We start from the raw sequence: 137,507 nt of genomic DNA on the forward strand, positions 1-137,507 counted from the left end.
AGTCATCTCAATGTTGGTATCCGTTACATTCTTAGTCGATATGATTGGTGTCTCTTCTTCTGATTGATATCGGCGTTGCCTTTGGTTATCATAACCTTCCAAGGTAATTTCAAAAATAAGAAAACAATAATAGTCTACATACGGTAACCACACTGTCAAAAACAATACGGAAAGTGTAAGATCCAACCCCGTGTTAATTAAAGTACATATACATTATTTTATTTTTTGAAATAAACTACCCTTTCTGCATAGACGGTAAAATAATACAAACACTTCCAACCGTAATCGAAGGTCCCGGGTTCAACCATCTCTAAATTCCATTCACTGATTGCTCTTTCAAACTTCCATCAGTCCATTTCTATTGACTATCATGATTGTTTTATTTCAATAAAGAAATCACCAGATATATTATCATGCAAATCATTATAATTTAATTACGTTTTGCATTTTTTATGAGTTTAACTTATTGATGTTGATCTTGGTCAATATTACGATAGTCATATTATGGTCCCATTTTGAAGCCAAACTTACCTAAACTAACCAGCACACGCTTTCGACTCATTTCTGACATGTAATTTGGTCTGCAATTAAAGAAAGAGGAAGGAAAAACATGATGATTTACTTACGCATGCGTTATTTAAATTCGAGAACAAGGATAGGGCTATTCAATAAAAACTTATAGCCTCTTCACCCGGGTTTCAGGGTATATTATGGCTCCCAGCGTGTATGGAATTCAATGAAATATACCGATTGGTCAATATCAACTTTAGCACAGGTCGACTTTAGGTCAAAGCAAATCTCGTAGGTCGTCCCTTGCCTACTGCTGGCTCTGAAAAGAGCCGTTAACTGAAGACTGTCTCTTGTCAACAGAGAACAAGCAAATCTCGTCTATCTGTTGATGTAAAAGGTTTGGTATCTCTGAAAAGAGCCGTTCACTGAAGACTGCCCCTTTTCAACAGAGAATAAGCAGACCTTGCCTATCTGCTACTGTAAAGGTCCGTTCATACCACCACCGCATTTGCGATGCGTTGCTTTGCGATTAGGTGCGTTGCCGCACTGCATCGCGATATGCATCGCGATATCGCAATAAAGTTAAATACATTTTAAATTGGAAATGCGACGAGTTGCGTTGAGTTGCGGCAAAAGTAATCGATATATTCGCATCACAAAGCAACGCATCGCAAATGCGGTGGTAGTATGAACGGACCTTAAAAGGTTTGATGGCTCTGAAAAGAGCCGTTTACTGAAGACTTCTCCCTTGTAAACAGAGAAGAATATGACCTCGCAAACTGCATAGAGTTTGCAACAAAGTATGTTGCATGTCCCGTACCTCTTTGTGTGATTGTTAAATGAATATGTTGCCCTTGCCTATGAGGTCAGTGATAATCGACTGACGTCAGACGATCATTTTACAACGACTGGTTGTACGATGAGCGTATATCGCTTCATTGCGGACGTGGTAGAGATTAGCAGCTTTGTGATTGGTTGTTGGAAAAAAGAGAGCGCCGCATACGACTAATTTTTGGCCGTCATTTTTATTGATGGTAGAAGTTTCATTAACTCTGATTAACGCTTTACGGGTCAACCTTATCCCCAAGTGGGAGACTTGTGCTAGTATGGTGGTTTCATCCTACGGAGGTTCATGACCTTCTTTGAAAGCATGTTCATCCATTGCTTTTGTTTTGTAACTCTTCGGTGTTCAGATATTCTAACCTTTAATGGTCGTTTGGTTTGACAACTGCAAGGTATAGAACACACATGGTGCACGATCCTTGGGCAGAGGATCTGTCGGTTGGCTTAGAATATCTCTTAATTTGGCCGACCTGGAGTAGTACATGTCTACCGGCAAAGGCCTTTGGGATATACCGAAAGGTCAAATGAAAGTCATCATGAGTTCATACTTACTCTTTAAATAGATATTCTTTCCCCTTCAAAAGTCTATCCACCGGTGAGTCCAAAGCTTTCTCGCCTCCATGTGCTGTTAGATATTCCAGTGTACCGCAGTCTGTCTTATTAGGTGGATGGTCACAGACGAATGCCACATGACCAAGACCATCTGGGCCATGTCCATAATAACAGAACTGCTCGTTTTCAAATTCATAATCATCTGGAATATGACGAACCTGACATTTATGGATCAATTTCAGATCATTTGAAATAAATTGACCGTCCCAGGTAAAAGACTCTTCATCTGGAATATAGATTTCTCTTAACCAAGTCAAAGCTTGCAGTGGGTGAACCAACGTGATGTTGATGTTAAACGTCCCTGCGATTGCCGCGTAAAAGAAGATGCTGTAACTGCCGTTCTTGTTATCAAAGATAGCACCGGAAGTCCTGAATTTTGGGTTGTGCATCACAGCAAACCAGAAGTCTCCTCCTGTTGTTTGAGGATTGCCTTCTACATCAAAGGCTTCTAAGAGAACTTCTACGGTGTCTCCTGATATGATGTCATCCTGGTTCTGCACGTGGAAAACAGACCTTCTTGATGATGTCATTCGTTTATGAGGTGGTATTGTAATAACTGGGTTTTCCTGGTCACTTTGATCATGTTGGGATATTCGTACAAACGGTTTTAGATCGCTTTCCTGAATTCCGAGGCGGGTCTCGTCTAATATAGTAGGATTGTATGTAGCTACCATGAAGTAAATCTGCAGTGTAAAATGGATATTACTAGATGATTAGAAATTACAAAGATACAAACAAATACACAAATAATACTTTAGTAGACTTATAGTAGGGATAACCATCAAAATTTCATGTTGCTCCTATTGCTACAAAAGATTGTTTTCTGGATAGAACTCATCAACAGAAGTATTTTGGTGGTTAAATGGTCAAAATCGGTCAAAAACCTTTCGAATTATGAATTTTTAAAGTTTCCCATTCTGACCGGTCATTGGAACGAAATAAAATGACATGGTCCAAAAATAGCAATTGGGAGCAAAATTGGCATAAACATATATTTACCTTTATATATTTCTTTATTTTAACATATATGCAAACATGAAACAAGCATATTGTGAAAGTATCAAAGGGTTTCTTATGAAATGGCACTTTACTAGTCAATGGCATAAAGTATTTTTTCAAACCGAGGCATTGAAATCATGCATTTAGAGAACATTTGCCAAAAATCATCCAAGATGGCTGATATGGCACAAAATCAAAATTGCACTTAGTCTAGGTGAACTTTTGTTCACAACCAAAAATTTCAATGTTATTGGGTTTAATATGACCAATTAGTAGGTGTATGCAAACAAAATCTTAAAGTGTCATTGAAGGTCATTGACTCATTCACAACAATAGAGGTATGCACTTCACTCATCATGCTCATGTGTGACCTCTAACAAAAGGTGCTGGTTCCCGTAGTATTCTTCATTCAAACCAATTCAATGCATGACCTCGGAGTCACCTGCATGACTTTCGCGGGCTATTTTGAAACAGTTATGGTTGCACATTCAGGTATTTCTTTTGAAAGTTCTAAACAAGGTATAGCCAGCAGCAAGTTGTAGATGGTATAGGCCTAAATATAAGAAAACGTTTAGGGTTGAAATCAGGTGAAAAATACATCGAATGAGCACGAAACTTCACATTTATGTTCAGAAAGGTGTCTTCTTAGCATGATTCGAAAGGAGTATGGAAATTCCAAAGGGAAGCTGGTGATTTAATTTGTAACTCGAGATCTACTTGTTCATATTTTTTCCTTTTTACAGAGGGTATGATAGAGGTATTACTGTCAACTCTGCCAAATTACAGCTCAGTAGGCCACATTTTTCACCTGATATTATTAATCTGAATATTTTGTGCCATTCTTGAGCAGTGCTGAACTCAGCCACTGGCAATTAAACGCACTGTGGCGATGGACCAATTTTGACTCGCACTTACAGGAAAATGAAATAAGTTGTGTTGCTGTAATTTGCAAGATAGTTACAAAATATAATTGGCATTCACTTTCCCAATTTTTACAGAAAAATATTGATAAATAAAAGAATGAGATCAATTTAGAAATGTCTGTGCAAGCAGTGCACAGTTGAGCTCTTTGCATGTCTATGGGAGCGTTCTATTAGATGGTTCATTGGTCATCCCTACTTATAGGATAAATAGACATGTCCAAACTATATGATATTAAATTGGAATAAAAGCAATAATCCCGGGTAGTGAAATAAAGTGTATATGAGAAGTACACACATTTAAGGGGTGGGGTATGAGCGTTTGGGCAGTATTTTTGTGGGACATGAGAGAGCACATCTGACATATCGAATTGCATTCTGAATACCAAGAATGTCCTTCTGATATCAAATAGTTTTATTTTTTTGAAATTAATACTTAAAATATAATTAAAAATTGATATATTTGATATTTAACAGTCCTCGAAGTAAACTCTATAAATCTAATGATATGTACTTTTTTTTATGTCAAGACATATCAAGGCATTAACAGCTGTTATCGTTGCGATAAAGCGGACGGGTTGGCGCCTAGATAGATATTAACCTCCTTTTTGAAGCTGTTCCGTTTCGCAATTCCAGGAATGTGAGGCGGGAGTGCATTCCATGTGCGGGCTGTAGATGGAATGAAAGACCGCTCATGACTAACAAGGTTAGATCTTGGAATTTGAACTGCAAGGTCGTGAGATCTAACTGAACGGCGAAGGCGAGGGTCAGTCTGGAGCTGGTCCGGAAGTAGTTGGCATAGTAAGTCAGGGGCATTCCCGTAGAAAATTCGATGGAACATAGTGGTGGCACCTACTGTTCTACGGTGAGCCAAAGCCTGAATTTGAAGAGAGGAAAGTTCTTCTCCAGGGAGATCGATGATGCGAGCAGCACGCCTCTGGACTGCATCTAGTTTTGACAGTGATGTAGGAGTTGCTCCATGCCATGCTGTGCTAGCATACTCCATCTTAGATCTCACCATACTCTTATAAATTATCGCTCTCTGAGCTGGCACACCCGATACAGACAATAGTACACATTGACCAATATGTACTACATACAAATAGTAACCATTAGGCAATGTGCAAAATTATATGTCCATATACTGCCGTGTATGCAGTACCCATTTCCCAATGTTACTAACATGTACTACAGTGTACTTACTAGCCAGCGTGGACGAGTTAGTCACCGCCCAAGCCGATTGCAGCCTTGCAAACCAAATTTTGCCCAACCCTATATTGTAGTGGCCGATATTATGGGCGCATTACACCAAATCACTGCGCGAAAGGTGCAATTGTGATGAGTTTGTTTGTTTGTTTTAAATGATCTTCCCGTAGGAACTCGACAACAACCCATAATAGGAGAGGTTACGGCCCGCACTACCCCACCCTCGGTCTACGCCAAGCTGGCCCAACTAGGCCAATTTCTACAAACTTTACGTCTTTCAGGAAATGCCATTTTGTAAGACTTGCATCTTGACAATCCATTTTGGACGGTACAATATTTGCTCTAGCCTTTTGGGTAACGAGAAAGGACTAACTGATTCCAGTCTCTAACAAGTTCCAGTTAAAAGTATATGGCTACTGGAGATGATGTCATGCGCGTATTTGGGTGGGGCTTTGGGGCGCCAGCCTCCCGGTGTAAAAGCAGGGGGCGGCTAAAACTAAGGGGCGGTGGAAGAAGGGGTGGCAAAAAGTGGGGCGGCGAACGAAGAAGCGACGGCAAATAGTATTAGAAGAAGAAAGGGCGGAAAAAATTTGAAAAAGTATACAAATTTGTGACTATAGCCTACATTTATTGCTTTTAGGGCGCTAGCGCCTATAATCCTTATTTTTTTTATATTTTTTTTCTCTCTTCACTTTTTCAAACAACCTTAAAAAAATTGGGTCAACCTTTTCGGGCTGTTGACTAGGGGCGGAAAATTTTCTTCAGCCCCCCGGGATCCGGGCCCGGATAGGACTCTAACAAGTTCCAGTTAAAAGTATATGGCTACTGGAGATGATGTCATGCGGCCATGGTATATACGCCACTGGATGTGGCATCCTTAGGGACCATGTTCTTCGTGAGGTTGGCATGTTCTGATTTAAATGAAAGATGCTATAAACCTATTAATGACTAAAATAGATATGATTTTATACCAATCGATTTCACAAGAAAAGTAGGCCCTGTCCAAATTACTGCTAAGGGGTGGTGCAATAATTATGTGTACCCCCGGGGGGAGAATTCTCAAAATGGTCTGCCAAAATCGCTTGCCCCCCTTTGGCCGTGCCAAAAACCTTTGCCCCCCTTTCGACGTGCCAAAAACCTTTGCCCCCCCTTTTGACGTGCCAAAAATCTTTGCCCCCCCTTGCACATGCAAGATTTTGGGGAAACCACATTTAAAACCTTAAAGTGTCTAAACATATAATGCGAGCGCAGCGAGCAGGCAATTTTGCATATATTTGAACGTGTTCGTAATGTTTTCCTCCACCTTTTTAGGGTGTAATATATAACCAATGCCCAAAATATCTGTGCCAAAATTGCTTGCCCCCCCCTTTCGACCTGCCAAAATCACTTGACCCCCCTTTCGACCTGCCAAAAATGCTTGCCCCCACCCTTTTGGCCTGCCAAAAAATCTTTGCCCCCCCTATAATTCACCCCCCTGGGGGTACACATAATTATTGCACCACCCCTAACGGAACAAGTTTTAATACTAGTTTTGGCGTTGAAATAGCGGCGTTGCTTTTCAACATTTTTTTATAAAAAACTGAATCTGTAAAGTTCCCAAAATCGAAGCTTAACCTTAATTAATACAGGGATGACGTTAAAAGTGTAAAATATTGTCACGCCTGGTAGAAAACGCCGCTTACGTGCTTTTCAAAGGGGAAGTTATTTGGTGGTCTGCGCCCTTATAGTACTTATTTTACCCTGATTTTACCCAGAATGCAACTCGTTGGCATACTATATTCCCAGTAATGACGATACTTTTCAATATTCATGATAATGACGTCACAAATATGCCAGATTCCAAAATCTTATAGTAGGGGCTGAGCAATAATTAGCAAGCTGGGGGGGGGCGTAAATGTCCAAATACGGTGATTGGCCCACCCTCCTGTTCTTGGCCTGCCAAAATCCCCCCATGCACATTGCAAATTTTTGTAGTTGCGGCTGCTTTGCCCCCCCACCCCCGGGCTGGACAAAAACTGTCATTATTAGGATTGCATCCAGTGGCTTAGGGCTGTGCAATAATTATGAGCTCCCAGGGAGGGGTAAAATTTCCAAAGGGTTCGCCAAAACTTGCTTGCCCCCTCTCAAACCGCCAAAAATCGCTTGCTCCCCCCCCCCTCAGGCACGGCCCATCAAAAATTCTTTGCCCCACCCCTTGCGCATGGGATCCCAATTTACAAACCTTAAATGGTGCAGATGCATGTTGCGAGCGGAGCGAGCAGGAAAATTTGCGTATATAAGCGTGATCCGTACCCGGGGGGGGCACTTCAATATGAAATGGATATAGGTGTTGGGCTGGTACTTTCGCACTAAGGGGCATTCGGTGAGAGCAAAATGTAAAAAATATGGGGTCATTGGGTGAGAGCATGATTTTTGGCATTCGGTGAGAGCAAATTGTAAAAAATATGGGGTCATTGGGTGAGAGCATGACCTTTTTTAAATGGAATCTTTAGGTGAGAGCCAAAACAGCGCCACAAAAACCTCGAAAATCGAATTTCTGGCTTCCAATTTCTTTGTTTTTTCAAAATAAGTAACAAAATCGGTGATAAATGAAAGTTGCTGTTCAAATTGAACTTGTAAGGGTCTTTGGGTGACAGACCATATGGAAAAATAGGGGGTCTTCGGGTGACAGAGCAAGTGTTCATAAAAAAATATGGGGTCTTTGGGTGACAGCGACGCTGAAAAAGGGGGTCTTAACAGCCCTACATACGCATCACCTCCAAAGTTGGAGTGCCCCCCCCCGGGGATCCGTACTGTTTTCCTAAGCCTTTTTAGAGCGTATTGTTTAAAAGGCGCAACATGAATGTGTGCCAAAAATCGCTTGCCCCCCCTCTCGTCTTGACAAAAATTGCTTGCACCCCCGCCCCCAATTCGGCTCACCAAAATGTCTTTCTCCCCCCCCCCCAATTTTACCCTCCCACAGGGCTCATAATTATTGCACAGCCCCTTAGCTATCGGGCTTAGCTAGGGGTTGTGGCGCCCAGGGCTACGGATACGGATACATAATGGCACCCCCAAATACAATCCTTGAAACAATTGCGAACAGATGCGTGCCAAAATTTGGATAAATATGGCCAACCACAATTAATTTTGGTTTAATGAAGGTGAATATCGGTCTTAATGATCTTTCAAATGATTTTGCGCTGAAATGCACGCGAAGCGTGCAAAAATTTTGACTTTAATCGCTTGGAGGGGCGCAGAATCGATGTCGAATCGGTCAATTCAGCGCTCCCCGCACCCCCTTGTAACCCCGACGCCATGCTACTGGGCATCTTGTGGAAAGGGGGGCAGGAACATCAGTATTGTCTAGTTTTAAGTTTTGGTTAGTAGTTTTTTATCGTCTAGCTTTCTCTTACAGTCCTTCTCCTTCTCCTTCTTTTCTCTTTCTCCCCATTCTTCGTCCCCATTTTTCCACTTCTCCATCCCCCATTTTTAGGTGTCCAGGCAGGGCAGTATGTCCCCCCCCCCCCCTTGCTGGCTACGCTTTATGGTGTCATGCGATTTTGGCAGTTCATTTTGAGAACTGGCCACCCGAAACAGGTACGGATATTTATTTATTTATTTATTTATTTATTTATTTATTTATTTATTTATTTATTTATTTATTTATTTATTTATTTATTTATTTATTTATTTATTTATTTATTTATTTATTTATTTATTTATTTATTTATTTATTTATTTATTTATTTATTTATTTATTTTTTATTATTATTATTTTTTTTTTTTATCTATTTATCTATTTATTTATTTATTTATTTATCTATTTATCTATTTATTTATTTATTTATCTATTTATCTATTTATCTATTTATCTATTTATTTATTTATTTATTTATCTATTTATCTATTTATTTATCTATTTATCTAGGGTAGGTGCAGGTAATATGGGACAGCAGGTAATATGGGACACCTGTTTTCATTTTAACAAAAAGTAGCTTAGAGAAGGTAAACACTTTAAGTTGATTTGTTAAGTGTTTAGAGACATCAATTGTGCTTCTAGAAATGCAGTTTTGGAGTCTGTGTATCAAACTCTTGGAAATCAATGCCAAAAGAGTGAAATTGCCCAAAAATTATGTCGTTTTTTTGGCCTGATATAAAATCAATGACGTCACATTTTATGATTGTGTATCCAAAAACTCTGGTACTGAGGGGCATTTGTCATTTTTATGATCTTTAGGTGATGGGTTAAGCTTATCAGCAGGTAAAATTCCACTGACAAGTGGCACTTTCCTTTATAAATGATTATTTTCTCTGATTTTCAACTGAATGGGTGCAGGTAATATGGGACACATAGGAAATTGTGTGCATTGTCAATGCGAAAAGCAAAACTATTTAGAAAATTGAATTTTCTTGTAGAAATTTGCATTTAACATTCAAAATCATGTAACAAAAATGTTTTTAGAACAAAAGAGTGATTTTCTGAACTTTTTGATTTTCACCATAGAGATAACACAGTGTCCCATATTACCTGCACATGCAGGTAATATGGGACACTTGACGATGACGTCACTTTGACGTCATAGCGTCCAAACAAACATAAAACAAGGTAACATTGCCTGTTTTATTAATCTTAAAGGACAGGTTGTTCATCATAACAATCTCTTGTGGGCATATCTTCTTTAGTTTTTATGCAAATAAGCTAAACGTCCTTAATGGTCCCATATTACCTGCACCTACCCTATTATCTATTTATCTATTTATTTATCTATTTATTTACTTATTTATTTATTTATTTATTTTAATATTTATTTATATATTTATTTTAATAGTTATTTAGTTATTTAGTATGTAGTTATTTATTTAGTCATTTAGTTATTTAGTTTGTTTGTTTGTTTGTTAGTTAGTTAGTTAGTTTTTATTTTTGTATTTATTTCTTATTTGTTTGTTTGTTTGTTTTTTCTTGCAGTCCTAAATATAAGCAATGTCAAACGGTTGTTGCAACGTGATGACGTCAACAATTAATATTAATGAGGTCAACGTGTACCTGACGTGTATGGACAGAAGCAGGTCAAAGATCATCCTACGTTGCAGTCAGTAAGATCTTGTCCAAGTCTCCAAAATATTTATCTGTGATCGAATACGGAAGGAAGCGCAAGATTCAGGGTACTCCAGCGAGATTCATGCTATTGCTAGACACTGTCATTTATTTACGATTGGACATATTTTTATACTATGTCCCGGGATAGAAGTACACTTGACGTTGTGATTTTCTTGCGTAGAAAATAGAGTAGGGGGTCCTACTTAATGTCATCGAGTACATGAGTAAGTATGGGAATTATTAATCACATAATATCACAAATGAAATAATCATGATAAATAAGAAGAGCTGCTAGCTGTGTGTATTGTGTGTGAACATGTGTACCGTACTAAAACAACACATTATGGCTATGCAATCAATACATGTACCGATAACCCTACAGGGCCACACAGGGTGATGAGTACAGTACAGAAGCAGAAGCATGTGCACATAATCAGTCCCAGAACAACGCCAAATATGGATTAAAAGACCTTTGACCTTGGATGTACAACAGCATGTTATGATCTAATGGGAAACTGTGCACATCAACAAACACCATTTCTATCAAAAAGGCAACGTCTGATATAAATTTGAAACCACATAAATTACTAGAGTTGGTTCTTCTCTTGGATTTGGACCAAGCTTTAGAATATCGAATGTTGCGTTTTGAAATAAAACAAACCAGAAATTTATCACCCATTGTAAAAGATATGGTACATGTACCGAATACATGTACATACATTGGCTGACCTTGTGGATTTCCTGGCCCAACCATGCTAACCACATAAGGAGATTATACGATTAACCTAGTGCAGCTATTGTCATAGCAGGGTATTATTATGTAATACTCCTGATCCATATTTGGCGTTCTCTTGGACTGATAATACAGACGACGGTGGCCGACATTATTCATGTGGCAACAGCCAATAGCGTATTAAAACAAAACAGACAATATGACGGCAACACTGCCTGGACGTTCATGATGTTGGACGTCCCGTGCCGAGCCCGAGCCTGCCGAGGTGCGTTTTAGCTCTATTGGCCCTGTTAGTGCGTTACAGAAAAAAAAAAGCATAAAATATATTTCTCAGTGCAATGTATACATTTTCACATGAAAATAAATATTTTTGGATTCAAAATGAATGTGAAGAAAAAAAATTATTATAGCCAGGAGTGGGAATCGATCTCGGGACCCTCTGCGTGGGAGGCGAAGACCTTACCGCTAGACCATGCAAACAAAGATACACGATGGGAGAAATTTTTAGTATGTGTCATAAACATATCGTTTGTTATTCATACAAAACATTAAAAAAACATGAGGTTCACTGTCGAACCTCAATGGATTTAGACTAATAGTAATAAAATAGTGCTTAATATTACATGCATACACTTCCACTTTTGGAATTATTGGAGACATTTTAGTGTTTACGTGTAAAACCAATGACAACATCAAAATTCAGTCAATCTTGCCCCCCCTGATAATGTACATTGTGTAGGCCTACATGTATGATCTCCATAGTCAATGGTAGTAGTTCGGCAAGAAAAGTGGCTTATGGAATTCAATCCTAGCAATTTTTGGCACATGTGTCGAGAGGTGGGACAATTAAATTTTTGGCACACATCCGACCATGTAGCCCGAGGTAGGCCTACTCACACCTCCGTCACTACGATTTCCACTTTTCAATGCAAAGGTCTGAGATGTCTACCTTAAACCTTTCCAGGGACATAAAATACCACTTTTTCTAATTAATAAATACCACTTCCTACCATTCCTCATGTGAAGATGAGTCTTAAACAAAACATATTTGGTGCATGTTAGTAAATTTTGAGCACATTTGAGGATGTGAAAGACCAGACTTGTATCGTCGCCGTGTTTTGAATTCTTCCTATAAATAGATGCTGTCAGCGTGACGTCATCACCGCGACATCAGTTCAGGGTGCCCGACTTTTTAACATGGTACCGCGTTCATGGCCCTATGGTGAGGAAGGAACAACTAGGGCCATGATGTTTCGGGCTACCGACCATGGGGCATGGTGGGGGTGGTTCTAGTACTAGTTCTGGCCACGCGTTTTGAACTCGCCACCCAAAAATGGTGGTTATTTTGTTGCGCTTTTCCAAATCGAGACTTGTTCAAATTGTTATATCTCTGATAAACAAAAGGTATTATAGTGTGTTTGGTGTCAGCTAAATGAGTGCCCTAACAGACCTCCAAAGGAGAATTGTTTATCAGCTACATGTAAGATAGTGGAGTTAGAGTTGTTTGAGTTCAGAATGACCGAGGTGGTTGATGAGGTGGTGGCGGATGAGGCGGTGGCGGTATGAACAAAGTCTATGGGAAATAAAGATTTTCTGCTAATTGTTTTTAATCATTTTGAACTCTTTATGATTGGTTTAGTCTATAAAATACAAACTTTTACGTTTCGGTTTTCAAAACTACCCGTTTTCATATTAAACACTGTAGTAAGCAATGCGGATGTCTTCAAAATTTAAAAGTTGCTGTAAATTTTAATTACGGTACTTACCCTATCATAGTCAAAGTAAACATTTTCTGAGAGGAAATTTGATGAGGAATCTAAATATGGACTTACTTTTTCTGTATGGGTTAGGGGTAAAATGTTTCAGTTCAAAACATGTTGAATTGTAAAAAATTTGAACATATTTTGGGACACCCTGTATTCGAGATTACCAAACAGCTGTGATTTTTTTTTCTTCCAAAGTCAGTAGGCTCCCCTAACCTCTAACCAAATCAATGTTGTTTACTTTCAGTTTATCTGCAAGTTAGTAATGTAAGCAATGACCCATTTTATATATATTTGGAATTTTTTATTCCACCCTGTATAACTTCAAGGTCACCCTGTACAATGAGTTGAAATGTGTATATTTAAATTGCTTTTGCCTTCAGCTTTCCAAAAATGTATACTTTTGCTAGTTTATAGGGTTGATAGTTATGGAGATATTCTAATTTGAAACTTGATTGGTGTAAAAACTCATAATATTTGTGATGCAACGCTAAGGGTGGCGAGTTCAAAACCGTGGCCTTCTACTAGATTTATTGGTAGACAACTAAGTTAGGGGCTATGCAATAATTATGAGCCCTGTGGAGGGTAAAATTGAGGGGACAAGAAATTTTTGGCGAGCCGAAAGGGGGAGGAGCGGGTGAAAGCAATTTTTGACAAATCTGAGAGGGGGGCAAGTGATTTTTGGCATACATTCGTGGGGTGCCTTTTAGTGCTTGCGGTTAAATTGGATTGATAAACAAGCATGATTGACAGTGTGTTTTAGAGACCAAAGTCCCGGGTAAAGTTCTGCTTAAGATCCAATGTACATAGTCGGATTTTTTACTTGTGCTTCAGCGATCAATAAACTGGTTGATTCCAATTCCAAAATCAGAATGGTTTAGTATTGAAGTGAGCCATTATAATTATGCAAGATATGTTGTATTCGATAACTTTTATTTTCACTAATCATCTAATTATGATATTTCTTATCTCTTTATGACCATTTTACTATTGAACACTTTAATTTTAACATGTTTTAAAATAAACATCAATATAATTTTGAGTTCAACGGAATGCTTTCATCATGATTAAATTATAATAACATATTTTTATCAAAATTCGACTATGGCTTAGTCTCGCACCGCTTACGTTGTATGTCTTGTCCTCCTCTTTTCGAATAGCTCTGATGACACTTTAACATGCACAGGGATGAATCCTCCTGAACACGGGACAAACGGCTTTATGTGACTTCCGAATCACGGACGTTGCACATACACTACCTATATCTGCACATGATGCTAAGCAGTGTATGGGGGCGAGAAGAAATTCTCAGGGGTGTGATTTTTCCGGATTTCCGGAATTTGGGGATTTAAAAAAATCCGGATTTTCAAAGCGATTTTTGTCGCTTTTGGAGTGGCCCTGGACCAAGAGCTAAATGCTTAACAGAGATGTCACATTTCCGGAATTTTCAGTTTCCAGATATGAGAAAATCTCCAATTTTAAATTGAAAATTCCTTAGATTAGAACCCTGACTGGATGATTTATAGACACACTGTACTTTGCAAAAATGGTGATGCAATTTCTCATGTGTATGTGAATGATATGATACTGGAAGTATGTATTCACAGATAATAAATGTTTTTATACTATAAAGTGAAGTATTTTAATAGGTTTTTATTTTTGCATTTTACCCCATGGAATTACTTCTCCAGTGGTGCTTAAGTGTGTAAAACCCCTCTGGCTTGGAGGGGCTTCGCCCTCTACCCCCACGGGCGTTGCCCTGGACCCCACCAGGGGCCCTTAAGCGGGCCCCTGGACCCCGGCCGCAACAGGCGAGAGCTCCGCTTCGCAATTTCATTGCCTTAGGGTTTTTTTCAAAAAGCACCAATCACACCCATATATCAACACTTGTTTAAATTTATGACATTCTACACATATCAAGTAACAATTTAATACATTGCAGATATCAGTATGAAACGCTCCCAATTTAGATGCGCAAAGATGATAATTAATCTTATTGTTGTTTCGGAGACTTCTTTTGTTTCGGAGGCTTCAAGTGTTAACGGAAAGTTTGTATTGGGTCCCATTTTCATACGGTGATGTATATCTCTACTGTTTTAAAGACAAGTGACTTGAGGATATAAATGCTACATTTTGATAAATAGATTGGATGATCTCTTTTATTTATATTTGCACAGCTCGCTGAACAGTTTGTTTCGGAGGCTTCAAAAGAGTTAACGGAAAATCAACTCTATGAGTCAAGATTTTATAAAAAAATTTCAAAGCTTGCAAATCAGCTAATTTTTGTTACCCCTTTCAAGTTAAGTCATCAACTGTTATGAATCAAGAAGAAAATGAAGAAATAACAAAGAATTATGAATCAAAGCTATACCCACAAAGTTCGGAAAATGAAGCCTCCGAAGCGACAAATATCGAAGTCTGGGGTCGAAGAAAACTTTATTAGTCATGCGAAATATACACAATATATGAAGAGCTTTGTTGCAAAACCCTTACATCCACTTGAGCAATTTTGAGAAAACATCAATAAATCATCAAAAATGATAATTTTCAACAAAAGCAGTTTTGGGCGGGATGCTTGGGTAGGATGAGCATGAAAGTCCCGAACATTTTTTTTTAAATCAACAAATTTTTGGATTGATGGGCAATAAGAAGATATATTTTTCAAAATAGGCACGTTATTTTACTCAAAAACATTACTGGGATAGTCATTTTTTTTTAATGATTTGAGAGGTGCAAGTATTGATGAAGCCGTTGATCATGGCGAAAGTTTGAGACAGAATATACCCCAAAAATGTTGCATTTTTTTAATTAATGGGTCTTGCAGTGCATTATTTTTCTGCCTATCTTGAAGTTTAAACTTCAATGCAGAGCCAGTTGTTATTAGACTACTCCGTAGTCCACTTGCCCATTGTGCATACGCTGGATATTGCATTTAAGTGTAAAACTCTGATTTAATTAATTTGTGCACAATTGATAGATTTTCACAATTGATCATCTGACTTTGGATTGCGGTTTACATGCTTAACACGGCTGTCTATGAGCTTCTATGGATGAGATTGTCGGATTCCTGGCTTCTAAAATTGGCCATGATGTAATGCATCTTTAAATGGATCTGGCTTGTGATTGCTCGCACACAGATCTCGTTATGGTTTAAATACTCCGGGCACCTGCCATTACCATTAATAACTACATGGTACAGAACTATGCGGCCTTTGTGTCGGCGGGAACATGAGCGCGTCTTGTACCATGCTTGTATTTCCAGGCTATGTGCGTGCGGTTAAATTGGATGATAAACAAGTATGATTGACAGTGTTTGTTTAAAATTCAATGTCCATAGTCTATCCTAATATGCGATTAATAAACTGGTAGATTCTAAAATCAGAATTGTTCAGTATTCAGACTGAAGTGCTTATATAATGACATTATGATTTTGCATTTAATAATATAAGCCTACAAAGCCCTACATATACTTTACTTTTACTGTCACTAATATAATATAAACTTTTTCATAACAATTTTATACTAGTATTTTGATGTAATAAATATCAGTATAATTTCGAGTTCTACTCTTTCATCATGATTAATAACATGTTTTATTTGTCAAAAATCGACTATGGCATAGTCTAGGTTGTTATGAGTTATTATTTATTCTATCATTTCATCCGAAATATCCAGGTTCGGCCGTTTTCTATCTCTGTTAGTCTTTTTGTTCATAGGTCTATAAAAAGATACCATGCACGTATTAAAATAGGCTTACAAGAGCATAGAGTGTAAGTTATATTCACAACTTGCATCTCATCGATCCAGAACACAAAAGGTATAGAAATCGTTGACATTAGAGTACAATGTTGCCAACACTGCGGTTAAAGCGCCAAATTGTTCTAGTTCAGTTTATAACATAACGTAGTCTCTTGGATTGGATTAATTATAAACACTATTAAATCAAACACAAAGGGACCACCAGACTCATGCACATACAAAGTGATCTATACATAGAGTTGCATTTGCTATTTTAAGATGAAATTCATAGTTCTAGACTTCTAGTCCAATAAAACAGCATTTACTGTGGATGTTTCAAAGTCTGAAGATTTTCAAACATGTGAGTTGGATTGTATTGCCCCTCGTCTCTGCTCATGGCAATGCCTTGCTGCCTGATTTTCACAGTTTCCAATGTGGTATATATGTCTGCCGCTCTGCCTCTATGATGTGGTCTTTTTCTAGAACATCGATCAATATTTAAAAAATCAAAGAAATTGGGCAGATTTTGTGAAAAAATTGTGTCAGGTGTTAAATGTAGGCTTGATTCCAAGCATCTAGCCAAGATTGAGAAAGATTCTGTGTTTTTGTCCAGATTTTTAATACGTATTTCTCAAGCCGCCACTTTCTAGGTATAATCACAAGTGTCACTATTCTGAAAATGAAAAAACTTGATAGTCTTCACGGTCCACCAGTAGTTAGAAAATTCAATAGTCACCAATATATTGCTTTTTGTTTGTTTACTTTCTTGTTTGTTTGTCTTTCAGGAAAATATTGCTTCAAAACTTGAGTCACTTCATAAGGTAGCAAGAGCCATTTGAACAGAGGCCATTTTGTACACAAAGTATAGGGAAATTTATAGTATTGTGCACCATGAAGGGAGTGTATGTGTGTGAGCCTATCTGAAGGATGTTTTGATCGAGCAAGTTGTGCCAAACAGGTTTTGATTAGCAGTTGCATATTGATTGAGGTGTTTTTGATCTTAATTCATATAATTTATAGCTAAAATCGCAGAAAAAAAGCAACATATACTAGTTTACCAGTGCTAAGGTGAGTTATAGCCCGAAATGGGAGACCGGAGAAACATCAGTATGGTGGCACTCAGTGTTGGTCAATACCTGGACAGCTTACCTTTTGTGAGTGGGGGTGTGTTGGGGGGGGGTGTGGGCTAGTGTAGGCTAAGCTTAATTATGACAGGCAGCCAAGTTGGAGATAGAGAAAACATCGATACAGTTTCACTGTTATAAAACTGTCTGGATGGGGTATGATGGTGTGAGTGTGGGGGTGGTGGATAGGCTAAAATTATGACAGACATACAGCAAGAAAGACACACAGATATGAAAAACATGACCACAAATGCAATGCATGAATTATAGGCCTATTTATTGTTAAATTACATCCGTCTTTGGTCATGTTGGTGAAATCATAGCCTACCCACCCACCCACCCCCCACACACACAAGGTAAGTTTACCTGATCCAGGGGCCCATGACATAGGCTCCAGTAGCCTTTGTGTTTGTTTGTTTCCATGCATTACCAAATTAATTTGATGCCTCAAACATTATACAGATGGGGATCAACATTTTCAAAATAAATTGATTTTAATTTGATCCATTCCAGTGCCTCCATGACCTTTTAAATGTGAGCTATCTACAGTAGATAGCACATTAATAGAATTTGGTGCCTATTTGAATTTGGCCCCAAAAATGTCAACTTGAGATCGGTCCTCATAGTGAAGTTATATATAATGTTAATTAGTATTAAAACCCTTAGAAAATTATAAAATCAGACATCTTGAGGTCCCTGAAGATTTCCCATCACCAAATAATGTCTCTAAAGGCCTTCCATCCCGATATGCAGCGTTTAAATTACATTTCGGTAAAAGTTAAACAACTATAAATCAATATTAAAAATCAAAGAAATTTGGCAGATTTTGTGAACAATTTGTGTCAGGTATTAAATGTAGGCTTGATTCCAAGCATCTGGCCTAGATTGAGAAAGATTCTTTGTTTTTATCCAAATTTATTCTGAAAATGGGATGAAAAAACTTGATAGTCTTCACGGTCCAGTAGTTCGAAAATTCAATGGTCACCAATATATTTCTTTTTGTTTGTTTACTTGCTTGTTTGTTTGTCTTTCAGGAAAATATATTGCTTCGAAAAATTGAGTCGCTTCATAAGGTAGCTAGAGCCATTTGAATAGAAGCCATTTTGTACACAAAGTATAGGGAAATTTATTAGTATTGTGCACCCTTCAAAGCTATAGTGCTGGTGACTGGAGGTAGAGTATAGTTTTGTTTCATCTTTCTTATTTGTCTTCTGCATAGGGGTGTGCATCTGCTGTGGACCTTTTTCAATACAATACAGCCGCTGTTACTAAGAACTTTCTTGATGGTGCCTTCTTCATCTTTCTTGACTTGATTTTCTGTTTTATGAACTTATTTTTCCTGCCCATGAGGGTATGTATTGCTCCCAATTTCTGATATAAGTTCATGTAATGGATGGTGCGAACTGAAAATCAGATATTAGTTGGTGTGGGTTGCTTTATGGTACACCAATAATTTCATTGTGTCATCTTCACGCTGAACTACAATGTATCAAAGTGTCTATATGAATTGTATGTTTCATCATTTTCCTGCTATGTAAATTTGAGATGTTCTGTGTGCAGAGGTACTGTGTCCTTATTGTCAACCTCAAGCATTATTTATAAAACATGCTATTTGTCTACAAAACTTTAATACTGGATTTGACGAAAGAGCACCAGATATTTTTTTACTGACTTGGTACATGGAGTCAGTGTTTCAAATAAAATAAAGTGGGCCCAAGGGCCCACAGCTAATAAAAATCAGTCTGGGCCCACTGCATAAAAAAGCTACAGTACAGGCCTGATTGGCCCATGATTAGATTGTGTAATATTCATTGTTCTGATCGTTCTTCATAATTATTCATATTTCAACTTTTTGGGCAGTTACACGGGCCCTGAAAATTTCAAATCCAAGAGCCCAAATGGCCCAATGATTTTACTGCATAAATACTTACGAGTAAACATTGGATGAGGGTGGACTTGGTAAAAGTTTTTTGTGTGTGTGTGTGCGCACAAAGGGTAATGCTACAATGTACATAATTTCTTAAGCATGCTTCTGTGGTTTATCCTCAGCATAAGAGAGCACAAAATACTAATAGGATTAGAGTTAGGGTTAGGATTTAGGGTTAAGGTAAGGGTTAGGGTAGGATTAGGGTTAGGATAAGGCTTGGGATTTGATTGGTGTTCTTTTACACGAAGGATACACTGCTTTCGTGAATGTCTCTTCGACACAATGGCCTTTGGGTGTATTGGCACAAAAGATGTCAGCATATTAGAGGTCATCTACAGGTCACATGATGGATTGGCACATAAAAGATGTCAGCATATTAGAGGTCATCTACAGGTCACATGATGGATGTCATTTGATAAGATCATTGCTAAATAGGGCACAAAAGCTAAATATCTGGCCATTGTTAGATCCACAGTGATGCATGTTCTTTGGAGCAGTGTTTATTGTTTATTAATTTTATTATTAGTAATTGAATTCAGACTAACTTTATAGAAAATGCTAGATATGCCATCAGTCATAGATGTAATGTTACTTCACTGTAACATGTGTGCCAGTGTACTGCAAGGAAAGGTGTTGCTAGTTGTTTAATATTTTACTCTCTATTTTGTTATGTCTATAAATAGTTAGCAGACAACAAGTGTGGGGATACCGTGTGGAAGGCTGCAGGGGCACAGAACACTACCAAAGCGAAACAGGATGAGACGGGTTTGGCTGTTGCAGGATGTCGCCATACATTGACCCGAAACATGTTTAGCGGTGAAATGTATGGTTACCCGCATTTTCTCCACACCAGCTTCATGCTGCAAGAAGGGGTGCAGTTCATGTGGTAGGACGTGATATGCAAATATTGGCTGTGGGCAAAAAAAACAGCAAAATAAACCAGATTATATGCCAGGGGTACAACAGCAATGAAGCCTGTGACCGTCAGGTGAGTTAACTTACTCCACGTGGTGACAATGTCTGACACTATATTTGAAACGTGCAGTATATCGCCAGGTCTTATTTTGGGGTAAGACCATAAGAGGTGGATGTATTTGTATTATTTTTCTTTACGTACCCCACCAACAAGTACTTATTACTTGGTAGTTATTGAAATACATGAATACAGATAGTTGAGATAAACAAATGAGAGCATCATCAAGGAGTACATAGATCAGTAGGTCATCCTCTTGTTGATGGGTTATTACCCAGTGGGTTCAGTGTTTTGCTTGAAACAAAGTAAATGCATCATAAAAACTTGATAATTAGCATATGGTCTCATGTCATAATTTTGGTATGCAAAAAGGATGGAGGGATTACACTTTTCTGAAAATTGTGATACAAATTTGATTGGCTTTCCATAACCCCACATCCTACTGCAGTGGTTGATACCTCATTTTTTTCCTTCCTTCCTTCCTTCCTTCCAATACTGTGCAGCTCTCATTTGGTTCAGAATAAATGCACAATGTGTTGTGGGCATGCGTCGCGTAAGACGACAAGAAAATTGAAAAACAGGTGCGAATATAAACATGTGCAAGTAAAAAGTCTGGTGGCGCCTACTTCAGAAGAACATCCCTCAGAGCAGTCTTGAAGCAGTTGAGAGATGGGTATGCAGCAGGGTCTACTGGTAGACGGTTCCACTCCGGGATGGTGCGAGGGAAGAACGCGCTGGCATACGTTGAAGAGTGGGTGCGTGGAATAAAGAACCTAGAGCTGTGGCCTCTGGTGGTTGATGTACATGTAAGCTGAGATATGTAGTGGACTAGTGGTTCCACGGGATGTCGACCAGGTTGAACATCGATGTGCAGTCTGCTATTGCGGCGGCGTTCCTGAAGTGAAATCCAGCTAAGATGTTTCAGCATGGCGGTGACACTACTGTACTTGCTGTAATCACCCATGACATACCGAGCTGAGCTACGTTGGACTTGCTCCAGTTTGCTTGTATTCCTCTGTATGTGGGGTCCCATGAGGTGGCAGCATATTTGACTGTTGGGCGGATGAAGGTAGTGTACACAGCTTCTTTAACCTTGTGTCTGCTGTGACTCAGGTTTCTGGAAAAGAAGGCTCTGTTAGCTTTTGTGGGGTTGTGTCTACATGGGTATTGAAGCTCAACCGAGAATCTAGACTGACTCCAAGCTACTTGGCCATGGATGGTGTAATATTGGCTGGGATTAGTCTACGCTTATTGGTGATCTGTACAACCTGACACTTGGACACAATTTTATTCTCTTTCAGTCTACTGAAGCATATATAATTATGCATTACTCAGTAAAAAAATCACATCAGTTGAAATGAAAAATGCCAGGGGTGGAGGAGCAGGCGGATGCGGGAGTGTGCAATAGGGCCTATATGTGAAAATTCACGTGTCAGCATGTCAAAACTACTGGTTATTTTTTCAAATCTAGTTAGGGTATGATGTATTGACAGCTTTGAATGTTGAATTTGTACTAAAACAATTACTGACTACTTAAGGTGGTACTACACCCCCTGATAAATTTTGTGACTAATTATGCATTTTTCTCAAAAAGTAACTACACACTGGTAACAATAGTTTAGTATATTATAGGGGCAAGGAATCCAATTACTTAGCTGAAATTTCAGTGATTCAAGACAAGGGGTTCATTATATATGTTAAGAAATGAGGTGCTTTAGTGGTACCTCTTTTCTTATCATAAAATAATGTACTGCTTATCTTGAGTCACTAAAATTCCAGTAGTAACTGGATTTCTTACCCCTATAATATACATACATAACACATCAGTGTGTTATTATTTTTTGAGAAAAATGCAAAAAATGGTCACAAATTTATCAAGGGGTGAAGTACCACCTTAAAGGGTTATATGTTCCATTTTTTAAATTTTTAATGAAATCCTAGTTGAATTTCAGTATTTTTCATGCTAATCATGCTAATGTACATTTCTCTTCTTGATATTCTTTTCCTTACCACAGTGCAGGCCCGTACGCAGGATTTATTTTGGGGGGGTGCTGATTTTGAAAAAAGTGGACCTTTTTGTACTGAGGACGGCAGATTTGGACATTTTGGACCAAAAAGGCATAAAAACCTCTATTTTTCGCTTCGCTACATTTCATAAATGGCACTTTTTGGTCAAAAAAGGGGACTTTTGGGCCTTTGACATTTTTGGGGGTGGTGCGTCGCACCCTCGCACCCCCTGGTTACGGGCCTGCCACAGTGAGAAAAATGCAAAAATGGTCACAAATTTATCAAGGGGTGAAGTACCACCTTAAAGGGTTAGCCTTAGCCTATATGTTCCATTTTTAAATTTTAATGAAATCCTAGTTGAATTTCAGTATTTTTCATGCTAATCATGCTAATGTACATTTCTCTTCTTGATATTCTTTTCCTTAATAATAGAATAACCATCTCGCTATTAAATTACTCGTAAAAATATCAAGAAATACATTTTTGTCATTTTTGACCATACGACATGCGACTATATTATGTATGTGCTTACTATCAAGCGCTTTTGAAAACATGAAATTGTACCAAAGTCTGGCGCTTTACCAACTGAGCTAATGGGCTTGAGACACAAATTTGCAGGGTTACTTGTTCGTATATGGTCATTTTCACAGTAAAGGGTGTAACTTTTGATTTTTAGGGTCAAAATTTCAAACCACTTAAATATGTTTCTGTTTACTGAAATCATGCATAGAAGCAACTTAAATTTCAGTAACATAATGTTTCAAGGCTTAAATCTTTTGATTTCTAATAAAAAATTTGACATTTCCATAACATTTTGGTTAAAATCTAAGAAAAAATGTATTTTACATATGCTCAGAAAATTATGACATGAAAGCTGGAATACATGTAAAATCCCATTCCAAAGTAAGTCAACAGATATAAGTTAAATTTTATACCATGTTTTGCTATGTTTGTAATTGCAGTTTTGAAAATTTTTAACATCAAGTGTCATTTACAATGGAAATTTCCCAACCTTAAACATATTTTTTAAGTTTTAATTGGGTTCCTAAAATAATTTGAATGTCTAACTTCATGTTCAAATACTACTTGATGAAAGGAACCTACCAGCCAAGTTTCACAGAAATTGGAGTTATTTTTTAGAATTGGCAGTTCAAGCGATTTGTGTTTCGGAGGCTTCAGTTAACAACACAGGTGATCTTAAAAGTAAAATATTTGGCTAACTACTACAAGTTGACATGAAAAAATAGGTAAAAAATATCACAATTACCAATTTTCATGCTTTGCATCTAAGTATTGAATTTCAGTTGTGACAAAAATTAAATTATCACAGCAAGTCATTTTGTTTGTTTCGGAGGCTTCATGTTAACAATGGTTAAACATTGCAGAAGTATTTTTTTTGAAAACAACACTGTTGTGATCATCTAAGCTGTTATTTTCTTGTGTGTATTGAATCAATGATTCTATGCAGCAGATATTGTAGATTAATCATCACACGTTAATTTTTTCACCCATTCGTTAAGCATGGTGTTAACTTGCATGTGAAGCCTCCGAAACAGGCTTTCTTGGGTATCAGTATATTTTTCAAACATTAACCATAATATCAATTTTTTTTTAATTTATGACATTCTGCACATATCAAGTAACAATTACAATGCAGATATCAATATGGAACACACCAATTTAGATGTGCAAAGAGGATTGTTGTTTCGGAGGCTTCATTTGTTTCGGAGGCTTCACGTGTTAACGGAAAGTTTGTATTGGGTCCCATTTTCAAACTGTGATATATATCTCCACGATTTAAAAATAAGTGACTTGAGGATCTACTTTGCTACATTTTGATTAATAGATTGGATGAGCTCTTTTATTTATATTTGCCCAAGCTAGCTGAACAGTTTGTTTCGGAGGCTTCAAAAAAGTTAACGGAAAATCGGCTCTTTGAAGTCAAGATTTTATAAAAATTTTAAAAGCTTGCAAATCGACTAATTTTTGTTACCCATTTCAAGTTAAGATATCAACTGTAATGAATCAAGAAGAAGTGAAGAAATAACCAAGAATTATGAACCAAAGCTATACCCACAAAGTTTGTTAACAATTGTTAACGGAAAATGAAGCCTCGAAGCGACAAATATCGAAGTCCGGTTCTCAAAAATACAGGGCTGTTCACAATTAAATCTAATGTGGCAGTGTTTACTGAACATATGACCATACTTTCAAGATAAGAAAAATTATCCATGAACTAACTGAAGAAATCACAGGGTTTTACAAAAATGTTACTGTTTTTTATAGTTTTTCAAAATGGCAATATTAAGTACATTTCAGCCTGCTAAAACTGAACGCAGTAACTCCCAAAGATGATTATGCTACCCAAGGTAGCTGCTAACTAGATGACTTATGTGGCAAAAAATCATGGAATTCTGTGGCTTTATTAGAACACTACAGATCAAAATGTTAAAAATCCAAAGTTACACCCTTTACCGTGAAAATGACCATATAGCTATAATGTGTATCGATGATTTGATAGCTATCAAGTTTTTACGGTAACAAGCACCCATATGACGATACACAATTTTATTTTCAAAATCAAATAGAAATGTTACAAATCATTGTGTTGTTTAAGTGATAAATTTACATGATGTACATCACATTAAACACTTCTTAAATTTATTAAATATTCTAAATTTTGCCTTTGAAGGACACTTACCAATTTATGTTTTTTATACCTAACAGGTCAAATGGGGAAGTGACCGATACCAAGAAGATGCAGGCATGGGCAGAGGTGAAGAAATGGAACAGATATTCAGCTACTTATCAAGGTTGAATTCTATGACAAAGAATGTGTCTGCTGCAAGTAAGTGAATACTGTTAATAATGATCAACCTACTGCATAATTCTCTGAGCCTTGTATACATAGATTTCATGTTTATTATATGGACGTGAAAATTTCCCACTCAAAAAAGAGTAAGTCCAGTTGACTAGATTATAGTTCAAATTTCATTATTGTTTACTACCTGGATGAATGATAATCTTCACAAACATGAAAAACTCCACATATTGGTGCTTTTGTATTTTGAATATGTTTGAGAAGGGCTGTATTAAAAAGAATTGTGATTTCACATTTTGGACACAACCCATGGGTCTAAAGTATTGCTGCTGTAGGTAGCTGATCAGGATATTTTTATGGGACAGGCAAGTGTAGCCAACAATCAGGGTTATTATCCTGATCGGAACCGATTGTAACAAGGTCTTTCATCATGGATCTTCTGCCTGGCCTTTATCAGATGAGTCACATAGAGAACGGATAAGGTTTTTTTGTCCTGCAGGGAATTGAACCAAAGACTGCTTGCACCAAAGGTAAAGACCTGAACCAGTATGTCACACAACTCCCCTATACATACTATTGGTTGTGCTACCACCAATAGTATTATCATATATATTATTTCAAGATATTAGTGCTGACATGGGAAGAAATTAATACTCACATTTGGACAATCCTAACATATCCATTTAAAACATTGTTAAACAATTGACACAATAACAAAATTGCCTATCAATTAACTACACATAATTATGCATTATGTATTTTCCATCACCATGCAAAATACAAGAGCAAAGGGGTTAGAAGGAATGAAAAAACGCAGATTGTGCGATATTATATTACTTTACATCTGCACTGCTGCATGCTCAATTATCCAAATGGTATGCTTTTAAAGATGGCACATACTCTATGTGAAAGAACAAGATATGCCTATAGCAGTATCATTTTTTGTAAGTAAAAATGTAGATAAATGGCAAACAATGTTTTTATGGACACATACTTTAAGTGCACGGAGGAGATTTTATCTTTGCAGTTTCAATGCCCATTATTTCACTATGAAACTTGGACAGAGTTTGTCAGTTACCCTCTGGTAGCAGAAATTGATAACTCCATTTTTCAGGATTGTGTGACTTAAGCCCATTCTATATTTATTGTTTTCAATTAATTGTACACAAATTTGGTGCTGTTGTTGTTAGTAGACAGATGTGTTTATAACACCATCTGTTATGCTATGAAAAGTTCTAGGTGCACCAACGGGTGTCTTGTTGTTCTTGATTTTGTGACTACCTGTAATGATGGAAGTCATGTACAGAAAGGAATTACACGGACCAAACATCAATGGGATCAAACCCCATTGTTGTTTTATTGCTATGTAGATGACCGCCAATGCAAAGTGAAGAATTTTCATCAATCTGAAGTATTTACTGATCATCTGGATCAGGACATTTAGTTTACCAGAAAAGGAAAAAAAACTGTTTGTTTCTTAATGCCATATATTGTAATATTATAATATTTCCATAAGAAATAGATTTTATTGTATTATATTGTAAATTGTATTAATTTTTCCATAAAATGTTATTTTTCACTGTCAGATATAAACTCACATCCAAAACCCCAGTTTATAATTACCAGTTTTTATTTGTTTCCTTTTTTTTTTTTTTTTTTTACTACACAGACAGAGTCGATACCATAACAGAACATGTATTTTTCTGGAATACAAGAAAGATCGTACCAATGTCAGCACATCAGTGAATAGATTCATCAGGTTTGTAAAACATATCAATTAGCAATTTTAAGCTTGACAAAACCAGTAAGTTTTACTTACTCTAATATTTCGTCCCTACACATCGGAGGACTTCATCAGATGTGACCATCTGATGCACTTTCCCAAGAAATGTGACTTTTGGTTGTGATTGGTCTGGTCTCCAGTCTTTAAAGAGACTGAAGAGTAGGTTCATGAAATGCTGAAAGACGAATAAAGAACTTAAAAAAATTGAAGACTGACCCCACCCCAAAGTACAAGCGAGAGTTAACTACCATCCTCGCTAGACTTAAGAAAGAGAACAAAATTGATGGTAAACAATATAAGCTTTTGTACCCTACAAGAGCAAATACACCACGACTTTATTGCACTGCAAAATTCACAAGCAAGGCAACCCTATGATCAATCTTCGATTATACAGATTCCTCGGCTATGAGACATCAAAAGCCCATGTCGATTTGCTCAATCCTTTGGTCGGTACCAAGGAACACCACGATAAAAATTCAAAAGAATTAGAGGAGGACCTAAAATGAAATATTTAACTCTCACGACGTGGTATCCTTGTTTACCAACACCCCAATAAAGGAGGCCTTAGATGTGGTTAAACCAAGACTGGTGGATGACAAAGATCTTAAAATGCGCACCAAACTTGAAGTTGATGACATTATCGAACTCCTTGATACTCACCACCACATATTTTGAATTCAGAGGTGCCATATATAGGCAAAGGTTTGGTGCAGCGATGGGCAGCCCAGTCAGCCCCATCATAGCGAATTTCTTTATGGAATTCCTGGAACAGCAAGCAATCGTGACTGCCCTGATTGATTGTAAGCCAGTCGGCATTGGCGTCATTATGTGGATGACGTGCTCGAAATCATAAAAACAGATGAAGTTCAAAATTTAACTGATCATCTAAACCAAGTTGACAAAAACAGACAGTGTAAAATTCACGTACGAGGAAGAGAAAGAAGGGCAAATACCATTTCTCGACACGCTTATTGTTCGGAAACATGGCGGTTCGGTAAAGCTCCTGGTATACAGGAAACCAACCCATACTGATCAATACCTGGTTTTAATTCAGAACACCCGTCCTTCAGCAAATGGGTGTAGTCTGAACTCTATTTGACCGTATGTACAGCGTGGTCACAGAAGAAGCGGATAGAATGAATGAAGAAAAACAGGTGTGTGGAGCCCTTAAAAACTGTGGCTATCCTAAATGGGCAGTGGATCAAGTCAAAGCTAAAATGCAACAAAAATCTAAAGCGGCTGTGAAACCTAGCGCAAAGAAAGATCAAAGAATGAGGACAAAAGCAAGGGATGGTAGTGCTCCCTTATGGAATTTCTGAACGAGCACATAGTAGACACTGCAATGAAGCCCCATCAAACCCTCAAAAAGATACTGGTCCACCCAAAGTACAAAAGAGACAGGCTATAAAGACAGGCAATTGTATTTATGAGATCGGCTGCCAAAATTGCGATCTTAGTTATGTTGGTGAGACCTCTTGTTTGTTCAGGATTAGGCTTGCTGAACATCAAGCGGAGGTTAAGAAAGTGAATGAGAAAAAGTTCACTCGGTCAGAACGAAGGGCATCAGAACAACAATAAACAAAGTCATGAGCCATATCTGATTACGTCGCGAGGGCAAATCATGTTGTCAACTGGGAGGACTCCAAGATACTTGGCAAAGTGCATGTCAGAAGATCCAGAGAAGTACGAGAAGCGATGGAGATCAGAAAGAGGAAACAAAGACCATTAATAGAGAGGAAGGCAATTATCACGTATATGACCCACTTTTAAAGACTGGAGACAAGACCAATCACAGCCGGAAGTCATTTTCCGGGAAAGTGGATCAGATGATCACATCTGATGAAGTCCTCCGACATGTAGGACAAAATATTAGAGAAAGTAAAAACTTACTGGTTTTGTCAAGCAAAAATTGCTAATTGGAATGTCAGCACAGTTGTGCAAAGGGTACATAGATGTAAGTGTTGATATTGATAATGATAATATATGTTTTATTTAATTAGATGTCATTCAAGATTTTTTTTTTCTACTCATTGACAGGTGGTTTCAATTGCAAATTTGACAGTACACAGTTGTAAAACTTGCTCCCAATAATTATTAGGAATACTTTTTTTCTGGAGGATGAAGGAATTAAATGAGCACTCCTGCAAACATAACATTGCATTATGCCTTTATATGTTAGAAAATAATTTATCAAGCACGAATTACATGGTTTTATTTGAACAAACTCATATTGACCACAAAAAATGAATTAATACACCCGTCTCTTTACACACAATATTTAAAATTTCCAGGCTGAGAAATTGTCCAGTGCAATGACGTCCCAGTAATATAATGAAGACTGACAACAATTGAGCACAGATATATAACCATGACACTAGAACATTCTGATGGGGGAATTTTGAATATTACGTGTTGAGAACTGGTTGTTTCATTTTTGTGGTCAATATGAGTTTGTTTTAAATAAAACCATGCGATCTGTGCTTGATAAGTATTTTTCTAACATGTAAGGGATAATGTTGTGATTGCCACAGACATATCCTTTAATACATATCACCTAAATAAACAAAGAATTAAGTAGAATTTAGGGAAGAAACCCCCAACTACTTGGGATTTTATTATTATTATTTGCAGCCAGATTAGCCTGGCCTGGTCCAGTGGATTTTATCCCAAGAATATCTTGGTTGTTAATTGTGTTGTCTGAACGAATATTCATGGAGACAATTGCTCCCATTTCTTTATGATGCAACTTGTACACACATGTCCATGAGTCAAGTACGAGATATAGGCAAGTTATGTTTGAGTTCAATTTCAAGTAATGTTTGAGAAATTTGTACCAAAAATGGTTAGAAATGCTCAGTTTTGCCAAAAGAACCATAAAAAGTCTGATTTTCACCTAAATTTCAAATAGAAGTTGAAAATTAAAAAAAAATATTCAAAATTGAAAAAAATAAATTTTACACAAGAATTATTTGTTACGGTGACTGAAGAAATTTGGGCGAAAAAAACTTTTCGGGGATTTTCTCCAAAAATGAGCAAGTTAGTTGGAGTACCTTATTCTTTAAAAAGTCTTGCATTTAATTAATGAAAGCGGTGTATGGATTTTTTTTGGCAGGATACCTCAAATTTCAGCATTGCTGAAAATTGGATGTGACTCTATATGTAAAAGCAAAAAAATGATTGATCCAACTAATAAAAATATGACGTTATGTCTTATTTAAGGCATTGGTAAAATTCATATATAAACTTTATCATTAGAAGACTTTAACTATTGTATAATGTGCTGTTAACTAATTAGTCATGTTGGTAAGGTGTTAATGTGCAAAATTTGTTTTTGTTGTTATTGTTTTAACTCAGGTGGAAAAGGAATGGATAAAGCTGAGCAGCAGTGGGAGGAATTTTGGGCTGCCAATGGAAACAGATACAGCAGGATAGATATTGAAAGATGGCATGCTGATATTGCCAATATAGCTGAAGGTAAGTATTGATATGACAGCGTTCAAGATCTTGGCACCATGGAAGTCAAAATGGTATGAACATAAGTTACTAATATTATGGTCAAATGAACTTTTTCTAGGGTGAAATTTTATGCAGATTATGAATATGTAATCAGAAATGCAAAATCTGTGTTGCTTTATTTTTTTAATCAAATACATTACCATTCAGTCAAAATTGAAGATAAACTTGTTATAAGCAACTATTTTGGACACAACAAGTTTGCATTTTTATCTCAAAAGCTTGTTTGGTTTTTTGAGTTTTGATGAAACTAGTTAATTTAAATTGAATACCAGCATATTAACTTATTACATTGTACAAAATAAGGGCAAAGTCATTCTTCTACTGGCATTTTCCAATCAAATTTTATGTCAGAACCTAGACTATGCCATAGTCTATTTGTGATGTTAATCATGATGAAAGCATTCAGTTGAACTCGAAATTATACTGATATTAATTACATCAAAATACTAGTATAAAATTGAAAAAGTTTATATAATTATATTAGTGACAGTAAAAGTAAAGTGTTTACTAAAGGGCTTATATTATTGAATGCAACATATCATAATGTCATAATTGTATTGTATTAATCATGAAATTCCAGGTTAAAATAGACTATGGACTTTCAATTTTAAACAGGATTTTGAACGGGCAAAGTCCCTAACACTCCCACTGTCAATCATACTTGTTTAGAATTTAACCACAAGCAAATACAAGACGCGTTCATGCACTCATAGACGCGCTCATGCAATTACACAACACAAAGGCGGGGCAGGCCACATACTTGTGTACCATGTAGTTATTAATGGTAATGACAGGTACCCGGAGGATTTAAACCATAACGAGATCGGGGCGACCAATCACAAGCCAGATCCATTTAAAGATGCCAATTTTAGTAGGCCAGATATCCGACAATATAGAAGCTCATAGACAGCCGTGTTAAGCATCTCTGACCGCAATCCAAAGTCAGTAGTCCACTTGCGAAGCTAACAAACAGAGGGAGTAGGGTGACTGAAAAGAACAGATGTGAAAATCTATCAATTGTGCACACATTAATTAAATCAGAGTTTTAAGCTTAAATACAATATCCAGAGTATGTACAATGGGCAAGTGGACTACGGGATAGTCTAGTCAGAACCTGGAATTTTACCATAAGTGGCCAATTTTCGGGAATCATTTGTCACTGGGACTGCAAATTTTGGGTAAACATTGCGAAAATATTTATCAAGTTATACTTAAAGTGATTTTTTTAATGGAATAAACCTATTATTGTCTGAAAAATTAAATAAAATAAACAATGTTTAAAGGTTTAATAGGTGCAATCACATATTTGAAATCTACTGGGGGAAAATTGTCAACAAATAAATCCCCATTTTTGGCCAAAAATGCATCTACACATTTTAGCCTAAATATGATATATAAACACAAATTTATCACTGTCCTAAATACTTTTTGCACACCTTTGGCCCCAACTGGTGCCAAGATCTTTAATGCTGACATATAAGCATACATACATACATACATACATACATACATACAAGATTTATATAGCGCCTTTTACAAATAGATCAAGGCGCATAACAGTGAATGACAAGAACATACATAATAGTAAACAAAGCATAAAATTAATAAACATAATAATAAGATTTTAAGAGTTTCTTGAAACTTGTGATTGAGCGTGCCTCCCTGATGTTACATGGGAGGCAGTTCCACAGTGCCGGTGCAGCAGCTTGGAATGCTCTGTCGCCAATTTGAATTCTGCCAACATGAGGAAAGAGAAAAGTGACACTCTGGCAAACAAATGAAAGAGAAAATCAGAAAGGCAAAGGAAAAGAAGGGGCAAGGAGCCTGTTTCTCACCACAATTTACCCAAAGCATGGGCCAAATAGTATAAAACCAAATTTTGGCTTGCTACAAGTGCACATTGTCCAAATGAAATTCTTATTTGAAAGCTCAAAGACTTATCATGTGCAGTCTCTTTAAGGAACATCATATAAATATTTTACTGACAGATATTACCGGATGAGGATGATGCTACCAGGGTTTTTCCCCAATATTTTTATTTTCCTCCCTTGACCAAGAATGCAGGCTATGCCCTGATGACATTATGCAACTATAGCAATGATATGAGCACTCTCAAATTGAGGAGCAATTCAAAAATGCTGTAACATTGGCAAGATTTGGCTGATAGATTCACAGTGATAAAAATATTGTTAAGTACAAGTGATTTTTCAGTCACCAAGTATAATCATGGTTGATCTGACCTGTGTGTTTCATCAATTTCTATACAACAATATAACTTTGCAAAAACCAGTTTAAATAGCTTGCAAATAAAGTAGCCGTTGAAATTTATATTTTCTTATTCTAGATAATTCCGATCTCTCAGATGAAACTGACACTGGCAGTGCCGCTGAGTTTTTCTTTGTATCACAGAGGTTGAAAGAAAATAAATCACTCGGCACATACACAACATCGTCAAGTGACAGGTTATCTCACTTGACAGGAACACACCTGCATTTCTCGGAAGCAAGAAAGCATACTGCAGATAAGCAAATGCTGCTTCAGAGGAAAGAAGACATGTTGAAAATCCTGCAAGACAGTGTTCCATTTCTTTCTGAGGAGGAGTTTTTGAAGAAGGCCAGAAGCAGGCTGCAGACCAGAAATAGCGTACCTCCAACAGGAGATTGAGGTTACCTGCTATGGCATAGAGAAGAGAAAGGTAGCATGGAGCAAAGAAGCTGGTGAGGAAACTGTACTTATTTTTAGGTTGTCAGAAGGAAGATTCCTTATGGCATCGCAGGTTGTGAGTATGGGTGTCAGTCAGTGTCACTCAGTGTGTGTGTTTCACTATGGGATCTTTCATGTATCAGTGGTGGGCAGGTTATATACAGAGGTCAAGGGTCATTTGAGGTCAACTTATAAAATAACATTATGTAAGATTTTGAGTTAAAATTTTGTCTCAAATGAACAGTTTAAATCATATTTCATAGCTGCATTATGGGTATTGTTGATATGCAAGGTCACACACGGATGTCAACAGTCATTTGAGGTGAACTTATAAATGGGCTGAAAATTATAAAGCTGGTCTCACATGAACAGTTCAGATCCAATTGCAACCATTATTATGTGTAAATATAGGCTCATTTGATCCAATTTTATACATGTAAACTTGAACTGTACATTGTAGCTGAACAATGTATTCTTCTCATGTGCATTACACTTTATGAGTTAAACCTTTTTTGGCATTTTATCTGAAACCTGCACATTAAACTAATATTATATATTTTAGATAAATATTGCTCAGGATAGGGAGGGCAGTAAGTCATCCTCAAATACTAGAAATACCAATTTAACACAACCAGGGGAGTGACATTGGAAAATTTACATAGCAGACTGACCTAGTACCTCACCAATTATATATGATCATTTGCGTATGGCAAGTTACTCTTGAGGGCTTACTTAGTGACAGCACATTTGTTATATCTCCCAGGTAGAGTCCAACACAACAAAGTACTAGAAATGTGTGTCATAATTCTGCATATAGCATTTTAAAAAAAGTGCAGTGATTTATAGTGCGCTACGCACAGGCACAACGCCTGGACATTGATACACAAGCCTCAGCACACTTTACAGGTCGTCGCTGACCACTATGGCCCCACACCATTCCATAAACCATTAAACAACAATTCAGGGACTTGCTGCTTCAAGAGCGCACACCCTAGACATACCACAAATAACCATCGCAACCAGGATCAGCTCCGCGAGTTTTGTACGGGTTACAACAAGACAAATTAGCAGTGACTTCCTTGTCCAGGGAAATTTCAAGCTAACTCAATTTTTCCACAAGAGCATACTAGGCACCACCAGGGTTTGAACCAGCAACCTCTTGCACCATAGTTGAACGCCTTATGAAATTGGTACTGGCCCACCATCCGCACTGGAAACATTTTCTGTATCCAACTTTCTCTTTAAGAACTTTGTGAAAGTATTTTTTAGCCCCAGTGTCCAGCATTGTGGTGCAAGAACAGTTCTATATCCTCCGAATACATCTTATCAGTGGGATTTGCACACTTCACTTGCTGTATTTTTCCTGTTTGTACTGGGGAAAGTCTGGATAACTATATTTTGACATGTTCTTTTAAAAAACATCAACTTTTATTCTATAGATCCCAAATATGAGGGTGCACCTGCAGAATTGAAGAAGAAAGCTGTTGATTTGCACATGCTAAGGAAAAGGATCGCAGAAGAAAATGACCTTGTGATATTACATGGACATATGTGATAATCTGGAATGTTAAATTGCCGCAAGTATGTGATCCTTTGGTAGTTATTAATTAACTATAGTGGTATTAATGCTGGCTGAGTAAATGGAAGCTATCACTCATTTCTGTTATCATAATCCCGTGCCCTGTAACCATACTTGCTACATAACCCCGTACCTGTGACCCGTCCATCTACCTTCTTGTCCCCCTTTCATTTTTCTTTCCGTATTATCATGTCCACTAGTCACTGGGACGTAAGTATATGGCTTTGCGCCGTTCATGTGCATGCATTATGCACGCGGCGTCTGGACAGACGTACACTCAGAATTAGTATTATGATGTCCTAATAATGTAAAAACGTATACGGAAATATGCAGCAGTTTAAATGCCTAAAAATATAATAGTTAATAAAATATGATTGAGTCTATGTCAATGTTACCTTCATACATGGCATAATCAGAAAAAGTGCATCTGCATTTGGATGTCCCAGTTCCAAGTGTCTGCCTGCCAGCAAATATAACCATGGAGTGTTAGACACCCATATTCTAACCATGTGTCCAGTTCTGAGTCTCTGCCTGCCAGCAAATATAAACATGGCGTTTCAGGCACCCATATATATTCTAACCATGGAGTTTCACACACTCACGTCCGTACATAACCAACTTACTGCCAAGGTCTGCTTATTACAAAATGGGAGGCGTTATACCCCTATATGGGTCAAAGACACTGTTTATGAAACTTAATCAACTATGGAGCTCCATGGTTGCAATCAGACTCTACACTGGTATGTGAATAACATGCAAACCTGCACAATTTGAATACAGATATAAATGCACTCATTCATTCCCATTAGATTTGAGAAGCCTACTTTTGTCAGGCAGTCTGGTGTCTGGCAAAAGTGTCTGTTGGTTGTAATGCTCTTTAATTAATTAGGTGCATCTATGTGAAGTCCCTTGATGATGGTTTGTAAGAATTATTAATTATTAATCTTATTATTATTATTATTACATGTATTATACTAAATTACTGTCTTATCTTTTTGCATTATATTTTGCAGCCATGCATGACCGGTGAGCTGGAAGTCAAGAAGAAAGGGCTTGCATTTGTAAAAGGTGCAATTGACAAAGGTAGCTCCATGTTAAAGAAAGCTCTTGCACATGAATGGGATAATGATGAAGACTTCAACCAGGACTTGCGCATGCTGCTAGAGACACTGCACAAAGGCAAGGAAGTTGGCATTGATGGGGAAGACGAGGAAGATGACGAGTCTGAAGATGACGAGTCTGAAGAGGACGACATAGAGAATGACGACATTTAGGGTTTTGTTAAGTAGCCAATACATAAAATCTAACATGAACAGGATAGGGTCCCATTTGTGACACGATCTGGTCCATGGGGACCAAAGGCAGCAAATTTGAAACTGAGATAAAGGTAAAAATATGGAGTAAAAAACAATAAAATACATAAGAAAATAGACATCAAAAAACGTCATTACTTTAGAACCAAGTATGCTAGACCTTGGTGTTTACAGTAAATGATAGCCTATTGTATGTTTAATGTAATAATTACAGTAACTCAACTTTCAAAAATGCCTCCTTTGGCCCCCATGGACCAGATCGTGTCACATTTGTTAATCACAACACCCTTTTTCAAATGCATGTATTTCTATTATATGTTAAGTATTCAAATTTCTCGCATCACATGCATTCAACTAATATACTAGTTATCTCATAATGTGATAATCTCCAATTATCTACATGGTGTCCCATAATGGTATGTACCGTGTTTGGAAAAATGATTAGAAATAAATCAACAACCTACAAAAAATCAATTTATGCAATAATAGACTGGCTCTTAATAATTTTGGAAAAATGGTGTTCTTTTTATGGCAAGTTTATGTAAGAGTTGGTAACCAGCTTTTTTTTTTTTAATTTGGGTATGCTGAACTCGAATCTGTTGTCTGCCAAGCAATATTTTGAGAGACCGTAACCCTCAAAAAGACCCTCAAAATGATTCCATAGGATTGTGAGGGAAAAAAAATTTTATTCCAATAACACTTTCAAACATGTCAAATTATGCCTCTGGTCCCACGGATCCCAGAAATGTAATTTTTTAGCGTACAACCTACCATTAAGAGGTTATGGGCCACAGAAGGTCACAGGTCGATTTGCTTGTTGTGTATGGATCAAAAGTTGCTCCAATTTTCGTAAAAACTGAAGCAAATTGTTTGCCTAGCTTAGAGGTTTCAGAAAAAGAATAGTTTACGATGTCTAGTTAGCATGTTACACCGTAAAGCATCAAAAGATATGTAGAATTTTTGGGTTCTTTGAGGCAAATTACCATTTGTTATGACAGGTTTTAGGGTTTTCAGACATTGCAAATACTTGTTTATTGTGCTTTTTGAGACTTTTTGGTCACGCATGATACCTCCTGATCCCCAATGACCAGTACTGATCCATCTGGGCTTTATCACTATCTTTCAATCACTACTACCGCCATATGGTGTAGTTCATTAGAAAAACACCAAATTTGGCACATATGTAGTGCGTGATAAGGCAAATAATGTTTGGGACCTACATGTACATAATATATTATGATGTTGGATATTTTGCATTTTCTTGGGATTTTTACCATCAATTTTTACTCAAAAATGTCCATATTAATGATATTTCAATGCCTTTAACCTGCTCAAGGAATTACTGCAAAAAGTATCTTCTCTTTCAAGTAGCTGCTGGCAGTGGGCGTAACTAGGGGGGGCAACATGCCCCAGGCGCCACCCTTAGGGGCGCCAAATTGATCAATTCAGCATCAATCCTGCGCCCCAAGCAATGCTTTGCACGCATTTCAGCACAATATCAATTGAAAGAACATTTTAAGACTGATATTCAACTTCTAGTAACCAAAATTAATTAGTGGTAGGCCTTATTAATTGTTTCAAGAATTGGGGGGGCATTATGTATCCCGAGTCTAAGATATTCTCGGGGAGGGGTGTAGGGCGCCAATTTTGTTTCTTGCCCAGGCGCTACCAACCCTAGTTACGCCACTAGCTGCTGGTTTGTATGCATTGTACATAAGCATGCGCTGTGGCAAAGCCACTTTTGCATTTCACATGATAAACCCTACACTACAATGATTTGATTATAAATTACTGCCAAAGGACAGATACCATATTCCATACAAGGATTACTTCATAAGTTAGTAACAATCGACGTTTAGTGGATGTAAAAACTGGACACAACACAAATACACACATAACCTTTTAAAATAACTTAATGCTGAACATGGTCAATGATTTTACATACTTTAGATCATTTTGGCTGAACTTGGAATCCACCATTTTCAAGTTATACATAGATCAAAGAAACAAATTGCCTGGCACAGATCATTCAGGGGACACCTTATGTAATATTTTACTAAAAATAGTTGTTAAATGATTGTCATTGCGATTAAACATTGACAGCATTGTTCAATTCCAAAGATCAACTTGTCATATTGAAGCTGATCAAATTGTTATGAATTTGGCAGAGTGACGAATAGAACATTTTGAGCAAATTTTGTTATTGTATGCTTGTGATTATGTTTCAGGCGATCTTTCATTTCCACCAAATATTGATAATAAATTTTACTTCCTGACGTAGATGTTAAAATTGTGAGTGGGACGAATCGTGCCTAAGTGGGATTAATAAATTTCACCAAAAGACAAATCGTATTCTTAGTTGTACAAATCAGGTTGATCTATTGTATACTATAGCTGAAACTCTGAATTTTCTATATTACATGTCCTATACTATTATATTTGATACCAATAAGTAGCTGTTGTTATCTTCTATCCATTTATACCAAAAACTTTCCACACACGATATCACTCTGGCGTAATTATGTGAGGGCGCCATCGCAAAATTGGGAAATCACAGAATATTACACACAAAATATAGGCCATTGTTGTTATTTCTACTCTAAAATCCTTGAATTCAACTGGAGTTTTCACTAAATAGTATGTGGACTATAGCTTATATACCAAGTATAGAATCTAAAGCCATAGGACAAGCAGTAATTTTTTACATAAAATCCCCAAACCAAAAATGAGTGCTATAGTTAACACATAATTGAATGCGGATTTGTCCCCACATACAACTCTTTGCGAAGCTGTGGACACTTTTTGAATCTAGCATGAAGCTTGATAGCTATAAATACCTGTTTTGAGGGATATATCAATTGTTTGAAAACATGCAAGTATTGCAAATAATTGGTATACATTCGCTTCTACAATATACATTTTAAATGAGTGCTCACGAATGTTCTCAATCTTTAGAATAACCAATAATGGTAACAAGATTTTCGAATGCCGTTTACTCAGAACAGCAATTTTGCGAATTCGTCACTCTGCAGTGTTCATAATGATATGTTCTTTCAGGAAATCATATTTTGTAATAAGCTTATTATTTTATTGGGTTCAAAATAGGCTGTGGAAATGAGATAAGAAAGTGTTTAATGTTTCATGAAAATATTCAATCTTTAATAATAGAATAGAATTGCTTGTAGCAAATTTGGATGTCATAACATGTGCTTCATTTTACTCTTTGCAATGTAGATAATATCTGGAAGTCATAAATAAGTTCACTTCAGTTGTAGGACCCACAATGTTAATGTGCCAGCACTTATAAACTGTCCTACAAACAAATAAATGTTTGAAACAATTTGTGACTGACCTCTGAAATAGTTTGCCAACTAAACAAGCCCATTGCATGGTTCTGCCAAATACAATGAGAGCTTCAGACAAAAGACATGAAAGGAAGAATGATGCAACTTTACACAATTCAATTCAATCAAATTCAATTCAATTAATCAATCTTTATGATTCAAAACACAACAATACAATAACAGCAAAAACATACACATTTGAATGAGGAGATGCTCAGAAGGCCACAAAAGTTTGAACAAACACCCCATTAACCCTTAAAGTTTCCTAATTTATCTTATAAACTGAATGTGCAAAATACACAGTCACCCTACTCCAGATGAGGCATGGTAGGAATGTTTTTGTTCGAAATGCATTGGAATGTGCCAGTTAGTAAAAATGTGCCAATTAGTAAAATGCGTGCTTAATGGTGTTGTTGATGGAGACAATCTTGAATCAGAACAAACTGATGAACTAGCTATAATTTATGTATGATGATAAAATGTAAATTCTAAATTGTAAAGGAACATGATAAGGTTTCAAGTAAATGTAGGCTACAAAATCTAACTGCATATAAGCAATAAATGTTTTGCCTGTTAAATTTACATGTTTGCTGCATGCCAGGATTTATTTTGTGAGCTGCAGGGGTGCAAAAAAGTCAATGTGATGTGATCAAGCAAAATCTGTCGGAAGTCAGAAATAATGATTTTGAGATATAGACAAACAAAGGAAGTATTTCCTTTTGTTTCCTATTGTTTTGGAAACTCTTTAACTGTTCATAAAATTTGAACTTGTTGTCCGAATTCAACGGATTTCTGCAATATTCTGTTTATAATCCTATAAGAAATTGAAAGTTGATTAAATTCGACTTCAGACTGATTTTGCTTGATCACACCGAATATGTGAATTTTCCTTCAGAAATGGCTCATTTTCAGGGGTTTTTTTTACAGAAAAACTACAGACATTTTTTCAGATAGGCAGGGGAGGTTGTGTTGCATCCTCACACTCCCCCTGGCTACAGCTGTGGTTTAGGGATTCAATCATGTTTCACCGTTGTTCATCACCGATTAACAACGATGGGTCCGCGTCGTCTGCGTGGTTTACTTCGCGAGGGCAGCTTTTGCCCGGCCAATAAACTACGGCTGCCGACGCGAAGTTGTTTGATTGATGAAACATGATTGAATGCCTTCAACAACGAAAAGAAGCTAAATATCGATAATTCACGATTATTTTACGAGGAATGTCAGTTAATCATTGCCACTCAGCCTTACAAAAACTTCGATGATTTCTCTTTTGATATCAGCAATAAAACTACAGAATAAAACGGCATTAGCCGCTACCTGAAAAATACTGAATTCAACTTGTAAGCTGGCATACGCACAAAGGTTCCAGACATGACGAATTTTCTGCGCTCTCGCGTAACGCGTAGTCTCGCTACGTTCACAGATACGCTACAGTAAAAGTGTGGATTCATCACGGTTTAACAACGGTTGGCTCCTGTACAAAGGTATAGGAAGAGTTGTTGAATGTAGTATGTACTGTTTTGTTTTTGTTTTCAAAAATGGTGGCCTTTTTCGATAGGAATAAGAAATTTATGATGATGATACTTTGTCAGTTTTGCCATGATTGCTGCTCCTGTGGCCATGTTGGTTTCAAAGGGACAGGTCTCACAAACACGAGGTCCTGGGTGGGATCACTTTCCTGTTTCTTCTTTAAATAATTGTTCAGTTTTTGACAAGAATGTCTGAGTATAAAAACCTGTTGACATTGTAATGATTCGCCATGGTCACACACTGGCAAGTACATTTATTTAATCAATGCTTTAAAATTTATGTGAGATTTGTTTTAACTCCAAGACCCAATTTGATACCAGGGGATGAGAAAAGCTTGTATGTATATTTCAGGGAACATACAAATGCGTGTTAAAGGAGTATTATGTGATTCTATACCATCCTCTTTTAATGGCATGTTTGAGTAGATGTCCACAAAAAAGTTTATTCCCAAATTTTCTGTCAATTCCAATTTTGCATCTGTGACTTGTGCATGATTATTGTGTATTACACTGCTCCATATGCTACTGTACTGTAATTACATTCTGTTAACAGAACATATATAAATTTCACAATGTTTTTGCTAATCGAATAAATCTGCATAAATGTGTTTTGCATGCAAACAATATTATAGTAGCCAGAGGTTTCCAGCGGTATAAAAATTTCAACTTTTTGTGAAAACTGGGGATGAGGCTATGGATCACAAAATGCTCCATTAATACTCTTTTTAGACTATTTATAGTTGTACCAGCGAGATTTGTAGGCAACAGAATCAAATTGCCAAGTTGATTAAAACAGGGTTTTTCATGTAAGTTTTAAATTTTAATAGTCCAGTCATGTGGATGTTCAAGTATTTATACCTGTTGTATTTTCTATGGGATTGACTTGTTAGGTGTACATGTAATTGGTAAGTATATATTTATAAATTTTATTGTTTTTGTTTGTTGCCTAAAACCAAACAGGTGCTTGTGAAAGTGCAATATCTAGAATTGGGGTGAAATCATTTAAGATGTATCATTTATTAGATTTTATGTTAATTAAGATTTTCAAACTAAAAATTGTGATCTGATGAGAATTGGTGGTGCCCATTCCCAATGGTCCTTTAAATCATTATGATAGGTGGTAAGTTGCTAAATGAGCAGTTTGTAATTATTCTTTAGTACATGTTGTAGCAATTAAATGTGTGTGGTATCACAAAACATGATGTAGATGAATACAGGTGTTGAGATTTTGTATAAAACACCGGAACCGGTGTTTAATTAATGATGGAAATATTAGTTGAACGTGTACACAATACAGCAAATACATGGTAGGTGGGACGATCGTACACATCAAAGGAGTGTACCGTAGCACGGCCCGGTAGCACAGCCAATGGAGTGACATGCATTGGCCACATCGGCGCTGGTAGTAAATTCCAATTTCTTTGCTTTACCTCATATTGTTTCATTTTATGGCAAAGAAGTACTAATCTTTTGTATATAGATATGTTACAACATGTGTAGATAGGAACCAATCTGACGGCTATAGCTAATTATTACTTCATAATTTTTTGTTAAAAATAACAGGATTTAATTTAGAGGAATTCAAACATGGCATTAATTTTTGTTATCTGACAATTTTGTAATGTTTGCTTTATATCAATGTATAATTTTATAAGGGCTGTTGTCGAGTAGAATTTTCATTGTCGGCAATCGTCAAGATCCGATGTTAACACGTTGTCGACAAAGTAATACATTCATAAAGTCCAAATAGAGACCTTGTTGCACATTGTTTATGTACATCATATCAGAAGCTTACCATTTAATTAATTATTAATCCCCCTATCATTGGTCAATTATTACTTGGTAAATGGTAAATAATTGGGATCTTAAGCTTATCTCTAGTATTTTTAATGACTAGTCTTTGTCGACAATGATACATGCTTGTCGACAATCAGGAAAATTGCTTATGGACAACAGCCCTAAATTTTATCGACTTTAATTACAGACAATAAAAACTATGTTCAAATTTCAGAATTGTATTTTTACCATGATCATGTGATCATTTATGAAGAGTTACATTGTATATGCTAATAACAAGAAAATCTGACATTAAATATGGAATTTTTTTTCACAAAGTGCCAAGACTAGTCTGAAAATGGTCAGCATAAACCACTAAATATTACCTGGGGTGTATCGGGACGAGGTGTCAAATAATTGATAGAACATTGTATTTTCTATGACTTCACATTATCACGCTATGGTGCTCATAATATAATGAATTTTCCTGAATAGTGAATTTAAACGGGGTACATTTCTGCATTTGGGAAATATTGTTCTGTAATTATTGGGATTCAATGTAATATTTTCTTAACTAAAACACCAATAAGTGTTCTTCAGAACTGAAATGCACTTGTAAAATATGTGCCACTTTTGAAAGTGGGAGGAGCTTTAAAATGTGGTTATTAAAAGTGGTACATGATGCCACATATACTCAGAAAGTTCAAATGGCCCTCTGAGGTCAAAATTGTTATAAAAACATATTGTACACAAAAAAGTTGCGCAAGTTCATTGCACAACCAGAAACGTAAAGAGCTGTTTTTACAGTAAGTTTAAAATATTTCACCCCAGGAGGCCATTCAAACTTCCTGAATACTACATGTACAGGGCCATATTTTTAAGCTCATATCATTTTCAAAACTGGTACATTACAAGTGCATTTCAACTCTCACGAACCACAGTTGCTGACAAAGTTGAGAACATATCACCTCAACCAGAATAATTTTGATAATTGTAGGACAATATGGCATAGATTTTGAAATTTTGTCCCCACAAAGCTCTACCATTTTAGGCAAATTCACCACATCATAAAAACCATCATGTAAACTCATGGAAAGCACATTTTGTACCAAACATTATTTGACACCATCTCCCGACAAACTCCAAATAATATTTAGTCTGCGCAGTTTATGCGGAACCCTTTCAAACTAATCTTGGCACTTTGTGAAAAAATATTACATACTTCATTTCAAGTACTATTTTTTTGTACTATAAAGCTGTGGTACGAAACTACAGCATATATATTTATACTATGCAGATTATTGACAAAAATACAATTGATAGGTGAAAATATTAGAAAGTAATTATATCAAGTGCCAAGGGGAAAGTAAAATGAGATATGAAGGGAGAAATATGTAGATACCATTATGCTGAAAAATAATTTTACAGAAGTAACAGTGTAATTTATCAGAAATATGTTAAATATTATACAGGGTGTCCCAGAAAAAAAAGACTGTGTGAATAAAGATGAATGTAAGTCGAGGAATAGACATCAGAATCAAAACATTTAAAATGTAGCGCATAGCCTATTTCATTGTGCGTCACATACAAAAATTTAATTTGATTCGGTTGACTGGTTGCAAAGAAATTAACAATTACATTGAGAAATTTTACTCCACCTTGTATTCAAAGAAAAATGTTGATTTAAATTTACCAACTTCAAAAAGATTTTTGGAAGTGAGAATATTTCCCACCTTTCAGATGAGGACCAAAAGGCCTGTGAATGGGAGTTAAAATATGATGAATGTTTAAGGTACTCCAAAGTATGCCCAATGGGAAATCCCCAGGTAACAATGGTCTGACAGTCCTTTTTTTTAGATTTTTGGGGCAGACTTTGGCAAGTTACTTGTTAACAGTCTTAACACTAGTTATAATGAAGGTGAGCTAACCAACTCCCAAAAGCAAGGTGTAATAGCACTTATTCTTAAGAAAGCTAATGATAAACGAAGAGTTGCTAATTATAGGCCGATTATATTATTGAATGTGGACTTGAAAGTTGGATCTAAAGCTATTACTACCAGAATTGCAAACGTGGCTCGTAAGTGAATGATCAGTGATTATCAAACTGCATTATTAAAGGTAGATATATTGGGGATGCAGTTAGAACTGTTGCTGATATCATGTATTTCACTAAGGAAAGAAATATTCCAGGCATTCTGTATGGACTTTGAGAAGGCCTACGATTCAGTTGACCATGAATTCCTTTCAGTTATGGAGGCTTTTAACTTTAGCCCTTCTCTGAGGAGTTGGATCAAGATGTTTTATAGTGACATCAGCAGTTGTGTTATGAATAATGGAAGAGCTATGGGATATTTCTCCATAAGGCGTGGGTTAAGACAAGGGGATGCCCTCAGTTGCCAGTTGTTCAATCTAGTGGTTGTGAGAAATTTTGTAAGCCAGCTGGAATTCTTTATGCATAATTCTTTATGCAACATTTATATCAACATTAATGAAAAAATATATTTCCAAGTACTGGGCATCATTTTACATGCAAGCTTTCATTTTGAATATTGTGCAGGTTTTCAAATTTGAACACAACCTGATTAACTGTTTTGCAAGAAACAGATTGTTTAAAAAGAACAAAAAGGATTTCACCAAACAAAATATAAAGCCCATTGACAGTTAACCACTATTATAGTGTGCACAGTGTTGAATGAGCTTTCTTTCAAACTTGTAATGAAGTGAATTGATGCATGCATTATGTAATCGCTCATTTCTTCGCAATCAGTCAAGCGATTCCAGTAAAATTAGCGTATAAGATGCAGAATAAGATGGGCTACATGCTGAATTTTTTATTCGATGTCTATTTCTCGACTTGCATCCAACTTCATTCGCCCGGTAATTTTTTCTGGGACACCCTGTAGTCGAATAGATTTCTGGAGTTTACCAAACATTTCTTACAGAGGACTTCTTTCTTGTGTACCACATATTACATTTTTGGAGACACTGAAGAGATTATTTCAGCATGATACCCTCCGAAATAGTTTCATATAATCTGTGAGCAGTAGACTTGTATTACTAAACAAATAAATATACCAATAACACTAAAAGCAGTGACTCTTTTGTGTGTTTGTCTTATCTGGTTTGTGAATTTGTGGTAAGTTAAGGCCAGTTCATAATATTATTTCTTGCCTATTTGATGTGGAATTAGTTGAAAAGTGTTAACCTATCATGCTATTAAAATGCTTTGCTTCTAGTGAACCAGATAACTACCAACTTTGTGATTAAAATTATGACTCTGCATACTTGTTCTTTGTCTTTTGTACTTTTCAATATTAATTCCATTTGATTGCCTGAAATAGAAATGAGGCTTCTGACTGTTAACCCTAGAACTACTGAGCCATATTTTGTAACACAGACTACGAAGAGAGGGTCTGGGTCCTCTATCCACTGATACCAAAATAAGCACAAACATTCCCCATGTCGCTATGACGTCATACGTGAGGGCACCCATGCAAATTTGCAACAGCGAAATGAAAATCAAGTTGGGCCTCACCACCACCTCTCCCTATGGTCATCTTTGATGGCCAGTCCTATTCCCAGGTAAGGTGCTGAGGTAAAAATTGTATCACTAAAAATCGCACACAGTCATTTCTTTAGGACAGATTAAATATCTGGGGGAGTACACCCCCCCCCCCTACGTAGTTCTATGGTGAACAGAATAGCATATTATTATCAAGGTATAACACACAACACATACACACCAAAGACTCGCACAGGCGAGTCTCGAGGAATATTCCTGAATCATCAAGCCTTCCAACACCCCCCTCCAAAAAAAAAACAACATGCATGCAGGGGCCTCTGACAGTTCATTATTGTTAAAAGTGACTACCAAAACATCTCTTGTCAGTAATTGGATTAATACATGGTGTCTCCCTAGCCGTTTTAGACAAAGTTTATCCACTTTTAGTATTAGGGGCAGTGCAATAATTATGAGCCCTGTGGGAGGGGGAAGAAAATATGGGCCAGGAAAAGGGGGAGGGAGTGTGGGGGGACTTTTGGCACACATTCATACCATGGGGGCCCTTTCAAATAAAACACTCAAAAAAGGTTTTTGGAAACAGTACTTCAACACTTAAAAATATGCAATTTTTATATATTATTATCTAGACCATTTAAGGTTTGCAAATTGGGATTCCAAAAAATTGGCATATACAAAGGGGTGGGGGCAAAGATTTTTTGGCTGGCATTGAGGGCGCGAGAGATTTTTGGCATGCCAAGAGGAGACAAGTGATTTTTACCAAGCCGTCTGGAAATGGGGGGGGTATACTGGTAATTATTGCACATTCCCTAGCTCATTGACCATTTCATCACAGTGTGCCCTTTGGAATGTTGCACCCCCCTGTGCCTTCCCTACATGCCTATGAAAAAGTCCTGGCTACTGTAATGCCACTACAGGTTTTAAGGTGCCTCTCTTGATAAGTGCTCACCCCTTGGTATTCTACTGTCTGGTCCAAATAACGCTTGTGTCCCATACCCCCCCCCCCGCTTGTCTACCACCCCACGGTTCTGCCACAATGGAGCCCCGGAAGTGACGGTAGCCATGATTTTTTCGGGGGGGGGGCAATGTGACGGGGTGGAAATGAAAAAAAAATGGTGATTAATTATTTAAAATGGTGAAAAATGGTGAATCTGCCCCATGTGAGAAGTTTTACAACCCCCCCATGCTGGTCAGCCTGACTTTTTTTAATTTTTAGCCCTTGCACTCTTTTAATCCAATTTTTGACAATTTTGTCAAAGCTCGCCCTCTTTGAAAGTTACATCCCCATCACCCCCCTCCCTAAATAGTCCTGTCTCCGACATTGTCAAAAAGGCTTTAAAATTTTAAATTTTGGCAGCCAACCCAAGGCAAACATATTTTTAAAAACCTCAAAACATGTCTTTCGTACTGACCCCCCCCACCCGGTTCTGCCACAACTGATCCCAGTAGCCTATATAGTAATGGAGCCATTAGCGCCAATCTGGCTTAAAATGGGGGGGCAGTCGGCATGAATTGTCAAAAAGTGCCTGAAAAGAACAAAAAATAGGTAATTTTGCCGAAAGGTGGGAGGCATGCTCCCCCCTCCCCCCCATTGATGCTCAATGTGGAGCCATATTTTCTGACTTTTGGGGGGCAAAATTGACAAAAATGATGATTAACGTGCAAAACAGTTGCGTAGCCAAGAAGGGATGGGAAATATACTCCACTCCACCCCCATGTGATAGGTACCCCCACCCCCTTAGTATTAAATGCCCGATACCTGACCATGTAACTACAATGTGTCCTGTGCCCGCTTGCCCCACCCCCCTGTAACGGTGCATGATGGAACTGCAAACTGAATTAGGGGACGGGAGGGGTTCAATGGACAATACTGTTTACATATGTCATAAAATAAAATATAAACATAAAACAAGGCAAAATAATCATTTAAAATGCTTCATAACGATGCATTCACGTTTTATGGGCGTTAAACTTGATTGGTCAATAAAGTAGCATAATAAGCTATAGAGTTTGCAGGCAAGTTTAACTACGCAAAATTTTAACGCCCAGAAACGGTAAATAACGAACGTTTACTTATTTTTTCTGGATTTTTTTGCTGAGGATGGTAGTTTATAGTGTTTTACTGCCAATTAAACCGATTTAAAAAAAAAAATTCAATTCTTTTTTTAATTAAAAAAAAAATCCGTAATTACAAGAATTTTCATTTCGACAGAAATCGGTAAACGAAAGAGCGCACTGGAATACATTTGGTTTTATGGGTACTAGGCACCTTCCATAACTGTCCTTTATGTGTATTTTTGTTGAAAATAATTACCAATTGAAGATGTGAACACTTTGCAGCATGTTTAGATAGAGAAACGTATCTTAAAGCACTTTTTACACGTTTTGTATACCAATTTCTGAACTAAAAATGAAGTTCGATTTTGTTGTTGTTTTGCGTTTTGTTACCTGCTTTAAATCTCTGCTGAAATAGCGCCATCATTAACACCTCTCATACAAACTATATCGTTTTCACTAGTGTGTAAATTGTGTTGTAGGTCAGTTGATTTGGGGCAGGGTATAGAACGAGTTTATAGGGGGGATCATCTTAAATATTGTTACTACTTGATTACTGAATGTAAGATATTAAAACATAAAATCTGACCAACTATAGGGCTACGGCCCAGCTCTGCCCGAATCAGATGCTATATTGTTAGCTCCGGGCAGTGGACTAGCTTCGGTTGACAAAAAATCTTACCACGGGCAGATGACGATCAACTTTCCACAACGGTATTTTGACCGAAGTTTTGGATTAATTAAAAGCTGAGGATGGCTAAGCCTAAAGCCCAGTGTAAGCATGGTAAGCCCGAGTGTAAGTAAATAATTTACATGTTATTTCTCATTAGTCACAATAGTGAAATTCTCATCTCATGCCTCACGTCCGGGCGTCCGGCATGCGTTATTTCTTTCTGCAACCATAATGGGCCGCAATGCGATAACACGTAGTTATACATACATGTAATTATAGGCCTATGAGGCTAGATATAACACGAGTTTATTACCATTATTATTTCCTCTTTACTTAATAAAATAAAAATAAATCGATAGAATTAAAAATTCTACAAATGTTTACCTGGGGTTCGAACCCACAACCTATGTATCCATAGTCTAATGCCTACACGACTGTGCTACGATTCGTTGTGCCAGAAAGGTGTTTGTTTATGATACTTATTGATTACGGAATAAAGTGCATACACACAATATACTATCACTAGTATATTAGTACTAATAAATACGAATATAATCCTAACCCTAACCCTAACCCTAACCCTAACCCTAACCTTAACCCTAAACCCTAACCCTAACCCTAACCCTAACTCTAACCCTAACCCCTAACCCTAACCCTAACCCTAACCCCTAACCCTAACCCTAACCATAAGACCCTAACCCCTAACCCTGACAATAATGAACCTTGCCTATGGTTGCAGAAAGAAATTAAGCGTCCGGCATCACGGTGTAGGTATGTCGGATACACGGTAGGAATGTTCTATTTACTAGTAGTTCGAGGTCGGTTGCTCAAACTCATACTGATATTCTCCAAACTATATTGCCGAGTAGTGAAATTCAGCTTGATTCAGTGATCCGAGCGCTATTAGTGTAAAGAATTAAAATTGTTTTAAAGGTTGTGCAATAAGTATGAGCCCTGGTGGGAGGGTAAAATTGGGGGGAAGAGGAAAGAAAATGTTGGAAAGCCGAAGGGGGGGGGGGGAATTTTTTAAGTTGATATGCATGGTGCCAAAAATATTGTACAGGGTAAAAAAGTTATATTTTGTTCAAAAAGTATAAAATTTTGTTTTATTTACTAACAGAAAACCTATGATGTGTTAGGCTACTGCAATGAAATGATTAGTTTCCCGTCTCATTTTTTTCAGTGAAATATGAAGTCATGATTTCATTATTCATTATTTTGAAAAATTTCATTATTGTCAATAATGTCAAAACTTTCATTTATATGGCTATTACCTATATTGTTGATGAAACACCATCTCAAAACAGGTATTAATGCTTAGATCATCATTACAGACATTTTGCAACAGATTGAGAAAAGATTTGAATTTGTTTTTATTAAAATGAAAAGAAATTTGCAATTTTTGTAATCACTAGAAACATGATGAGGTAATCCTTGAATTTCCATTATTTACTACATCCTCTACCCCTACAACTAAGAAAAACTGCTGATTATGATCAGCAGGGGATGTCAAACATTTTGAGAGTTTCAATTTTGATTATTTCCATCTCAATTTTCAGGTAATCGACTTTTATACGAAAATAATGAAAGTTTTGGTCAAATTGAAAAAAGTTATGAGGGCGGGTGACAGGAAACTAATCATTTCATTTCATTAGCCTTATGCTGCCGGCTGCCTAAACTGAGATGTACATGGTATTCAAAGGTCGTACATATTTTGTATGATTTTTTATGACATTATCATTCAAATCTTTTTTTCTCCATTCCCTATACAAAACAACAATGGCATATTGAATTCATTGTCAAATTTCAAGGTTCGAATCCCGGAGGTGCCAAGTGACTTCTTTGTGAAATTGTTCATCTTCTCTCCTTTTTTTTATCTTCTTTAACTTCCAATATCAAAAACCAGGGTTGGGTGTTAGGGTTAATATTAAGCTATTCAATGAGGAGGTAGTTTCTGTGGCACAGCCATTAATGCTAAGCAAATTTCACCAGAAAGATTGAGTAAATTTCCCTGTAAAATCTAGACTATGCCATAGTCGATTTTAAAAAAAAAAAAATGTGTTTTTTGATCATTATGAATACATTCAGTTGAACTCGAAATTATACTGATATTATTTTATTACATCAAAATACTATACTATAGTAAATACTGGTTATGAAAAAGTTTAATTATTATTAGTGACAGTAACAGTAAAGTATACGTAGGCTTATAATTTTTTGAATACAACATATTGGCACTTCAATACTGAACAGTTCTGATTTTAGAATCTACCAGTTTAAAATCACTTGGGAAGCCAACAAACAGAGGGAGTACGCTGGCTAAAAAGATCAGATGTGAAAATCTATCAATTGTACTTTGTGCACAAACTGATTAAATCAGAGTTTTAAGAGAATGCACAATGGGCAAGTGGACTACGGAGAGTGTAAGTCTATCATGTAAGATTGACAAATAAACCGGGGTAAATGGCCACTTCCATGGACATTGACGTCTCTTGGAATTCTCCTTATAGCTTAAAATCTTTAAAAAAACAGTATATCAAACATAAGTGTAATTCAAACTTTTGAAATGCAAGAAAGTGCTAAAACCCCACAAAATTTTCAGGGATAAAAATGGGGATGGCAGAGGGTAAAGTCCTGGAGTAACTTAGTGTCCCTAAAATGACTACAAATGGGATGAAAATGACAAATAAGGACAATAATTTGGCTTTGTCTCCTCACACTAAAATCCTAGCTATGCTAGCTATGCTACTCCTAGCTATGCTACTGCACATTGTTGTTATAAAGTTATTGGTAATAATATGGTATTAAAACTTACCAAAATTAAAAGTAAAATATATAAATACATCATTATGGCCCAGAATTGCTCGCCTATTTCACACCATGCAGCACTGCATAATAAAATTAATGCTCTTATGAAAGTTCCACTGCGATTTGTTCATTGCCTATTATTTTATGACTATTAATACCATTTATAATCTTACAAAAGAACAACAAATATATCTTCAATTTATAGCAGTTGAATATAAAAATTGCTGTTGCAACAATCAAATTCACATGATTCTAGATTATATATGACATGATAAATTTACCAACTTTTATTGGATTTAATTATACAGAACTGAGTATATTGACACTTTTAAAATAATGAATCATGTAAAGACTGCAAAGAAAAAAAGAATTTTCTATTGACTAATAAAGGATGTAAAGTTATGGCTATTGCATAATTTGCATTAATATAAATACATGTACTACTTGTGAAGTTGATGTAGCCTTCAGAATATAATATTTGCAAATGATCCAAGGGGAACATGAAAAAAATCAATGATCCTCTTTTTTTATTATTCCCAAAGTTAATTACACACTGAATAACTCACTATTTCTGTTCTCCTTGAGAAATAATGGGATTTCTCAAATCTCTGCTGAAATCAGTCCATTCATCCAGTTGTTTCCAATTATTGTTTGATTCAAATTCACAAGGTGGATGTTTTTTCACCGTTGGGCACTTTAATATGACAAGGTTCGAAATGTCACCCCGGTTTGACTGACAAATTTGCCAAAAAGTTATTGCTAAAACAATAAAATACACTTTTTCTATAGTGAAATTTTGTGCAAGTCAAAAATGCCTACAGTGCTTTCGTTTTCAAAATCCAAAATTCCTATGGCAATTTCCTATACGAAAAAGTGTGTCCATGGCTCTAAAATGGGCATATCAGGTTGTTAAAAAAATCCAGGCTTTTTTGATATAGACAGTGAGCACCAATAACTCAAACTTGTTATAGCCAAGTATCTTGGGCACATCAAGTTTGAATTTTAAGTACATAGGTTGATTATTAAAAAAGTCTGGATTTTTTTAAACAAACGTATGTATTTTTTTCACGCCCTTGAAAATTAAGAGGTAGGGGTCACATTTTGTGATTTTTCTGAATATTTATAAACAATAATAAATACAAAATTATTATCAGCATTTAGCTTATTAAATGCTGAATAAAATGAGGGGTAGACCCTAAATCTTCTTTGTAGTACCTTCTGATCAAATTTTATGAATGTTACAAACCGTTTGTTGTCCGAAAATTGAGTTTTTTCGTGAATCTTTTGTCATGGCAAATGCCCGGGCATATGTCAATTTCCGACCAGTGACCATTATAAGAAAAATAAATGATCAATATAGAAAATAATGGTTTTGACTGAAAAGTACTACCCTAAATAATGAATAAAAGTGATAAATAGATCATCACTAAAGGTTAAATGTGGGTATAATCAGTGATTCTAAATGCCCTGTCTAAATGAAGGCCCCAAAATTTTGTCACATGAAAATGGCGTTTTTCGCACAAAATGACCCAAAATCAATATTTTTCTCAAAAACTTTACTAGATACAAGGTTTTAAGTGGTAAAATTAGAAACTACAGACAATTTTACCCCAGAAATGATAAGCATATGTTTTATTGTTATTCAAATCAGTCAAATCGGGGTGAGTTCTTGAATGCTGCCATATGTAGGCCTATGTGTCACATGACCATTGAGAATCTTTACCAAACCCTCATTTTACACTTTGTTACCCCATTGCCTGGGATACCTGTGAAAAGTGATTTTGTTAGTGGGGCGGGGGCACAAAATCAGCAAAATTGCAGGTTTTAAATATTGATATCACATTTTGGATGTTTTTTCAATATGCATTTTTTTCCAGATTTGCACTTGGCAAGGCAGGTCAGTATATTATGATAAGTTGCCTGGGGAAGTATTCTTTAGGGGAATTGTTTTTGGTGTGCAAGAAAAGTAAGTGATTCAACTGCTCTTGCAAAAATTGTGAAATTGTCACCCAAATTAATATTTTATGCTTTGCAGCACAGATATAATTGGAAAACATGTTCCAATCATTCTGTGTTTTCAGTCACCTATGGTCACAGTGGTTTACAGTATTGGGAATGAAGGTCATCCAATGCACATATAATATCCTACATGTAGCACACAGTCCAAGAACCCAAGTCAGAGCCTTTAGCATGTTTTAGGGGACTTCTGCAATGTTTTGCAAAGAACAAGGACAAGCTAACAGATTTGTCAGAGCATGATATGGAAGCAGAGCTGAGTCATACTGGTTTTTGTATTTAGTAATAATAGTATTTATCTAGGCTTATTTATTTAAAATAAAATAAAATAAAATAGATTTTATTTTAAATTAATTAATTCATTAATTTATCTAAATAAAATAAAATAAAATAGATTTTATTTTAAATTAATTAATTAATTAATTTATTAATTTATTTAAATAGTAATTTATTTATTTATTTATTTATTTATTCCTTACTTCCTTTCTTTTTTCCTTTTAGAATCTTTCTGTTAGAACCTTCTTTTCATTCCTTTACAGTTTCACTATATTTTAATAATTAAACCCCTAGTCCTTTTTTGTTTTCTCTCTTTCCTTTATGTTTTTACTATAGGCCTATATATTCATCCCTGCTGTTGTAAAATTTCCAAACAAGTGTGGTTTTAAAATGTTCACCATAAATGTATACCAAGAATCACTTCCTACCATTAGACCTTCCAAAATTGCCACCCCCATTTTACCTTACCCCGATGGCTCATTATTATTGCACAGAGCCCTAATCATGCTAATGCATGGTTAAGACTTAAAGGCCTGTTCAGTGATTTGCTCATCTGGATGATCGTAAAAATCATCAAACTGAATTCAGATTTTGGTACCTTTGTCATTGTCATAGATGTGCTTCACATAGCCTACTAGTGGTTCAGCCGAAAGTCGTGTACATCAGACATTTTACACGAATCTATAATTTTCTTTGTTTTTTGCCGAATTTTTCATTTCAAAAATACCAAATGACAATGACTTATCCTTCACTTTTAAGCAATTTATACACAATTTTAATATTTTTACACTTACGCTGGGATCACTGAATGGGTCTTTAAGTTTAAACTATAGGGCCTCACACCCTGCAACATCACCAAGAATGATAATCAATGCAAGTACCCCCCCCCCCGGCCCACGGAGGTCGATGTACTTTCAGTCTTCTACTGTGTGGTTTTATTTTTTGTGACATTGGTCTTATGCTGTAGTTGAAATTTTACTCTTTTTTATCTTTTCTATATTTTTTTCTACAAATTTCCAGGTGTGTAGGGTGAAAGGAATCAATAAAGGATGCAGATTTTATGGCAAGAAAGCAAGAAAGTGGCAAATTGGGCTGCTCATCCTGTTGAAGCTCAGTTGAAAATGGATGTTATGATGGACTCTCTTTGTGCAACAAAGCAGATATATGTAGACTACCTCCAAGGACTCAAAGTACAGAAATCCACAAATGTGCCTATATCCAAGTTGCAAAAGGAAGAGAATAGCAAGTACATTCACCTCATCGATCGTCATCTTCCTAGACATGGTCTTTCAAAGCAACGGTATGAATTAGCTTGAATTGATCAAAGACATGCGAGTTGTTAGTCATGTTAGTTGTCAAATTTCTTCTTTTGTGGTTTCGTAGGCCTATGTGTATCAGAGCATATCCCTGTAAGTAGCCAACATGTTTGTGTGGGAGAGGGGTAGGAGAGTGGATATGAATAATGAATATTTTATTAAATACCTGTGTCTATGAGTCTGTATGTCCAAGACGAGCACTACCTACATGTAGTAGTTAGATATAGGGACAAAATTGACCAATTTTGTGATGTTTGTCTTCCATTATTTTGGCTCATTCAGGTACAAATTGCAAAGTTAATTTTGTGCCCATATGTATACCGGTAAAGTTATTTTGGTAACAGGCCAGCTGTCCAAGTTTGCAATTTTGCCCACCTAAGTTAATGACATTTAAAAATATATTACTTTTTGGCAGGAAGGATACTTTTAGGATGAGTCTGGCTTTCAGCTGCATATTTCACACTGTACATACCATTTGCTATTGTGATATTGGGCTAAAACCAAATTACAATGACAGTTTCACAGATGTTTTCAGAAACGGTAAATATATATTTGTTTTACAATTGTTAATGTTTTGTAACAATTTAAACACGTACTTGGGACATATTGTTTTTAAATGATGCAAAAATCCAAATTCTTGGGGTCAGTCATTTGCCGATGTATAAAATATAAATAATAGCCGTCAAGCGGCCATAACTTCACATCACGTCACATTTGTGTGACGCATGAACACTTACAATACCTCTAGTAGCTACACAGCCATAGTAACTGCTGTCTTGCCCAGTTTTAGCAAATATTTTTGCATTCAATTAGTTTTCAAGAGTAATTAAAATATTAATCTGTTTCCAAACTATACTTTTTGTTGCAGTTTCTGACTTCTGCCCAGCTATGCAAGACTCTATCCTGATTTTGAAATTGGTATGTATACCATGATTTTGTTCATGTAGCTCCAAAATCTAACCTTCTTGATCTGAACACAGCTTTAAAATACTACTTTCCATGCCACACTGTTTGCATATACCAAAATTATTTAACAACAAAAGCCTCAGGGGCTGTGCAAAAATTATGAGCCATGTGGATTGTTGGGAGGGTAAAATTGGGGGCATGGAAGACATTTTTGGCAAGCCTAAAAGGGGGTGGGGGAGTAATTTTTGGCAAGCCAAGAGGGACAGGGTGGCAAGCAATTTTGGCACGCATTCATTTTAAATAAAATGCTCTAAAAAGGCTTTACACATAAACCCTTAAATAGGCAAATTCTCCTGCTCATCTATGTGTAAACAGTTATGAGCCAAAGTCAGTAATGCAAAGTCTACAGTGATCATAAACAAGAAGGTTGATGTTTCAAGTCATGCTCATTATTATGTATTTTATGTAATTTCTATGGCTTCCCTGTTTGGTTGCAAACAATGAATAAAATATCATATCTCAATTCATTATTATTTATTGCTTTCATTTTGCTTTACAGACTTTCCAGATGAGTGGTTTCAAAATGTAGAAGACGATGCCAAGAATATTGGGAAGGAGACCACCTTACCAAAAGAGGCGTTTGGTGATAGGGATGCTGAGCAAATAACTGTAGGGCCACCAACAGATGACCACCAACCATCAAGATCACAGCGAGTGACACGATCCACAAGTACAAGATCTGATACTTACCCTGCTATCTTTTTATTTACTGAAACATTGCTGAGCCATGACGTTAATATTTCAAGTGCAAGCAAGAAAGTCACATTAACACCAGAAGATGGAGAGTTTCAGGTCACCTTCAGAGTCATTTAAGTTACTGAGGTCAGAAAATCATAAACAGTGTTTTCCCAAGTGTTTTGCATGGTCCGTTTTAGCCATCAGAGAGACTTCGTATGAAACTCAGAAAAGAAACTCTAAGTAATAAGATGAATATATGTCATTTCATGATTTCAGTCATGCTTTGAAACCTGATAATCATAAGGAGCCATGACCATTGGATTACCAATGTTACCTCTGTCATGAATACCATCCATTATTTTTATATGCTGCCCCAACTGTTGACAACTGTCCATCTGAGTAGGACAATTGTTAAGCTTGTGTATTTGTGCAACCATAAATAAAAAGGTGACCTGATATTACCCATCATCTACTGTTAATGTGACTTTCCGGCTATAGTTTGGTTCACCTGAAGTTTGGAAGTGATGTCAATTCTATAGACCACTTTACATTATTGTTTATCAACAAAGGCGAGGGATTGGTCTGTCGATATGCCCGAACGAACCGCTTCACTGTTCAATGGCTTTCTTGTACTATATGAAATGTGGTGGGAGATTTAAAATACACATGCCCTGAGCAAACTACGATGCGCACGCACACTGCAGGGCAAAGAACAATGGAAAGTACCATAATGCGTGCGCAAACTGTCGGGCAATGACGTCACATGTCAAGTGGTCTATATTATAGTGTACCGATCGACTCGCAGCCTTCCAGTGCAGGTATAGTGCGTGATTAACTTTGTGCACACGATTCCATCCTGCAATCAGTGAAATTCAAAACATGGAGCTAACAAACTTGAGGTGAACCAATGTATCATTTAAAGATTAAGAGTAGTATTGCGTACCAATCAAAGAAAATCAAAAATAGTTGGCAGACTTCAAAAAATGGAATTTCTTCTTACTTTATATCAGGATGCAACTTTGGTCAAAGTCTACAAAAATCAAAATTATTTCATCACTGCACCTTTGTTACCATAGCAACGGCCAAAACATCAAAATGACCGGTTTTAGACTATTTCGGCACTTTTACAAGGCTAAAAAAATAACAAGTTTCAGGATTCACCATATAAAGGAAAAATAGAATTAAACCTTGAGAGTGCCACGACATAATTGGCAACATCTAAGCTTTCTAAAAATACAGTTGTTTTAACAAACAGTCTGTCCTACTTGGGATATTCCATTGTTTCAAATAGGGGTGTTTTTCGTAATTTTTGACTTTCTGAAATATAGCAATATTCAATGAGCTGTAACCCCCAAAGTAGTGCTTTTTATATGTTATATTTTTCAGTGTGGCTGGACTAGATAGTACTGTACCCAAATAAATAAAAAAAAGTTCTGGTAATTTTAATATAGACAAACAGTGTTGCCATAAAGATAGGTATTTTTCCATAAAATAAGAGTTAGACCAGGTTAAGAATGTTACCACACATGAAAGGAAACATTCTCACATAGTTTTTCTGGACCAGTTTTTCATGAGCAACAAGAATTTATGAGGTAAAAATAAAAACCATGTATCCTGAGAACTTCCTGTGAGGGCGCTTTATTCAAAATGGCTGCCAAAATCCAATGAAAAGCTACTATCGTTTAAAAAGGTCGCATAAAAGATAAAAGTGACTAGATTTGGTTTGTATTGATGAAAGTAATGTATAACTATGTCAAGGTATTAATAGAATGGTACCAACAGGTCACAGTTGGGAACGCTTTTCAAAATGGCCGCCAAAATCCAATGAAAAGCATATATATGGTTAAAATAGTCACTTATGAGGTATGATTGCAGTGGCGTAACGTCATAGGGGCACGGGGTTACATGGCCCCCAATCGATCTGAATTTTAAGAATCCCAAAAAACGGACTGCCACCCATATTGGTTGGTGCCCCCTCCCATATGATAACTGGTGCTACGCCACTGTATATGCTTGACCAGATTTTGGTTAAGCATTGATAGCAATAATGTAAATATACGTCAAGATATTAATAGGAAGGTGCCAGGAGGTCACAGCTGAGGGCACTTTTCAAAATGTCGGACCAACATAGTACATCGTTAAACTTAAAATAGTTACTTAAAAAGAGGTATAATTGACCAGATCTTGAATTAATATTGATCCCAGTACAGTAAAATTAAGTCAATGTAATAATAGGAAGATACCGGGGTCACAGTTGAGGTTGCCTTTCAAAATGGCCACCAAAAAGAGCTGCATGATATCAGCCACAAAGCCACAGATAAAAGTGTTAAGAAAGAAAGTTGTCTTTGATAAGAGAATGTAATAGTTGTCTTTGATGAATCATTCAATAGTTGTCTTTGATCATTGTCACCTCTAAGCAAGTGTTTCAGAGTGCTATATAGCGAGCTACAAAGTGCTATATAGCGAGTCAAGATGGCTAATATGATCACCAAATCTCCAAAATGACCACCAGAGAATTGTCCCTTGATTATTGACTATTGACAAAGGGCAGGATATTTACTTCATACTCTTCTTGGTTTCACTGAATTCTTTTATTGTGTGTTTATCTTCGAGATCACTCACATCGATATCACTACATTAAGAAAATTATTCTTCATTATCTAGCCTATCTGAAATCAAAGCGGCATATAGGTCATATATATCTTCTTTTGTGAAAACGTTGTATTCTCTGAAAAGAAGATAGCTGCACTTTGAGTCTGCTAAAACCTTTTCCTTCTTTGACACCAATAGACTGCTTTGTTCTCGATGTTGGTAAAGAAACTGTTGAAATCACAAGACAACTGTGATTACCTGACGATAACTTTGGATGTCATTATTGTCATACCTCTTGTTTGTCTCTCAACATACTTGATGCTTTATGTCAAGGAAAAATGCAACAATGATCAATTGTCTTGCATATAGGTCTACTGGCAAAAGCGAAATCCTCATACATGACTGGTAGGTGTAAATGTCCTGACAAAAGCCATCGGGTCAACGGCACATGCAATGCCAGTTGCCTCTGCTGTAACTTCAAGAAGCAAAGTTAAAAAGTGACACACTGGCCTATTCAAAACAACACGGACTAGACATCTGGTTTGAGAGTGGTAAATGGCTAATTTGTGCGTGCCTTTGATTTAAAAGAAAAGGAACAAAAGAAAACTGAAACAAAAGAGCTGACAAAAATACAAGTTATGAAAAGTACAGAGAAGTAAAAACTGAAATAAATATTGCTTTAAAATAAAGCTTCATCGAAGAAACTGTGTAGTCTCTTTGTTGCGCTTGTTGGAATCTTTTTGCACATCGTATAGGCCAATTAATTTGTCACTTTTAAAACTGGACCTTCGTCTATTCAATTGCTTGTAACTTTTCTTCTTGAGATTGGATTCAATGTGGTGTCATAATGTGCAGGATTAGATAGTGCATCTATTACAAAATTTACCCCAATATGGTTAAGTTTTGAAATGATTGTGCTTATTTTTGCAAGTGTAACTTGGATCGGGGGCTCTCAACTTTAGAAGTGACGGGTATGTGCCTACCGGTGTCGCTAAGTAGGGGCCTATCGGTAACAAAGCGTTATTTTAAAAAGGGGTCATTGGGTACAAACAAAATAAAAAGGGTCATTAGGTATAATATTTTGAAAAAAGGGGGTCATTGAGTATAAGATTTCAAAAAATGGGTCATCGGGTAGAAATTTTTGAAAAAAATGGAGCAAAATTTGAAAGTTTTGACATTATTTTGTTGCATTTTGATGATGTTCTTCTAGAAAAAAGGGGGCATTGGGTAGCCGCAACCAAAAAGGGGGGTCATCGCGTATGACTTAAAAAAAGGGGGGTCATCGGGTATGACTTTTAAAAAAAGGGGTCATCGGGTATTAGTCGAATTTAAAAGAGGGTTGACAGGCACATACCGTCGCTTCCAAAGTTGAGTGGCCCCCTGGGGTAAGGATACTTTCTTAGTGCAGTATATTTAGTTAATATGTTGCCCTTTATGAACATAAATTATTCCTGTGGACATTTTAGTGGTCATCTTGACTTGGTGACTCGTTCTTTTGCACCCTCAAAACGATAACTTAGAGGTGACAATGATTGAAGACTACGATTACATCAAAGACAACTTTCAATGTTTCAAATATTTTTTCAATAACATTATCTGAGGCTTTGTGGCTGATTATACTGTACTTTGATAAATACTAATCCAAATTTTGCCTCTTAAGTGACGGTGTACCATATATATAAGCTTTTCATTGGATTTGGCAGCCATTTTGAAAAGCGTCCTCAACTGTGACCTCCTGGTAGCTACCTATTGAAATCTTAATTTAGCGTTACATTACTGTCATCAATACTTAAACCAAAATCTGGTCAATTATACCTCATAATTGACTATGGTAACCGTATAATGCTTTTCTTTGAATTTTGGTGGCCATTTTGAAAAGCGTCCCCAACTGTGACCTCCTGGTACCTTCTTATTAATATACCGACTTATTTATACATTACTTTCATAAATACAAATCCATAATCTAACAAATTCTATCTTTTATCCGCCTATTTTAAGAGCATAATTTCTTTTCATTGGATTTTGGCAGACATTTTGAAAAAAGCGCCCTCACAGGAAAGTTTTTAGGATACATGATTTTTACCTTATACATTCTTGTTCCTCAGTTTCTCCTTTCATGTGTGGGACCTAGCTCATTTTTAACCTGGTCTATTTGGCCGTTTTTCAGCATAGCTGTATGATAGGTAATAACAAGATGAGCAACAGCTTCACTGAGAGACGTTTTTTCTGGCAACACTGTCATTAAAATATTATCAAATCGTGTCTCACTTTACGGTGTATTGATGCCAATTTCTTTGGGTACATTATCAACCCTAATCAGGATTTTCAGTGAAAGTAAATGCTCAAAATCCATATTTTACCACACTACCTTATAATGTCAACAATCCTAAAAAGTTCAAAGTTTCTGGCAACACTGCTCTCCAGTAAAACAATTACCAGAACTTTTTTTTTATAGATAGGTAGACCAATACCTTATCTACCTACCCTGCAAAAAATAATTTAAAAAAAGCACCACTTTGGAGGTTACGTCATTTTTAAAAAGATCTTTTTTTTTCATAATTAAATTAATGAAAAACACCCCTATTTTACAAAATGGTATCTACCATATTGAAATAATTAATTGTTTTGTTTGCTTCATTTTTGGAAAGTACAAGGATGGATACTTCATTGTATGGGAGAAGATTATTTTAATTCACGTTCTTCATACAGAAATATGACCTAATATTTAAGCATTTTTCCAGTTGTGAAAAGGGTAAAAATAGTGAAAATTGGGTCAATTCATATTTTGGCAAGTTACCATGGTAACCATAGATGAAGAGGTAAAATTTTAACCAAATTTATACATGTTGACTCAATGTCTAACCATGTGCAATGTATAAAGAAAATCGATTTTTTGAAGTCTGCCACCACATCTTTGATTTTTATACACAAGGTCTCTTAAATGCTTCAGCTTTTAAGTGTTTTGTTTTCAAGATTCTAAATGTCTTGATTCACATGCATGTTTTATATTTAACATTTAGTCATTCCATGCCAACTCACCCAGTGGTTGGCAGGTGACCCCTTCAGAATTTGATATTACTCCATCAAAGTGTTCCATTTTGGTCACAATGAATTCACTGAAAACGGCAACTTGATAGTCCATGTCGTTTTTGCGCTACAGCCTCTGGAAATTTTGCCAGGACCCCCCCTCTTTTGCTCTTGCTCGTCACGCCGCTGAAAAGTTGTGTGTTTATTTCGTCATAATTTTGTAACAAAAGGTGGTATGAAGCTACAAATTACTATTCTGGGTAACTTTCACCCAATATTTCAGATTCTGCCATCAGTAACATTGTATCTGCCCTACTTTTGACACACGGAGCCACTCAAAATGCCCTTTTGACATGCGGACGTGCTGAAAGTCCATGTTTGCGCCCTCATACAACCCATTATGCAGCACCTCGCTATATTCCAATTGCAGGATTGTAATATCTAGGTGCGTATGTGCTATTTCAAGCCAGCATAACATTTTTATACAGTTAGTTTGGAATTAGATGGGGTTAAAAGTTGGGTCCAGAGCAAAAAATTTCAAAATAGCGCCCTCTCCCATGGGACGGTTGACCTTGTGGACAGTTCGCCAAGGTCAAGAAACTTACATGATAGAATCATGTTGATCCATCCTTACTGTGTGCCAAATGGCAACTTCCTGATGAAACTCCTTCATAGTTAGGGAACCCTTCAAACATTGCCCATTTTCACCATTTCTTCAGCCAAAAGTTGCCGAATTCAGCAACCAATCACTTAAAATTCGCAAAATATGACTAAGTATTTTGACTAAAAATTTTTTCACACTTACAGACTATCATAGATGGAATCAGCATCATCTAAAATGCATTCACACAAATTTCTATGAGACATGTTAGGTGACCCCCCATTGAAAAAAATTACAACTTAGTCAAATTTTGCCCATTTGGAGTGAAAGGCTGCTGAATTTGGCTACTTTGGGCTAAATTTTGTGAAAATGGTCAATGTTTGAGGGTTCCTTAACTATGAAGGAGTTCTGTCAGGAAGTTGCCATCTGGCACACTTTAAGGATGGGTCAACATGATTCAATCCTGTTAGTTTAATGACCTTAGCGAACTGTCCACAAGGTCAACCGCCCCTTGGGAGAGGGCGCTATTTCAAGATTTTTTGCCATGGACCCAACTTTTAACCCCACCTAATTCCAAACTTATTGTTTAAATATGCTGTTCTGGCTTGTAGTAGCACATATGCACTTAAATATTACAATCCTGTAATTGGGGCATTCTGGGATGCTGTATATTGGTTCTAGGAGGGCGCAAACATGGACTTTTCAGCACTTTGGCATGACAAAGGGGCATTTTGAGGGGCTTAGTGTGTTAAAAGTAACGCAGATACAGTGTTTTTGGTGGCAGAATCTAAAAATTTGGGTAAAAGTTACCCAGAATAATAATTTGGAGCTTCATACCCTCTTTTGTTACAAAATTATGAGGACATAAACATGCAACTTTTCAGCTGCATGGCGAGAGAGCAAAAAGAGCAGGGTCCTGGCAAAATTTCCAGAAGCCAGAGCGCAAAAAACGATATGGACTATCGAGTTGCCGCTTTTCAGTGAATTCATTGTGACCAAATGGAACACTTTGATGGAGTAACATCAAATTCTGAAGGGGTCACCTGCCAACTTTTCAGAAATTTGGGTGAGTTGGCATGGAATGTGTGTAAGTTCATGTGTCTTCTTTTTCAACATTTTGCCCTTTGCAGCATATTTTACTGTCAAAAAATAACTATTTTTCCTTAAATCACATTTTCAGGATTTATTTGTGTGTGTGTGCATGGATTAGGAGTTGTCCATAGGTGTGTTTGTTTTAATCATGTATTAAATAAATCTTAATATAATTCCTTGCATCCACATCAAAGAAACTTTCATAAATGGGACAAAGTTTATAAGAAATCGAGGAAAAGCCACTCAGGGAAGCATGTTTTGAAACTTTGTTTATGTTTTGTAATGACTTTACCCAGCAAACACAAAACGTTTTCGACATCATTCGCAAAAGGTTATAAAATTCAGAAAACGTTTAAATGTTGGGTTATATAAAGGGTATATTAAGAGTATAAAAAGTTTTCATAACAATAAAAACATTTTCTGATAATCTACTGGCCAGTACACACAAAATGTTTTACAGAAACTTTAAAATGTCGGGTTATATAAAGGGTATAAAAACGTTTTAATAACATTCCAAAAACATTTTTGAAAACTTGATATAAAACAAAACATTCTATACAGAATGTTATATTGGGGTTGAAAAATGTATGTCCAAAATATTTGCAATAACGCTTTAAATACATTTTCATGACTTTTATATAACTCCGACATTTAAATGTTATTAAAACGCTTTTGTAAAAAAAGTTTTAAGAACATTTCTGTGTTTGCTGGGTGCAAATATTTTAAAATAATGTTATTTAAGTGTTGATAAAATATTTAGCAAAAAATGTTTGCAAAAATAGTTAACAATAACATTTTGAACACATTTTAAAAATATTGTTATAGTGTATTTTCATACAAACCGTTTTCATGACCTTTATATAACCCAACATTTAAATGTTATTAAAACGTTTTGAAAAAAAAAAACATTTTAAGAACATTTCTGTGTTTGCTGGGTGCAAATATTTTAACATAATGTTATTCAAAATATTTGGCAATTCGTTTGCAAAAATAGTTTACAATAACATTTTGAAAACATTTTAAAATATTGTTGTAGTGTGTTTTTCATACAAAACGCTTTTAAAACGCTTTCATGACATTTATATAACCCGACATTTTAATGTTATTGAAACGTTTTTACCTAAACCAAAAGCCAAAATGTAACTTATTTAAAACGTTTTTGTGTTTGCTGGGTAGTAGATTATGTTTTGCTCACAAAGTTCTATTACAGTCCTAATGTATGATTTCCTTCAAATAATACTCAAAATGCTGAAATATAATTTGCCATTTAAGGGGGTACTACACCCCTGCCCAATTTTGTGCCTATTTTTGCATTTTACTCAAAAATTATAGCGCATTTGTGACAAGTAAGATATGTATATTATAGGGGCAAGGCCTACAACTACTGCACTGGAAATTTCATTTCAACACAGACAACAGTTGTGGAGTAAAGCAGTATTCAGACTTTTATTGTATCGCATAATATTGTATGCAACATATCTCGTTGTTTAATCTATTGCCATTCTATTTCCAGTAATGTTTAAGTTCTAACGAATGTTTGATGACGAAAATCGATAATATATTTCTACTAGATATTACATGTAACATATTATCGATTTTTCGTCATCAAACATTCGTAGAACTTAAACATTACTGGAAATAGAATGGCAATAGATTAAATAACGAGATATGTTGCATACAATATTGTACGCATAATACTGGAGTCTGTGGAGCGCTTTTACAGTCAAAAATGAGGGAAAACCAATATTTGATCAATAAATCAATAACTACTTGCCTTGAGTTGCTGAATTTTCAATGCAGCAGTTGTAGTCATTGCCCCTATAATTAAAGCCAAGAATTTTCTGCTTTACAAATGCTAAATTCCGCTTTTCTCCGCTTTGTAATTTTAGCACATTTCTGACATAATAAAATTTCACAAGAATCTTACTTTTACTGTAGTCGCCTTCAAACTGAATTGAAGGACAGGCGTTGTACGGTAAATCTATGACGGATTTTACTTTATTTTGATGAATTTTGAAGACCCATTTCATTTAGTATTTTATTTATTTATTTTCAATTGTATTTTTTTTTTTTTTTTTAGGTCATTTTTGCTTTTTTTTTTTTTTTCTCAGAAATGCTTTCGCTTTACCTCCAATTCCGATTTTATGGAATTTCCAGAACGCTGAAAATTCTTGGCTTTACCTATAATATACATATCTTACTTGTCACCAATGTGCTATAATTTTTTTAAAAATGCAAAAATAGGTACAAAATTGGCCAGGGGTGTAGTACCCCCTTAACATGCAGTTCTATTGGATGTCTAACTTTGCTCTGTTCACCTAACTCAACACAACAAACACAACTAATTTGGCTGACTCCATTTAGTTGCAAGTTAATGTGTAAGCATTACAAATATGGCAAAATCAAGTTTAAAAAAGATTAGCCAATTTCATGTTACATATCGTACATTATGGCTTTAATAGTACGCATGTCCACTAAAAATTGAGGCACTTTTAAATTGACTCAGACCTAACTTATTGGCTGGGAATTGATGAAAGAAACATTTTGGCGTTAAGTAATCTTAATCGGACATGTCATTACAGAGATATGGCTTTCGAGTGTCACAGTTTTATATGGCTGATAGAACATGTTAAAAAGTTTAAGTCCAAAAAGGAATACTAACAGAAAGTGCAATTTTAAGGTACTTTTTCTTAATGTATTTATTAACTAGCATTTTCTGGAACATTATATTTGCTTATACAACATGAAATAAGATCATCCTGAAAATTTAAGCGATTATGTTGACATATAACTAACAATATAAGACCCCAAAACCCATGGTTTGTTTGGTGGAACCTCAAGCATGATCATAGATGGCTGCCATGGAAAATATCTCCATAGAGAGCTGAACAATAAGTGCATTATTTCAAATGAATAGCGGAAGTCTTTAACATTGTTCAATCTTTTAAGATCAGCACATTTTATCTTCAAAAATGATTATATTTCATCATGACATAAGTTTGGTAACATTAAGGGCTGGGGTATGAACGTTTGGACAGTATTTATTTTGGGACATTAGAGCACATCAGACATATCGAATTGCATTCTGAATACGAAGAATGTCATTCTGATATCAAATAATTTTGATTTTTGAAATTGCAATTTAATACACATTTTATGGCAAATCATTAAAATTGATATTTTGATATTTAACAGTACTTGAAGTAAACTTTATAAATCTGATGATTTATACTTAAAGTATATGTAGGTGGATGAAAAGCCGACGATCAATTGAAAATTTGTATCTTTCGTATTGAAGATATGGATTTTTTTCCCAAAACACCAAAAAAAATTAGGTCGCTTTTGGGAAAAAATCCATATCTTCAATATGAAAGGTCAAAATTTTCAATTGACCGTCGGCTTTTCCTCCCTGCTACATACACTTTAAGAATATATCATTAGATTTATATAATTTACTTTGAGGACTGTTATATATCAAAATTTGAAAAATATCAAATTTTTATAATTTGTCATAAAATTTGTATTATATTGTGATTTTCAAAAATGAAAATTATTTGATATCAGAAAGACATGCTTCAGATTCAGAATGCAATTCGATAGGTCTGAGGTGCTCTCATGTCCCACAAAAAAATACTGTCGAAAAGCAATAAACGCTCATTTTAATCACTATCAATTTTGAAAAAGTTGCTCTAACTCAAAAGGTTATCATATACTGTGTGTGCGTGGAAGCCATGATGTAGCATAATCTAAAATGGACATGGTGGTCAGAAGTACTTAATTTGAGATGGGTTTTGGAAGGCTTAAACATTCTTTAATTCCTTAAGGGATCTGAAATGAGCGTTTTGACAGTATTTTTTGTGGGACATGAGAGCACATCAGACATATCGAATTGCATTCTGGATACGAAGAATGTCTTTCTGATATCAAATAATTTTCATTTTTTGAAATTCAGGATATAATACAAATTTTATGACAAATTATTAAAATTTGATATTTTTCACTTTTTGATATATAACAGTCCTCGGTAAATTCTATAAATCTAATGATATATTTTAAAGTGTATGTAGCTGGGAGGAAAAAGCCGACGATCAATTGAAAATTTTGACCTTTCATATTGAAGATATAGATTTTTTCCCCAAAAGACCTAATTTTTTTGGTGTTTTGGGGAAAAATCCATATCTTCAATACGAAAGGTCAAAATTTTCAATTGATCGTCGGCTTTTCATCCCACCTACATACACTTTAAGTATAAATCATCAGATTTATAAAGTTTACTTTGAGTACTGTTAAATATCAAAAATATAAATTTTAATCATTTGCCATAAAATGTGTATTACATTGCAAATTTCAAAAAATCAAAATTATTTGATATCAGAAGGACATGCTTCGTATTCAGAATGCAATTAGATATGTCTGATGTGCTCTAATGTCCCACAATAAATACTGTCCAAACATTCATACCCCAGCCCTTAACATCCTGCACATTTTGTCTTCAAAAAGAGTTAAATTTTATGAGTACAGTCCAACCTCTCTTCTCCGGCCATGATGAGACCAAGCATTGTCCGGATAAGTGAAAAATCCGGATAAGTGAATTACATGTAATTCTGCATTGACTGTCCCAAGTACTTAAATGGTGACAACAAAATATTGTTTAAACATGGCATTATAACAGTAAAAGCTGGCTTTAGAGTGCTTATTGCAACATAGATGTCATTCTAATTAAGCATTCAGAGCATGGAATTACCTGTGGTAAATCATCAAAAACATATTTCCCTGTGAAGATTTCACATCCGGATAACAGAGAGATCCATATAAAAGAGGTCCGTATAAGAGAGGTTGGACTGTATGTATGTTTGCTTGTCTGAATCAATCCAAATTTGGAGATAATTGCGTTTCAACACCTGATGCCCAGAATGGTGTCATTTTAACGTGTTGTAGTTCTCATCTCATTAATTTTTTCTTTAAAAATAGTTTAGTTATGCATCACGTGAACGGAGTTTTGTTGTTATCTTCACTGAGAAATACAGCCATTTATAAAATTTTCGGTCAAAAAAAGTTGCACTTTTCTACATAGGCTTTTTATGCATGACTTTTGGTTTCAGATTAATCAAAAAGGAATGTTTTTATTGGTTTTTATTAAAATAACTTTATGAGAACTTAAGATGTTCATGAATTAATTTGAACACATTTCAAACATGTTTTATAGTTCAGTGAGTAATCATATATAGCCATTTATGAAATTTTATTTATCAAATGTTGCACTTTTCTAAATTGGCTTTTTGTATGCATTAAAATGCATAAATTTAACACGTTTTTCATTCTAATTAAACTTATTAGGAAGGAACAACTGCAACTTCAATGACAAATCTTGTGTTCATTGATTAATTTTACCAACGGACCAACAGATTCCTGGTTAGATCTTTTATGCTGGATCCCTATACACTCATTGGTCATTCCTCAAATGGTTCAAAAACATTTATATGGGTGGCCATAATCAAGACTCAGCTAGTTATAAGTGGACAAGTGAGGGACAACACCACCTTAAAGGAGTTTGCAGCAAATCCTGCAGCATGCAGGGCACCAGCTTGACCAACAGCAGAGAAGAACAATGCTTGGAAGCAATCTCACATGAAGGAAGGCCTATTTATTATTAAAAGACATTAATAAGCTGCAGCATTAATTTTAATTTATTCACTGAACCGGAAAACTGTTTTTGAACGTGTCACACCTAACCTAAATCAGGAAAAGCTTAAATTTAATTTAATTAAATTATGCTTCTTTTTGATTAAATATTACTCACAAAGGGAAAAAATTGTCAAACACAAATTGAAGCATTCAAGCCTATGCAGAAATATGCAATTTTTTGGGGGGCCAAAAAGTTCATAAATGGCTGCATTTTGCAATGATTATGAGCAAAAGTAGCAACAAAAAAACCGCTAACTTGATGCAAAACTAATTCATCTATGTTCCAAACTTTATAACAAGATAATTTATCAAGCCGTTTTTGAATTATACTAAAATGTCTGGGGGGCTTACTTTTTAAACTGTTTATAATGTAATTCTCAGTGAGCAACAACAGAATGAGCATAATTATAGAAGCAATGCATAATTATGATGATTTAAAGATAAAAAGATTTTATTGCCATGCATGTAAGCTCATGTACAACCACCCCAATTGATACATGCAATTGTATTGTGTATGTTTTCCATCTCATTGGCAAGGCAATTACATCAGTGTGCTTGCCATGGGATGTGCAGCTTTGAATTGCGAGTGTTTGTTCCAAGGGAGACATAATTACACACACAGTTATACATTTGTAGATCATGCCAAAATAGATGCCTCATCATGTTGATGATGCCAGAGCCTTGCTAAGACAGATTTGAATTGTACATCTGAAATCAAGAATATGAAATTGATATAATCATGATTTTTTATCCATATATTGTTGATAATGTATTTAACAACTCTTCCTATGCCTTTGTACCCTGAGCCAAATGTTGTTAATCCACGATGAATCCACACTTTTCATGTAGCGTGACTGAACACAACGGAAGTGCGCATACGCGTTACGCTCTGAGCGCATAAAATTTGTCATGGCCGGAGCTTGGTTTACATGTTGAATTCAGTTGGAGAAAGTGGCTAAACATTGCTGTTTTATTTTGTAGTTTTATTGCTGATATCATGCAACAGAGAAATCAACAATCTTCTTGTAAGGTTGAGTAGCAATGACCAATATAATCTTGTGAATTAGACGATCTTTGTTGGAAAGGATTCAATCATGTTTTGCCATTTTCATCTCCGTTTAACGACTCGCCTCCGCATGGTTTCCTTCGTTCGGGCTGCTAAAGCTGCCTTCGCGAAGTAAACCATTATTGTGTGATATCCTGTTGTGTTTAATATGAAAATGTTCAATTCCCTGGGATCAATATATACATGTAATTAAATGCTCTTATATATGAAATTCATAGAGGGTGTATGTACATCCTCCCACACATTTACTAAATCGAGGCGTTATCATTACACTCATCATTACCCTGACAAACACATTTTCTTAGGCGTGTATCCTTTGTGATCCTCGCATTTACTAATTGATATTTTTTAACTCATAAATGAATTGTTGGTGAAAAAATGTATTTCCTAACATATTTTGCTGTAATAGAATTCATGTATGAGTATGAGTGATGAAACAAACTGTCTTAAACTTGTGTAATTGTCAAAATATAATCACTCCGTGCACGATTTGTAGTTCTATTCAGAACTGAACAATCCTTCTTTCATCTCGTGATTTTATTTTGACCATGACACTCATAGACAGTTAAAGTGGTATGTGGATGTTTCTGGAAATTAGGTATAATTGAATACTTGAGTACCATAACGTAAACTGATCACTATGCCAGTTTGTTTAAAGGCTTCAGAACCAAATTTATTTGATCTCTGAATCAAACGTCAATGATACTTCAATGCTTGAACTAACAATAATGAGAATTAATGTTACATTTGTATTGGTCAATATGAATAACATGGACAGTATTAATAACATGCAAAGAGGTTCATATGTTATCACAATTAGCAATAGTCAATTTATTGATTTCATAAATGATATCGATCAGCCAAACATTGATAGTCAATTGAAAGATCAAACTAATTTGTTTTTATTGCCTTAGCTGTTTTCATAATACATCAATTTATATTTTCCATGTATCTTATTGTTTTTATCAATAATCAATGAAGTTAATGAGCTAAACTGACTGGAAAGGTTCATAATTGTAGTTTTGCCAATATTTGGCTAAATTCCATGCAATAATGTGCATGGTATTTTTATCGTGCATACAATTGCCTTGAAACTTGGTCAAAGGGTTTCTTATATATTACATAATCAAGTTGTCCGCTAATTTGCATAATATAGAATTATGCAGGTTTAATGATGGCTAGACAATATACGGTAATAACAATAAGATACAAAAATAGAAATTGATTTATGAAGAAAACCATGTCCAATTTGCTTCACACAGCATAATTATAGTATTGATCAGTGCACTTTGCTCTACTTGCTTAAAGCCATATAACATTTGCTAAGAAGAACGCCCTCAAAATTTTTTTAAATTCACGTTTTTACATGATTGTACTTTTAAAGTAAACAAAGATTCTTTGCAAAAATCAAGACTTGCTGTAGTTTTGCCAAAATCCGTGATTTTGAATAAACTGCCGGAACCGTCGTTTTATTATTACGATAGAAATATTAGTCGAACGTGTATTTGTTGTTCATAACACAGTACTATATGTATACGTACACAACGTGTGCACGTGCGGGACACACATGCCAGAGGATTGTACTGTATTACAACCGCTGGAGTAACATGCATTGGCGCTAGTAGTAAATTCCAATTTTCTTTGCTTTACCTCACTTGTTCGGCTCAAAATTAAAAGGGGACATATCTGACAGTAAAACCCTAGAAACCCTGGAGCACACAGCAGATAGGCCGTCTCACTCTTTATTTTTATTTGGCCGTTAGACATTTACGAAAGAATAAAATCATTACATGTTTAATTCGGCGGCAGATCCACCATGAGCTGTTTCCTCACAGGGATCACTGAATGGGCCTTTAAAGCATGCGCTATGTTATATGCCATTCTACCATGCTTAACAATTTACAATGTGTGGTGTGCCAACTATTACAAAAATAGAAGCTCTGCTGACTGACTGGGTACGGACAGAGCTAGGTAACTAAATGAGGTTATTTCATTGCTAACAGGGCTAGAGGGTCTTTTTCACTGCAACAGGCTCCAAATAGTTAATTGTGACTTGTTTTCAAGAAAGTTCCCAATGTCTGCACAATACAGTTTAGGAAAAGGGTGTCATTCAATGGTTGTCCTAGTTTGAATAGACCAATACATTGTTTCATTACGTTGTCATTAGTGGAATAATAATGTTGAGAATAATGAAAATTATAATGTTTAGCTAAATCTACAACAAGACAAGTATAAAGTACAAATAAAACTATCAACTTACATTTCAAAGAAGCAATTTTATTCTTTGATTCTTTCTGTGATACATATAACTTTTCCATATAGCATAACCCTCATAACTAAAGTGCCAAATTCACATTTTGGCAGTTTTGAGAACTTAATAATAAGAGAACAGGTGCTTTAAAGGTTTATTTTGTGATCCTGGCATCCTCTTTTTATGACACTTTTCAGCAGATATCCACAAAAAAAAACTTGTTCCCCAAATTTCAGTTGATTCCGATTTTGCATTTGCGAGTTACACATGATTATGTGTATTATACCGTTCCATGGGCCACTGTGTTGTAACTTTCAAATTTGTCTAACAAATTCATTTCCAAGATTAGTTTCTACATAAACATTCTGTATCCAGAAGGTACCCCAGTGGTATAAAAATCTCTTTTTTGTGGGGGGATGAGGCTGTGGATCACGAAATGCCCCTTTAATTCTCCCAGTGTAAACCTTCACCAACGAATATGTGTCAGCTGTATTTCAGACTCAAAACTTGAGTCCAAACACTGCAAGGTCTATCTTGTTCCCCTGATAACCTACTTGTAGAATATTTAATTGAGCATCTTAAAGTACTTTGAATATAAATGCTTTAAACAGGGAGGTCATACTGCAAAGGCACAATATACATGAGACTAAATGTGAGCAATCAGCTATATTTAGCCAATATTTTGTGCAATATTGAATTTTTATGATTACATGCACGGTTCCATTGAATGAGGCTTTGCCAAGTTGAATGGAACAATATTTCACTGAATGAAAATATTCTTCCTATTGAACTAATAAAAATATTCAATATTTGTTTACAATAATATTGATAATGTCACAAATGAACAGAAACAAAGAGTTAAAATCTTATCAGTGATGTAGAAAGAAACAGAATGACATTTATAGCAATTGCTTGAGCAGCTAAGAATCTTTGCTTCTAGATATTCTCCAATATTGGATTATTTCCATACATTAGCTATTATGATAGGTTTTCCTCTCACTAAGTACTTTTTTGTCAGCGTGGGCACAATGTTGATCTCACACAACTGAACTGAACATGTTCACATGTTCATTGGTACATCGAAGAGTTACCAACACCAGTGTGGGTCAGCAAGGTAAAGGTACTAATAGTTTGTCTCTTTTCTGATACACATATATTGATTTAAAGCCCACACCTTTTTAATTGTTTGAAATCCTTGAAGTTCATTTTTTTTTAAATTTGAGACAAATAAAGAAATGCGAGTTGGATTAGATAGCTATAAATTTTATAAATTTTATAAGCGCCTTTCTCCAGATCTTAGAGGACTCAAAGCGCTGTAATTTCGCTGCAATGGTGAATCATCACAATCAGATCGCATCAACTAGGTTGCTGCCGAACGGCGGCGCACACCTATCCGCATTTAGATTGTAACATTCACCAATTATCTGTGCAGCTCCCCAAATTTCATTGGGTGAAGGAAGTTTTTGATAACCAAACAACTAATCACCGATTTTTGCGTTACAGGAGGAAACCGGAGATCCCGGAGAAAAACCTGCGAGAGGGCTGTTTTGAATTGGTCGAATTATTGTATCCTGTGAAAATTTATTGGCATCATTTGTTACACAGTTATTTTAAAGCGGGCTTGATGAAGAATTAAAATATCACAGTTACACTTAATTTTGAAGGAGTGGTTTCTGGAGTTCTGATGTGCAGCGGGTTCATAAAACAACACATATCTCAAGAACCACAGTACATGAATTAATCTAGACAATGACAATTCATGTAAGTTGAAAGATTATGACAACTCTAAATAGTCTTAAAGCATGTCAGGGTATTCATGGTCATTCAACATGTTCAACTCCCCCCAAAATAAATTTTCATTGTTTAGATTAGTGGTTAATGAAGACTTTAATGGGTATGGAATGCAAAACATGCACTTTCAAAAATTGCTTAAGGTATTGTGGTTCTTGAGATATGGGTTGTTTTATGAAGCTGTTTCTTTTTGACAATCATTACATCAGAACTCAAGAACCATAAGACATACAAAAGTGCAACTGTAGTATTTTTATTCTTCATCATGCCTGTTTTCAAGTAGCTGCAACAAATGCCAGTGGTCATTACTATTCACATGATACAATGATTTGACCAATCCACAACAGCTAACAAGGAAAACATGGGGGATTTTGTAATCCATAGCCCCCTACCCCCCATCGTCTCATATGCACACTTTTCTAATAAAAACGTTTTTTAAACCACTAGAAAGCTTTGTCTCTATACATCATGTTTATGTACCAAATATTTCTTCCTGATCAATTCGTTAAGCAGAAATATCACAAGTATAAAAAAAATTGTTTGATTGGCGTAACCTAAAAAAGGAGTAGGTAGGCAGGGATTTTTTTAAACTTTTAAAGCTGTTAATCGCGTAAATTTGGGGCCTTGGGAACCTTTTTTATTTCTTTTACTTTTAACTTTATCTATTTATTTTTGTATTACTAATTATTCTTTTTTTGCAAAAAAAAAACAACCAAAAAGCTTGGGTCAGGCCTACTTTTAAGGTCAGTCGTGTTGTGCCAATCAAACAATTGTTTTTGTTTTAGGCCTTACGTTCTGGTATACCAGAATGAAATTACAACACAGTGACGTATGGAGCAGTGTAATACACATAATCATGCATAACTCGCTAATGCAAAATCAGAATAAACTGAAATTTTAAGAATACGCTTTTTCATGGATACTGAAAATGCTAGGATGACGAAATACTCCTTATAACCATGAATTGCTTTCTAATGTTTTGCATTGTGTGACACAATAATCTGTCTGTTGCACACATAGTGACTCAAATTCCCTTAACAATTGTATTTTCTTATAATGTTGTTTGTTAAAATATGGCATACTACATTGGATTAAAATTTTAATAATAGACAAACTATTAATTTTTTTACCCTTAAAATTGTGTTTTGTTGCACATTGTTTATTAAAAGATGGCATACCACATTGGAATAAAAAATTAACAGACAAATCTTTTAGCCTAATAGGAATGAATGCTTAAAAACCATGAACGTGCATTCACGGTGAAATTCCACCTATGTATGGAAGTATATGTGACCAGCTCCAACAACACCCGGAACAAGTTGCCAGACACATCTTTTGAGTTATAGGCCTTTAAGCTGGTACTACACCCCCTGATAAATTTGTGGCTAATTTTGCATTTTTTTACAAAAAATAACTACACACTGGTAACAAAAGTTATGTACATTATAGGGGCAAGGAATCCAATTACTTAACTGAAATTTCAATGATTCAAGACAAGTTGTTCATTATATATGTGAAGAAATTAGGTACGTTCTAGCGGTACCACTCTTCTTGTTATGTATATTATAGGGGCAAGGAATCCAATTCACTGAAATTTCAATGATTCAAGACAAGTTGTTCATTATATATGTTAAGAAATGAGGTACATTCTAGCAGTACCTCTCTTCTTATCATAAATAACTTGTTGCAGGGCGTAGCATCATGAAATTTTAAAAATCCCATATGAAAATTGCCAAAAAATGGCTTGTCCCCCCCTTCCCCAATCAGATACGGTGCCCCCCATCATGGTCGGTGCTCCCCCATGTGATGACCCACGCTATGCCACTGACTTGCTCCTTGTCTTGAGTCTCTGAAATTCCAGTATATAACTGGATTCCTTGGCCCTAAATATACATAACCTTTGTTACCAGTGTGTTATTATTTTTTGAGAAAAATACAAAAATATAGTCACAAATTTATCAAGAGGTGTAGTATCACCTTTAAGATGACATTCCCATAAAAAATAGATCAAATTTTGGAATTCTTGATTTCATGGTATTTGACTGTGGGACTAAGTGGACTTTCAAATCCTTGAAAGTACTAATCAAAAAGAGGTTTATTTAATCAATAAGTAACTGTTGAGCTGTGATAATCCTTATTCAATCCTGTGTAAAGCATGTCACTATTTGGCCCATTACTATATTCAGTTTTGGTGTTTTCAAAACTACTGTTTATTCATAAGTTCATTGCAATTGATGACAAAAATAGACAAACTTTTGCCATGGCAAGTTTAAAAAGTTAACTGTATGATTTGATCTCAAATATACGGTCAGATATAGTATCATGATATGGGTACAGCAAATATGTATAGCTATCTCCATTCTATAGTCGACTTGAAATAGGCAAGACTTGTTTATTTTTAATACTGCATGATATGGGACCATAGAGTGCCAAATCAATTAAAAAAAGCATGTTAAATTAGTATGAAAAGTGCAGTTCACGTATGTGGAGCTGCGCCAGCCAGCTATGCATGCGTACGCCATTCTATATCAATCCATGATGTTACAAGTCCTGCCTATTACGAGCTGATCATAGCGTAATTTTATTATTGTACATAGAAATGAGTTTCACTTTGAATACAGACCTTTGCAGTGTCACCTGATGACCAACAACAAAAATAAAACTTTGAAAGGACATTTCGTGATTTTTAGTCTGAGCATATTTGCAGACACTTTTTAGCATGGTACATAGATATTTTAGTAAACTGGCTTTTCAAATTACCCCATCTGGGATGATAAATGAAAAATGTACCTTAACCTTTATTTGGAATTTGTCACCATGTGATTTAGTATGCAATTCTGTTTGGCATAAGAGCATTATAATGTTATTATAGTAACAAAACATTGCAAACACAAAATAAGCCAAATACTGTCACAGATCAACATAAATACCTATATTATAGTTACAGCTTAATACGGTGCATGTATGGCACAATGCTTTGTTAACATCACGGTGCATGGCACGATCTTAGGGCTGCAAGAGGTGTCACCTGGAAAAAATATGAAAAGAGGAAAATAATTGTACTACTTGCACCTTATATTTGTACACTGGGGGTATGCAACTCACCGACACACAAGGAGGGGGAGAGCTGGAGAACTAGAGAGGGACAGACAGAGAGAGAATGAGAGAAAGAGAGATAGGAACAAGTGGCATTGCCAGGGGCATATGCCTCCAGTCAGAACTCTTTCTCCCCAGTTGTCCACCCCAGAAAAAAAACATAATTATGAAAATGTCCAGTGTTTGCTTGCGCAAAAGTACGTTACCCTCCCTGAAATTGACTTCCCCTCCAAAAAAAAACTCTAGTGCCGCCACTAATCGGAACAGATTCAAGTCATATAGATAGACTTGACTAAAATCATAGAAAATAATACCCCCATCTTCATCATGAAGAGAGAGATAAATAGAGACAGACAAAAAAAGGAAGTAAAGAGATGCAAACAGACTGAGAGGCAGACTTGACTAACATGATCAGGAAACAATGCCTTCATCATCTACTCCATTTTTTTTTCAACAGGACAAGAAACACCTTCAACTTCATCCATCCATATTTTCTTCACCACCTTTGAATGTACAAGGGTTATTCAAAACGTTGTGCCTCAACCCTCATATCTGAAAATGGCAGCCCTTTCATATTTTCCACAGTTATGATATAAGGGCAGGCCCTCTCAACTGGCAGCGCGTGCACCACTTGTGACAATTGAAGTCAGTCGAAGTGGCACATGAAGTGGCGCACGGTAATTTTAATTATTATTTTTACATAAATCTTAAACAAAAATGGGGTGAAAAATACCCAATCTGGGCATTTAAAAACCTTAAAATCTAGGAGCTTCCAGGGCAATGCCCCTTGGACCCCAAATACAGCTTCACCACTATACCTCAAGTTATTATTCGCTATGCGCACGCGCTAACTCGCAAAGTCCTCCCTTAACATATTGGCACTTCATGATCTCTCAAATTTTCTTTTGGCACTTAAAATAAACTAGTTAGAAGGCATGAGACTACAAGATTCCCATTGCGGCTGCCTGCACAGGTACGCCGTCACCAAGGTAGCGGGCTGGTACATGGAGAGTATACCTACACAGCACCAATGATGCTTCTGCACATTACCCACCAGCAGTGGTACTGTACTGGTACTACATTGGTACTCCCCTTGTACTGCACAGTACCAGCCAAGTACTGGTGGGAGAGCGTGGCGCAATGGTTAGGTACTTGCCTTTAGTGCATGAGGTCCCGGTTCAATTCCCAGTGGTGGTGATTTACTGGGATACTGACTTGGATAAAAAAGATCTGAAATTAATTGGCAGCATTTGTAGATTAAATTCAGACTTCCGCTCTCCCCATGGTTCATTTAGAATTGTGTAAATGAATCATGATAGTACCCTGTCCTTAGGATTGGATGTTAAGCCGTCGGTCCCGTGTGCAGAGAGCCATTACTGTACATGTATCTCGCAGCCAGTTTCGAAAAGAGTAGGGTTTTAACTCCTGACAGTTCCCAACCCGTCCCGGTATTCAAATGGACCCCAATGGAAATAAGCTTCAATGTAGGCTTTCTTGGGTTATCCAGGCTCGTCCAAACCCGAACAATTAAATCAAATCAAAAATTATATAAGATCATGCTTTATGTGTTAAAATGTCTGCATGGATATGGACCAAATTATCTCATTGAATCAATTTCATTGTACAACCAAACTTGTCCTGGCTCGCATTCTGCAATGGACACTAAACGTCTCTCTATACTAAAAGTCAACCATAAAGGCCTGCAATCAGCTTTTCGACAAGAGTTTTTCTCTCACCGCACCTGCACTCTGGAACTCACTTCCATTTGAACTCCGTCCTGCTGTTTCTCTGCCAATTTTCAAGAAAGGTCTCAAAACATTCCTGTTCCCTCAATAATCTGGTGGCTTTGTTTCAGTTTGCTGTTTATTTTGCCTTTCAAATGTTTTGTGTTTCCATCTTGGCGCCATGGTCTTTATGAAATGGCCCTATAAATGCCTTGTATGTATGTATGTATGTATGTCCCATAGATTTTCCAAACGGGAAAAATACGATATCTGCAGAAGGAGGGTGGTATGAAAGTCAAACAACCACAAAACAGTGTAAATTTATAACATTATACCAATAACTCAATTTCAGCCAAAAGTGGATTTGCAACAGAGCGCTTCATAGGTTAATTACGTTTCCTATTTTAGATGGTATCATTACAGTTTAATCAATTTCTTGATAAATATTTGATGTTTCTCTGTAAACATTGCTTAATTTGGCCTTAGGGCCACAGTGCTTTTTTAATCAAATGAAATGTAATGAATGAGTGATTAACCATCACATACCTTGAAAATCTATACCCATTGATCTACTACACAGGCCAAAACAATACTAAAATGGTTATTTTTATAATTGTACATGTAGGGCGAATTTCTCGACGGGTGGCTTAGCAGTTGGCTAGTCTAGCCTCAAGGCTTAAGAGGTCGTAAGATCAGGCTTAACTGAAAACATGTTCCCCGAAGCATGGCTACCATAGCCTCGAGGCTTCGTTAGCCTGTGGGCCAGGCTTGTAGGATTAGCCCCAGGCTTCGGTAAAATTTGCATTTCTTGAAATCAGTCTTCTGTAGCCGTAGTCTACGCAAGCCTGTTAGGTCAGGCTTACAGCGGCTTTTCTTGGCCCTGCCTCAGAGCAGGTCTTGGGTCGTAAGCTGTGGTCTATTTCAATTGACAAATTGCTTAAATTGTAATGCAAAGTTTTTCTTTCATATTTTTGAGAAATCGAAACAGATGCTGTCTTTCATTCAACATAAAGTAAGTAATAATTATTGTTCGATTTAGTTGAACATTTCAACATTTTAAATATAATAATAAATGTTGTGAGCATCTTCAGGAGAGGAATGATCCTTTTCTGAAGTATTCGGATACCAAATTTAAATCGCTGCTGCCGATTCAGTAAAGACAATGTATTAAGGCCTACTGATCTGCTTGGCTTGAACCTAACTTGTAACGGTCAACAAATAGGAGCAACCCTCTCCTTCCTGTTCAACAAATATTGCTAACCTTACGATATTTTGCTATACAAGAAGTGCCCCCCCCCCCCATATTTGACATGTCCAAAAACCTTGACGTTCCACATGAACTTGCTCTCATGCTTTCCTCTTTTTTGCCTGAGATTTGCTTGCTTTCAATGATAATAATGGCTATATTTGTGAACGGACACGTTTCGCTAACATACCCGAAGGAACAGTTCTTGAAACATTTGAATGATCAAGAAACAAAACATTCTTTTTTTTCCCTCCTCCTCCTCCTCATCCTCATCATCATCAACTATACACTCATGCTAAATTCGCAAATAGAACATGAAAATATCAGCAGTAGATAGCACGCAAGATGGTTGTCAAATGCTTAGTTATGTTTTTGTTTTTGCACCAAAATTATCCTTAAATAATGTTATTTTACTTTTGACAAACATGTGTATGATTGTGAAACAATTTTTGCTTTAGGCCTACTTTTAGGGGAATCAGTTTCCTTTTCTGTAGGCTTGCAGTTTGACCCTTTTTGAAATGCAAAGAAAAATTAATGAGTCAAGTAAAAAACATAGAAATATCATTCATGCAAGCAGGACTCATAATAATTAAGTAAAGTGAAAATAAAATAATACATAAAGGACACAAAAAACAGAAAAAATAGTCTTGCATCAAGTTGTGTACGGTGTAAGCCCAAACATAAGACCGCCGGTTTAGGCTAGTCTTTGTGCTGATATCATTGCGATAATAAGACGGTAACCTTGTTAGTACGGTAAACCGTGACGGACAACAATTAAGTCGCTGGTAGAAAGGGACGCGGTTGTCAAGCGTTAAGCCTGCAAGGCCTCTAAGACCAGGTTGAATTTGCGTTCAAGAAATCCAGCTACAGTTAAGACTCGGGCTTCGAGAGCAGGCTAGGCTTTAGCCTCAAGGCCTCAAGGCCACCTTAAGCCTATCGAGAAATTCGCCCGTAATGACTTACCTAAAAGGTTAGTAATTCAATATAAATTGGAGTTTACACGAAATGTAAATACCCGGAATACTTACCTCCACTGGCTCCTTCTTTCTCGCCTGATACTACATAACCAATATGCGCCACTGCTCTGTGTTCTATTAATTGCAAACAAGAAATACATTCAAATATATTTCCAAGAAACTGTGAGAGATTTAAATTAAACTAGATGCCACCCAAAGTAACAAGATTCAGACTGCCTGCCCTCCAGTAAAAGGAAAGTCAGTTTCCTAACAAGTTTCAAGTGGCACTAGATTTGCTTGTTTCTTGCCCAGATGAACTTCAAGCAAATATTTCCAAGAAACAGTGTGAGATTTAAACTGAAAAGAAACACATACCTCAGCATATCAAATGGACATTTCGACTGTCTGCCTTTGGGTCGAAATAAAGGCAAATTCCTAGATTTCCTTGTTCTTTGTCCAGAGGAACTTTAAGCTATTCATCGTTGTAGTGCGATGTTAAAAATTGAGTCAATGGGTTGCTAACAGGTGTACAACCCATGCAAGTCTTGAGCACAAATCAGATGAATCACTCACTACAACGGCAAATTAAAGTCAATTTTCTTTAATAAGTACAGCTAGATGAACAGTGTGCGGGGTCAACTGCTGCCTTGCTGATTTCCATCCTGACTGCAAAGCTATTCATTGAATTCAGTATTTCCATTTAAATCACAATTTGCATTTACATAAATACTTACCTCCACTGGCTCCTTCTTTCTCGCCTGATACTACATAACCAATATGCGCCACTGCTCTGGGTTCTATTAATTGCAAACAAGAAATACATTCAAATAATATTTCCAAGATACTGTGAGAGATTTAAATTAAACTAGATGCCACCCAAAGTATCAAATAAAAATTCAGACTGCCTGCCCTCCAGTAAAAGGAAAATCAGTTTCCTAACAAGTTTCAAGTGGCACTAGATTTGCTCGCTCCTTGCCCAGATGAACTTGAGCACATTAAACTCAATTTTCTTGCATAAATGCAGATGAATAGTGTTTGTGGGGTCAAATGATTCTTTATCAATTTCTATTCTGACTGCAATAAGCTATGATTGAATATAAGCTAATATGTGACCGTACACCACGAATGAGCCGTAAATGTCCTCAATTGTATTCTGAGTTACAGTGTAAAATGGGCATGAAGGTCATATTCATAGGTATTTCAATTTGGTGCTACGTGTATCTCATTAAATGAGGTACAAGTAGCACCAAATTGAAATACCTATGAATATGACCTTCAAGCCCAAATTACACAGTAACTCAGAATACAATTGAGGACATTTACGGCTCATTCGTGGTGTACGGTCACATATAGTATGTATTTCCATTTAAAATACAGTTCATATCTACATAAATACTTACCTCCACTGGCTCCTCCATTGGCTGCACACACGCCCTGTGTATTGCTTTGGCTTCTATTAATTGCAAACAAGAAATATATAAGAAAAGTATTTCCAAGAAACAGTGTCATTTTTAAACTAAAATGAAAAAAAAAAAAAACACCCCAGTGTATCAAGTGGACATTTTGACTTGTATTGTCTGCCCTTGGAAAATTCCTGCTGAGGTTTGACTGGCCCTACATGTAGGTTTAACTCACTGATGTAAACAAAATCAGTCAAAGTCACTATATTAAATTGCTGCATATTTTCTGGTAATTTTGGCTAAAATGTTGCCTTTTCCACCTTTGTTAGCAATTTCTTGCATTATAAAACTTTGAATTACACTCTATATTATTGATATTCATGTCTTGAATTTTAAGCTATTTGGAGCATTCAAAGAGAAGAAAATTCCCATGGAAACAGCCATTTACACCCATTTTTGTGAATTTTACTGGGAAATTTTACACTGCTTAAAGTGAGCATTAATGGCCATTGCCATGGAAATTGCATTCTCTTTGAATGCTCTCAATACCCTAAAATTAAAGAAGCCTTGTTTATTAATAAAGTTACGGTGGTACTACACCCCTGGCAAATTTTGTGCCTATTTTTGCATTTTTCTCAAAAATGATAGCGTATTGGTGACAAGTAAGATATGTATATTATAGGGACAAGGACTACAACTACTACACAGCACAGACAACAGTTGTGGAGTTACAGTCAAAAATAAGGGAAAATCAATATTTGATCAATAAACAAATAACTACTTGCCATGAGTTGCTGAATTTTCAGTGCAGTATAGTTGTAGTCCTTGCGACTATAATATACATATCTTACTTGTCACCAACGCACTATAATTTTTGAGAAAAATACAAATATAGGCAAAAAAAATGGCCAGGGTGTAGTACCACCTTAAGTGTAATTCAAACTTTTGGAATGTAAGAAATTGCAAAAAATGGTTAAAAGGGTCCATTTTTGGCTAAAATGACCAAAATCACTAAAAAACATGCATTATTATGAATTATGATTTACTTTACTACACAACTAGATGGCACAGCTGTGTTTGAGCAACACACATATTTGCCAACACTGAACTGTAACCCGCCATAACAGACCCTTATCCCACTGTGACACCGCTTAAACGTGCCACCTCTTAAAACACCATAACACTCCTTAGCCAATTGTAATATCATACACCCCTTAACCCTAACAGGACGGTATACTACAAAATACTACTTGATATATGGTCGCATGTCATGAATTGGTCATCTTTTGTGTAACATGATGTAAAGTAAGAAAAATATCACCAATTTTGATTCAATTCAACACAACTTTTAATGAATACATTTTAGATCATTATAAGTATATATTTCTGGAAAGCTTATATTACAAGGATGCCAAATCAACAAAGCATAACATCATAATACAGGGTGGGTGAGAAATATACAGGGTGGAACAACAACAAAATTAGCATCTTTATTGTCATGGTGAACCCCATATTTTTCCTTTTCTGAAAGCTATGTAGTTCAAAATAAATATGGATTCAGAAAGACATTGCATGGGTCCTTCAAACAAAATTAAGAAGAAAGAGTTTAGTATCCCTTGCGTTAAACATACAGGGTGGTCAAAAATTGTAAAATAATTTCACAATTTTTATGACATTTTTCAATCAAAACATTTTCCCTCCATTTCTGGCACTAAAACTAATAGCATAATTGAATTCCTCATCAAATTTCCTTAAAAATATGTGTTCTTTTGAATAAGTAGGGTGACTCGGGCAAGAGATAGGCCATTTAGAAATGTCGGAGCATAGTATGCACACTTTGTACAGTAACATATACGGAAAACTGTCTTAATTAGCATTTAATTAGGCAATTAATTGGTTACATCTTTTGTTCCAGTTGATGTACTATGAGGTAGATCTACAATCCAGGATGATATATTTGCAATTTGAGGTCCATGCTAGTTGTACTTTTCAAGATACAAAGGTTTGAAGTTCGCCATATTTTCACAATTTTGTGTATAACCCTATGGGGCACTCCCGAACCGGCTCTCCCGAACCGGCTGCTCCATTGACACATCTTACATATTGAGGTATAAATCTCAAAGTACTTGTCCAATTGACTTGGGGTTTTTTGTATTTGACAAAGAACATAATTATCTACAAAATGACATCAAACTTTCTACAATAGGTACTATACTTTTAGAATAAACCTAACTTGAAGTGTGAAGAAAGCGTTTTCATGTTACGGCTGCTCCATTTTTGGGTGACCTATTTGTGACATGCAACCATATGCGCTGTTCGTGCATGCATCCCACGTGGTGTGATGACGCAATCGCTCTAAGTGATATAAAGGCACGGTTTCGCTGGCCAGCGAAGCCCAAGACCCGTGGCAAAGTGTCCCTGACCAAGCGCTTGGCATGCGAGGGGTCTCGGGTTCGAATCCCACCAAGAGCAAACAACTTCTTTCCTTCTTTTCTCTCTTTATTCCTTCCTTCTTTCCCTTCCCGTCGCCAAAAAGCCCTTAGGCGGTTAGGGTTAGAGCCATAATGTGTGATTTGCTCCACAGCAACACCCTCAATTTTTCTTGAATTTCTACTTGCATGATTATGCCGAGTGATGAGCCTGATGTATCAATGAATCAGTGATGTATAAATTATGTACATATCACTATCTTCATACTGTACGTCTGATATTATACATCCCAGCTGCGTAAAGCTCCCCAGTAATTAATACAATCAGCGAGCTAATACACGCACTGTATGCGCTGGAATGAAATAACAATTTTCTTCATTTTACCTCGTTTGTTAGGCTCAAAATTAAATGGGGACAATGTAATCAGTGAAAACTAACATATGAATCAATATCTTTATGCAAATCACACATTATTGCTTGATACCCCTTAACATAATACAACACACTTCACATATGATAGCATCTCTTAATCCTCCAACACTCATTTACTCACTCTGACAACCCTTAACCCACCTGAACTGATTGTATGTGCATTGTGAAGACTTGTGTCTAAAGCCAGTATCATTGCAAATTATAGCTAGCTACCAAATTAGTGATAATTGGACTATACTAAACAATGATGTACATATTTTGCTTTTTATTACCTATGAACTTAGATCTGGGGTCACAGCTACTAGGCCATCAGTGTACAATCTACCAAGAAATGTACCATATTTTTCAAGCTTTGGTAATTTTTGCTTAACCATATACCATCCAAAGGGCTTATTGGCAAATACAGATTAGTTCTGCATGCTGATACATCGATCTTATATTAAATGGGCACATTGATATTTCCATACGTGCTGCATTTATTTAGTTATATTTTAACCTAGACATTATTTTAGGCAAAAAACAAAATATTTCTCCCCCAGCCCCCACTGAAAAATCATGCACATAAAACAAACTACAATGAGATTATTGATGAGATTCATCAGGATCGTTCAAAAGTCAATTAATTAAATGAGATTCTGGTTACAGATCAAAAAAAAAATTGGAAGTACTCACTCGAAATATTTCAGTTCCAATCAGGAACCTTGTTCACTCTGCAATGACTGGAAGTGGTGTTTCTAGATGTCGGCAGTCCTAGGTGGCTGTGATGACGTCGCCACTTTTGTAGGTTGCCTGAAAAATAAGTGCCAAAATTTCACAAGGTTCCTGATTGGAACTGAAATATTTTGAGTGAGTACTTCAATTTTTTTTTATCTATAACCAGAATCTCATTTAATTAATAAACTACAATGAGACATGGGATCTCACATACCACCCACACTTTTCCCTGGCTTTTTTTTTCAATATATGAGCACAAATGCTCTAGCTCATTAACCGCAACGACTTGCCATAAAATGACAAAAAGACTTTCTGCTAATATTGTTTCATACATTTTGACAGAGAATAAAAAAATAAAAAAATTGATCAAAAGCCTATACACTTGAACCTATATCGTCTAATTTCTATGTTCTGAGATTCATATTTCTTTTGCTTCTAAAGTATCATTACACCCAATTGCACTTACTCTTACATTTGTAAATTGCCCCTGCTTCTTCACATTCTCTGTATTCATCATTTTACTAACCATCTTCTCCGTTACTACGGTGCATTATTAGTATGCTTTCTGTAGAGAAAAGGAACAAAAAGGAAAGGTGAAAACAGAAAATTGATACATTTTCCCCACTTTGAATTATATCTTAACATTTGATATGAAACATTAACTTTATTATGACAAAAAAACAAGTTTCCTGTAGCAGATCTAAAAAGTCAAATGCAAAATGCATTTAAAAAGCTTTTTTTTTTAAAGCTATGTCTTGAAATGAAAAATAAACAACAATTTAAATACCATTTCTGCTGCAAATTGGAATGGAAATTTACAGTGGGTCTCTCCAACACACACCAAAAAAAAAATCATATTTCTTCATATTCAAGAATGTTATTGATCTCTGGTAGTTTTTCAATACGCTCATTTATTGTGTAATGTCTTTACTCCAGTAGTGTTATATATTAATATTATTTTTGGAATTTTTGAAATTCGCAAAATAAGCTGTCAAAAACTAAATTTGTGCGCGCTACAGGAAACAAACTTGTTTTTTTGGCCTTATACAGTTCCCCTAAACTTAGAATTAGAATGAATGATTCTGAATAATATTGCATGATCACCGGCGTGTCCAGCATTTTTTCTTGTGTGGGGTTCTCAAAAATTATAGCGCATTGGTGACAAATAAGATATGTACAATTGTACATGTATATTATAGGGGCAAGGACTACAACTACTGCACTAGAAATTTTATTTCAGCACAGACAACAGTTGTGGTGTTACAGTCAAAAATGAGGGAAAACCAATATTTGAACAATAAATCAATAACTATTTGCCATGAATTGCTGAATTTTCAGTGCAGTAGTTGTAGTCCTTGCCCCTACATATCTTACTTGTCACCAATGCGCTATAATTTTTGAGAAATGGGAATAAACATATATCATCCTGGATTGTAGATCTACCTCATAGTAGATCAAATATAACAAACTAATAAATTGCCTAATTAAATGCTAATTAAGACAGTTTTCCCTATATGTTACTGTACAAAGTGTGCACGTAACACTCCGACATTTTTAAGTGGCTTATCTCTTGCCAGAGTCACCCTGCTTATTCAAAAGTACACATATTTGAAAGGACATTTGAAGAGAAATTCAATTATGCTATTAGTTTTAGTGCCAGAAATGGAGGGAAAAAGTTTTGCTTTGATAATGTCATTAAAATTGTACAATTATTTTACAATTTTTGACCACTATGTATGTTTAACGCAAGGGATAGCAAACTCTTTTTTCCTCATTTGCTTGAAGGGCCCATGCAATGTCTTTCTGAATCCATATTTATTTTGAGCTACATGTACATAGCTTTCAGAAAAGAAAAATAAGGGGTTCATCATTACAAGAAAGATGCAATTTTGTTGTTGTTTCACCTTGTATATTTCTTACCCACCCTGTATTATGTTATACTTTGTTGATTCGGCATCCTTGTAATATAAGCTTTCCAGAAACATATACTTTTAATGGTCTAAAATGTTTTCATTAAAGGTTGTGTTTAAGTGAATCAAAATTGGTGATTTTTTTCTCATTTTACATTATGCTACATGAAAGATGACCAGTTCATGACATGCGACCATATGTGTTGTATTGCATATATGTGAATCAAATGGTTCCTCAGACTAATGAGTTTTTGTTTTGTTTTGTTTTTCCCTTTTTTCCCCCTCTTTTTTCCTCTAAAACACCAAAACAACCGACAGTCAAAATGTTATCCACGAACAGGCAGCGCTCCATAAGTGATATCAGGCCAGCTAAAATAACTAGTGTGTGTCAACAATCATGGTGGAGCCCAGTCCTGATGTATTGTAGCTGACACTTTCATGTCTAAATGATCATGATGACATTAATATCATTTAATTACCTCCTGCAATGGGCATCACAATTGTGGCATAATACGCAACCTCCATGCCGTTGTAAGTCATGTTTTTTATGTTAGCCCTGTAAAAACAAGAAATAAAGATACATGTAATTACATCCCAGCAAACAAAATGCTTTATACAAAAAATGTAAGGTATATAATAGGTATAAAAAGCTTTCAGAAAACATTTTTGAAAACTTATTTTATTATTTTTTTGCAATAATATTTGAACAGCAAAGAAAGACATTTTAGAGAAATTGGCTTTTTGAGCACCTATTTCTCAAGCAACTATGACAAGTTATATATCATTTTAAAGCTTGATTTAAAAAGATTTCAACTGTTTAATATTAAGAACTCAAAATTACGACTTAACACCGATGGGTCCTTCATGGATGGTAACAAATGTATTGCAGACTCCAATCATTTTGATGTTCATGGGCAAGCCTACCACCCCCCAACACTTGGGCCAGACCCCATTACGCCCAAATATCTTCATTCTTCAAAAACCGGGTCAAAAACATGACATTTTGAACATTTCAAGCAAAGCATGAATACATTGTACTTGAATAGGAAAAGCCTAGAACCCATGACATAGAATGCGGCACACCTGCATTATAAATTAAACTACCATTGGTCACATTTCAATTTCAATTTAGTAGTAGGGAAGGGATCAGACTTCACACCAAAGATAATTAGATTTGCCGCTGATATGGTTTTTGCAGTTAAGTGTCAGGGATCATTTTCCCCCGACTTACAAACCAATTGGAGCAACTTTGAAATTGACCTGATCTTTGACCTCAGATGACCTTTGTGGTTTTATACTCCCCAAGTTATGAGATTGTTTTTCCTAAATTACAGTTCCATCGCAGCATCTTTAAATTTGACCTGACCTTTGACATGGGCAAAGTTTAACATTTTAGTGAACAGTCAGGAATACAATTAGCCCTAGAACATATTAACCAAGGGCCAGGGGCGCTTTACATTGAAACACTTGTAGAACATGCTTGGCAATCCAATACAAAAGTTGAAAGCATTTCAATGCTTACTGAACCAGTACAAAAGTGTCACTAATAAATTCCACATTTCTAAAGATACCAGTGTGCAAATTTGGAAAAAAAATGACCAGGTCATGAAATCTGGTCTTCCGCAAAAAATATTTGGTCATTTTGGTCAACCATAGATATAAACTCCTCAAAAAAAGTTTGGAAACTTTCAAAAACGGTTGTATACAGGAAAATTTTTGAAATATATCTCCATATTGTTTCATACCAGCGAAAACATTGTTCTTATCTGTCAACAATGATACCTCATTTGTGACGATAGCTTATTCCACGGCTGAGTAACTTGCTTTGAAAGACAGAGAGGTCTCAAAGATAATGTGCGAAACTGACCATTATCTGCGCTCATCTTATTGCTCTGAATGAATGAACGAGTGGTTTAATGCATGAATAAAAGAATGAATGAAAACTTGTTTGCAGTACATCATGTTGAATGAAAAGTGCTAGGATGGGATACGCAGTTCTACTACTTGTGGATTCAAACAGATCAACGCAAGTCAACCTATCTTGCTGGTCACTTCTTCATAGTGGTCATTTGCAAGACATTCTAAGCAAACATGGTTCGATTACCAGACCTGGATAAGGCTCGCGCTATTGGTCAGCTTGAGGCTGGCATACCTCAGAATCACGGCAACATTTGGATTTTCCTGCAGTATGATCTCCAAGCTAAAAGTCAAGTTTCAGTCAGACCGGAGATGTCAAAGACAGACCATCCAAGAAAAACAACGGCTGCAGAAGACCGGTACGTGAGACTGACAGTACAAAAACCGTTTTTATGAAACAGTGTGGTATTCCTTATTCATGTTTACTGGTGCAAATGGCGCAGACAATGACATATTTGGCACATTTTGTTTGAGACCTCCTTGTCTTTCAAAGACAGTTACTCAACAATAAAATAAGTTATGGTCACAAATTTGGTGTCATTTTTGACAGGAAAGATCAACGCTTGTATTGATATGAAATAATATGGAAATAGATTTCAAATTTTTCTGATATAAAGCCATTTTGGTAAGTTTCCAAACTTTTTTTGAGGAGTTTATATTTTAAAATTTAGATTTTAATTTTTTTAAAGTTAGAACTTTGCATATTAGGCTAAAAAAACCATGTTTGTTTCCTGTAGCAGGTGAGGCCTAAAAAGTCCAATGAGATATGCGTTTTTTTATCTGTGTCTTGAAATGAAAATCCTGCAATGGTAATTTACAGTGGGTTTCTCCAACACACACCCCCATGATCCACTGCCACACACAAATCATAGACCCTATTTCTTAAATATTCAAGAATACTTATGACCCCCGTTCAACCGGCAGATTAAAAAAGTATTTAAAAAATCACAAGAGATATTTTTTGTAAGAAAACATAGAAACAGTGGTGTTCTTTTCTACTCTTAGTATTTATTTGCTCACTGCTTGCTTGCCCCAGGTCTTGGAAGTTTAACTTAATTTGAGCCTTTGCGTGTGTTTTTATCTTTGTGTGTGACTTCGGGTAAACTTAGTGACTTTTAATACTTTGGACACTACCATTAGGTCCTTGATTTTGTTTCAAAAGAGTCTTAAAATAGCAAGCACAATAAGGTGGGTACCAATTTTATATACTGTTGACCAAATTTTGAAGAAATTTTTCATATAGACGAATCCAATTTCACGCATTCCTACACCTCAATGGCAGCCATTACCTGGGTCCCCGCCGGCTCTACATGTGAAATGATGCGGCCTTGGAGGGTATTTTAAACTGCATTCTATCACCTGTGTTACACGTAAACAAAAGAATGATGACAGTTTACAACACAAAAGAATCTAACATCAAATTTCAAGCTGGTTTAATCCACCCTGTTTGGTGCATGCATGGACCCAATAATGGTCGACCAAATCCTGACCATGACTTGGCTAGTTGGATTTGTCTATACTGACCTGCACAAATCGTTAAGTGTATGGTGTAATGTATGGCGTACATGTAGGACTGGTGACTGATGAGTGAGTCCAGACATAGGCCTTTAAAAGGTACATGTACGGTATATTCTGGGTGTATAACAAACACCAAATTGGCGTTTATGACCTTTGACATGCATGCATACATTGACATTCTTTTGTCGAGAGTGACATGGTCTTTCAATTTATTCCGCAATTTATGCTGAGTGTCCCAGGGATATAGTCGGGATAGGCATCTGAAATGATGTAACGAAACCGGAAGATGTAGCCTAGGTCTAGACAATAGGCGGATTAGCGGCCAATTTGTTTCTACATGATGTTATTCATGTGTCCTTTTATTTTAGTACACAAATATAGAAGTTGATAGGTTTACAATTGTAAAATTATATTTTGAGTACCGGTATACAATATATTCTGTAGTGAATCAATCAAATGACGGTGTTTGTTCAGGTATTATATGCTTGATAGAATTAAACTGTCTAACCAGCTGGCATTCTCCTCCGCCGTACCGTGTTGCGAAGGTGGAGGAGACTAAAGCTGTATTGACGAACATGCATGCGTTAAAAATGATGTAGCCTAGGTCGAAAAATAGCGTGACGTAGTTCCCGAAATTGCCCCTATGAACAGGCACTCTCCTGAGTGTCATTGGCAGACTTGACTATGCTTCAGTGGTCATGAAAGGATTCATATATTGTAGATAACGGTCCTTTACCCCAATAATCCCAAAGCAAGGCTAAGCTATCAATGGTCAGAAACTGCTCTTCGGAAAATGTAGCTTAAGAACTCCCCAGTCCAAATGCTGGTCATAAACGGCCAATAGATAAATGACTATCATTGGAGACTGAGTTCCGCAGTCTAAACAAGTCTAAAAATGTCCGGAGTTTTTTACTCTCTGGTATATCGGCCTTAAAAAGGAACTCATATGGTATTTCGTGATCCTAGCATCCTCTTTTTATAAAATTTTGTAGTAGATATTATCCACAAAAAACAGCTTATTCCCAGTGGCGGCATCAGGAAAAAAATTTTCGGGGGTGGCATTGGGGGGGCAAAGTGAATTTGGGGGGGCTAAATTGCCTCAAATAGCGGAAATTTATGTAATTTTGGGGATTTCGTCTCTGGTATACCAAAACGAAATTCAAATTTGATGATATTATTGCTAAACAAATTAATCTGCAATACATAAACCCGGGACATAATTATTACATTTGTATGTAGCCAGAGGTTTCCAGTGGTATAAAAATCTCAACTTTTTTTGAGAAAAATGGGGAATGAGGCTCCTATGACGGCCATGAGGCTGGATCACGAAATACCCTAAAACATAATGTTTGTCAATTGTCATGTGTAATTAAATTTATGTTTATTAACTAGCATTACTAGCAATGCATTCTTTTACTGATAGCAATTGTGCATTCTTCTTATTGATAAATTAAGAATTTATAAGATGCATCTAGTACAAGGAACTTATACACTGTCCTCATTCACAAACTGATACTATCTGACATGCCCAACCAGGGTTGTAGCAACGCCAGGCGGTGGCGGGCGAACCCGCCCAGCACTCTTAATTTCTACCCGGCAGTCGCACTCAAGTTAATTTTGAGCCCAATTACCCGGCACTCCAGTCTCAAATGTTTCAAATTTAATGAACAATCAGTACAAAATTTGCAATTCTTATCAAAAATTTCAATTTTTTACAATTTCATATAAATTTCACCCGGCACTAAGATTTAGATAGCTATAACCCTGTGTCCAACGTACAAGGCTAAGACCGTCAAGAATAGGCTCCGTCACCTGTTGTTTGGGATCCCTCACAGTCTCTCAAAACATCAAAACACCAAAAGCGATGCACATACTTAATTAAGACTGTCTTTTATCATATTTTATCAGTGTTGTCAACTTGCCTAGAAAGGTCAAATTTTGCCCAATATAATCGCTTGCATAGGATTCCGCATCACATCAATATCGGCGATCATGTTTTTTAAACTGAATTTTTAGTGAATTAGGCTGGTTCCCACCAGCATCGACATCATGCACGCGACACAGCTAAAATAATCGACCAGAAATCGGGGATCATTAAACATCAACCGTTTCAAAATACCTAATGACATGCAGTAAACTGAATGGCGAGCAGTCCAAATTTTGAGCCATACATCATCATCCCCACTTTTCTAAAAAAAAAGTTGAGATTTTTATACTGAAACCTCTGGCTACATAATGTTTATGTACAAAATATTTCTTGCAGATTAATTAGTTTAGCAAAGATATCGTGAAATTTGAATGTTTGTCATCGGCCTGGTCATTGGCCCTCAGACTGTGGTGGAACTCACTTCCCGGCACCATCCTAGTCTCACCGTCTGTTGAGACTTTCAGGGGAGCTGTGGCGGCATCAATCTAGTCTGCAGCTATTGGTTTTTTACTCGCACACTGTATTTGTATTTTATACACACACTCACTCTTGCACCACTCATGGACAAAGTCCCTCGGCTATACATCCACATGTGGAACCTACCGAGTACAGAAGTAGAAGTAGAAGTGTAGGAACCCATGGATTCGACCACTGTTGATTTGACCCATGTAACATTGTCTATGGAGTATGGAGCAGTACACATAATCATGCAAAAAATAACTCACAAACACAAAATCGGAATCAACTTAAATTTTGGGAATAAGCTTTTTTCATGGATATCTACTGAAAAATGTCATGTAAAAAAAAGAAGATGATAGGATCACGAAATACTACCCTCGTTTAGTTGCCGAGTGCTCAGGCGTTGACGAGTATTTTCGTAGAAGTAGAAGTACCGGTACTCCTTTAATTTGATCTCGTGTGCTACATTGTAGCTTTTAATGTTTGAATGTTTCCATGTTCTAGTGTATGATGCGTATTCTGTCGGTCGGACATCCGGGCATGAACCGGCTGACAATAGCACTGCACTGGAGTGAAAACAACATTCGCTGAACTCTGCTCTGCCACTTTGACTTTGCCCTGGCCTGTACCTCTTCGTATCTCTTTCCTTGTTGGAAAGGTATAACGTTGACGAGATAGGAACATGTACCGAACATCCGGGACCTACAATATACTCTGCCCTGTTTGGCTGAGTAACAGTACATGAACATGGTCTTTCATGTCTTTTGTGCCTATGTAAATTAGTCATTGTGTAAAGCTGTGTTTATAGTTTATACCCATAGGTTACTCATCATCACACTGAATCATTGTCGTTAACTGCACAAGTTATGTGTGCAATTCTAGAGAACGTTGACCGACAGAGGGTGTCAATATAGGCCTATAGGCCTATGTGTCGCTTTTGAAAAACAGCGATTCATGCGCATGCTCAGCAGGCAAATACGATGGCGATTTAGTACACTGATCATGTGTGCGATTCAGATTTCTGCCAAAGCGATTGAGTATAAATGCATCTTTAGAAATGACTGGTGATTGTGTGTTCTGAAGTAGGTTTTATCATGTTAATTAGTGCCCTGACACACATTTCATTTGTATTTCGGCTCGATCAAGCATTGATTTTTTGTACTGGATCGTTCAACTTCAAGCATCTCCAACAAATTTTTCAATGTAAGTGCCTTTGACTTTGACGAAATACTCCGCAACGCCTCTTCTGAAGCCAAACGCAAAGCCTGTGAGAGCGCTGAGAGAGCTATTAATCTTGGAGTTTTTGTTGTTTTCTTAGGTGGTCCTAGTGGAAATAAAAGCGGATACTATGGCCAGAGTTCTAGGGCTAGCCCCGACCGAGAGAATTGGGTATTAAAAAAGCCTATTCCCTACAAGTACAATGCAGTACGTACAAAAGTACGCAGAATTCGGCACCCTCAATCATTCCCGAGGCTACGCATTCACATCATTGTGTGGTTGTGCCTGATCAAAACCGCGCAAAATGACAATTATAATTATACCTTAGGTATATCCACGACAAACGTACAGAAAAGGGATAAATTACATAGAAAAGCTGCTACTACGTACCTCTCCGCACAGGGTCCTACCCGATTTCGTGTTCGATCGTCAGTGCATGGAGATCGCCATCTTGGTTATCTTATCACTGGTAAAACTGGCTGGTTCCCGAAACATTTCCACATCATATTTTAACGGAACTCTATGCTGACGAGAATTGCACGGTAGTAGCATTAAAGAATGCTACTATCCATATGCCAGTATATAGACATTATAATTTCGCGCATTGCCTAATGCTTTACTATTTTTTTCCAGTACATATTGGCTAATGCGTACTGTTTAAAGAATCGCCTGGCTGGCACCAAGTAGGGTGCAGCACGACGGAGGAGACCAGTGCGCTGGGCTGCTGTCTTTGCCATCTTGGTTATAACAGGATTCCAAGATAAATCTCTGCTGAGGGTGAGACCAAGGAGTTCAACACTATCTGCCTCTGGGAGCTTTATACCAAAGAATTGGAGGCTAGGATGATTGCCAGCAGAATCTCTGCGGTTGGAAACTGTGATGGATTGGCATTTAGCTGCTCCGAAAAGTACGTTCCATGTAGAGGCCCATGTTTCGATCTCTAGTAGGTCTTTGTTGAGAGATGCAGCAGCAGCTTGTCTGTCCTCTCTAGACTCGATAAAGGTCATCAGGGTAACATCGTCAGCATACAAGATGGAAGTATTTGTCAGCCTCTGAGAGATGTCATCTATGAATATTATAAACAGGAGAGGACCAAGGGTGGATCCTTGTGGGACCCAGCATTGCTCCACTTCAGACGGGACGATTTGCCATTCAGAATTACCTTCATGGAGCGGTTTGAGAGGTAGTCAGCTAACCATGCTAACAGCTTTCCAGAGAAGCCAAGAGCAGAGAGTTTCTCCGGGAGTCCAGGGTGCCAGACTCGGTCGAATGCTTTGCTGATGTCCAGGCAGACAACACGAGCTTCTTCCCTGTTGTTCAAGGTGTTGGTGAGACGCTGAGAAACATAAGCGAGGGCATCTGATGTTGAGTGGCCAGCTCTGAAACCAAACTGCTGTTTGGATATCAGCTTCTGATCGTTGAGATGTTTCCACATAGCCTTGTTGACCAACTTCTCCATGATCTTGGAGAGAACAGGGAGGAGAGAGATGGGCCGGTAGTTGCTTGGAGAGTGTTTGTCCCCTTTCTTGAAACATGGGACCACATCAGCAACTTTCCATTGGGCTGGCATGTGTCCTCTGTTGAAACAGAGCTGGAGAGCCGTGCAAGAGGAGTGGCCAGTTCAGCAGCTGCAGTTCTCAGAACAAGAGCGGGAATCCCATCAGGCCCAGACGCTTTGTTGATATCCAGTTTGGTTAGCTGTTTCCTTACTTTCTTAGGCCAGAAAGTCATACTGGAGCATTTGGTGGTCGTCCTCGGAGGAAGGTGAGGGAATTGCTTGCTGTTTTCAGTTTCAGTAATGGTTGACTTGTCACTGAAGAAGGAGGCGAAGCACTCTGCCTTTTCCTTGGCAGTGATAAAAAGTCTGGCCGTCAGATTTCAGGACTGGGATTTCCGATTTTCCACCCTTATCCATCAACCGGCGTGCTGTCCACCACCAAGATTTCGAACCAGTTTGGAGCTCGTCTGTCATCTTTCCTCTGATCCTAGCTTTGTGAAGAGAGCATGCCTTCCTGGATATTTTGGTATACTCATTCCTTGCTCCTTTTTTCCCAAAACACCAACAAAATTTAGGTCTTTTTGGGAAGATAATGTAAATCCAGAGTTCAAAGTTTGATCAAGGTCAAAGAATTACGGTGTTTTTTCTACTCAGGCAGAAGGAGAAAGCCTCCCCAACTGAAGAATCACTAATACTATACGCTCGTATATATATTTATCATTGCCCACTACATTTGCGTTGATGGCCCTGGTTGATGGGCATCAGTCGACCATCTTTTCCGTCACCAGCAGAGTATGGTTGGGAACTGACTGATAGGCATTTTGTTACAGTTAGATGCTTAAATCCACCAGCACCAAAAGCTATTATTAAAACTGGCGAAGTGCGGTTGCAAGAAAGGGTGTGGCACTGAAACCGCACTGGAAATTACAGTGACCATTTCGGTAGGTAATTTATTGGGTTGCAACAATTTCACAAAATTTATTGTTGAAGATGACCATTAAGTTTAAACAATTATTATTGGAAGCACTATGCCTCATAATTTATTATAGTTGTTTATGAGTATCATAGTACTAATATATCTAATAAATCTTGGATTTGACAAATGGGATGCAAAAATGTATGTAAACATTGTACTTTGGGTCAAAAGACATCACCTAAAATATAGATCATAAAACATGTTCCTCATACATTATGTACTTTTACCATATCTTCTACTAAGTTATGTACGCTAGGTACAGTGCATTTGCGGCCATTTTGGTCGCCATATTGAATATTGATTAAGTTATACGAGAATAATATATACAATCAATATAATAAGTTTAAAAAACAATAAATAAGTTGCATTGTTAAGTTTCTATATGTTTGATTTCTTAAATGAACAATGATGAATGATGATTTTGATTTAAACTTTTGATCCAAACACAAGGAATTAATTCCTACCTCGGAATTTTCAGATGCTACTCCTTGAACTTTTATGATTGATGAATGATGATGAACGATTTCAAGAAAACTTTTCCAAGTTTACTTTTTTGGCGAGTGTAGCCACCTTTAATAGTGTATTTAATCATATTTTGGTTAATTCATTGTTATGAGGTTAAAAGTAATTATTTACTACATAGTCCCTACTGTTTTGTGAACTGAGCAGTTTGTTTCCAAACCATGCAGAGGTACATCGTGGGAGACTACATGCATGGATTTGTGTAAAATACAGCCTGTCTCCAAAAAAATTGTGCAAGTGAAAAGCGCCCTCTGTGCCGATTAGAAAATACCGTTGTGACATGATGCTTACATCAACGTCAAGGGCACAGTATTAGCTCTCAAATACCGTTTGTTCTGTTCAATTTGCTCTTTTTAATCGTGAGATATGTTTAGTTAACAATGAAAGGGTAAAATCACAATTGTGTCACTTTTACTAGGGAATAGGGTACATGTAAATCAACGATAGCTGATGTTGATGCGTCTACTGCACCCCCCCCCCCTTCGTGCATTAGACGCATCAACATCAGCGCGCGTGCATATTTTGTCTAATTTCATTAATTTGTCAAATTTCATGAACTTGTCAAAGTTCATTAACCTATAAGTGTTCAACATTTGTTTGTCTTTTAACATGTCTTGAATGACAAAGAGAACAGTATTTGCCATGGTAAAATCATTGACATGCACATGTATTTAATTTTACAGCAGAATGTGAAATATTCATTTATTGTTGTCGACAGTGGAAAAAGAGAATCATATACCTTTATCATGATAAAACACTAAAAACAATTTTGTATTGTTGTGTAATTGATGAATTCTTTTGATTTCACGAAGGAACTCTGGATAAACTTGATGCTATCATTGATTTACATGTACAGCCCTATTTCCTAGTAAAAGTGGCACAATTGTGATTTTACCCTTTTGTTGTTAAGTAAGCATATCTCGAGATTAAAACAAGCAAATTGAACAGACTAAACGGTATTTGAGAGCTAAGACTATGCCCTTGGCGTTGATGTAAGCATTTTGTCACAACGGTACTTTTAAATTGCCACAGAGGGCGCTTTTCACTTGCACAATTTTTTTGAGACAGGCTGTAGAGCATAGATCCTAAAAAGAAAGAGGTAACCTACTTTTAATTCAAGTCGTGTTCACACGGTCGGACATAAGCGAGTCATTACCGGCAATAACTGATTTATAACCGGTAATAGTGACTTATAACCGGTAATAAGTGACTTAAGTCCGACCGTGTGAATACGACTTATGTTGACTGTGCAGCGTCAAACACAATCATGTATCAATTTTCGCGTGATATTGAAAATAAATTTAGGTAATCTACTTTTAATTCAGTTGACTGTGTGGGGTCAAACATTTATTACTTCTTCGTGTAATATTAGTAATATAATTTAAGATATCCAAATGCTTATTATTTTATATTTCGATTGACTTTCACTGGAATAGGCACTAAATTAAACCCTATGAAGGGCGTTTGTTATCGGAGTGTTGCCCACAGTATATGTGAAATAATGTTATTCAATGCGAAAAGTTTAAACCTACATGTACAATATTCAACACATTACATTCTTATTAAAATTTATGTTTACTAGATGCAACATATGACAAGTTGTATTTAAAAATTTATGCACCTGCTATACTCTCCCCTGAAGTATCCTACACTGCTGGCGAAGTGACGTAGTTAATTCTTATCTTCTCTGATTGAACCATAGATGTCAAAGAAATGCTAATCACTTGCACCTGTAAGATTAGTATCTTAAGTTGTAACGAGTGGACTTGTATTCAATCTATTATATGATTGAAGACAGGTGGTGAGTGCAACCTGCTGTAGTGCAGAGCGATCTACTCAAAAATTATATTCCTGAAGCTGTGTTCACACATGCACTTATTACCGGTAATATTTTATCTAGGCTTATGTCCGATCGAATTAAATATTTCCGCTAATCCCATAGTGCGTCCACATTTGTCGGCAATAGCGCTATACGCTGGCGAAGTTACGTAATAATCGGATTAACTACCATAGCAATAGGTGAATCATGCTGATTAGTTGCACCTGTAAGATTAGTATCTTTGAAAAGACCGGTATTGTATTCAATCTATGATTGCAGACATACAGGTGATGAGTGCAACCTGCTTGTAGTACAGCGCGAAATGTTCAAAATTGTTTTCACCTATTGCTATGGTAATTAATCCGATAAATGACGTAACTTCGCCAGCGTATGCCCGACGTGTTATGTCCGTTAAAGTAGGGATGACCAATGAACCATCAACTTGATTAGAACACTCCCATAGACATGCAGGGAGCTCAACTGTGCACTGCTTGCACAGGCATTTCTAAATTGATCTCATTCTTTTAATTTTCAATATTTTTCTGTAAAAATTTGGGAAGTTACTGCCAATTATGTTTTGTAACTATCTTGCAAATTACAGCAACATAACTTATTTCGTTTTTCTGTAAGTGTGAGTCAAAATTGGTCCATCGCCACAGTGCGCTTAATTGCCAGTGGCTGAGTTCAGCACTGCTCAAGAATGGCACAAAATATTCATGTCAATAATTTCAGGTGAAAAACGTGGCCTACTGAGCTGAAATTTGACAGAGTTGCCAGTAATACCTCTGTCATACCCTCTGTAAAAAGGTTAAAATATTGAAGAAGTAGATCTTGAGTTACAAATTAAATCACCAGCTTCCCTTTGGAATTTCCATACTCCTTTCGAATCATGCTAAGAAGACACCTTTCTGAACATAAATGTGAAGTTTCGTGCTCATTTGATGTATTTTTCACCTGATTTCAACCCTAAACGTTTTGTTATATTTAGGCCCATACCATCTACAACTTGCTGCTGGCTATACCTTGTTTAGGACTTTCACCTGAATGTGCAACCATAACTGTTTCAAAATAGCCCGCGATAGTCATGCAGGTAACTCCGAGGTCAAGCATTGAATTGGTTTGAACAAAGATACTCATAATGTATTGAGTATCTTTGGTTTGAATGAGGAATACTACAGGAACCAGCGCCTTTTGTTAGAAGTCACACATGAGCATGATGAGTAAAGTGGATAATCTCTATTGTTGTGAATGAGTCAATGACCTTCAAAACTTAAGATTTTGTTTACATACACCTACTAATTGGTCATATTAAACCCAATAACATTGAAATTCTTGTTTGTGAAAAAAAAGTTCACCTTCTTAGTGCAATTTTGATTTTGTGCCATATCGGCTATCTTGGATGATTTTTGGCAAATGTCCTCTAAATGCATGATTTCAATGCCTCGGTTTGAAAAAATAAGTTATGCCAGTGACTAGATAAGTGCCATTTCATAAGAAACCCCTTTGATGCTTTCACAATATGCTTGTTTCATGTTTGCAAATATGTTAAAATAAAGAAATATATAAAGGTAAATATATGCTTATGCCAATTTTGCTCCCAATTGCTATTTTTGGACCTTGCATTTTATTTCGTTCCAATGACCGGTCAGAATGGGAAACTTTGATAATTCATAATTCGAAAAGTATTTGACCGATTTTGATCATTTAACCACCAAAATACTTCTGTTGATGAGTTCTACCCAGAAAACAATATTTTGTAGCAATAGGGTCAACATGAAATTTTGATGGTTATCCCTAGTTAAAGCCTATTACCGGTCATAAATCTCTTCTTTCTACATGAGCATCATCAGAAAATTTAACCCGATTTTAAATGTTTTCACTGAAAATTCACTTTCAATAAACGCCCCTTTTTAGAACAAATTACAGACAATGCGGTAGGTATGTCATGTAAGAAAAATGCAAATTCAAAAGTTCCAAAATTAAGACCAATTTTGTATTTATGTAGGTTCTATTATTATTATTATTATTATTATTATTATTATTATTATTATTATTATTATTATTATTATTATTATTATTATTATTATTATTATTATTATTATTATTATTTTAGTTTGACAAAGTAGTCCCATTTTACAGTAGACTTAGCTCTATATCGCATTTTATACATGTAGGCCCTACTATGGTGGACATCTTTGAAAAAATGACAAAAATAAAAAAGTATTGTTGTAGCAATAGGGTCAACATGAAATTTTGATGGTTATCCCTAGTTAAAGCCTATTACCGGTCATAAATCTCTTCTTTCTACATGAGCATCATCAGAAAATTTAACCCGATTTTAAATGTTTTCACTGAAAATTCACTTTCAATAAACGCCCCTCTTTAGAACAAATTACAGACAATGCGGTAGGTATGTCATGTAAGAAAAATGCAAATTCAAAAGTTCCAAAATTAAGACCAATTTTGTATTTATGTAGGTTCTATTATTATTATTATTATTATTATTATTATTATTATTATTATTATTATTATTATTATTATTATTATTATTATTATTATTATTATTATTATTATTATTATTTTAGTTTGACAAAGTAGTCCCATTTTACAGTAGACTTAGCTCTATATCGCATTTTATACAATCATGTAGGCCCTACTATGGTGGACATCTTTGAAAAAATGACAAAAATAAAAAAAATTACACTGACTCCCATCATCATGCTATTTTTTTCTTGGTGGGGGGTCCCAAATTTACAAAAAGTCAGCTTCAATAGAATTGCGACCTCCCCTATTTCGGCAGCAAATATTTTATGACCCAAAAAAAAAAAAAAAAGGCATCAGTCTTTTTGAATAAAATAAACACACTATCTGTAGTCATGCTGTGTTGTGACTCCCTACATTTTGGTCATCAAAATATTTTATGACACCCCCTATTTTTCTTTCCGTGTATATTTGGGACCCCCTAATCATCTTATAAAATGCAATTGCATGCCTTTCTGTTATCATGCTTATGGCTTAATAAATTTCATCTCCTTCTACATCCAGGGCCATACTGCCCCCCCCCCCACTGAACCCTCGGGGGGTTAACATTTGCTACCCCCCGAAACTCGTGTAGGTTATCCCAATAAGGATGGTCAATTGCTCCTGCGCCTGAATTGTTCACCCGATCATGGAGGGTGCGATGGAGAGTTTTCAGTGCCTTTATCACTACAGGTATCTGCTCCCCGACCGTATCGGACCCCCCCCCCCTTGTCATGTAATAGCGTGGCTATCTCCTCCCAAAGCTTTTTTATCCCAGAAATACTTTCCGTGTCTCTCCAAATTTTGAGTATAGCCAATGTTTCCTTGTCATTCCAATTGACCCCTCTATGGAAACGGGAAATCACAAGCAGCAAATAAAAAAAAAGCTAAAAGGAAATGTAAGAAAGAACAGATTTTAATGTTCATTTTCAATGATTCTACCTGTTCAGTAATTCTTCCTGTTATAGTGAACGCTCCCATTTACTCATCTAATTATATCCGACAGCCCAATAGTGCTGCGTGTCCACACGTAATTACTATTACCGGACGTAACGTTTCGATCGGTCTTAACAGCTCTTAACTCTGGTCATCTTCAGCCTTAAATTGTCGGATTTAAAGCACATTACGTCGGATATAGTCATTTTTTTTTATATCCGACGCTCATTCACACTGCCACTTATATCCGATACTATTACCGACGTAATTTAAGTCCGGTAATAGTCCGACTGTGTGAACACGACGAGTCGGCAACAGCTCTATGTCCGACGTGTTTATATCCGAGCTATTACCGGTCATAACTAACCGGAAATGGTCAGCAGAGCTAATGTCTCCTTCTCTTGCCAATTCATTCCTCTATTGCGTTTGATATTCGCACCTGCATCCATGATGATTTTGTTTTATCTCTCACTGGTCACACTATTTATACTCTGCTTCAAATAAGTTGCGCGAGTGATTTAATTTAACCCGGAAGTGTTCTTCACGCTGAATCACGCAGAAAGGTGAAAGTTCACAGTTATATCCGACAGCCCAAAAGCGCTGTTCAGTGTTCACACGTAATTACTATTACCGATCGTAACGTTTCGATCGGTCTGAACAGCTCTTTGCCCTGGTCATCTTCGGATTTAAATTGTCGGATTTAAACCACATTACGTCGGATATAGTTATATCCGACGCTCATTCACACTGCCACTTATACCCGATACTATTACCGACGTAATTTAAGTCCGGTATTAAGTGGTTTAAGTCCGACTGTGTGAACAAGGCTTCAATAGACGAATCTAAATTCACGCATTCCTACACCTGACTAGCAGCCTTTAGTTGGGTAGCCGTCGGCTACAATACACTCAAAATGTGAAATTATTCGGCCTTGGCGGAAATTTTAAACTGCATTCCATCACCCGTTTTACACCTTTCGCGAAAACACAGCTAGACAAAAGAATAACACAATACAGTTCCCTTCGACAAAACACACAGCATGGTCTATTCGTTGTGGAAGTGACATAATAATCGGATTAACTATACGCGGTATCTATGCATTGACGTACTTGCGAACAAAAGGACTATATGTATGAATAGATGCGACGGGATTACCTGCGGAATTATCTCCATTATATATATTATTAGCTATTATTCTATTAACCCTCCTCGGCCTTGCCTCTTCTCTAGGTGTTAGGCGGCTTTTATTTGCACAATTGGACGCTCAAAACACCAGGTTGGTGCTAGCGGCTACCCAAAGATGTCCGACCAAATCCTGACCATGACTTGGCTACTTGGATTCGTCTATACGCTGGCGAAGTTACGTAATTAATCGGATTAATTACCATAGCAATAGGTGAAAACAATTTTGAACATATCGCGCTGCACTACTAGCAGGTTACACTCATCACCTGTGTATGTCTGCAATAATAGATTGAATACAATACTGGTCTTTTCAAAGATACTAATCTTACAGGTGCAAGTAATCAGCATGATATGGTTCAATGAAAAGGTACCGCATGAACGTATCAGTGAAGCGCGGTATATTCAAAAATTGTTTTCACCTATTGCTATGGTAGTTAATCCGATTATTACGTAACTTCGCCAGCGTATTGCTATGGTACACAGTGAGCGTGTTTAAGCGAGCTTCAGACTCAGTATTGTACGTACAATATTGTATGTACAATATTTTTCGTGACGTCAAAAAGTATTTGACTATTGAGTATCCAATAAATGTACGTGCCACGACGAGTTGAATCAGATTAAATAACGCGCTATTCGCTACTTGCACGGTTCCGCCATTATGCACTATGTGCGGGAGAGCCTCGAACTGGCAGCATACATGAAAGGAAGAATTATGTAACCTTACACAGAACGTTATACTAGTTCAATTCCCATTCATGTATGCTGCCAGTTCGAGGCTCTCCCGCACATAGTGCATAATGGCGGAACCATGGAGCTATTATAAGATGGAGAGGAAATAGATTACGTAACGCATTGAAACCTTGTGCCGATTTGAAATCTGACAAGCTATTCATCGAAAGGTACCTTTTGTTTGGGACAAAGGGCTTCCACCATTAAATCGGTAAGCTGACCCGACAGTGTATTAACGCTTTACCTAGCAGGCTACTGTCAATAAGTGATCAAATGCAAGTCGCGTGAAAGCGCTTAATGGAATGAAAAGTACCTATTGTTATACATAAACCCAAGGGTGTGATTGAGTAGCCGTAAGCACAAAAGGCACACATTAGCCGCTAATGCATAGTTCGTTGTCACCCCACTGACATTGGGTGCTTCATTTAAATAAATTGAATGCGCCTGCTGAATGATTACACATCATGGCTGCCATGTCTATAATGGTATTAAATAGCTACGTCCCGGGAGCTACGTATACATGCAACATATGATAAGTATACCGGTATAGGCCTATATAAAAGTTGTTTTACAAATTGAGATTTTATTTTATTTTATTTTAAGAAGGAGAATGTCATAATCAGTGGCGTACTGAAGGGGGACAGCTCTTCTGTGAGAGGTCTTGGGAGGGGATGAGATTGAAGGAGGGGATATGAAGAATGAGAGGGGACTGGAGGAAGAGAGAAAGAGGAAGAAATAAAGAGAAATAAATAAATAGACGTAAATAAATAGAAAGGTAAGGAAAATGATAGGAATGAGAGGGGACAAAAGGTAAGAGGGGATGGAGAAGGAAGGGAGATAAGAAGAGGGAGTGATACTTTAGCAAGTACAGAGAAAGGAAAAGAAATGAATGACAAATAAATGTAGGCCTTATAATAATTATTATAGAAACTAAACACAGCCCCCCGCCCACACACCCCACACACACATAGGCCTAACACTAACAGCACTATAGGCAGCCATTCGATGATGCCAATTCCTTTATGCGTTACGTATTTAAAACGCCCAGTCAGATGTACACTCTCATGAATATTGATTGGCATCATTTTCCAATATGTCAGCGCTCAAATCGGACACAATAGAACAATATACCATTCAGTGCGTTGGGCGGAACCGTGCAAGTAGCGAATAACCCTGACGGTTCATTGTTTGCTAAATCCAAGCGAGGTCACCAAAAAAATCTATGCAAGAGAAATTTCTACTGCTGCTGATGAAAAATCCTAGAGTGCGTTTGGAGGTTTTTCTGCATTTTACCAGTAGGCCTAATAAATTCATTAAAAATTAAAAATTAAATAAACATCTAGAGGGAATGTTTTTACTCACTGCTCATCTGATCCACTTTCCCAGGAAACTAAATGCCGATACTCCTTAGTTTTTTCCCTGAGTTTCCAGACATAATTATGAGTAAACATCAAATTTAATGTTTACAAAACAATCAAATATATACATTCGTTTGCATTTTGTACATTAATATTAATATTAATAATGTACAAACATTAAAAAAGGGGGCCTAAGAGTATGTCTATTTTTAATCATATACTAATTCCGCCATGCCCAAACATATTTTATATATCGTGTAAAAACAGACCACTTGTAAATCTATGGAACCCCAAATTCCAATCAAAAATAAAAACAACTTTGTTATCAAATACACTAGGCCTATACATTGTATTACAGGAATTTAATAGATGGTGCATTTTAATAAATAAATAGATTAACACGGGTAACGGACGAGAAATATTTGGCAATACCGGATTTACCACAGAGCCAGTGGATAAAGAAATTAATTAAAATTAAAACAAATTAAATGAGAAAATGAAAGCAAGGACATTTGGTGAAGTATTGTTTTAGAATGCGAAGGAGTCCTAAATGTTATCCTGGCCCCGGACACTGATTAATGTAACCCATAGTTATTTTGTCTACTTTTGCCAGCATTTAACCTGTTCAATGTAATTTATGCCTATTTTTAATAAAATTCCGAAATCTGACGTACGGTAGGCCAATCAACGTTGTATCGTGCACAAATTATGATTCGAGACTATTTCATTTGACACGGTTGTATGGATTTCAAAAGATCGGTCCTATAATAGATATCGAATAGAGATTTACAGCAGGAGGCTTTGAGGATGCCGTAATCCTCTTGACAATCAACCAATCAGAGAGACATATTTCAGAAATATGTTCGTATAGTTGAAACTCTTTCAACTCTGAAATATATATTTCAAGTAATCTCGTTTCACATTCAGCAGCACTTTGGCTTGCAATAAAGCCACGAAGGGACGGTAATGCTAACGATTTCAGTCAAATATATTGGTGCAAATATACGATTTCGGTCAACAATTTGGCTATTCATATTATTAAATGTTTATTAGTAACAACTCTTAGGAGTGGTTTCGAGTAATTTTAACGAAATAATGAGGTAAAATAAAAGAAAGCCCACTTACAATTTTGGACGCTTAACTGTGGTGTTCTAGGGGAATTAAAATATCACAATTAACATGTTTAATTCAAAATCGTTGTCCTACAAGCACGTGTTAAATGGCTCGATTCACATTAGGTATAAGTTGGGACATTGTCAGATTGTGTGAAAATTACAAATACAAACAATAAGGTTTTAAAAAAAAAGCCATTTAAAAATGATTTTAAAAGATCGTCTATTTTGTAGCTTACACTGATTAGACTAAATATCTGCCTCTGACGAAAAAAAATGTTTTCCATGCTGATTTGTTTTTGTAACGAGTATATCATTTCAAAAAGAAAGAAATAAAGGCGGATATTACCTTTTAAAATCTCAACGCATTACTATTAATAGGCCTATAATTAATGAAAAAGTATAGAAGGCGTTGCATCCGGGTCTGATGAGGGGAGAGGGGCACAAGCCGTTTTTGGCAGTTTTCTTATGGATTTTCTAAAATTCAGATCAATGGGGGGGGGGCTCCCATGCCCCTATAAAGCTACGGTTACTGCATTAACACGTTTATGGATGTATTGTGATGATCATAGGTAGGCCTATAACATACACCATCATAACATGCCTCACCGATATCAACATGTAAAAAGGTGTTGCAAATTCATAACACACCGTGTTATAATGTAACAAATGCTATGCCAAAACTTAAAAAAATAATACAAATATCAATATCAATAAAATCAAAACCAGAATAAATACATAGGCATACAAATAATACTTAAGAAACTGACTAAATCAATATATGACTAAATATAAATGAATCTCTAAATCAATTAATCAATCAGTAATCAATCAATCAATAAATCAATAAATAAACAAATAGGCCTAAATAAATAAATCTATAAATAAATAAATAAATAAATAAGAACTGAATGTGCCATTTATATTATTATTACAATTTTAATATTTTTTTAATATTAATATCAGTATTAATATTATTAACTTTAAAGGTGCCCATTGATTATATAATAATTCAAGTACAGTTGAATACAAGAAGACATAAAAAGATGTTCATCATTCCGTGCACGAACACTGCACTAAATTTACCACTCTTAGAAATTTGGCAACTCCGTATCAATTAAGAGGCAGTCTCCCTTATTATGTACATGAATAAGGGGGGTTGTGATACAAAAAAAAAATAGAATTGTCTCTAAAAAATAATTTTGGTACATATTAGCACCAACAACTCACATGTAAAATATGAGCGTGCACAGCGCCCTCGTTCAGCTTAAAAAAATTCTTGAAATTTCAGCCTCTCTGAGCCTTACTTGCAAATGATAAACTTTGGAGGTGCATAACATCGTGCGCCATCATCATCCCAACCTGCATTTTGCATTTTTTTAAAGTACCAAATGGTTACATTACAAAAACCAAGAAAAATAATTAGGATCTTGATGGCGCACAAAATCAACAAATCAATGATTTGATGAAAAGCGCCCTCGTGCAAACTTCAAAGCATCATAACGGGCTGCGCCATCAAGATCCCAAGTCCGAACAAGACTTAGTTTGAAATTAAAGACCTCCATGGCAAGTTTCATTTTTCAGCAAAAAATTTTTGGGATTTCGTTGGCGCACCGAGTTAACAGAGGTCAAAGGTCAAAATTTCCTATTTTCGCACAGGCGGCATAGGACACGCAACACGGACGTACGAGGCTGGCGAAGATACAGGGCTGACAGCCCCATTCACAATACACGGTTAGCGATTATAAATGGACAATTAACATACTTGCAGTGTGGTACTTTGCAGAACCCCAACGGTTTTAGAGTAAGATAATTTTGCTTTGACACCACATAACAAATTTAGAATTGTTTGTGAAGATTTCATGATTATGTGTTAATCCAATGGCGACGTCAAAAATAGCGATATCGCATCCACCATTATCTGTTTTCGCACATATTTGCATGCCTGTATTATCGTGCGCCAACGTCACCTGACTCTCCGAATAGCATTTCATCAAAGAAGAGGTAATTAGCTTGGGATCTCTTGATCTTCATATTTTTCTGATTTTTGGAAAACGGACTTAGCCTCATTTTGGAGGTCAATTTGACCTCTTTTTCCCACTCGCTGCACAATGTGGGCTTTTTACTGCATCACAAAAAGATGCGCCAACAAGATCCCAATTTTATTTGTCATCGTCTAGCTTCTTTGGCGACCAGTAGATAAAACACAAGCAACAGCTAATTGGGATCATGTGGGCGCACTAATATAAAAGAGGTCAAAGGTCAAGCTTTGTGCCAAAGTGATGCATATTTGCCTATGTGCAGCACGAAAGTGGAACTTTGACCCGTAATAAAAATGTGCGCCAACAAGATCCCATCTTACTTTTTGGATGATTGGATAAAGGGGCTTATGTATAACTGATAACAAGTTAAAAAAAAAAGTGGGATCATGTGGGCGCACTAATTCAATAGAGGTCAAAGTTCATACTTTGTGCCGAATTGGCATTATTTTGCCTATGTGCAGCACAAAAGTGGAACTTTGACCCGCAATAAAAATGTGCGCCAACAAGATCCCATCTTACTTTTTGGATGATTGGATAAAGGGGCTTATGTATAACTAATAACAAGTAAAAAAAGTGGGATCATGTGGGCGCACTAATTCAATAGAGGTCAAAGTTCATACTTTGTGCAAATTTTTTTTTTCAATGGGGATCACCAGACATGCCTCATACAAACTTGTGTGAGTGCATTTCACCTTTGACCTCTTTTATATTAGTGCGCCCACATGATCCCAATTAGCTGTTGCTTGTTTTTTGTCTACTGGTCGCCAAAGAAGCTAGACGATGAAAAATAAAATTGGGATCTTGTTGGCGCATCTTTTTGTGATGCAGTAAAAAGCCCACATTGTGCAGCGAGTGGGAAAAAGAGGTCAAAAAATGAGGCTAAGTCCATTTTCAAAAAATCAGAAAAATATGAAGATCAAGAGATCCCAAGCTAATTTTTTCAGTTCTTGCAGAGAATTACCTCTTCTTTGATGAAATGCTATTCGGAGAGTCAGGTGACGTTGGCGCACGATAATACAGGCATGCAAATATGTGCGAAAATAGGAAATTTTGACCTTTGACCTCTGTTAACTCGGTGCGCCAACGAAATCCCAAAAAAATTTTGCTGAAAAATGAAACTTGCCATGGAGGTCTTTAATTTCAAACTTGTTCGGACTTGGGATCTTGATGGCGCAGCCCGTTATGATGCTTTGAAGTTTGCACGAGGGCGCTTTTCATCAAATCATTGGATTTGCTGATTTTGTGCGCCATCAAGATCCCAATTTTTTTCTTGGTTTTTGTAATGTAACCATTTGGTACTTTTAAAAAATGCAAAATGCAGGTTGGGATGATGATGGCGCACGTTGTGATACACCTCCAAAGTTTATCATTTGCAAGTAAGGCTCAGAGAGGCTGAATTTCAAGAATTTTTTCAAGCTGAACGAGGGCGCTGTGCACGCTCATATTTTACATGTAAGTTGTTGGTGCTAATATGTACCAACATTATTTTTTAGAGACAATTCTTTTTTTTTTTGTATCGCAAATCCGTACATAATAAGGGAGACTGGCTCTTAAGCAACCAATGATTGTGGCAAAATATATATTTTCCCGGTACATACTTTTTATTGTACGTGCAATACTTTTTGACGTCACGAAAAATATTGTACATACAATATTGTACGTACAATACGGAGTCTGAAGCGCCCTTTATAGTGGGAGCAGATGTGCGGTACATTGCGGTACAATTTCTACCCGGTTAGAGATTATCCGGATACTTGCCCACTATAAACACTAGCAGTATATGCACACCACTCCACGCCATACATAAATTCTGCCAGTCACATTTCCCCAATATGAAATTTTTTTAAAGTAAAATTTTAATTTTAATTTTACTTCATTAAAGTTTGGCGGAGGCGGGGTTCGAACTCACGGCGCACTACTTTGGACACACTATGAACCCAGCACCTTAGACCACTCGGCCACTTGTCTTGTTGCAATCCATTTGAAACTTATTTGAAGATATAATCGCAACTTCAACATAGGCCTACCACGTGACAAGCAAAGGCAGAAAACGTACCATATTTTGGAATTTTATTTACCTAAAAACATTAATGTGTATTATTAGCGCTCAATTGTTGTTAACTGATGCGTGTTCTATAGGCCTATACAAAAAAATATCCAACAATAAACATGATAAATGGGCGTCTATGTGGACAATACATTATATCGATTTTGACACGTGCTCGTGTGTCAGTACATTTCCATGGTCAGTAAAATACTATAGAGGAACCTACCATTTTTCTTGTATAAACGTTCGATGTTTTGATCAAGTATGTGAATAATCGACATTAGACCCTTAGGGCGAATTTCTCGACGGGTGGCTTAGCAGTTGGCTTGTCTAGCCTCAAGGCTTAAGAGGTCGTAAGACCAGGCTTAACTAAAAACGCGTTTCCCGAAGCACGGCTACCATAGCCTCGAGGCTTCATTAGCCTGTGGGCCAGGCTTGTAGGATTAGTCCCAGGCTTCGGTAAAATTTGCATTTCTCGAAATCAGTCTTCTGTAGCCGTAGTCTACACACGCCTGTTAGGCCAGGCTTACAGCGGCTTTTCTTGGCCCTGCCTCAGAGCAGGTCTTAGGTCGTAAGCCTTGGTCTATTTCAATTTACAAATTGTTTAAATTGTAATGCAAAGTGTTTCTTTCATATTTTGACGGTCTTTCAATTAAGATGAGTAAGCAGTGGCGTAACTAGCGGGGAGAGGGGTTCTTGCCCCCTGCTTGCCCCTCAAATGAAAAGGGTAAATTAGGCCTGCTTCTGAGAGTTATTAATTAACCTCATAATTGGTCTTTTTAAACTTAAAACCCCAATATTTAAGGTTAAATAAATTGCATTTATTGCACTTTTGTACCATAGGCCTATGTCACCAGTTTAGCTTAAATATGGCATTTGTAAACTTCTTTTGTCGCCAAAAGGTGCTGCATTCACTATACTTCAAGACAATTTTTCCAATCCCATCCCCCCATGTCAAAAGGAAATCTACGCCACTGTTCCGGGGACACATTCCAAGCAGATCCCATAAATCCTCAGACACCCCCCCCCCCGTGTCGCCCAGTGCGACGAGGGTGTTGACGCGCTTACAAACCCAAACAGCATGAACGATGTCTGAGCTGCCCCTCATTTATTATGTTTGCCCCCTCTTGCCCCCTGAAAATGTCTAGTTACGCCACTGTGAGTAAGTAATTGTTCGATTTAGTTTTTTATTTTAGTGTTCATTTGAGTTAGTTGATTTTTTTTTAATTGCTCATTTTGAATGATGATTTTTTTTAGCAAAGAATATGATTAAAATAAATTCTATCATCATCATTCATCATCCTCATCCTCATCATCCTCATCATCATCATCATCATCATCATCATCATCATCATCGTCATCATCATCATCATCATCATCATCATCATCATCATCATCACCTAGACCTATATGATTGCACCTGTCCCTATCCTAGCCTTTAGTTTGATACTCTGACGTACCTTTTCGTAAGTATTTACAATATAATTTCGGAGTGCCTATATTATACCAGGTTGGACATCAATTTGATACAATAGAAGAAGGACAATAACATGCATATAATATTGCTATAGGCCTATCTTCTACTTAAATAATTATAAAATATTGTACCAACAGATAACTTCATGTGAGATCTGAGAAGACTATACTGAAAATATCAGCAGTAGACTGATAGCACGTTGGTTGTCAAATAATATCCTTAAATAATGTTTTACTTTTAACAAACATTCGAATGATATGTTTGAAGTGTGAAACAATTTTTGCTTTACTTTTAGGGGAATCACAGTTTCCTTTCCATTAGGCTTACAGTTTTACCCTTTTTGGGATGCAAAGAAAAAATCACGAGTAAAAAGCATAGACGTATCATTCATGCAAGTTGGACTCATAAAAAGTCAAGTGGAAATAAAATAATACATAAAAGACAAAAAACAGACACAATATTCTTTCATCAAGTTGTGTAGGCCTACGGTATAAGCCCAAGCACAAGACCGCGGGTCTAGGCTAGTCTTTGCACTGGGAACATAGCGATAATGAGACGGCAACCTTTAAAGTACGGTAGACCGTGAAGGACAACAGATTATGCGCATCTACCTCTTCAGCCTATACAATTAAGTCGCTGGTAGAAAGGTGACGAGGTTGTCAAGCGTTAAGCCTGCAAGGCCACTAAGACTAGGTTGAATTTGCGTTGAAGAAATCCGGCTAGAGTTAAGACTATGGCTTCGAGAACGGACTAGGCTTAGTAGCCTCAAGGCCACCTTAAGCCTAAGGCTTACTAAGACTCCTGTCGGGAAACTCGCCCTTAATGTTTTTTCAGTAAATAAAAGATTAGATTACCATAAAAACGAAACAGTAATCTTTGGTTGGGTCTAATGTAATATTCACATAGAATTTTCAACGTTTTTTCTCTCCTTATTCTTGCTCAATTAAAAAATATTTTGGCGTATATAAAATTGAAATAAAATTCTCTGCCTCTTAAACGACATCAAAATTAATGTGCTACAATTGGATATCACGAATCGTTATATATGATGTGCAGTTAATATTCATATCTTCTTTTATACAGAGGATGCTTCAGTTTTGACAGGAAAACTATTTTCTTGAAAACCCTCTCACTCGGTTATTTTAAAAAGGTTACCACGCTTCCCCAGAATGTGCAATAAATTAGCATTAAAATTTTTCTTATTCTAACAGCAAGCGTTTCTAGAATGCAGTATGGCGAAATGTGGTGTACAGTATATATGTATGTACGGTATATCGATATCCTTCTAAATCGAAGGATATTGTGGCGAGATATTCCCACTATAAACACACCAGTATAAATTGTGTGCGGTATTACCGGAAGTAGAAGCTTTTTCATGATGCGTAGGATGCGCGCAGGACATTCGGAACGATTACCACACCCAAGAGTTATCAAAACAGAAGCTACATGTTCACCGCCATGATCATATTGTTGAATGGGCTGTTTATAGCTCGCGCCACAATATTTACACATTCCCTGTGTGACCTCGGGGTCATTGCAAATGTTAGTTGTAATGGTATATAATTTGTGCGGTAACTGTGTCTCACTATAAACAGCAAGGGTATTATATACAAGGAATATCGTGTACGGTATATTCAAAATGCGGTATATTCACTATAAACACGCTCAGTGTCATCGCCCCGATATCTTCATGGCAGAAATCGCCATGGTAGGTTGAATCCACCGCCACGCATGGCCATTTTGTATCGACCTGTTTAATAGTTTTGAGTCGCATAATGGGCCGAAGGACATCTGACTAAGGCTACTGACAATAGCCCCGATTAGGCCGGTGACTGACCTCGCTGTGTGTTAGTCAAGCATGGTACGCCATAGGTCATATGCTTTTAGACTACCTGCACGATTGGCCTATACACTACGCTATATAATTCGGCACATATAAATCAGAATTATTGTCAGTTTTTGACTCAAGACGCAAGCTTGTATCTCAAGACGCAAGCTAACGACTATCATATCTGTTCAAAATATATATTCAAGTGCAAGGAACCATATCTGGTTTCTTTATACGAAATCATTTACGGGAGATATTCATCATTTTCTACCCCGGTATCCAAAGATTTTCGTCTCATATCAAACTCGTGCATAGGACATTCACGTGTATCGATCGCGGGTATTGCTTTTAGTATCTCTGCAGAGAAAGTAATTATTAGCCAGGCGATGTCGGTGTGTGGTAGTTAATCCGATTAGGCTATTACGTATCTTCTACGACGAATAGAGGTTAACCGTGTTCTATAAGCTGTATATCCTATCAGCGACTGCTATACCTTGTTTATGACTTTCAAAAGAAGTACCTGCATGTGCAACCATGAGCGTGTTTATAGTGGGAACAGATGTGCGGTACATTGCGGTACAATTTCTACCCGGTTAGAGATTATCCGGATACTTGCCCACGGTACATCGATATCCTTCTCAACCGAAGGATATTGTGGCGAGATATTCCAGGGTGATGTGACTTCATAAGGGCAATGTCGGGGATTATAGGACACAATTGATGGGGAGAGATGAGGTCCGACCAGGTCCGACCGAGTCTCCTACACAGGTTACGCTCCCTGTGGAGGGGCGGAACCAAACTGGCTGATGTGGAGACTAAGCCAGTTTGCGTCGGTCTGATACTCGTCTTTGACCATGCGCAGATCTGGCTGGTCAGGAAGATATTTAATATCCCGAATTTATAATATGCCTACCAGTTCCACCGTATAACCGATTTGCTAGAGAATATTTGTTACCATGTTTAATAAATTCGTATTAATCGTATAATAAAATGTGGCCAAATGTATATTTGTGTACATAGTGTGTGGATCCACTCTTCTACGGACTTGGCTACTAAGCATGTCGGGAAGGATATGGCGGTATGCTGACCTGGGTCAATATGTTCTGAGCAGATGAGGTCCGACCAATTGCCTACGACCTTGTGTGCGATCATGTGTAACAGGCAATTCCCGATATAATAGAGATTCCCTGGATATTCCCACTATAAACACACCAGTATAAATTGTGTGCGGTATTACCGGAAGTAGGAGCTTCTTCATGATGCGTAGGATGCGCGCAGGACATTCGGAACGATTCTCACCCCAAGAGTTATCAAAACAGAAGCTACATGTTCACCGCCATGATCATATTGTTTAATGGGCTGTTTATAGCTCGCGCCACAATATTTTCACATTCCCCGTGTGACCTCGGGGTCATTGCAAATGTACGATAATGTTAGTTGGTATATAATTTGTGCGGTAACTGTGTCCCACTATAACAGCAAGAGTATCGGTACATATACAAGGATTATCGTGTACGGTATGTATACTCAAAATGCGGTATATTCACTATAAACACGCTCCATGACTATTTCAAAATAGCCCGCCCAGGTCATGCAGGTAAATCAGAGGTCGTGCATTGAATTGGTCTGAATGAGGAATACAACGGGAATCAGCGCCTTTTGTTAGAAGTCACACATGAGTAAAGTGGATAACCTCTATACGCTGGCGAAGTTACGTAATAAATCGGATTAACTACCATAGCAATAGGTGAAAACAATTTTGAACATATCGCGCTGCACTACAAGCAGATTGAACTAGTCACCTGTGTATGTCTGCAGTCATAGATTGAACACAATACTAGTCTTTTCAAAGACACTAATCTTACAGGTGCAAATGATCAGCATGATATGGTTCAATGCAGAGGTACCGCGTGAAAGTATCAGTGCAGCGCGGTATATTCAAAAATTGTTTTCACCTATTGCTATGGTAGTTAATCCGATTATTACGTAACTTCGCCAGCGTATACGCCGTAGAAGTGACGTAGTTAATCGGATTAACTACCGGTACCATCTAGCAATAGATGAATACAATTTTGGTTATATCGCCCCGCACTATAACGTTCATGCGGTACCGATGCATTGAACCATAGATGTCAAAGAAATGCTAATCACTTGTACCTGTAAGATTACTCTCTTTGGAAAGAGCGGCATTGTATTCAATCTATTATTATGATTGAAGACAGGTGATGAGTGCCACATGCTGCAGTGCAGCGCGGTATATTGAAAAATTATATTCATCTATTGCTATGGTAGTTAATCCGATTATGACGTCACTTCTACGGCGTATAGTGCCTGACCATTTTGGTCACGCATGATGCCCTCTTGTCAATGGCCAGTGCCGCCCCCCCGGCGCGGTTGTTTGACATCTTCTCCCTGTGAACTCTTCCGCTAGTAAAGCTTATCAATCTCAGCATAGTAAACTTATAGTAATTTGATTAATTCGCTTACCATTAGCAATCCAATAAGTAACAGGAAGAGCGATTTTGCCACGTTATACATGTTGCCGGCTGATACATGGAAACATATCACTTCATTTTGATCTTCTCATGTACGTACGCGGTATACAACTGCGAACTTTGCGACATTGCTCTGGTTATGGAATCACGTTCCTCTGTCATCTTTCAAGCTCTTTCATACTACGGTCTTTAATAAAACTAATTAATCCTTAAATACGGCTGCATTCAATTGTTATCATTCTGCATTGTTTCATTGTCTATTATCTAAGTGATTGCTGCTTATTCCCACCATCTTCTGTTTTAAATCGTGGTACAATCCCTGGGGGTACAATCTGCTGTGTACCAATCAAGCAACATACTGTACTGCTCAACATGATTTACTAATGATATTGGACTTTGGCCATAGATGAACTCCTGGATGGGGCAGCTTTAATTAGCATGAGGCCGCATTGATATGTAAATAGCGTATTGTTATTTAAATTTGTGCCCAGACGTATGGAGGGCGACAGTCATGTTATCCAGACGGAGAATGGCTGCATATGCCGGGCATGTCAATTTGCTGAGTGAAGGCTGATAATCACCTTTCTGTATAGGTAATAAGCTAGTATATTTCGTGTACCAGTTGGTTATAACAAAAAATTAGTATCATATTAAATATATTAAATGTATAAACTTTGAAATTTACATGAATTTGAAGAGCAGAGCTTCGAAATGTAGCTAAGTCAGGTGATGTGAAATTCTACTGCGTGACCCCTCTGCGTGGTAGAATTATATTCATAAAACATTGAATTTAACAGATATCATGGGTAGCCAACCACGATTTATCAGCATTTAAAATATATGTTAATTAACAAAGATAAATAATAAAGAGTACAAATGGCAATTAACTAGTAAACAAGCCTGAAATCTTAAAATGTTGCCACGTGATTTCCCGAACACATGATATGTTAACATGTGACCACTATTCAGATTTACTGTAAATATTTGGAGTATGCTTGCACATCATGCACATACACTGTGCATTTCCGTATAAAATCAATAATTCATGCTGGGAGCCAAGTAACATTGTCTGCTCAGAGCAGATTGGTATTTTATTTTACTTGAGAGCATAATAGAAATACATAAAGACGAATAAGGCGCCATGATGGAAGGTCAGGTCGGGTATCAAAGGTTATTATAACTTAAATACTACTTGTATTTCCCACCTTGCCTCTGTCACATATTTCCTTCATATTATTGACAGCAAGTCCTAATTTTGACTTTGCTATTGCAAAATGTCATTTCATATCAAATTAGTAGACTTTCTTTGAAAAAACATATCACTGGTGCCTGATGGGAATACCCGTCCGCCATTTCATTTTCGCCTGTTTTGTGCCCAGATGTATTGGGGGCGCGCTATACTCTCATTGAACAGGCAAAGTTCGCAAAACTAACAACGTTGTTATTTGCCAAACTCAATTAACATGATCCAAGGGGTCGAACATGAATTATTCATAACGAGCTATAACGGATCGATAACTGGCCTCACTTTCTAGCTAGTAAACCAGCTGAATTTGTCATAGATTTTGCGTTGCTAATAGAACAACCGTGAATTTAGTGTCACCCCCTTGGCTGCTAAATATGAACATGATAAAACTCCCTATAAAAAGAAACTTCTGCACCAAATGAGATATATATGGTTACATCCTGGATTACATAGTTCAGTGAACTTTGTTTTGTACATGTAGTAATTACTAGTACATATCAATAGGTGAAAACAATTTTTGAGTATACCGCGCTGCACTGATACGTTCACGCGGTACCGCTCTGCATTGAACTACATGTAGGCCTATATATCATGCTCAGTGGCGTACCGTGGCCGCCCCAACCCCGGGGGGGCTGAAGAAAATTCAGTTTTGCCGCCTCTTCCTCAACAGCCCGAAAAGGTTGACCCAATTTTTTTCTCGGTCGTCGGAAAAAGTGAAGAGCAAAAAAAAATGGGTTTCAGGCGCTAGCGCCCTAAAAGCAGCACATTTTGATGTATAGTACCATTTTTTCAAAAAATGTTATGCTTTATCAAATTTTCCGCCCTTTTTTATTTAATAATTCTTTTTGCCGCCCCTTCGTTTTTGCCGCCCCTGTTATTGCCGCCCCTTCCTCTTCCGCCGCCCCTTCATTTTGGCCGCCCCCTGCTTTTACCCCGGGGGGCTGGCGCCCCCAAAGCCCCCCCAAAAAATACGCGCATGAATTGCTGATCACTTGCACCTGTAAGATTAGTATCTTTGAAGAGACCAGTATTGTATTCAATCTATGATTGCAGACATACACAGGTGATGAGTGTAACCTGCTTTGTAGTGCAGCGCGATATGTTCAAAATTGTTTTCACCTATTGCTATGGTAATTAATCCGATTAATTACGTAACTTCGCCAGCGTATGGCATGGTAAGTGTCAGTCAATATATTTCAAATATATTCGCTTTTTTTAGTTAAAACAATCGGCCTACGCCTGTTGTAACTTATCCGACAAAATGTAGGTTTTGGGGTTTTCCACAAAAATATAAAATGAGATAATAATAGATAAAAAATAACAGATATGTTATTTTTCTTTCTTTCTTTCTTTCTTTCTTTCTTTCTTTCTTTCTTTCTTTCTTTCTTTCTTTCTTTCTTTCTTTCTTTCTTTCTTTCTTTCTTTCTTTCTTTCTTTCTTTCTTTCTTTCTTTCTTTCTTTCTTTCTTTCTTTCTTTCTTTCTTTCTTTCTTTCCTTCCTTAATTTTCTTTCTTTCTTTCTTTTTTTTTCTTTCCTTCAGTTTCTTTCTTTCTTTCTTTCTTTCTTTCTTTCTTTGCAAAATTCGAAATGTTGTTGTTGCAAAATAACCGATTTGTAACTCCGCTGAAGTCTTTTGAGTGTAACTACGAGATTGTTAGTATGCCGGATGCAAAACGTGAGTGGATTGATCCAGCTTCCCCCTTGTAGGCTGATCTTATTTATAGTCCGCATGGCCGCACCATTATAGTATACCTATATTTTGGGGTGTTGTTTTTCACAAATTTGGTATAATTTTGTGGTCAGTTTCAGAATTTCAGTTAAGTGCACTCAAATGAAATCAAGACCCCCTCCCCTCGATATCGATAGGGGTTGGAGCTTTTTTTTGTATATGATCGCACGAGACTTCAATAGCTTAAATGCCAATATTAATAATGCCAATATAGCAATATTTGAAATGGCTATAATATCACACAAATCAAATAAGCTGAACTGTATACTGTTCATAATTCCTTTATCAAAAGGTTTAATAACACTTTTGAATAAATACAAAATAATTTCTAATCCAGCAGTTTCGGAGTCATGATTTGTTCCTTTGCAATTTACACATGAACTCACTCGCGTGCAAATATATCGTAGCACGGATCAGACCCTTAAAGCAAATATCGTAGCAATGATGAATAAATTAAACTGGTAAATGTAAGCAGGCCCACATGTATAATACATTTAATTCCTATAGACGAATCTAAATTCACGCATTCTTACACCTGACTAGCAGCCTTTAGTTGGGTAGCCGTCGGCTACAATGCACTCAAAATGTGAAATGATTCGGCCTTGGCGGCCATTTTAAACTGCATTCCATCACCCGTTTTACGCCTTAATACATAATAATCGGATTAACTACACGCGGTATCTATGCATTGATGTACTTGCGAACAAAAGGACTATAGGTATGAATAGATGCGATGGGATTACCTGCGGAATTATCTCTATTGTATATATTATTCTATTTTACCCTCCTCGTCCTTGCATCTTCTCTAGGTGTTAGGCGGCTTTTATTTGCACAATTGGACGCTCAAAACACCAGGTTGGTGCTAGCGGCTATCCAAAGATGTCCGACCAAATCCTGACCATGACTGAGCTCGTTGGATTCGTCTATATGTGCCGTACCTCGTGACCGTTCCTACCCCCGGGAGGGTACAGAAAATGAAAATTTTGCCGCCCCTGCAGCAACAGCCCGAAAATGTTGACCCGAATTTTTTTTCAAGCCAGGACGACGTTCTAGGGGTAGGGGGTGGCGTGGTTGGAGAAAAAAAAAATCACAACATTTCTTAAAAACAAGAGAATTAGGGATTACACCACGATGGCCCTGTTAACGACACAAAATGTATAGTTCCATTAAATTCAATAATTTTCCGCCTTTTATCATTAATAATTCTTCTTGCCGCCCTTTCTCATTCGCCCTTTTTTCTTTAATAATTCTTCTTGCCGCCCCTTCGTCTTCTGCCAACCTTTCTTTTTTTGCCGCACCCTGCTTTTACCCCGGATGGGCTCTCGTCCCCAACCCCCACCCAAAAAAAATACGCGCATGTGGACACACAAACCCAAAGTTTATGGAAGAGGGACGTCCCCTCTAAAAATCATACTAGACGAAGAAATTGCAATATTAAATTGCCCTGTGCATCTTTTTTCAGCACAATGTGCCCAAAATACTGTAAAATTACATAATGTTGGGCCCAAGACACGGTGCACACCGTCATCAACCCTATATCTTCGTGTCAAAAATTGCCGTGATAGTACGATGAATCCTCACGTTTTTCAACAGCTACGCATGGTGATTTTATTCGAGATAGGCCGAGCGACTTAGGCTAAGCATACAATTTGAGATTTTGAGAGCCTACCACACTGTTTCTATTCTATGTTTTTACGATTTTCGCATGATCAGTATATGGCTGGCCGTAACCGCCACAACGTGGAGCTGCTACGCGTAGCTTACTTTTCGCTTCGCGGAGCTAAATTGACCAATCATGTTAGATCTTTTCATTACGCGGAGCCAGTGGATGCATCCTCGTTTCAGAGAGAGAAAACTCTTGCCAAAATTAATGTTTACTATGGGGATTTTAAATGAATCGATTGTAAATAAACCACGACTAGTTGTACAGGATCAATACCATTGTTTGATTAGTGTATAGTCAATGTTACCTTGCATGCATGTGTCATGTGTGTGGCGTGTTTGTTTGTTTGTTTGTCAGGCCAGGATCACTGACACCCACGGTACTGATACTGTCATACTATCACGGTGATCATATTGTTGAATGTTGTTGACTTTAAAATAATCATGATGCAGTCATGTCTACAGTAGAATTCACCACGACCTTTGAAGGACTTAAACCCCATTAAAAGCTATTAAACCAAGATAACACTCAATGAAAACAGCTCAACTATGTTACATCAGATCTTCTCTGGTTAAATACACACTGCACTTGTGTCTGTTTTACCTGTGCAATGAGCAATGAGCTGGTATTATAGTTTCAGTTGGGTGAACGATTATAAAGCGAACGCAAGGTAACAATACTGTGGGCTTTTGTTTACGAAATGAGACAATAGTCTGCTTATTGTTAACCAGCGTTCTTGAAAAGTGGAAATTTACGTAATATTAGTTTTTTTCCTCAAAGGTGGGGGAACTGGGGGGGCAAGAAAAATATTGGGGGAAATGCCCCCCCCCCCCTGTAGCGCCGTCACTGCTTATGTATTCTGTTTCTTTGTTGGCAGTTTTATGTAGTTGCTATGTCTTAATAGTTCTATCAAATGTATTGCCGCAGGAAGTAGATCCCCATATCTTACATGATGCAGTCATGTCTACAGTAGAATTCATCTCGACCTTTGCAGGACTTAACCCCATTAAAAGCTATTAAACCAAGATAACACTCATTGAAACAGCTCAACTGATTAAATCGGATCTTCTCTGGTTGTGCACAAGTGTCTGTTTTCATGTGCGATATCACAATAAAGCTGGTATTATAGCTTCAGTTGGGTAACCGATTATAAAGGAAACGAAAGGAAACAATGGTATGTGTACCTTTGTTCACGAAATGAGACAATTGCCTGCTTTTTGTAAACCAGCATTCTTGAAAATGAGCAACATAATGATTGTTGACTTAACACGGTTTGGAAATAATTTCTTCATATTTTTGGTGTTATCTGTCGTTTACATATCCTTCCTAAAACACAAAAGTGCGACCCTCTCCAAACACCTAAATTAGCTAAAAATTTAGGACATGTTACAAAACTATATTGTCTAGAATTTTAGAAGAGTACTTTTAATATTGGCCGGTTATTTTTCACACAGCGACGTTAACTAGGCAATGTACTATTACCTATAACATTAACTAAAACACCAAAGTACGAATATTTCCAAACATCTAAATTAGCTAAAAATTTAGGACATGTTAAAAACTATATTTTCTAGAACTTTAGAAGAGTACTTTTAATATTGGCCGGTTATTTTTCACACAGCGACGTTAACTAGTCATATCCCCATACTTTTAACGTAGGGCTATTTGTAGAGGTCACGCGTCAATGGGAAAGAGCACTGTGTATTGTGTATAGGAAAACGGACAGTAACTGCAGTATGACATGTGTAGTGATAGGTTGCTTCCTGACCGTTGGCAGTGTAATGTGGCTCATTGGTATTAATGAACTTGGAGGAGGAAATATCTTTGTGCTAGTTGCCAGAAAGAAGCTGAAAGAAAATGGTTCAGAAAAATAATGTGAACGCAATATTGCTGAGCAATCTTGCCGCATCGGACTTACTTATGTGAATCTATGTAATGATCATCGCTTCCGCTTTTTTTAGAACTTATATTTCGGAGATTATTAAAATTTTTCCAAATGTAATCTCAAACCTGGCGATCTGGCTTTACATGCAGAATTGCAGAAGCCTTAGCAATAACATCTAGCGAAGCTTCTGTGTTCTTTGTGACATTGATAAGCATTGACAGATTTATTGCTGTAAGGTTTGCATTTTCTACTCACAAATTAAGGAAAGCATCTGCAACAATATTTTGACATGGATTATTTCGTTTGCATTAGGCACTTTTCCTCCGCTTTGTCAGAAAAAAGTTTTTAAATTTTATGACAATTCTCATGCTTGCATTGGTCTACCCCTGACTTTGACCAAAATATACTGGAATGAAGACATTGAAATAGTAGGCCTATTCCTTGTGAAAAATAGTTTCTATCGCCAAGACTGTTTTAATAGCGAATTCAATGGTATGATTAATGGCCTCTTTTAACAGCCGTTTTCCTAGGCCTTAAGGGAAGTGTAATGAACGAACCGTGGTTTGGATTCCAGAGGGAGGGTGTCTGTAAGAGGCACAGCCATCAGAAAATGAATAACTGAGATCGCGCGCCAAATAAACTTACTGCAGTAATTTTAAAAAAAAAAATGGCATAGGTGGGAATCGAACCCGACACCTTCCGGTTCTGAATCAACGGATAGTATCACTAAGCCAACTTCCTATCTGCACTAAAACCTGTGATATTAATTCTTGATATTAAATGCTTAACGGAAAAAATCAATACTAATGTACGATGTCAAGCAAAATCAAATAGAAGTCCTACAACTAAAGTAGCAATCGATAAATCTGCTCACTCAATCATCAAATAATCAATCGAATAATAAATAAATAAATAAATAAATAAATAAATAAATAAATAAATAAATAAATGTGTCCGTTCTCTCGAGCCCCAAAACGTCATTAAATAAATAAATAAATAAATAAATAAATAAATGAATAAATAAATAAATAAATAAATAAACAAATTCAAAGTATAGACCTCTGGAAAAGGCAACCGTTACTACTAGTTTCACAGCATACCCTCACTTACGATCATTGGGTATACCGATCATCAGACGGATAATTTGTCATGATTTCAAGTTAACACAAATGCATATACAGGTATATACATTCTGTGGTGTCAAAACCAAATAAATAAATAAATAAATAAATAAATAAATAAATAAATAATACAAAAAGAAATTATAAATTAGTTTTTCTAGGCCCTACGCTGGAAAAATAAAGCAGCATAAGAAAAATGAGAGACGCACGGTTTCGACAAGCGACGCTCAGAACAGCAACTAAGAAACCACAACGCCTTAGACCATGGACTACCGCTCGGCCATAGAATCACACAGTCTATTCAATGTCAAAGAAATATATTAACCTTTAACGTTACGCAATATTGGCACATGACACGGGCACATGTCTGCGGGTAAAGATACTGCATGATAGAAAGGCGCATAAAAGGTCTATCCCTGAAGTTATACTAACCAAATGGTCAACCAATTCTTTGTATAGCAGCTACAGTCAACATAAAGAAAGAAGTATATTGTTAGGCGTAGACGCAATCATCAATGCGGGAAGTAATAAACCATAGTCGCCACTCGTGCACTTGTTTGAGTCCACGGGTATTCCGAAAACAGCCTTCAACCCTGAATTCAGAGGTCGATTTTGGGTTGTTACATGCAAATACAAACTAATTATATCATGAAAAAACCCACCAAGAGGACTACGATACTTATTCAGAGCCAATCTACATTCTGTTATTTACAAAAGCCGACGATCAAAGTAAAATTACAAAAGGAGCAAGACCAGATATCAACGTTAAATCACGGTAAGCCTAAAATCGCATCGAAAACGCCAAAATGCAGTCACAAAATTTATAATATTACTAAATCACCAAAACGAATTGTAACGTAGGTATGCAGAAAAGAGTTGTATTAGCAATAACAAAGTATGTGCAAAAAGATTTGTCTTTGGCATGTCGCTTTTTTGAAATATCACCAAAAATATCAAATTTCCTTCCAAAATAAATATATATTAGTACTCGGCGGCCCAGGCACTACCTGTCACTGTGATTTGGTGTAACTCGTTGCTTCCCTTCTCCAGATACCTGTACTTCAAGGTCGCTCATACCCCATGCCTTTTTAATGTTACCTGCACAGTAAAATATATTTTAAACAACTGTTTAAAAATTTTAAACAACACTGTTTACGCCGGTCACTCTAACAACTTCTGTTCAAAGTTTAAACAACCTTGGGTTGCAGAGGGTTTTATGGCAAAGTGGTTGTTAGAGGACTTAGAGAAATCTATAGATCCCAATCAATACGGGAACCGCAAAGGTGTTTCCACCACACATTATCTGGTGAAATTAATGGATACTCTGATCATGAATTCTGACAAACCCGGTCACTTGAGCTCGGTTGTTATCACTGATTTCAGCAAAGCTTTCGATTTAGTAAACCACAATGTGCTCATCAATAAATTTATATCTCTTGGTATACGTCCCTCAGTAGTGACATGGATTGCCAGTTTTCTTGATGGTAGAGAACAGAGTGTTAGGTACCGTGGTCAAAATAGTGATTGGGTTAAGTTGAAAGGTGGTGTGCCTCAAGGCACACGCATTGGCCCACTTGGTTTTGTTACCGTGGTTAATGATGCCGCTATGGACAATTCCATTACGACATTGAATGATTGCTAATGTTCCCCCTTCAGTCTGTTTCAGCTGCAAAAATACTTGGTGTCCATGTAAGTTCTGATCTGAAATGGGGTAACCATGTCACTGAAATGCTAAAAAAAAGCAAATGGTAGACTGTATATGCTTAAACTTCTCAAACGCTTCAACTTGCCAACAGATGATCTTATTACTATCTTTTCTGGGTTCGTACGCCCCTGTGTGGCACCCTGGTCTGACCATCGACGAAAGTGCCGCTTTGGAACGAATCCAGAAGAGAGCATGTAGGATCATTGTTGGCAAGCAGTATACAACCTATGATGAGGCACTTGAGCTTTGTAAGTTGCCAACCATGTATGAGAAACGTGAGCAACAATGTTTGAAGTTTTTCAACTCGCTTTTCAAATCTGAGCGTTTCCATAGTTGGGTACCGCCAAAGAAGAGCACCATTAATGGCAGAGTTTTAAGAAATTCTGACCAATTGTCGGTGACAAGGTTTAGAACATTGCGTTGTCAGAAAAGCCCTCTGGTGTACATGGCCAATATGTGGAATAAAAAGACTCCTAGTTTTTAGCTTTTTAACTATTTTACAAGGCTATTTGCATTTTCACTACCATCTCCACCAAATTTTATAAACATTATTATGTGCAATATATTTTCTGTTTCTCTCATTTAATATGATCTTAATATGCTATGTAATTCATTTATATGAAGGTATGTGTGTGCCGAGAAGGAGTTTGAGTATGTAGTCACTAGTGCATGAGTAGAGAAAGAGTTTGAATAAGTGGTGTGTAAGTTCAGTGGGTGTGATCTTGTGGTAGTGATAGTTTATGAGTGGATATGGGATGCAGGGGTGTGTTTGGGGGTGTACATGTGGATGAATGGGTGAAAATGAATGTGTGGTTGTTTTACTATATAATTTGCTCTTTTCTTCATATTTTTGCTGTATTTATATGTACATTGTATTTTAACATTTATACTTATGTATTTTAATATTTTATATGTGTGTACTTTTGTAAAATTGTTGCATTTCAGTTTTTATACTGCTATGACAATTGTGTAATAAACCTTTAATGAATGAAATGAATGATGGGTTGTTTAAACTTTAAACATCCAATTGTTTAAAATTTTAAACAATTTTTTAAACAACAGTTTTTAAACATCTGGGTTGTTTAACATTAGTTGTTTAAATGTACTCAGTTGTTTAAAGTATTTTAAACAACAAATGTTTAAAAGAAACAGTTGTTTAAAGCTGTTGTTTAAAACAATTGTTTAAAACATAGTTGTTTAAAATTGTTGTTTAAAAGTTTTAAATATTTTTGTTTGTTGAAATCAATTTACTTGGGAGAATGGGCAAGAAGAACTGACTGTAAAACATGCACATCAGCCCCATGCAGAGGATGATTTAAGGAAGCCCCATCATGCACTGTAAAAGTGTTATCACTCGAGTTTCAACTGCCACTTTACTTTTCAAATCCCATTGAACTCTGTGCAAAAGATGTTGTTGTAGAATGGCCCGTGTGTCATTATTACTTGGTCGATTTCAAATTTAAAGTGATGTATGCATGAAGGATAATTCACACCTTCTGTAGATAACATAAAATGTGAAATCGACCAACTTTTTAAAGGTGTTTTTATTGTAAATATATCTGTCCAAATTCAAATTTAACCATGCACGCGTGTATGCAGTGGGCGGGCAGTGGTGTCATGTTCACTCACACAGCTGTGCTAACCGCAAGACTTGCTGGGAAGTGCTTAAATCATCCTCTGAGCCCCATGCATCTGTGCATGAGCAGTGTGAATGTGATACATTCAGAGGTAAGTGTTTGGTTTAAATATTGTTTGATGTGGTTAAGCTTACACTCACACTGTACTAGTCACGGTTGCATACTACTGCACAGCTTGCATCATTTAGCATGTACAACACACAACTGTGTTTTCATATAATACTCTATCACATCAAACAATATTTAAACCAAACACTCACCTCTGAACTGTCTGAATGTATCAATTTTGGAGTAAGTCAATCACATAGTCATCCGCCATGATGATGAATCTGACCCTGATTTCAGGGAAGGAAACCCCTCTTTTGCAAATTCGATCTTTTTTAAACAACGTTGTTTAAAAGTTCCTTTTTTGGTATTGTTCATGAATTAAACACACACTGTTTAAAATTCAAGGACTGTCTTTTAAACAATGTTGTTCAAAGTTTGAACAACATCGTTTTAAACAGCGACATTTTAAACAGTGTTTTTGCTGTGTGGTAATACTTGGCTATTATATTAAAATTGTCAGGACATGGCTACACCACATTTCGCCATGATACATTCTAGAAACGCTTGCTGTTAGAATAAGAAAAATTTTAATGCTAATTTATTGCACATTCTAGGGAAGCGTGGTTACCTTTTTAAAATAACCGAGTGAGAGGGTTTTCAAGAAAATATTTTTCCTGTCAAAACTGAAGCATCCTCTGTATAAAAGAAAATATGAATATTAACTGCACATCATATATAACGATTCGTGATACCCAATTGTGGCACATTTGATGTCGTTTAAGAAGCAGAGAATTTTATTTCAATTTTATATACGCCAAAGTATTTTTTTAATTGAGCAAGAATAAGGATAGAAAAAACGTTGAAAATCCTATGTGAATATTACATTAGACCCAACCAAAGATTCCTGTTTCGTTTTTATGGTAATCTAATCTTTTATTTCCTGAAAAAACATTTTGGGTCTAATGTCGAATATTCACATACTTGATCAAAACATCGAACGCGTATACAAGAAAATAGCCCGGAAAATGGTTTTCCTCTATAGTATTTTACTGACCATGGAAATGTACTGAGACACAAGCACGTGTCAAAATCGATATAATGTATTGTCCATATATACGCCCAGTTATCATGTTCATTGTTGGATTTTTTTTTAAACACGCAGTTAACAATAATTGAGCGCTAATAATACACATAAATGTTTTTAGGCAAATAAAATTCCAAAATATGGTACGTTTTCTGCCTTTGCTTATCACGTGGTAGGCCTATGTTGAAGTTGCGATTATATCTTCAAATAAATTTCAAATGAATTCCAACAAGACAAGTGGCCGAGTGGTCTAAGGCGCTGGGTTCATAGTGTGTCCAAAGCAGTCCGCCGCCGTGAGTTCGAACCCCGCCTCCGCCAAACTTTAATGAAGTAAAATTAAAATTAAAATTTTACTTTAAAAAAATTTCATATTGGGGAAATGTGACTGGCAGAATTTATGTATGGCGTGGAGTGGTGTGGGACATGGCCACAAATCCGCTAAGCGATTTGCACGTAGCCTTGAAATTACTGCACAGATCAAGCTTTATACAACAAAGTTAACAGCCATAAGCTGTGTTCACACATGCACTTATTTCCGGTAATATTTTATCTAGGCTTATGTCCGATCGAATTAAATATTCCCGTTAATCCCTTAGCGCGTCCACATTTGTCGGCACGCTGTCGAAGTTACGTAATAATCGGATTAGCTACCATAGCAATAGGTGAATCATGATGATTACTTGCACCTGTAAGATTAGTATCTTTGAAAAGACCAGTATTGTATTCAATCTATATGTTCAAAATTGTTTTCACCTATTGCTATGGTAATTAATCCGATAAATTGCGTATCTTCGCCAGCGTATGTCCGTCGTGTTATATCCGATAAGCCTATTACCGGTCATAAATCCCTCCTTTCTACATGAGCATCATCAGAAAATTTAACCCGATTTTAAATTTTTCGAAAATTCACTTTCAATAAACGCCCCTCTTAAAAAAATTACAGACAATGTGGTAGGTATGTCATGTAAGAAAAATGCAAATTCAAAAGTTCCAAAATTCAGACCAATTTTGTATTTATGTAGGTTCTATTATTATTATTATTATTATTGTTATTATTATTATTATTATTATTATTATTATTATTGTTATTATTATTATTATTATTATTATTTTAGTTTGACAAAGTAGTCCCATTTTTCAGTAGACTTAGCTCTATACCGCATTTTATACACATGGTGGACATCTTTGAAAAAATGACAAAAATAAAAAAATAACAATGACTCCCATCATCATGCTATTTTTTTCTTGGGGGATCCCAAATTTACAAAAGTCGGCTTCAATAAAATTGCGACCTCCCTATTTCGTCAGCAAAGATTTTATGCCCCTCCCCCCCCACCGTTTGCACCCGCCCAACAGGCATCAGTCTTTTGGAATAAAATAAACACACTATATCTGTAGTCATGTTGTTTTGTGACTCCCTACATTACATTTTGGTCATCAAAAATATTTTATGACACCCCCTATTTTTCTTTCCGTATATTTGGGACCCCCTAATCATCTTATAAAATCCAATTACATGCCTTTCTGTTATCATGCTTATGGCTTAATAAATGTCATCTCCATCTACTTCCAGGGCCATACTGCCCCCCCCCCACTGAGCCCTCTGGAGGGTTTACATTTCCTACCCCCCTAGAAACTCGTATAGGTCATCCCAATAAGGATGGTCAATTGCTCCTGCGCCTGAACTTTTTAGCCGATCATGGAGGGTGCGATGGAGAGTTTTCAGTGCCTTTATCTTAGCATGTATCTGCTCCCCCGACCGTATGGGGAATCCCCCTTGTCATGTAATAGCGTGGCTATCTCCTCCCAAAGCTTTTTTTTATCCCAGAAATACTTTCCGTGTCTCTCCAAATTTTGAGGATAGCCAATGTTCCCTTGTCATTCCAATTGACCCCTCTATTGCGTTTATTTATATTAATATTTGCAGCTGCAGCCATGATGACATCACGCAGTAAATTACTCTGCTCAGTGGCGTAGATTTCTTTTTGACATTGGTGGGATGGAGTTGGAAAAAAATATTTCAAGTATAGTCAATCCAGCATCTTTTGGCGACAGAATAAGTTTATGTTCAATTGTGCGCGAAGCGCGCGAAAAATTTAGCTATTTTGAAGCTAAACTGATGAAATAATGGTGTAAAATTAGAATAAATGCGCGTGAAGCGCGCGAAAATTTGCACTTTTGGGGCAAAAAATGGGCAAATATGAGGTTAATTTGGTCAGAAACCCATTATCAGGACTCAACATGGGGGGGTGGTGATTGTATGGACCACCCCCTGGCAAAATATTGGGGGGGTTTTTCCCCCCCATCCCCCGGGATCTACGCCTATGACTCTGCTTAAAATTTTGCGCGAGTGATATACTCACAGTTATATCTGACAGCCCAATAGTGCTGCATGTCCACACGTAATTACTATTACCGGACGTAACGTTTCGATCGGTGCTCTTAACCCTGGTCATCTTCAGCCTTAAATTTTCGGATTTAAAGCACATTACGTCGGATATAGTATTTTTTTTATATCCGACGCTCATTCACACTGCCACTTATATCCGATACTATTACCGACGTAATTTAAGTCCGACTGTGTGAACAAATTGTCGGATTTAAAGCACATTACGTCGGATATAGTTATATCCGACGCTAATTCACACTGCCACTTATATCCGATACTATTACCGACGTAATTTAAGACCGGTAATAAGTGATTTAAGTCCGACTGTGTGAACACGACTATAGTTGCTACAGACTTCTGCTGTTTGGCTCTGATAATCATCCTTGGGATCTTAAGCCTTGTTCACACAGTCGGACTTAAACCACTTAATACCGGACTTAAATTACGTCGGTAATAGTATCGGGTATAAGTGGCAGTGTGAATGAGCGTCGGATATAACTATATCCGACGTAATGTGGTTTAAATCCGACAATTTAAATCCGAAGATGACCAGGGTTAAGAGCTGTTAAGACCGATCGAAATGTTATGATCGGTAATAGTAATTACGTGTGAACACTGAACAGCGCTTTTGGGCTGTCGGATATAACTGTGACCTTTCACCTTTCTGCGTGATTCAGCGTGAAGAACACTTCCGGGTTAAATTAAATCACTCGCGCAACTGATTTGAAGCAGAGTATAAATAGTGTGACCAGTGAGAGATAAAACAAAATCATCATGGATGCAGGTGCGAATATCAAACGCAATAGAGGAATGAACTGGCAAGAGAATGAGACATTAGCTCTGCTGACCATTTCCGGTTAGTTATGACCGGTAATAGCTCGGATATAAACACGTCGGACATAGAGCTATTGCCGACTCGTCGTGTTCACACAGTCGGACTATTACCGGACTTAAATTACGTCGGTAATAGTATCGGATATAAGTGGCAGTGTGAATGAGCGTCGGATATAAAAAATTACTATATCCGACGTAATGTGCTTTAAATCCGACAATTTAAGGCTGAAGATGACCAGAGTTAAGAGCTGTTAAGACCGATCGAAACGTTACGTACGGTAATAGTAATTACGTGTGGACACGCAGCACTATTGGGCTGTCGGATATAATTGTGAGTAGGCCTATATCACTCGCGGAAAATTTTAAGCAGAGTAATTTATGGCTGCAGCTGCAAATATTAATATAAACTAGCGGGATGCAAGCCTTGCCGTTTAGATTTTAAAGGCGAGTGGTTAATCACTCGCTAGCAAGATTGTAGGCGAGTGGTCGAATTTTCACAAATATCACTTATTTAGGAAATAATCAAGTAGAGTTTCTGTCTTGACACGGTATTTATGTACATTTATGCTGAAATGCGCGCGAAGCGCGCTAACATTTTTCACTTTCTACGCTTGGAGGGAGTACAGCGTCGATTAAATACTGAAATGGCTGATTCAGTGGCTGATTTTGGGAGATTCGCAGCGAGTGATATTTAGTGTCTATGGCGAGAGGAAAATCGCTCACTAAAAATCGAGTTTGTGCGAGCGGCGGCGAGCGAGAGCGATCGCTCGCCTCAAACGGCAAGGCCTGGGGATGCGATTATTTTTTTCGGACATCACCGTTAGATGAGTAAATGGGAGCGTTCACTATAACAGGAAGAATTATTACTGAACAGGTAGAATCATTGAAAATGAACATTAAAATCTGTTCCTTCTTACAATTCCCTTTTAGCTTCTTTTTTTATTTGCTGCTTGTGATTTCTCGTTTCCATAGAGGGGTCAATTGGAATGACAAGGAAACATTGGCTATACTCAAAATTTGGAGAGACACGGAAAGTATTTCTGGGATAAAAAAGCTTTGGGAGGAGATAGCCACGCTATTACATGACAAGGGGGGGGGGGGGTCCTGATACGGTCGGGGAGCAGATACCTGTAGTGATAAAGGCACTGAAAACTCTCCATCGCACCCTCCATGATCGGGTGAAAAATTCAGGCGCAGGAGCAATTGACCATCCTTATTGGGATAACCTACACGAGTTTCGGGGGGGTAGCAAATGTTAACCCCCAGAGGGTTCAGTGGGGGGGAGGGCAGTGTGGCCCTGGATGTAGATGGAGATGAAATTTATTAAGCCATAAGCATGATAACAGAAAGGCATGCAATTGCATTTTGTAAGATGATTAGGGGGGTCCCAAATATATACGGAAAGAAAAATAGGGGTGTCATAAAATATTTTTGATGACCAAAATGTAGGAGTCACAACACAGCATGACTACAGATAGTGTGTTTATTTTATTCAAAAAGACTGATGCCTGTTTTTTTTGGGTGTAAACGGTGGGGGGGTCATAAAATATTTGCTGCCGAAATAGGGAGGTCGCAATTTTATTGAAGCCGACTTTTTGTAAATTTGGGACCCCCACCAAGAAAAAAATAGCATGATGATGGGGAGTCAGTGTAATTTTTTTATTTTGGTCATTTTTTCAAAGATGTCCACCATAGTAGGGCCTACATGTATAAAATGCGATATAGAGCTAAGTCTACTGTAAAATGGGACTACTTTGTCAAACTAAAATAATAATAATAATAATAATAATAATAATAATAATAATAATAATGATAATAATAATAATAATAATAATAATAATAATAATAATAATAATAATAATAATAATAATAATAATAGAACCTACATAAATACAAAATTGGTCTTAATTTTGGAACTTTTTGAATTTGCATTTTTCTCACATGACATACCTACCGCATTGTCTGTAATTTGTTCTAAAGAGGGGCGTTTATTGAAAGTGAATTTTCAGTGAAAACATTTAAAATCGGGTTAAATTTTCTGATGATGCTCATGTAGAAAGAAAATATTTATGACCGGTAATAGGCTTTAACGGACATAACACGTCGGGCATACGCTGGCGAAGTTACGTCATTTATCGGATTAATTACCATAGCAATAGGTGAAAACAATTTTGAACATTTCGCGCTGTACTACAAGCAGGTTGCACTCATCACCTGTATGTCTGCAATCATAGATTGAATACAATACCGGTCTTTTCAATGATACTAATCTTACAGGTGCAACTAATCAGCATGATTCACCTATTGCTATGGTAGTTAATCCGATTATTACGTAACTTCGCCAGCGTATAGCGCTATTGCCGACAAATGTGGACGCACTAAGGGATTAGCGGAAACATTTAATTCGATCGGACATAAGCCTAGATAAAATATTACCGGTAATAAGTGCATGTGTGAACACAGCTTTATAGTTCAAACATCGAGCTACTAATGGAAGGAGATTCCACAGAAAAATCCTAATCCACTCAATAGGGTTAAGCCGATTACGCTATTCAACGCGAGTCATCACTTGAATGGATTTAATCAGTGCAGTCCCTCAAACACGGCCTTTGATGTTTATGATCGTTATGCGACAATATCGATCATCTATTTTAAAATGTAATTTAAACCGACCCCCCTAGGTGACCCGTACCGGAAATGGATGGTATTACTGTCTGTTCAATTCGCTTAGATTCTTGTATTTTTAAGATATTTGACAAAATAAAGATTTGTGGTCAATGTCATCAAAGAAAAGTGTTAGCACAGCCTTAGACCCAACGTGATTTATACTTTTCAAATGCCAAAGTTCAATTTGAAACCCCATTTCTTTTCAATTTTGGTCTTTTCCCGCGATATTTTGATAAAAAGCCGTACAACGTCGGGTACCATAAACTTTTTTGAATCACTCCATTTAGTGCAATGGGGACAAAATGTCATAATAATTAGATGCGCTGAGATAGAATTTATTCGACCATCCGCATCAGGAAGTATTGTCCAGCAAAATAGCTATATTTGCCAGTAGGCCTAATTTGTGTTGAAACATTACGTTATTATAAAAATGTGAAGATGAACTGAGGTTTTCCAAGATAGGCACAGTTTATATAAATACATTCCTTGCGTATTTATATATATAATGATTTATTTATTTATTTATTTATTTATTTATTTAATTATTTATTTATTTATTTATTTATTTATTTATTTATTTATTTATTGTTTGTGTGAATGGGTCTGAGAAAGTGTAGGCCTAGGCCTATTATAAAACTACTCATTTATTTTCGATTTGTTATTTCGTTTTGTTTGTTGAATTCAAACTATGACAAGGACAATTGGAAACAAAAGAACTTTTGTACAAGAAAATAATTTTTAAAACAATGAGGTTACAGAAAAAAATTCTTGTAAAGTCACTGTCTCTGAAAATGTC

General features: G+C 36.6%; 2 protein-coding genes and 2 long non-coding RNA genes across 4 annotated transcripts; 1 reads left to right on the top strand and 3 right to left on the bottom strand.

Moving 5' to 3' along the window:
- Positions 1–493: 493 nt before the first annotated feature.
- Positions 494–118,797, bottom strand: LOC140149768 (NXPE family member 4-like). The gene is made up of 3 exons (XM_072171815.1): positions 118,696–118,797; positions 1,906–2,648; positions 494–581 (listed from the first exon to the last, which is right to left on the bottom strand). Exons 1-3 carry the CDS (start codon positions 118,744–118,746, stop codon positions 503–505), a joined length of 873 nt encoding a protein of 290 aa, XP_072027916.1. The 5' UTR covers positions 118,747–118,797; the 3' UTR covers positions 494–502.
- On the top strand, positions 28,143–36,584 carry LOC140149546 (uncharacterized). The gene is made up of 5 exons (XM_072171624.1): positions 28,143–28,332; positions 30,394–30,513; positions 32,900–33,272; positions 34,698–34,839; positions 35,851–36,584. Exons 1-3 carry the CDS (start codon positions 28,143–28,145, stop codon positions 33,217–33,219), a joined length of 630 nt encoding a protein of 209 aa, XP_072027725.1. The 3' UTR covers positions 33,220–33,272; positions 34,698–34,839; positions 35,851–36,584.
- Positions 74,488–87,285, bottom strand: LOC140150777 (uncharacterized). The gene is made up of 5 exons (XR_011858845.1): positions 87,169–87,285; positions 83,635–83,687; positions 82,969–83,031; positions 82,307–82,369; positions 74,488–78,240 (listed from the first exon to the last, which is right to left on the bottom strand). It is a non-coding gene; the product is annotated as an uncharacterized lncRNA (long non-coding RNA).
- On the bottom strand, positions 87,688–96,614 carry LOC140149767 (uncharacterized). The gene is made up of 3 exons (XR_011858729.1): positions 96,550–96,614; positions 89,600–89,676; positions 87,688–87,775 (listed from the first exon to the last, which is right to left on the bottom strand). It is a non-coding gene; the product is annotated as an uncharacterized lncRNA (long non-coding RNA).
- Positions 118,798–137,507: the final 18,710 nt, after the last annotated feature.

Source organism: Amphiura filiformis, chromosome 4, assembly GCF_039555335.1.
Source record: "Amphiura filiformis chromosome 4, Afil_fr2py, whole genome shotgun sequence".
Classification (NCBI taxonomy): domain Eukaryota; kingdom Metazoa; phylum Echinodermata; class Ophiuroidea; order Amphilepidida; family Amphiuridae; genus Amphiura; species Amphiura filiformis.

What these genes read in the sequence shown, in the direction of transcription:
- LOC140149546 (XM_072171624.1), top strand. Translation starts at nt 28,143, where the DNA reads ATGTACAGCGTGGTCACAGAAGAAGCGGATAGAATGAATGAAGAAAAA. An exon ending in GAGGACAAAAGCAAGGGATG is followed by an intron (nt 28,333 to 30,393) that starts GTAGTGCTCCCT and finishes GTTTTAACTCAG; the next exon opens with GTGGAAAAGGAATGGATAAA. An exon ending in TATTGCCAATATAGCTGAAG is followed by an intron (nt 30,514 to 32,899) that starts GTAAGTATTGAT and finishes TTCTTATTCTAG; the next exon opens with ATAATTCCGATCTCTCAGAT.
- LOC140149768 (XM_072171815.1), bottom strand. Translation starts at nt 118,746, where the DNA reads ATGTATAACGTGGCAAAATCGCTCTTCCTGTTACTTATTGGATTGCTA. An exon ending in TACTTATTGGATTGCTAATG is followed by an intron (nt 2,649 to 118,695) that starts GTAAGCGAATTA and finishes TTTACACTGCAG; the next exon opens with ATTTACTTCATGGTAGCTAC. An exon ending in AAAGAATATCTATTTAAAGA is followed by an intron (nt 582 to 1,905) that starts GTAAGTATGAAC and finishes CTTTAATTGCAG; the next exon opens with ACCAAATTACATGTCAGAAA.